Source organism: Carcharhinus amblyrhynchos, chromosome 29, assembly GCF_965287045.1.
Source record: "Carcharhinus amblyrhynchos chromosome 29, sCarAmb.v2.hapA, whole genome shotgun sequence".
NCBI lineage: Eukaryota > Metazoa > Chordata > Chondrichthyes > Carcharhiniformes > Carcharhinidae > Carcharhinus > Carcharhinus amblyrhynchos.
Window position 1 is genome coordinate 24285093 of NC_137352.1, and position 144179 is coordinate 24429271.

Here is a 144179-nt window from a genome sequence, read left to right on the forward strand (position 1 = left end):
TCCCTAAAGCCTATCCACTTTCTAATAGGCACAAGTCAGCTGAACTTATCCACTTGCCTAGATGGGTGCAGTTCCAACAACACTCAAGAAGCTCAACACCATCCAGGATAAAGCAATCCACTTGATTGGTACGCCTTCCACAAACATTCACTCCCTCCACCACTGATGAACAGTGGCAGACATCTACAAGATGCACTGCAAGAACTGAGCATATTTCTTTAGGCACTACCCTCCAAATCCAAAACTGCTACCTTCGAGAAGGACAGTGGTAGCAGCCACATGGGAACATCATCATAAGAGCGTAGAACATAAGAACTAAGAATAGGACTAGGCCATCTGGCTCCTCGAGCCTGCTCCGCCATTCAATATGATCATGGCTGATCTTTTCGTGGACTCAACTCCTTACCCGCCTGCTCGCCATAACCCTTAGTCCCTTTACTGTTCAAGAATATATTTATCCTTACCATAAAAACATTCAATGAGGTAGCCTCAACTGCTTCATTGGGCAGGGAATTCCACAGATTCACAACCCTTTGTGTGAAGAAGTTCCTCCTCAACTCAATCCTAAATCTGCTCTCCCTTATTTTTGAGACCATGCCCCCTAGTTCTAGTTTCACCTGCCAGTGGAAACAACTTCCCTGCTTCTATCTTATCTATTCCCTTCATAATCTTATATGTTTCTATAAGATCACCCCTCATTCTTCTGAATTCCAATGAGTATGGCTCCAGTCTACTCAGTCTCTCCTCATAAGCCAACCCTCTCAACTCCAGAATCAACCTAGTGAACCTCCTCTGCACTCCCTTCAGTGCCAGTATATCCCTTCTCAAGTAAGGAGACCAAAACTGTCTACAGTACTGTAGACAGCATCTTATACAGCTGTAACATAATCTCGCTGTTTTTAAACTCCATCCCTTTAGCAATAAAGGATAACATTCCATTTGCCTTCTTAATTATCTGCTGCACCTGCAAACCAACTCCTTGTGATTCTTGCACAAGGACACCCAGGTCCCTCTGCACAGCAGCATGCCGCAATTTTTTCCCATTTAAATAATAGCCCATTTTGCTGTTATTCCTACCAAAATGGAAGACCTCACATTTACCAACATTGTACTCCATCTGCCAGGCCCTCGCCCAATCACTTAGACTATCTATATCCCTTTGCAGACTTTCAGCAACCTCTGCACACTTTGCCCTGCCACTCATCTTAGTCTCATCTGCGAATTTTGACACACCACACTTCATGCCCAACTTCAAATCATCTATGTAAATCGTAAACAATTTCGGTCCTAACACTTATCCACGAGGCACACCATTAGTCACTGATCGGCAACCAGAAAAACACCCATTTACCCCCACTCACCTGATGGTTCCCCTCCAAGTCACCTACTATCCTGACTTGGAAACCATCACTGGGTCAAAATCCTGGAACTCTCCCTCACATCATAGGTACTGCATTGATTCAAGAAGGCAGCTTACCATCACCTTCTCAAATGCAATTAGGGATGGGCAATAAATGTTGGCCTAGCCAGCAACATCCACCTCCCATCCGCATCCCCCCCACACCCCCAATTATGCTTGACAGCCTTGCCTCTTATGGCCCCATGGTGCCATGTGGGTAACAATTGCTTGCATCCTGACTGCACCTGTACTGACATCTGTATGCTGATGGCTGAGCCCCCTCTGTGCTGTTCACCCTCTCATGGGCTCACCAAGTTCCCTGGGCCTGCAACCACATTGCTTCGGGTTTGGAGTCACATCCAGACTAGACTAGGTAAGGATGATAGATTTTGTCCCTAAATAACATGAGTGAACCAAACGAGTTTTGCCAACTTTGAATTCCAGGTATTTTTATGAAATTCAAATTTCACATTCTGCCACGGTGGGATTCGAACCCTGGTCCTCTGGGTCTCTAGATTACTAGTCTAGTGGCAATATGGGCAGCATGGTGGTTCACAATGCCACAGTGGTTCAAAATGCCAGGGACACTGATTCGATTCCCAGCTTGGACCATTGTCTGTGTGGAGTTAGCACATTCTCCCCGTGTCTGTGTGGGTTTCCTCCGGGTGCTCCGATTTCCTCCCACAGTCTGAAAGACCTGCTGGTTAGGTGCATTGACCCAAACAGGTGCCGGATTGTGGCGACTTAGGGGAATTTCACAGTAAATTCAGTGTTAATGTAAGCCTTACTTGTGACTAATAAATAAACTTTACACCACGAATCTCACTCATCTAAGACATTAGCCCTAGGTTTCTTACACAATACAGCTTCCACATCAAAAATTAGAACCTCTAACAAGTTATTTTGTCAGGAAACATTCTGAAAAAATAGATCAATCTTTGAGTTAAATTCCTAGCTCTCTCCAATTCCAGTAATGGATCTTGACACAGTCACTGAATATATATATAATATATCCCCTGCTCTGTGCTCTTTTATTCAATGTCTTGATCTCTTGTCGGTAATTTTTGTTCGCCCCTGAACCATAAGATTGGATTTAGTAGTCATGAATAACAAAGCTTGGTTTCCACGATAGATAATCTTCCCGTTGACATGGCTTCCCATACCTCCTTTCAGATCTCGTTAAGGCAAATTGATTTTAATTCCAATTAACATTTGCTTTGGCGAACATCTCATTATCACTCCTCAGTCTAAAGTGTGGTGATTTTTCAACCGCTTCTGTTTTCATTCGCAATTCACTGCCAGTGAAATCAGGGTGTGGGGATGTCAGCATTGGACTGGGGTGGCAACGGTAAGAAGTCTCACAACACCAGTGAAACCACAGTGCGACTTGTACCTCAGTGATGCTGCATCACACACAGACCCAACCTCAGCAAGATATCATTGAAACCATTGCCTCGGGAGTGATACTTCAGTTGTCTAAACGCCTCCGAGTTGGCCAAGTTGAGGTGTTTAGCTGGTTTTGCCCACCCCTAGTGCCAGAAGCCATTTTAGTAAAGGCATGTACTCACAATGGCTGCCTCGAGGTTTGTTAAAGCTCTGATTGACAATGAGGTTGCCTGCTTGTACTCATTAACGAGGATACATGATAATTTGGCAGCTAACACCTCATTTACCCAGCTCTCCCAACGGTGATTGGCTGAACAGAAGCAAAGATTCTGAGAATTTTGTCCACTAGTTAGATATTTTCAGCCTTACTCTCCAGATTGCTGACTTCTTGAAACACTTTCAGAGAATTTCTCAGGTATTTTGACAGGACTTCATAACACCAGATCAACAACTTTTCCTCCTAATTTTAGTCAGGTACCAACCGACTCAAAACAGCTTCGTCCCTGTTGCCATCAGTCTTTTGAATGGATCTTCCTCGCATTAAGTTGACCTTTCTCTGCACCCTAGCTATGATTGTAACACTACATTCTGCACACTCACTTTACTTCTCTATGAACAGTATGCTTTCTATATATAGAAAATTTTCATTATATACTAATGCATGTGATAATAATAAACCAAATCTAACCAAATCAAGATCAAATCAAATCAAAATTCTCTGCAACTTGGCTTTTTGGATACCTGACAAAAGTCAACAGGAAAAGCGTTGGCCGGAACTCTCCGGCCATTCACGCCAGCAGGATTCTCCCATCCTGCCGGCAGGGCACACCCCGGCCTGCGGGTTTCCTACCGGTGTTGGGTGATGTCAGTGGGGATTCCCATGGACAAAGGAGGGACCGGACAATCCTGCCACTAGCAAACAACGCGCCACTTCCCGCCAGCAGGAGACACGCGGCTGGGAGGCTGGAGAATCTCACCCCTGGTCATCAGTAACTTTCTAGGGTACACATTGATTTGGAAGGAGGTGGGGCATGGGAATAGACAGCAGCACCAGCTATTACAGGAGGGTATTGCCAGGTAGAGAGTGACCAGACGGAGTCGCGTATCAGCATCTTTATCTTTGTTATGTGTGTAACTGCTGGTTGAGGTTTTGGCTGTGGGGGGTTAAGGAGGGTGGGGAGGGGGGGGTAGGGCAGCAAGGGAGGGGCCGAATGACCACTCTCACTCTCCACAACACTGTCCTCTCCACTCAACTTCCCTATTCAGCTCTTATTGGCACGTGACTGTTCAGAATTGTCATTATTCAATCTGTGAAGGACCGTTCTTCTTATCTTTGCCGGTGCTGGGTATCTCTGAGTCCACAGCCCAACTTAGTGGATGGAAATCAGTGTGGTATTCAAAACATTCAGGGCATGTATGATCTCTTGTGTCACTGCAGCTGGTGAATCACTCAGTTTTAAAGTTTATTTATTCATGTCACAAGTTGGCTAACATTTTGGATTGCGGGAGGAAACTGGAGCACCCAGAGGAAACCCATGCAGATGGGGAGAGAACGTGCAGACTCTGCACAGACAGTGACCCAAGCCAGGAATTGAACATATGTCCTTGGTGCTGTGAGGTGGCATGCTAACCACTGTGCTGCCTACCCTGCCGCCCAGGGCTAACGGGAAGTGATTTAAAGGCCACTGCATTCAAAAAGTGAGTACCAGGCCTGTGCTGGAACAAGTATTCATAGAATGCTAACAGCAATGCCAAGTGCTAGACTCTGCCCGAGGTACTGGGCGGAATGACCTTGTCCTCTTCGAACAAGCCCAATAATAGTTTGTGGTCTGTAATAATCATGAAGCGCTGCCCATATATGTACTGGTGAAATGTTGTCATCCTGTACACCACGTCCTCACCTTCCTTTTCAATCAGGGACTAGCCTCTTTCTGCATCTACCAAGGTCCTGGAGGCAAAGGCCATTCCACCTCCCGTCTTGTGCGACGTCACTACCCCACGCCATCCTGTGACCCATCACACATTAACACAATCTCTTTTTTTTGAGTCAAAATGCAGTAACATTCTGAAAATTGCAGAGTGATTTTGACTTTTTCGATGGTTTCTCTCTGGGATTCATTGCAGTAACATTATTAATATTATTTCAGCAGCTGCGGTAGAGGTGCTAGTTGCATTATCAATCTGAGTATGAAACTCCCATAACATGTTACTATGCCCAAGAAAGATTTTAAAGTTAAATCTCATGGGATCCAGGGAGAGGTTTCTAATTGGATACAAAAATGGCTTCTTGACAGGAGCCAGGGGGTGATTGTAGAGAGTTGTTTTTCAAATGAGAGGCCAGTAAGCAAAGGTGTGCCTCAGGGATCAGTGCTGGGCCCTCATTTATATCAATGATTTGGATGAGAATATCGGGGACATGGTTAGTAAGTTCGCAGATAACATCATGATTGCTGGCATAGTGGACAGTGAAGAATGTTATGTCCAATCGCAACGGGATCTTGATCAAGTGGGCCAGTGGGCTGATGAATGGCAGTTGAAGTTTAATTTAGACAAATGCAAAATGGTGCATTTTGGTAGATTGAACCAGGACAGGACTTATTCAGTTAATGGTAGGACGTTGGGGAGAGTTACAGAACAATGAGATCTAGGGGTGCGTGTTCATAGCTCCTTGAAAGTGGAGTCACAGGTGGACAGAGTGGTGAAGAAGGCATTCGGCATGCTTGGTATCATCGGTCAGAACATTAAACGCAGAAGTTGGGACGTCTTCTTGAAGTTGTACAAGACATTGGTAAGGCCACACTTAGAATACTGTGTGCAATTCTGGTCATCCTATTACAGAAAGGATATTATTAAACTAGAAAGAGTGCGGAAAAGATTTACTAGGATGTTACTGGGACTTGATGGATTAAGTTATAAGGAGAGGCTGAATAGACTGGGACTTTTTTCTCTGGAGCGTAGGAGGCTGAGCAGTGACCTGAAATCTATAAAATAATGAGGAGCGTAGACAAGGTAGATAGTCAATAACTTTTCCCAAAAGTAGGGGAGTCTAAAACTAGAGGGCACAGGTTTAAGGTGAGAGGAGAGAGACACAAAAGTGTCCAGAGAGGCAATTTTTTCATACAGAGGGTGGTGAGTGTCTGAAACAAGTTGCCAGAGGTAGTAGTAGAGGCAGGTACAATTTTATGTTTTAGAAAGCATTTAGGCAGTTACATGGGAACGATAGTATGGGCCAAGTGCGGGCAATTGGGATTAGCATAGGGGTTAAAAAAAAGGGCAGCATGGAGAAGTTGGGCTGAAAGGCCTGTTTCCATGCTGTAAACCTTTATGACTCTATGACTTCATCTCAGACATGTTGCAAGTCATTGCCGCCTCTATGATAGACTGAACCTTCCCCATGAAAGGATGCAATCCTTGAGCATCGATCTTGAAAAGCCTGAAATTTACACTTCTCTCATTTAAACCTGAATGCTGCATCTTTAGAACTCTCCGGTATCTCCTCGAGCTCTGCTACATGTCCGTCGGAGGATGCTCTGTGACCAACATATTGTCTTGGTAATCTATTACCTTAGGTATCCCCCGCAACGAATTCTCTGGGTGGGATTTTCTGGCCACCCTTGCCCCTGGACTGCAAAATCCCACCCATGGTCAATAGACCTCTATATGGTCCTGTCCCACCTGCTACGATTCCCATGGCTGGCAGGACAGAAAAGTTCTGCTCTCCATGCTTTGCTGGAAAATGGCACAGGCTGATGATAACATAGAATCCCTACAGTGCCAGAAGAAGGCCATTGAGTCCATTGAGTCTGTACCGACAACAATTCCACCCTGGCCCTATCCCGCAACCTTACATATTTACACTGTTAATCCCCCAGACACTAAGGGGCAATTTAGCATGGCCAATCAACCTAACACAAACATTTTTGAACTGTGGGAGGAAACTGGAGCACCCAGAGGAAACCCAGGCAGACATGGGGAGAATGTGCAAACACACAGACAGTGACCTGAGGCTGGAATTGAACCCAGGTCCCTGTTGCTATGAGGCAGCATCGTTCACCACTGTGCCACCATGCCACGCCAGGGTGTACCCTTCTGAGTATTTATCATCACATACTTCCTTGAGTTCTCATCCAGCTCCAACTGCTGGTACCCGTGGCTCATGTTGATTTTCATAAATCTTTGTCCTCCTACTAATTTTGCACAGAGGTCTTCAATCTTTGGGATCAGGTAACAACCCAACTTGGCCACTTCATTTGCAGTTAGTTTGTAATGACTGCCGATGCAAATTTTTTTGTCTGGCTTCACCGCGAGAACACTAGGGGCCACCTGCTCTGAGAATTATACTGATGCAACCCTCTTAACCGCTTCCGCTCATTGTCAACTTGTTCATACGAGACATTGGACACTGGCCAAGCTCTGAAATGCTTATGAGTAGAATTTGAATTCATATAGATCTTTGCTTTGACACCACATATTTTCCCCAGTTCATGACAAAAGACCTCTTCACATTTACTTAAAACCTCCTGGGAACTATTACCAGCTTTGCTGAAGATCTCCAGCCAATTTAATTTTATCTGACTCAACCAATCTCGTCCCAATTGGTGGGGCTCTTGGATAACAGCTAGCTGAGCCAATCAATGCTGGTACCATCAAGGTATGGGTTTTGATCAGAATATATTTCAGGATTTTTCCACATTTGTAGTTAACTTCACTGAAGTGTCATTCAACTTCATTTTTTGGGTACCATCCTTTAAATATTTATATGTATATTATCCCATCACAGTGGCTGAAGCTCTGGTGTTTACTTTCATGTGGAGTAGAGTAACCATTTACCAACAACTCAGTTACAAAGGGGGTTGATTTACACATAGTTAAATTATTTAACTCTAACCCCACGGGCCTGTCTTCAGAGTCTGTGAGTTGCTCTTCATATTAAATACTTTTGTCAGAGTTGTTTTCTTTTTGTTCACCCTCCCCCTCCTCCCATTCCTTTCTCTGCAATGTAGATAAGGTCTTTCTGGTTCCATTCAAAACACACAAGTTCCTAAATCTACATATTCCTTGATGCTGCTCTGCCCCACAACGGTAAGACTCTTCCAATCTCCAAGTTGACTGACCCCAACTTCTGTTCCTTTGTCCACTCTTGTTCACTGCTTATTCTTGTGCGATCCTCCACATCCTTACTTTTGATGCCAAAATCACTCAGGGCCCCTCCCCCCAGCCTATTCACTTTATAATGCTGCACATTCTGAAGGTTCAAAGCATCCTTCTCAGCACTCTCCATAACCTGTGCGATCTCCATGGCTTTGGTTAATGTAGCATCTGTTTCAGCCAGCAGCTTCTCCTGCATGGTCAACTTGTTTACCCCGCAGACTAGTCTTTCTCTGAACATATCCTGGAAGGTGTTTCCAAAATTGCTATTGTTCAGTCAGCTGTCTCAATCTGGCCACATAATCTGTAATAGGCTCTTCTTGATTCCTTCTAGTTGAGTTGAATTTGTACTGCTTCATGGTTACAGACGATTTTGGGAAGAAGGTGCTCCTTTACTAATACCACCAGCTGCCAGAAGGTTTAATATCGGGGGCCTCCAGAGAAGTTAAGCTCTGATCAAGTTGTATTTTTACGCTCTGTACACTAACAACAGGGTAATCTGCTGTTTCTCCTCCCCCTCTATTCTGTTGGCTCTAAAGAATAATTTAAGGCACTCAATGTATTGACTTCAGTGATCCACGTAGGGATCAAACGCTCGGGGTTTCCCGAACAAAACTCATGTCTTACTGTTGTGGCCTAGATGCAGTAGAAGCCTGGTTCTGACTTGCAGCTGGCGACAGAGGTTTTCCAATTTACTCTTGTTGCCAATGTAGTGTAGCAACATAAGGCTCAAACTCCGGTCAATGAACTAACAAAGGTTTACCAACAGAACAACTATGCACATTTCAGAGCAAGGGAAAAGGCCTTAAACTCCACAGGCCCAAAATTCAGTGAGTTCCCAACTCAGCTCCTAATTGGGCCAACAGGTCACATGAACCTTTCAGGGAAATGCCACCTTAAAGGGCTACAACACCACAAGCATATCCGGGCAAATTGAAATCATGTTATTTAACGATGAGGCCCACAAATTGTGGGCTAAAGCCCAATTTTCAAGCAGGCATGCTTTATACTTGTCATCATAGCATCAATTTAGTGTCTGATTTCATCAAAATAACCCCCTTTGTTCCTGAAACCTGAAATCAAAGCCAAGAAACCTTTGCTTCTGAAACTCTCTCTTAAAAAGAAATGAGTAGAGTTATTTGATTCTCGGTGCAACTGTTTTCTTTATCACATTAGATCTTTACACTTCACTGTAGTTTTACACAGAATTCTAAAAGGAAACATTGTGATTGTGTTTCTTCTGTGAGCCAATTTTCAAATGGGAAGATCTCTTTCCCTTTTCCTGCGCCCTGGTTCCTTTCTGCATGCAATATCTAATTATGAAAATGCACCATACAAAGGCTTTTATCTTTCCTTGCCAAGCTTAGAAAAGTAAACAAATCTAAAATTATACGGTTTGAAATGTACAACATACCATTATAGAATCATTGGCATTGAGTATGTTGATGTGTTATGTCTGCAATAAAGTTAATGGCATTGAAGTGGTGGTGGAATCCATACTTTTTAGCCTTTGGAATTGTCCTATAGCCATTCCACAAGCTGCGTCTGCAGATGAACGCAGTGACTCATCCCTAATTATATCAAGTGAGTGACGGACAGGATTTGCAGGCATCAGAAATGTATATTAAAAAGTCACACTGCTTTGAAAATGCACAGCAGGAGGAAGATGCAGGAAAGGTGTTCCAATTGCAAAGATATTCGGGAGTACTCAAAAGACAATGCCCCCTCGAGAATTAAAGCTTCTGGATTACAATGGAGGGACGGTTAGAAATGATTTCATTTTAGAGTTGTATCCTATGTTGTATTTGCAATGGCAATTAACCTTTGGGAAGCGGGCAACAAATCTTTCAACTGTGGCCAAGCCACCAGATCGCACTTTACTCTCCAACAGTAAAAATTAACCCAGGCTTGTTAAAAACAAAAGAAATTGGTGACAAAAGATGAGTTTTTTTTAATATTTGTTTCTGTTGTGTCTGAGCTGTCAGGTTGACTGGTGGATTTTATGAGCGCGCAGAGGGAGGTTCATTAAGCTTATAATAGGAAGAGATTTGAAAAGTGCAAGAGAGACAAGTAGGTGCAAACGTTGTGAATCTGTCAACTACTACATAATTTTACATTTGAGTAAGATTAAACCTGGAAATCTCCCTGCGCTTGCTTATAATGAAAGCCTGTTACGACAATTTATGAGTGAATTTTATTACATTATATACAAAACATGGAGCAAATATTATATTTCAGAGATTACACCTGTCCCATCAGAGCTTTCGAACAGTCTCATCAGAGATAAAGATTCCTATCTACTTTTTTTTTACATTCCCCATAAATTATTGGCGCTGGTCAAGTATGATTCACTGCACATTTTAGCAGCACACGCAGCATTAAAGTTTCGGATAGCTAACAGGATGTAAATTAGTCAGCTAGAGATATGTCTACGTGGGCAGCACATGCCGTATTTTGACCACATAACCCTCCCACTAAACCGACAAAACAAATGATATCAGTGGCACAGCTGATGCAGCCCATACCCACGCTCATTCATGTCATTTTTATATTGATATTCCATTCCCAACGCTGCTAGGAGTGTACGTGTGCAGACATTGACGAAGGACAAAAATCAGACTCAGCAATGGCATCTCTCCGATGTTAAATCGGCTGTGGACCATCGCTGTCAGCCACATCCATGAATAATGGCCAGGCGGGTGAGGTTCTGGAAGGTGACCAATACTGTCGAGCTGTACTAGCAAATTGTAAATGCTTCCAGGAGAGGAAACATTAACCAAGAGAATGGGCAAGAAGAATGTCAAAACATTGCTGTAAACATTGTTCTTATTAGCAGAGTTCCTGACTTTGTTGGCTACGCATTTAAAGGCTTCTTAGCAGATGCTACATCAATAACCAGTACGGGGTGAAACCTGTCATTGTACTGACACTGACTTATCAAGGTGGATGAGGCCATATGAAAGAGGTAACCAATGCATGATGAAAGCTGACACCACAATGTTATTATAGCCGTTAAACAGATACACATAGCTGCCAGGAAATCTGGGCAATTGAAACCGTATTGAGAGTGGCTCTACACTTCTGCCCACTTCCAATCTTGTATCATCTTCGCTTCTGCAGAGACCCCCTTCCATGCCTCAGTTTTTAGCTTCTCTCATGCTTTTCCAGAATGTGTCCATTCCTACAGCACATCCATCCTGGCACCCTCATCATCTCATCGTCTTCCACTGACTCCTCATCTCACAATTCATGCTCTTGAAAACCTGTGCCTTCTTTTGTGTGTCCCTCTTACCTCTGCTGCCTTATTGGGCCATGTGTACTACCACTTTACTACGTTAGATCAGCACTCCCTCTCCCGCCCACACCCCCACTCCGTACCCCCAACAAATCTGCTCCACAAGAAAGGTTACCTCTTGCTCAATGTACAGTGGACAAGTGACCATATAAAACATACCATGCAGGATTGTGCAAAGTACTAGAAAGTGCCCAGGACACATACAACCTGAGTCGATGGCAGATCACACAGAAATCTATGAGAAACCACAAAGGATCCAAGATTGGCTCCTTAGTGACAAAGGGTATCTGCACGGACATGGCTGATAAAGCCCAGAGTACACTTTTGACATATTCTTGAGTAATTGTACACACTTCTGAGTCGGATGTGCAGACTCCTGTCGCCACCTACCACCGCTCCCCCCCCCCACCCCCGACCTCCCACACACTGTGCCATTACTCATAAAGAGCACATTTCAGCTGCAGTACATTCTCACTCTTATCCCGTTGATTTAATTTGACTTGATTTATTATTGTCACACGTATTAGTGTACAGTGAAAGGTATTGTTTCTTGTGCGCTATACAAAGCATACCATTCGTAGAGAAGGAAAGGAGAGGTTACAGTCATAGATAGGATGGCAATAGATCTGTAAGAGATTTAATTAGAGCATTGTTAGAGAGTTTAAAAGAGTTAAAATGAAGTTTTAAGAGGAGAGAATGAGAGTAAAAGATAGAATTAGAAGGTATGCTGGGCACAGCTTGCAAGAGGTTGCCTCAGTCTGGTGCCATCTTGTTCCCTCAGCATTGTCTCAAGCAATGATACACACTTCTAAACCATGTTGTGAGATTCTAACGCCCAGCGGAAAACATCATTTGGAATTATCAGTGACCTGGTGAGTACGAGGCTGAGAGCTCGGCACTTCCCTACTTTATCATAAGAGCCTTATCTCCGCAAGACACGCAGCTGTAGGACGAAAGATACTCAAGCTTGTACGATTGAGCACCAGCACATTAATGCGGCTGATGGGGGGGAGGGTGGTTTCATCACCCTGGGGTGACAAGGTGCCCTCACTTATTGGTGAGCTTAGAAAATGCATCCTGAAAGTCAAAAACATAGTGGGCTGGCAGCAGCACAGAGGAACTCTGAGAATGGGCTCAAAGTGAAAAACGCTGCCGGCAGACAGAGAGCGCATGGGGTCCCGTGATATATGCGCCTTCTCCATGCCTGAACACATCTCTCCTTGTTTACTACACTTTCATCGTTTAGAAATGCAGACAAGATCGAGCACCTCTGCCTCAATCTTACACAGCCAAGAATAAACATGACAGGACCCTGCGAAACAGGTGGAACTGGCAGGGCCTATGGAGCTGGTGTTGATGAGTCTGCAGTAAGAGGGAATTGAGTGGGAGCTGCTGGACAGTCCTGGAATCACCTGGATGGATGGCCCTGGGGTTTTCAGCTGCTAACATTCCTCCTGATTGATGTCTGGCTGATGCTTTGAGGAGAAAGCTGGAGTGGGGTTGAGGTCGCTAAGGGCTGCAAGCAATGGAGCAGTGCTGGCTGCAGTCCGAGGTCAATGTCTCCACAATGGCTGCCATCCTGCCAGTGTTGGCCTTGGTGAATTGGTGTTATCACATCAGACTATATGCAGATGGACACTTCCATCAGGAATGCAGCAGATATTTCCTTCCTGGTGTTTCTGTGACAGTCACTGCAGCTCCACCGATTTATTTAAGAGTAAATCCGGATGCTCATAATCTGAATCAGACCCAGCAGAATCATGGCCTCCAGAAGCCCTCCAAGTGCCACAAGCTATGATGTCGCTGCCTCCACTTGCTGTGGACCAGGTTGTGTGATGTCCTCACTAGATTGTGACTGCAAGCCTGCTCTGGAATTAGGTCCCACCAAGGTATATATCTCTGTGCTGGTGGAGTGTGTGGGTTTTTGCTGCAATGGGTCTTCTCTTGTGATTCCTCCGGTTGCTCATCTGACGTGGAGCTGAAGATCTGCCATGTGGATGTTGTAGAATCCTACAGTGTAGAGGGAGATTAGTCTGCTCTGACACTCAGACAGAGCATCTTAGCCAGGCCTTATCCCCGAAAGTCCTTGTATTTTCCCCACTAAACCCCCTAACCTAAACATTTTGGTACACTAAGGGGCAATTTAGCATGGCTGATCCACCGAACCAGCATAATACTTGGATTGTGGGAGGAAACTGGAGCACCCAAAGGAAACTCACGCAGACTCCTCAGGAGTTTCCCTGACAATCCCAAGAAAGAAAGGAGGTCACTATTTCATGGTAGCTGACTCTCAGGTAGGACAATACACTCACTGTATGGATGGCTGTGGGATGAGCTAATGAAGGATCCTCGTGGGTTTTTGTCTGCTGACCTCACTGTCACCATGTCTTCTCTAGTCAATGGGATGACTCCATTTTCAGTCTGAGAGGACCTTGATTTGCAGAGCTCCACCCTGGGGTTAGGTCCTCTCCATGTGATGATGCATGAGTTTATGTTGCATGAAGGCAGATAGAATGTGAGTAGGACACATTCCAGAACAGATGTGGATATTGAGTGGAGCCGTGGATGGGATGATGATGCAAACAACATAAGATCTGAGGTCAGATGGATTTTTTAAAAATCATTGATGGAATGTGGGCTGTCTGCTTAGGCTAACATTTATTGCCCATCCCTAATTTCCCTTCAAGAGGTGTTGGTGAGCTGCATTTTTGAACTGCTGCAGTCCTTGTGATTTAGGTACACCTACCATACTGTTAAGGAGGGAGTTTTGAACAAGCAATAATGCAGGAGCAGCAACATATTTCCAAGTCAGGATGATTAGTGGTTTACAGTGGAACTTCCATGTGGTCATGTGCCCATATGACTACCGCTCTGAGATGGTTGACTTAGCCTGGCAGAACGTAGGGGGAGCATTCATCCGCTTCTTGCACTGTGCCCCTGACCTCCTCTATAATGCACAGGTGTGGATGGCCAATGCCACTGCTTCCTAAGCCACATTTATCACATTTGTGCAACTCCTGTGGCCCGGGGGAAAGAGGGCATCTTGGTGAGCCTCCACTGCATCAAGGAGGTATGCTAATGAATTATCTCTAAATTTGGTGGCTGCCGTCTTCTTTGGTGAGGTAATCCTGGGCTGATATTGAGAAGGGTATGTTTGGCTTCAATTAAAAATGTGGTAGCCAGAGCGAGAAAGCAGTGAGCTTATGGCAAGGGGTCACATCAGAGGCCACCCAGCAGAAGCCAATGTGTTGCAGACGAATGAGGTGGGGAAAAGATGATACTTTGAGAAAACACGCCAATGTGGTCTGTGACATTGTGCTGTTTTTCACATCTGCTTCTGTGCGGAATCCAATGAGGGAAAAATCCCCTCTGACTTCCTTCTAAAGGATACTGAATCAACCTACCATTTAACTGAAGGTTTAATCAGCTTTGTTAATTCTTTTTACCTCTACTCTCCATCTGTTTTTAACTCTGTGAAATGTAGTGGAAGCTTAACCATATTAAAATGTGCCACATTCTTGTTGATGAGAGTTCCTGAACTTACTTTACTTGTGCTCATCAGTTACAAATGAAAAGAGCCCATGAGCATATCACAACTATAGACCAGAATATTATCATCTGTGAATGACATAAATGTTACCTTCGTCAATGACTGGCATGTTAACACTGCCAATTACAATGTTGTGAATTTTTGGGCAACAGCATCACCATCAAGCACTCCCAACTTGGGAAACAGTTAGAAAATGAAATCTGCAATCAACCCCAACTTTCATAAAACATTTTTAACTGCAGCAGTATGACTTATTTTCCATTCACTAAACAGGCCACCTTTTCAAAAGAGATTTTAGAAGTGACTACACAACTTCAAAAATGTTTTTCAAGCAACGAGGTGGCACAGCGCCAGGGACCTGGGTTCAATTCAGGCTATGGGTGGCTGTCTGTGTAGAGTTTACACATTCTCCCATGTCTGCATGGGTTTCCTCTCACAGTGCAAAGATGTGCGAGTTAGGTGGATTGGTTCTGCTAAATTGCCCCTAGTATCCAAGATTAGTGGGGTAAATATGTGGGGTTCCAGGGTAAGCCTGTGTAAAAGCCACAAACTCGATGGGCCAAATGGCCTCCTTTTGCAATGTAGGGATTCTATTTTCATTTTCTGGGACCTCATTCCAAAGGGTGGCACAGTAGCTAGCACTGCTACCTCGCAGCACCAGAGACCTGCATTCAAATCCCAGTTTGGGTCACTATCTGTGTGGAGTCTGCACATTCTCCCCCTGTCAGCATGGGTTTCCTCTGTGTGCTCTGGTTCCCTCCCACCATCCAAAGATGTGCAGTTTAGGTGGATCGACTATATTAAATTGTCTCTTAGTGTCCCAAAATGTATAAGTTAGATGGATTAGCAGGGTAAATACAGGCAGGCCTGTATAAGATGCTCTTTTGGAGAGTCAGTGCAGGCCCAATGGGTTCCTTCTGCGTTGTAAAGATTCCATGATCAGATTTCATCCAACATTTTGTTTGCAAGAAGATTTCTCAAATGATGAGTGGTACTCCCACTAATCACAAACTAACTGGCGAGGGCAGACTGCAAGTCACAATAGATGATTTAGGATTGGACAGCTAACACTAGGTTCCTTTGTACAGCAACATTTACTCGATCTTAAATTATCCAGAGACAATATTGTGAAATCCCAGAGCACATTAAAAATCCTTTAATGGAGAAGTGTCAATAGATAACAGTGCCAAATGCTAATGTGTGACACTAATAGGGAGCGGTAACACTTGATGCTGGCTTATTCTTTCTATCAGTAAATGACTTCAGAGTGAATAAGCTGCTTCATCTCACAGTGTTGAAAAATAAAACTGAGCCTGGAACTGAAAAATCACAAGAGCAATTTCATTGTGCACTTCATCAGATTATTTTACACTACCACTCTCACCCCAATTCCAACCTCAGACCTCCCACTTAAACCACTGGACCCTTGCGCATAGCTCTTTCCGGGTACGTACACACCAACTCATATTTCCTGCTATGCAAATTCAGCACAGGCTGAGGAAAAATAGCTTAAACTTTCCTTCACAGCACGGTGTCACAGTAGTTAGCACTGCTGCCTCACAGCACCAGGGACTGGGTTCGATTCCAGTCTTGGGTCACTCTATGCGTGGAGATTGCACATTCTCCTTTTGTCTGCGTGGGTTTTCTCCGGGTGCTCCGGTTTCCTCCCACAGTGCAAAGACGTGTGGGTTAGATTGATTGCCCCTTAGTGTCAAGGGGACTTAGCAGGGTAAATAAGTTATGGGGATTGGGCCTGGGTGAAATTGTGGTCAGTGTAGACTCGATGGGCCAAATGGCCTCCTTCTGTGCAGTAGGGATTCTATGATTCACTAAACTGGGCAAAAGTCTTCCAAAAACTACAAGGGGTCATTGTTAATCTTCTCTGACAATACTTGGGGCAGTTTTCATCCATTGTCCCTCATCTGAAAATATCCAGCGTTGTGACGGCGCTGATTATAGGTCCACGTATGTTGTTAATTGCAGCAACGATCGTTAATACATCTTGGTGTCCGGTATCATCAGCCACTTCTAGTTGTCTAGCTAGAAGTGACTACACTTAGCATACCGCACTCAAAGTCTGATTGGTTTGACTTGCACTAGAATAATTGAGATTGAGTTTTGCAGAACGATTAAAAGACAAACTAAATTTGACCTCTTGCAAACCTCGATATCAATGGTAGGTCTGAAATTCAATTCTCCATAAAGCAGAATATTGTTAGTTGTTGATGTAAATTTCTTAAGATAGCATTTCAACATTTCTTTCTGACCCACTGTAAGAAAGTTTTATGCTCTGAAGACTGAGTAGAAAATTAATGTTTTGCACAATAAGATTTAACAAACATCTTTTAGTTAGTATCAGTTATGTATTTTATAATTTACCATTGACTACAATATTGGCAATTTTATAAATGCACAGTGGTGAGCACCGTTGCCTCACAGCACCAGGTACCTGGGTTTGAGTTCCAGCTTGGGTCACTATCTGTCCGGAGTCTGCATATTCTCCCTGTGTCTGAGTGGGCACTCCGGTTTCCTCCTACAATCCGAAAGATGTACTGGTTAAGCACATTATCCATGCTAAATTCTCTCTCTGTACCCGAACGGGCACTGAAGTGTAGCCAATAACTCCCTCAGAGTGCAATCTTCGTGGGATCGCCATTATGTATTAATTTCTGCTCTCTGGGTTCCAACGCTCCCTGCCTTGCCCAACATTCCTCGCTCGGACTCGGTGAGACAGGAGCAGTAAAGCATGTCCCCAGCAGCATCAGGATGGAGAAACTGGGACACAGAGAGGTAAGTCACTCCCTCTTTCATAGCTGTGGCTGCCATGAAGGGGATGCTTAAAGGGACAATTTAAAGAGATCATGTAAGTTTCAAAGGTAAGTAGGAGGGGAGCAGGCTGTGAGGTGAGGGGATGGGGGCAGAAGGGAGGCGGAGGGTGAAGACTGGAAGGGGGTGTTCTGAGCTCGAGCGAAGGGGGGGTTGGCCAGAGTGGATAGGGGGAGGGGTCAGAGCGCAGGAGAGTATTGCAGCAGAGGGGGTGCCGGGGTAAAAGGCGGCCATCATGCGTGTCCTGTTTTTGGCTGGGTCTGGATGCTTATTTTGTTACTCTGGAATAAAGGTAATTTTTTTTCCCTTTTAACTCTTTGAGAGCAACCCTCAGGGTAAAACTAATAGAAATCATCCGGAGTTAGCAATTTAAATCGAGTGGTTCCCAGCCCAGTGCAATTGCCCGAGGAAGTCAGTATTTCTGGGCAATTGCAGGGTAAATCCTTACGTGGGAACCTCTGAAGGGGATTCCCCAGTGCATCAATGGGGTTCACCCTAAATGGGCCATTGGGAAGTTATAACCAGGAGGTTATGAGCCAACGTTTCAGGTTGATGAACATTGTTCAATTTTCTTCAAAATGAATGTTAAACTCAATTACTCTTTTGCGATTATGTAACTAAAAATGTTAGTTCACAAAATGGAATATACTAAATGAGTTTGTTTTGCAGCAACAGGAAATTGCTTTCAGACAGGAAGATAGAGCAAAGGTTTCATGTTAAAAGCTGCAGCTGGGTTGATGTCACTTGTTGTGTCTGTTGCTGCTGTTATCCCTTTGTCGGGATGTCGTGCTTTGCCCTGCTGTTTAAATCTCTCCATTTGTTTTCTCTCTAACTCTCAAAGGTAATTGCAGCTAACCCCTATATCAAATTTCAAGTAGGGGGCCTGCCACCTCCACACAAGATATTATTCATATCATGAATTATTTTTAATAATACTTGCTAATCTCTCGATTGTTCATACTGTAGTGGATGTGAGATTTTTAAAGGGGAAAAAGAACGCTTCAAAGACAATGATCCCAACTGAAAGGTTAACCCCCTCAGGACTAATGAAGCAAAATACTAACCACGTTCTCTTTCAGCTTCTGGCTAACCTGAAAAGTATTTTCAGTTTATTCTGGTTTAATTACATTGGCAACATTATTAGCATGCAACTTGCAGAAGATATTGAGTGAAATTTGAAAGTGTGCGTATAATCAGAGGAAGGTCATTAATCAGAATTAAATATATTGAACAACAATTAGGAAACCTGCAAATAATGAAAAAAACAGCACAGCAGCAAGGTCAAGAGGAACTAATTCATCAGCTAACACTTCAGTATTGATTTAGCAAACAAATTGAATAACTGTACTGTTACATCATTAATAATTACAGCTCAGACTATTATTATGCCGCTCGTGCTCAGCTCTTTATTTTTTTTAAAAGACCGAAACATATTTGTGATCACAGTCAATAAAGTCATTAAGCAGTGTTCAAAATAACAGTCCAAATGTTTATTCAACAGGATGTCTGCTGTACATTCATCATTTGAAAACACCACAAAAACGTTAAAAATTTTCCCACAAAACATGACCACGAGTGCCATAAATACAATTCTGCTTTAGTTAAATGTATAAAATAATGTACAGTCGTTCCAAAATGTTTTACACATAAAAATGACCTGATCTGACACTTGTGATTGGATTATCTTTTGTGTCTAACACACAGTCTCATTTATGTATGAGACTATCACACAACAATTCATACACATAAATGAGCATGTCTGTCCTACTTAGGGCAAATAGTCTGAGAAAAATAGTTTAATCAGGGTTAAATGATAAATCTGAACCTTCACGCTTTAAAACTCACCTAGATCGTTGCCATTTTTCACACTGGCGGGATTTTGGCCGAGTGTCAAATTTTTCGACTTCACTGCAGCGGGAGTGTGGCATGAACAGCTGATAAGACCAAGCCCTCAATTTTTTTCTCAGTTAGAACTTTGATCTTTCGACCTACTTGCAGTGACTCCAACACCCAGTATTGGAGTCAGATTTACTGTGGCATTTTAACTAATCACTGTATTCCTATCCCACTTTTGGGGTTCCCAGCAAATTGCAGTGGGCACAGAGTGAATCACAACTACCCCCCCTCACCCCCAATCCCACTGCATCTGATTGTTAAAGCCTCAATTTTAAAAGGGACACTGGTAGGAATCAGAATGGAACTATTCTGTAATTATCAGGAGGAACTGGTCTTATAACATCTCAGGTTGGCTTTCTTTTCCACCCTCCAATGGCAGGTTTTCCCACAGCAGATGCAGCAAGCCATTGGCCACCAATGAGATCTCCCAAACATGCCAAAATATTCTGGCTTTTGTATGCAGATTTGCCCATCCCACCACTGGGAACCATTCATGGGAGAGGGGGTCGGAGGAGGGGGGATCAACTTCAGCGAGACAGGAAGATCCCTCCCAGTGGGGAGGGGCTGGGGGAGCCCCACCCTAAGGGTGGAATCTTGCGAAGGTGACAGCTACCTTCGCTAGTTGTCGCAGAGCCAGTGAAAGCCCCGAGTCACCTTTTAGGATTGCCTTCCACATGATATGCCCAGCGACGGCCATTCCCCTGAGATCGAGGGCCCTGGAGACGGACATCCTGCCTACCGAAAACTGCCATACTCAGCAGTGCCACCGGGTTGGCACAATATCAGCCCGAGACCTGAAATCGAGGAATGACCCAGGCACGAGTGAGTGATGCTCTTAGGGCGGTCATGAGAAGGGGGTTAAGGGAATAGGGCCTGGGGGGGGTCTTAGCAGGCTACCAGTTCCTGATGCGGGGTTCTCAATCAAGCGCTGAGCACCTTTGAAGACTGGACTCATCCGGACAAGAAACCATGCCAGTATTTGTTGGTTTGCTTTCTGCGTGGTGAGCTCCCTAAACACCACTGGGTCAAGATCAGTACTGGCTGGATGATATGTGCACTGATGAGGCCCTTTAAGTGGGCACAATGAGGCCCACTTACAAGGCAACAATTGGTGACAGGATAGGAAGGCCACCCACAGGCTGGCACAGATCCATCAGTTTTACAGTAGTTTCATACGTGTGTTGAAATACCCACCATACCCTCATTACATGCAGAAGTTGATGTTTTTCTCACAATTCTGAAACGTGTTGACGTCGTAACCTCATACAAGATCAACACCCACCCCACTTTGCAGATCAAATGTACCCGTTGTGTGTCTAGTATTGACAAAAGTAGCTGGTATACTTCAGTGGTTAGTTCTGACAGACCTGCTTATAGAGATTATTGCCTGATATAGTGAAGACATGGCCCATTTCACCCCAGGTACGATATATTTTCCTCACTTCTGAAAATCATTTTTTCCAAAGGAATTAAATAAGAATCACATTAACTTCACTTTAAAGACTAAGGCAAATGATCAAACAAGACATAATTGTGATAATGTAATAGTCTAACAATGCACACACACCACATTTGCTCATTCTCACCTAACAAATGCCTAACAAAGTAAAAAGTTCTTTCCAGTAAGTTAACTAAGAGAAAGCCCCTTCTCTTTTTTATGCAGTTAATGCAAGTCCACTGAAAATTAATAAATTCCTTTATCTGACCTTAAGCAAAAAAAGCAGAATTATTATGCTGAATTTCATTTTCACCCATGAGAGAAGGAATATCTAAACTGTGTTCTTAAAAAATAGATTAATTCAGTGAAACATGTGCTTATTGATTTGATTATTATAATATAGTAACTTAAAATCCATTGTTGGAACATCTTGGGGACAAGTAATACAGGTTGTGAAATTTGTCTTGACTGGCAGCATGTGATGGGTGACTGCCAATGGGTGATTGCTCAATTTTGACTTCCACTGGCATATTGTCCCAATATAATGGTGGCAACGTAAAGGGATAAATGTGTAACACATCGATATGACCTGAGTTCATCCATGTTTTAATTGGGGTCTATTTCCAGTAAGTTCACCAAATCCAAATACCTGATATATGGGGTTAAATTGTACAGTCCCGCCCGCCATGGGAATCATAGCAGGAGGGACAGAAAGGCCTGTTGACCTCAGGCAGGGATTTCTATGTTCACGGCTGGAAAATCCCATCCATGAATGCAGTAAATATGAACTCATATTGGCATAAGTATTTTCTAACTAGCACAGGATATTTGGTAATTTCTCTTCTTGTGCTGGTTCCTCACCAGGCCTCACTGTGGAGCAAATGATGGAATGGCTTACACTAAGGGTGGGCAGGGTGGAGGAACAATGCAGTGGGGGCTGAAAGATCAATTTTCCACCAGAGTGAAAAGACATTGGGGGTTGTCCCCAAAATGGCAGATTGCCATTTCCGCCAGAGGCCAGCGTGAAACCATTCGATGGGATACAGATGAAGGATTGACCAAGAATCCTGCTCCCCTTCCCTGTCCACTTGTCTGCGCTGCAAGGGGGAGTTCACGCCTGGCCAGAACACATCTGAACCAACATGGTGTGGAGAAGTTGCAGATTATCTGAAGAAGGGTTAGGGCAGTCTGGTAAGCTTCCGGTGTCTGTGGACCTTGTAACCCCACTTGCAGCAGTATGTGTGTGCAGACAGAGGATCCACCAGCTGCACGTAAACTACAGCAACCTGCAGGAGGCAGATCCTTGTCTTTACTGGTGAGTCAGTTGACTTCTGGGCATCTTTTAAAGAATTAAATATTGAAAAGTAGATTGAATTGAACAAACTGCAGCATTTATTTCCTCCATCAACTTCTAAGAAGATGTATAACAGTATACCATACTCTATCGTCATACCCCTTCCACATCAAGCTGCAATTCAAGGTTCACTTTATGACTTTATTTTAATTGAATGGATCAATCTTTTTTAAATTGTTGCCAAAATAGAAAGATTGCATTGGAAAATGGCAGGAGTCCTATTAAATCTGCCATCTCACGGAGCGGAATTCTCCAATCTTGTCTGCGGCTGGTATTACCCCGTCCTGCTGTTGTGAATGGAGCTTTAGCTGAGAGCCAAATTCTCCATTCTTGCTGGCAGTGGGCCATGTGAGACCGGAGAATTCTGGCCATGGTGTCTGGAATATCAAAACACAATGGCCAGAATCCTCCAACCCTGCCTGCCACCAGGATTATCTGAAGGATGAATCTCAGAATCCCTATAGTGCATAAGGAGGCCATTCAGCACCTTGAGTCTGTACTGACCACAATCTCACCCCGGCCCTATTCCCACCCGAAAGAGCCCCCCCCATGCCCCCCAAGCCCTATTTCCTTAACCCCACACATTTACCTTGCTAATCCCCTTGACACTAGGGTCAATATACCATGGCCAATCAACCTAACCTGCATATCTTTGGAGTGTGGGAGGAAACCGGAGCATCCTGAGGAAACCGACGCCGACACAGGGAGAAAACTCCACCTAGACAGTGACTTGAGGCCGGAATCAAACCTGGATCTCTGGCACTGTGGGGCAGCAGTGCAAACCACTATCCACCATGCCCCCCGCCCTCCCCACACTCCATTTGCCACCCTGTGCTGCGAACGGAGATTTGGCACTCAGCCAAATTCTCCATTCAGGTTGATAGTGGTAGAGGGGCATGTGTGGCCGGAGAATTCCGGCCAAGATTAATCTCATCCTCCCCCACCCATCCCACCCAGTACCCTCAACCCCCATGACCCACCTCATCCCTGCACCCCCAGCATAGCTGTACAGCCTGGAAGAGGCACAGGAGCTCGGTTCCCTCAGGCACTCACAGCTAAGAGATCACAGAGACCAAGTATTATTTATACAGCCATTTACCTTCTATATTACATAATCTCTGTCCCCAGCCAAAGGTTAATGGAACAGCAAACCAGCACTTGTTCCTTCTATTCCCTGTCAGAGGCTGACTGTAATGGCAGCTGGTTACTATTTACGGGGGAGAAAAATATCCTTGCCCTTCAAGTCGTGAGTTAAATAAACCATACTGAACAATTTTCTGAGGCAAACTAGTTATCGCCATTATGCTCATTTCACTGAACACACCTTGAGCTGCCTGACATTTAAAATGATGGCCAACAGAATGTGCCAATATTATTGTTTTTTTTTTATTTCTTGGTGAGAAATCCCGTCTCTTTATTGACAGTGTTTTATATGGATGGACAATTATCTCGGTAAGGCCAATGGGCAGGAATGTTTGTAATTGTATTATTTTTAACCTGAAACTTCAATAGGTAATTGTGTTTGGGCTTTTGCTTAGCATCACTCTCAGCAACTGTGATCTTCCCCGTTCCTCAGTTCACATTTTAATGAAGTGTCGCTGTCAAGCTGAGAAGCAGCGGGGTCAGAATCATCACGGGGTTCCAGTAGATGGAGCCTGGAAAGAAAACACAATCCGAGCAAGAAGTTAGGACGAGAAGTCAAGCATTGTATATGTACTAACATTTTAATAACATTTTAATACTCAATATTTGCTAGATGGAGCCGATTAATCAATTTCCATTTTGCTGCAAATGAGGTCACTGACTTGATTAACACCTCCTGACGTCACCACAATCTGCTTCCATTCAGCTCACTGGGTTTTAATGTAAAAAGTAGACAAGGTAAGTTCACTGGTTTCACACAAGCAGCATCATGATGAAGGACAGATTAATCTCATGGTCATAAAAGAGTCTCTCTCAAGGCAATGTATGTTTGCTGTTTGGAAAGCGTGTGGTACGACATGTCAGATGTCCATCCGCCCCTAGATTTGGAGATGGCTAACGAGATTTGGAGAATAAAAGTAGTCTGTAAATGGTCTGACACTTTCAATTCAATACAACGTCGCACAGGAACTTAAAGATGCTGAAACAATGCAGGTTCGTGTCACTATATTATGTTGAACTTCCCACATCTTGGCAGGAGACAGTATAGAGATATGTAAATATTAACGAGAGGTGAGGCGACAGATCAGCCACGATTGTACTGAATGCAGGAGAGAATGGCAGGATAATGGATAGCTGCAAGATGGCACAGTGGTTAGCACAGCGCCTCACAGCGCCAGGGACCCAGGTTTAATTCCCAGCTTGTGTCACTGTCTGTGTGGAGTTTGTAAATTCAGCCCATATCACCGTGGGTTTCCTCCAGGCGCACCGGTTTCCTTCCATAGTCCAAGGTTGTGAGGGTTAGTTGGATTGGCCGCGCTAATTGCCCAAGTGTCAGGGGAATTAGAAGTGTAAATATGTGAGGGTGCAGGGATAGTGCCTGGATGGGACTGTTGTCAGTGCAGGTTCGATGGGCAGAATGGCCTCCTTCTGCACTGTAGGGATTCCATGATAAATGCTATGAAATAACATTTGGTTATACACTAAGGGCCAAATTCTCCTGTTCCGCCCGCTACGGGAATCGGACCGGGCAAGGGGTGGACAGTGGAAAGGTCCATTGTCCTTGGGTGGGATTTGCCAGTTTTGGGGCGAGCAGTGCCCAAAAATCCCACCCAATCTATGATGTAATCATTTACAGTCTTTATCATATACTGAATGGGGTATCAATCTTCAAGGACCAAAATGGGAATTGGGAATGGATGAAAATGAAACGTGGAGAGCAATTTCAAAGCATTTTGGTGGATCTTGAATATCAACCGAATCATAGAAGTATTAAACAAAAAAGGCATAAACCCAATGCTCCGACTAGTTAATCTCACTGGCTCAAAGTCTTGGTCCTACAAAAGATTTTATCCTTTCAAATATCTTTTCTCCATTATTCATCAGGTCTGCACCTATAGATTTCTTACCAGAAGTTGTGTTGAAAATAATGTCAAGTCTGCTATAATTTAGTCTGAGATTGTACATTAGTGATCTCTGTAACCAAATATTGTACATAAAACCAATGGAAAATATCAGCACATTTGTAGCTTAAAGTGCTCCTATAATGCCCATTGAGAGAGCATGCAATTAAAACAATATCCCTTTTCATTTATGGCAGTAAATTTTCAGTTTCTTTTCCATTCATTTTAATGAAGGTAGCATTACACCAACTGGAGAGTAAATCTTGAACAACTTGTCCTAAGAGAAGGCATTGTCAAAGTGTGATGATACTGTGCCTTTAAGAAATGTATTTGTGTCATGTCTCTTGCGCAGGATTATTTTTTAGTCAGTTCTATTTACTGGTGTCACTTTGTCTATAACTGGCAGCCTATATATTGATTCAGCAGGAACATAATTCATCTTAATTGCGAAGGTGCTTGTTTTAATCTGGACTAATGTAGTTCTGTTATTTTAATGTTTTCTCCTGGGGTTTTCAGAGTAGGGCTTGATTAGGTTGATTGACAGTAAAAATCATGTGACTTGGCTTGCACGGAGAAATAAGCTCAGTTTTTGCTTGGAATACGGAGATGAGTAGCTCTCTCTGTATCTCTTTTTCTCCCTGGATTTAGAGACTTGGATTTGCCAGGAAATAAGTCTCTTTCTCTGGAAGCTGCTGAATGGGAGTCAGAAGAAGGTGTCTTTCGGTATCTGTCCAGAGGGGTTTAAAGGTTGAATGTCAAACATCCATGTGAGCCAGTTTTTTTTTGTGCTGACCGATTTTGAAGATGGATTTATATCTGTGGGGATATTGCGAACACTGGAACTATAGAGATAGCTAACTGTTAAAAAATATACCTGATCATGTTTAAGAATTTTAATTGGTAAAAGCTACATTAATTATTTTTGTTAGATTTTAACCGTGTTGTTAAATGAGCTATGTTTAAGCAAAAGCTTTCTAGTGGGTAAAACCATACCTGGTGTGAATCAATTAACGCTCACCCTAATGCCAAAATCAAAAAAAGTTGGGGTCTAGGCTAACTTGATAATATACCTTGGAGTTTCTGATCTGGTCCCGAACAAATGTGTCATCTTTGACGTCTTATGCAATTTAAAGTAACTTAAAGTTCAAGGCAATCTCACTGAACTCGAGTAGGATTTCTTACAGGATTTCATAACCTCTGCATATGTACTAGACATTTCATGGAGAAGAATTCCATACAGATCCATGTTGCAACAGCTAGAAGCTGGAATAGTGAATTGACTATTGGTCAGTCACTGAGCTTCAGCTGTGTTAATTTATCACAAGCAGGAAGCTATATGGCACATGGCTGCATTGGAAAGTAATAGACCGCACTTTGCAGTTCCAATGATGGCAGAACTGTCAATATTTGACATCATTACTGTGTGAAACTGACATTAACTTTTGACCTTAAGTGCGCAGTTACATGAAGAAATACAGAAGCTGCAGTCCGTGACTCACTCACACACTCACTCACATTCAGTCACTCACTCACATTCAGTCACTCAGCCATCCAGTCACTCAGCCATCCACTCACCCACTCACTCACTCACTCAGCCATCCACTCATCCACTCACTCAGCCATGCACTCATTCAGTCATCCACCCACTTGGTCACACAACTCATCCATTCAGTCACACTCATTAAGTCACTGTCTCTCATTCGTTACTGTCAGTGATTCTATGTTCTTTCACAAGCTGCACTGTTGAAACCCATAGCAGGAAATCTTTAGAAATTACTCATATTTTGCTGCAAACTTTTATACTTCAAACCCACAGTGAAAATCCCCAAAGCATTCTACCTTGTTGAAAAGGGTACAATAAGGTTTTTAATGGAATGCAAAACAATAATTACTGCTGAACAACATTGCTAGTATTGAGAGTGTGAAATGTCCTTTTATTCTTATATTCCATAGGCTACTGACAAAATTTAAAAAAAACAAAATACTGTGGATGCTGGGAATCTGAAATAAAAACAGAAAATGCTAAATAAGCTCAGCATGCCTGGAGGGAGAAACAGAGGCTGGAATTCTCCAGCCTCGCTTGGCACATTACCACTGCCTGCAAGAACGGAGAATTTGATGCTCAGCTGAATCTCTGTTCACAGCAGCGGGACTGGATAATCCCAGCTGTGGATGAGGTTGGAGAATTCTAGCCAGAGTTAACATTGAGTCCCTATAGCTCTTTGAGTTGGACCTGCTGTGTTTATCCAGCATGTTCTGTTTTTATTTTTAATAAAAAATTTGAGGAGGCGATTCTCCTCTCAGTCATTACCAGCCTGGACTCCTGGCACTGCTCAAGGGGCAAAGTGGCAATGCCCAGAGGGCATCTTGGCACTGCCCACCAGGCATCGGGCAGTCCTAAGGGGGCACGACCAGAGCAGGCTACGGCTAATAGCTGTGATGCCATTGTTCGGGGGGTTGGGGGGGGGGCAGGGTGGTCAAGCGGTGGGTGTGGGGGGTCCCGTTGCCACTCTGCACTTGGCAGTGACAGAGGAAGGCCGGTGATCAGGGATGGACATTGGGGTGGACGGGGGAATTGGCTGGGCATTAACATTAGCAACGATGAAATCCCAGCTTGCTTTGTTTGATTTTCATTTTCCACAAGGCAACCGTTCAAGTCTTGAATCAATGGATCAAGCCAAAGTTTTGAGTATTGTACTGTTCATAACAGCCTTAGTTTGGTCGAGGAGAGGGTTATTATGACTTGTTTTCTGGTGCAAGGGCAGGTGTAGTTTAAACTACCTGCCCCTGTTCCTACTTTCTTTTGTTCCAATGAAATATCAAGGGTGGGATTTTCCAGTCACATTTGCCCCAAAAATGAAAAATCCCACCTGAGATTAACAGACCTTTCAATGGCCTGCCCCCACCGTCTGCTATGATTCCCATGGTGGGTGGGATGGGGAAATTCCACACCCCCCCACCCCCTCATCAAGTATTTTCATTCCAAACAATAGTACCTTCTTAACTTTGCCTCAGAGATTAGTTTATAAAATCACTGATTACCTGCACCACCAACGACTCGTGCGTATCCTGCATTTTCATTCAAGGCGTCAATCTTTTCCTTTGGCAATGCGTTTCTCTGTGCCTCAGTGACTGCACCATAATTCTGTGGCCCCAAATTTCTCAGTTGCTCCACAGTCATGGCCTAACGTAATGGGAAAGAGAGATCGTTGTCAGCGAATTAAGAACAGATGGCATCTGAAAAATCCATTTCGATTCTCCTCCCACAGATGATGTGATCAAAAGACATGCCCTGATGTTCGACAAAACTCTAGCAAAGGATTACAAAAGCAAAACAAATCAGCCAGCACGAAGGAAATTTTCAGTCACTGTCACTCCGGGAAAAGACACCATCACCTTGATGACAATGAAGAAACAAATTGGAGTTGGCGGAGACTTTCACCCCTGGTGTGTTAGATTGATTTAGGTGCAACACATAACGGAATATCGATTGTAAAGAACCATGTGTGTCTGTTAAGGGACCTTGACATCTGCCTCACTACAAACGTTTTCAAGTGATTTGCTTTACAGAAGAATCTTGATCCTTATAATGAGAATTTTCATTTGTGGAATATGGCTGTCACTGGCCGGCCAGCATTTATTGCCCATTCCTAGTTGCCCAAGGGCTGTTGAGAGTCAACCACATTGCTGTATCTTTGGAGTCACGTGTCAGCCAGACCAGGTAAGGACTGTAGATTTCCTTCCCTGAAGGATATGAGTGAACTAGAGGGGTTTTTTCAACAATTGACTATCGTTTCATGGTCATCAGTAGATTCTTAATTCCAGATTTGTTTTTACTGAGTTCAAATTCCATCACCTGCTGTGGAGGAATTCAAACCTGATCCCCAAACATGAGCTGAGTTTCTGGATTAATAGTCTAGCGATCATACCACTGGGCCATCACCTTCCAGAACCATAGAACTCTACAGTGCAGAAGAGGCCCTTCAGCCCATCGAGTCTGCACTGACACATGAAAGGCCCTGACCTGACCACCTCATCCCACTTGCCAACACTTAACTTATAGCCTTGAATATTGTGGCATGCCAAGTGCTAATCCAGGTAATTCTTAAAGGATGTGAGGCAACCCGCCTCCACCACCCTCCCGGGCACTGCATTACAGACCGTGACCAACCTCTGGGTAAAAAAGGTTCTCCTCAAATCCCTCCTAAACCTCCCACCCCCTCACTTTTAACTTGTGTCCCCTCGTAACTGACCCTTCACCTAAGGGGAACAGCTGCTTTCTATCCACACCCCTCATAACCTTGAACATCACAACAGGTCACCACCTCAGTCTTGTATGCTCCAGCGGAAACAACCCAAGCCTATCCAACCTCCCTTTATAACATAAACATTCCCTTCCAGGCAACATCCGGGCGAATCTCCTCTGCACACCTTCCAGTGCATTTAGCTGTCCCTTGAGAGTTGCTTCAATTTCTACACCTAGCGGTGTACATGGGAGACTTTCACCTGTCCCCATACTGAGGTTTTCCTGGAACAGCTCACTAGCCCGTCACAAACAGCTTGCTGGGCGCAACTCCAATTCAAGCATGGCTCTGCCACTCTTACCACCTATTGCCACTTGCATTCCACACCTGACTCCAAGCCAGCGAGTCGGACTTCTTACCCATTTAAAGTTTGACAATAGGTTGAGATCGTTTCAGCCCCAAGGCCTCGTTTTACCATGTAAAACTGCGTGTGGACGAGCACCAGCTATCCTGAGGGAAACTTCAGAGGGAACCAGCTACTAGATGGTTCGATTAGTCTTTCGCCCTTATACCAAGGTCGGACGACCAATTTACATGTCAAGACCGCTACAGACCTCCACCAGAGTTCCCTCTGGCTTTGCCCTGCCCAGGCATAATGCAGATGTGGAGATGTCAGCATTGGACTAGGGTAAACACAGTAAAAAGTCTCACAACCCCAGGTTAAAGTCCAACCAATTTATTTTGGTTGGACTTTAACCTGGTGTTGTGAGACTTTTTACAGGCATATTTCACCATCTTTCTGGTCCAAACACGTGCGCTCCTCCTCCACCTCCCCGCCGGAATGGGTGAGAAGGGCTGGTGGTGCCCCCACTACGCAGGGTGGCAGAATCCCATCTCGGTCGACCCGCGCCAACCTTCATTTTCATTGCACTATGGGGTTTGTTGGAAGGATTTTTCAGGTTGATATTTAACCTGTTGACTGTGTTATGAACTCAACTTCCCTGGCCATCAAGTATTAGGATTGGAATAGAATCCAAAGCTTCTGCCTTAGAGGCAGGGATGCTACCCACTGTGCCACAAGACCTTTAGAATTAAAAATTCCTTCTGTATTAAGGAGATATTGACGATACCATTGTAATACACCAAACATTGTGTGATGAGAGAGAAACATAATTGTGATTTAATGATGATACTTGAAACTCATCTATTTATAAATAAGATAAAGGGATTGAAATTTCACTTGAAAGGAACATTATGGATGGTAGTCTCCTTCCATTCAATAAGGTAAATATATCCCCACTTTATCTCAGATTTGGTTGGCACCTGCACAGTGCAGTCTCTGACCAGTTCCATAAGTGATGGCACTGGGGAGGAACGCCTAAGTTCCATGCTCTGCAATCCTGACCATTATCCCCTCAAATTAACTTGTACTCAGCCGTACCGCCTGCCCTTGAGGCATCAATCTTGTGAGCTGCACTGGGACATACATTTGGTGCCCCATCCCCCCAGCTGCCAGATGAGGGCCTGAAAATCAATCTTTTCACTGCTATAATCCACACCCACTTAATGTGTTTCATCAAAAAGTCAAAACATTCTCCAAGATGTTTCAGAATACATTAAAAATCAAGAATGTTCCTCATGGTTGGCACGGTGGCTAGCACTGCTGCCTCACAGCTCCAGAGACCTGGAGTCGACTCCCAGCTTGGGTCACTGTTGGTGTGGAGACTGCACGTTCTTCCTGTGTCTGCATGGGTTTTCTCCGGGTGCTCCGGTTTCCTCCCACAGTCCAAAAGATGTGCTGGTTAGATGCATTGACCCAGGGAATGTGGCGACTGGGGAATTTCACAGTAACTTCATTGCAATGTTAATGTAAGCCTTGCTTGTGACTAATAAATAAACTAAAACAGCCGTGTTAAAATGAGTTCTCCAGCATCTGTTTTCCTCTTCTGATAATCCAGTGTAATACATTACAGTTTTTGCTATAGTGCTTACCGAAAAGACTTTGGCGGGGAACTTGGAGATAGCTGCTGGTGTGAGGAATGAAACTGCAGAAGTCTTCAATTTCGGCACTTCTTCCGCACTGAGCCCGGCTGTAAATTACAGGTATGAATTAGATTGGTCAGGACAATAGAAAAGCATTTTCAACAAAGAACAAAGAAAATTACAGCATAGGAACAGGCCCGTTCGGCCCTCCAAGCCTGCACTGACCACGCTGCCCGACTGAACTAACATCCCCTGCCCTTCCAGGGGCCATATCCCTCTATCTCCATCCTACTCATGTATTTGTCAAGAAGCTCCTTAATAGCCACTATCATATCTGTTTCCACTACCTCCCCTGGCAGCGAGTTCTAGGCACCCACCACCCTTTGTGTAAAAAAATCTGTTTTCAAAACACTTTCAATCATTGCTACACAACCAGCAGGCTCCTCTGCCTTCTATTCTATTCATGATGACTGTGGTCTGCTTCACGCTTAGAGAGTGGGAAACAAACTATCTATCATTGATTTTCTCAGAAAATTGTTGTGAGAAAAATAGTCATTCTTCCAGTTCCCATGTAATCAATCCTAGTGTTCTGTGTTTGTTTTTTGCCTCTTTTGCCCAATTTCTATCAATCACTGTGCTCCAGAACTTTTTTTTTAATTCATTCATGGGACGTGGGAATCATGGCTGGCCAGCATTTATTGCCCATCCCTTGTTGCCCTTAAACTGAGTGGCTTGCAAGGCTGTCTCAGAGGACAGTTGAGAGTCAACCACATTGCTGTGGCTCTGAAGTCACATGTAGGCAAGACCAGGTAAGGACAACAGATTTCCTTCCCTAAAGGACATGAATGAACCAGATGGATTTTTCCGCCAATCGACAATGGTTTCATGGTCATCAGCAGATTCTTAATTCCAGAAGTTTTTTATTGAATTCAAATTCCACTATCTGTCGTGGCAGGACTCAAACCCAGGTGCCCAGAACATTAGCTGAGTTTCTGGATTAATGGTCTAGTGATAATCCCACTCGGCCATTGTCTATAGTTTTCAATAGATCTCAGATAAAGAACAAAAGATATCGATAGATTAGCAAGAATCTTGAATGTTGTTGGAGCCGCACTTATCCAAGCAAGTGGAGATTAATCACTCAAATTATTGGCCTGAGACTTGTATATGGTGAACAGGTTCTGGGGAGTCAGAAGGTAAGAACTCATCTCTGCATAATTCCCAGTCTTTGGCCTGCTCTCTTAGCCACAGCATGTGTCTCGTCCGGTTCAGTTTCTGATCAGTCAATAGAGGGGTTTCAGCAAAAGTAATGTAATTGAACGTCAAGGGGAGATGGCTGTGACATGTGTACACATCTTACCTGCTACTACTCCAAGCTCTTGTAAATCTGCGCCAGTCCAGCTTCCCACATCAGGAAATGCCTCCACTGCCTTTTCCTTCAAGGCAGTTAGAGTCTCTATATCAGGACACATCACATTCCCAATTTCCCTGGCAGCCGCACTGCGGAATATAAGACAGAGCGATCTGTGAGTTTGTTATTGTCTTGGTAATGCTTCATTCAGATAATTTGATTCAAATGTAGAATAATGAAATGAAGTAAAATCTGATTCTCACTAGCTACTAAAAACAAAAGCACTAACCCATGAAATGCATTGGTTTGTAATTGCAGGGAATGTGTCTGCGAGATCAATAAATGCCACCAGTTACAGTTCACATTGCATGAATTAGGATGAACTTTCTCTATTTGTTTCAACTCTGTGGGAGATATTTATTTAATACTGTTGCTACATTCAGACAAATAATTTTCCAGCCTTGTTCCCCACTATTTGGTCCAAGCAAGGATGAAGTTGAGTGTGTTGCAGCGAATCACATGCCTCAGTGGATGTGGCAAGGTAAGACTGAAGATCAATCCTAATTTCCACTCAAATTGCTTTTCAGTGACCTTTGCTGGAAGTGCGCGTGTGTGGACTTTCACAACATACACAGTGATTAGCACTGCTGCCTCACAGAGTCCAAGACCCAGTTTAATTCAGCCTTGGTTGATTGGCAGAGTGGAATCTGCACATTCTCCCTGTGTTTGTGTGGGCATCCTCCAGGCTTTCTGGTTTCCTCCATAGTCCAAAGATGTTCAGGTTAGGTGCATCAGCCATGCTAAATTGCTCCTTAGTATCCAAATATGTGTAGGTTAGGGGGATTAGTGGGGTAAATTAGTAGAGTTACAGGGTCTGGGTAAGATGCTCTGTTGGAGTGTCAGCGCAGACTTGATGACCTGCTTCTGTACCATAGAGATTCTACGACTTGCTCCATATTAGCTAGCAAATTCTACCTTCATAATGAACCATGGCTGTTTGAATGAAATATCTGAAGGCTAAGGCTGTTGAATTGGACACAACTAAGTGTTAACAGAAAGGAGGGAAGAAAAAATACAAATAATTCCAAACAGATTTTTCTATTACCAACTTTATTCCACCTATTTTAACAAATCACTACCACCACCTTGGCATCTCCAAGTGAAACTGATTCAGACTCCGCACAGACAGTAACACTGCAAAAACCATTGAATTTCATGCAGTGATTGAGCATCAGAGTGTTGTTTTCCCAAGAACTTTCAACCAGTCTCTTTTTGAAGTACATTGACCAGCACCACATCGGCCACACTGGTAGAAACCTGTTCCACTTATGCATTACTAAGACATGTTTTGAAATAATTTTCCACATTTCAAGCAATAATCTTGTTTCAAAGGGAAAAGACCACAACAAAATGACTCATGAATAGGTTTTACCTGTAGGCTGACACATTGATGTTCTTGATCTGTTCAGAGCTACGCACACAAAGGAAATAGCCCATAGCCACCAGATCTGTGCTGGTGAGCATATTGTCTGTTCGCTCACCCAGAAAGTTCTGCACAATAGCCTTGGCCCGTATGTCATACTTTAAAGGAAAAAGATTATCGGTAAATATCAGTCCTTGTGTGCAAGATTTTAATTATATAGCTGCAGATCCATCACTGCAAATTCATTTATTTTTAATTATCAGTGAAAAATGATATAAAATATGAAGAGAGTACTCAGCATTATGAAGGGGCCTATTTTCACCTGAGAGGCATAACAAGACTTGCCATTCAACTCCTCTTCAAACCGTAGATCACTGCATCATTACCAGTTTTAAAAATGACCACATCTGTGATCTCTGGAGTTCTTTCTTCGGAGCGAATTCCACCTGGTTACCTCTCTTTAGAAGCTACTCAAACTCTATTTGTCTGACCGTTTACAGATCCCAGTTTCTACATTCTCTCACGGAAATGGTCAGACAGGTTCTAGAACAGGTATGAAATCTGCTCCATTATATTACTGCCCGAGGTTAAAAATAATCTATCCAATCAGCAAATTGTTCTTCGCAAACAATAGTGAACATTTCATTTCCCATTAATTGTAAGTAGGCAAAAATAAGTGTTCTAAGTAGCTTCAACACTCTCACATCTTCCTAATGGCAATTCCTTGAATGTCAGAATGCAATTGGGAAATAATTCCAAATCTGATCGTTCCTAGTGCAGAACAATTGGCTTTTTCTTTATTCATTTGTGGGATATGGCTTTGCTGGCTGGCCCATCCCGAGGGCAGTTGAGAATCAACCACGTTGCTGTGGCTCTGGAGTCAGATGTAAGCCAGATCAGGTAAGGACGACAGATTTCCTTCCCTAAAGGACATTAGTGAACTAGATGAGTTTTTTCCAACAATTGACAATAGTTTAATTGTCATCAGAAGATTCTTAATTCCAAATTTTTTTTTACTGAATTCAAATTCCATCACCTGCCCTGGCGGGATTTGAACCCAGGTCCCCAGAACAGTAGTTGAGTCTCTGGATTAATAGCCTAGTGATTATATCACTGGGCCATCATCTCCCCTTGACAGAAATGATAAATCAGCATTCATCCTCACCTTAAGGCTGGCCCATTCCTTGTAGTCTGAGATTGCACCAATCGTATCAATATCAGGTTTAACAAAATACTTCTTCACTTCCTCATCACTGAAGCCAAGTGTGATCTTTTTCAGGGAGGCAAGTTCATCATTTGTGATTTCCATGCCATAAGCCTGAAGAGACAAGAATTGACATATATGTATAACTGCAACTTGCATTTATCAAGAGAGAGGCTTTAACATAACAAAATAAAAAAAAAACTTAAACATTTTCTTTGGTACACTAACCATGATGGATTGGGTGCAGAATGTAATGTTCCAGTCATAACTAAGGTGTACAGAAAGGTCAATTAATATATGGTAAATCCATTCAAAAGTTTGATGGCAACAGGGTAGAAGCTGTTCTTGAGCCAGTTGGTACATGATCAGACTTTTGTATCTTTTTCCTGGCAGAAGACGGTGGAAGAGAGCATGTCCAGGGTGCAAGGAACCCTTTATTATGCCAGCTACTTTCCTGAGGCAATAGATGGAGTCAATGAATGGAAGGCTGGTTTGTGTGATGGACTGGGCTACGTTCACAACCCTGCTAATTCTATCCTACGAATCTCCCTGGCAATAAGGGGCAATTGAGCATGGCCAATGAACCTAACCTGCTCATCTTTGGACTGTGGGAGGAAACTGGTGCACCCGGAGAAAACCCATGCAGACATGGAGGGAACATGAAAACTCCGCATAGACAGGCACCCAAAACCGGAATTGAACTCAGGTCCCTGGTGCTGTGATGCAGCAGTGATAACCACTGTGCTACTGTGGACCGAAGGTGGATAAATGGAGTTAAGGTACACATGAGGCACATTTTAATTAAATAATAGAATAGACTTGAGGGGCCAAATGGTCTATTTTGATTCTTACATTCGCAACTTGCCTGATTTTCAGTCCATTGAAATCAACTGACTTAATTTAAAATAAATGGGAAAATGATTCTCCCTAAACTACTCATTAATGTCTGTAATGAATAATGCCGCAGGAATCTGAATTAGGCACTCATTTCTTGCTTCATGTTTTAACTAAATATCTACCCTGTTGTCAGTTGCAGCAAATGCTGCATCATTCACTGTGGGTCTCTGCACTGGTATGGATAGCGACACGGTGGAAAAATTGCCGAATTTTATGTCTATTCAGGGTGAAAATATCTGTTCAGCATCCAGTGCAATGGAAAGTTCTAGCTGATGGAAGATGCTTTTCTTTCTATGGTTTCATAAAACAATTCCTTTTACCATTTGATTTTAGGCTGCTGTTTCATAGCAGTCGCCCTTTGTCACAATTTACATGCTTGAAAACCTAAAGCTCAAACTCCATCACATTCTGAATTAGTTCACTAGTTAATGCCTTTGGCTGCCAGTTAATTTTTCAATCCCTTCTCTGGCCTGCTTACCTTTAAAATGCCATTTACATCTTATTATGCATCTCTGGCCTCTCCTATCATTCCAAATTGCCTTTACCGGCTATCTAATATTTCAGTAACCTTCAACAAAGTGGTATCTCTAAAGCCCAGAACTGTTGTCAATTTTTCCTCCACTTTCAATTAAGCAAGTAATATTTGGCTGGAGTAGACTTGAGACTAATTTATAACCTTACCTTCGCTCAGTCAAAAGAGGTAGTTTTTACATTTCTTACATAAATAGGTGAGTTGATTGAGGAGATAAAAGTGTTTGTGCTGATGGTGCTTCAGAAGTCGCACAAGCACAGAGAATCCTCAATAAGCTTTCTTCCCCCTCTTCACAGTAAGAAGTCTCACAACACCAGATTAAAGTCCAGCAGGTTTACTTGGAATCACGAGCTTTCGGAGCGCTGCTCCTTCATCAGGTGAGTCAATCTTCTTCTTCATACGCCAGACTTCTCTTTTGTCCAATGGGATCAATCAAATTGACTATGTTCCAAATCAATGTTTTTCCTTAACATTGTGTCTCATGGGTGGCATGGTGACGCAGCAGCTAGCACTGCTGTTTCACAGTGCCAGGGATTGGGTTCAATACCGGCTTTGGGTCACTGTCTGTGTGGAGTTTGCATTTTCCCCTCCCGCTACTGTGTCCGTCTGGGTTTCCTTCGCGTGTTTTCTCCAAAGTTTGCAAGTTAGGTGGATTGGCCCTTAATGTCAGGGGAGGTTAGCAGGGTAATACATGGGGTTACGGGGATAAGACTTGGGTTGGATTGTTGTTGGTAAAGGGTCAATGGGCTGAATGGCCTCTTTCTGCATTGTAGGGATTCTATTGTTCAAAGGCAACCCTCAAGAAATGTTCCAAAATGCTAAATTAGAGATCAAACATTTCTCTGCGCAAATGATCTCCATGTCATGAATTCCTGAGTTCAAATCAAGCTGTTTGCTCAGATAAAACTCTGAATTTACCTAATGTAAATGTGGCTAGCAGAAGAGGGGGAGAAGGCCTACCAGCAGATACAATGGGAAAAGGTAGGAAGAGGCACAACATCTGTATGAATATTGTCGGAGGGTGATGTGGAAAAACAGCTGGCTTAACCCCCAGAAGAGAGGAATTTAACTGTTGGAGCACCAGGTAGAAGCCATTACAGGTCGCAGCATGAACTTTGCGGAAGATGGTTGTGATTAGAACCTGCAAAACTCCAAGCGCTCCCTTATAGACTCAAACATAGTGTGATGCCTTGACTAAGTCAGCAAAGTCAGGAACCTTTTCAGTTGAATTACAGTGCAGTTAAATAAATCACTAGAGACAGGAATAGATGCTCCTTCGGAAAACAGTCTATTCGGGATGTTCACATTTGCACCATGTTCCCTGTTCACTCTTAAATAACTCACTGCTCCGAAATCATGCTCGCACAATTGAATGTGACATCCTGGATCAATTTTCCCTTACAGCGACCACACATGGAACAAATCCTAATTGATTATGACTGCAGGATGTGGAGACTCCAGTGAGCATTAATACAACTCCTCCTGAAGGAAGCAACACATAATGCCAGGTCACTGGAGGAGGGAGTGTCACTAACTGGTATTTAACATCAAGTGAAGGAGGAGCAATAACAACAATGGTGTTATTGCTTGGGTAGTTAGGGATGGCAGTGAAAGAGAATTAATATTTATCTTACATACTTCATGATCCTAAGTATTCTTTAAGCTCTTTGGCAGTTACTACTTGCTTCAAAATGTAGCTGATAAGGACACAAATTACTCAGGGACATCAATCATTAGCTGTGTTGCTTTTTCCCTCCAGAGGCTGAAGGCCAGGAGAGCACTTAGATGACTGCTAAATAAAAATTGTGCAGTCCCTGCTATCTCTGGCGACATTGGCAACCAGTCATTTTCCATTTTTGTTAACCCTCCCTTTCACTTAGAAGCTGAGACACACCCTCTAAATTGGGTAGAGTTACAGTAGATGAGGATTCATCAAACAAGTGAAACATAGAGGCTGGAATTCTCTGGCTATTGTTACAAACCAGGTTGGAAAATTTGCTGCTCAGCCAAATCGCCATTTACTGCAGTGGGACCAGAGAATCTCACCAGCCTGAATGGCTGGAAAATTCACCTCCAGGGTCATAGAACCATCGAGTCCCTATAGTGCAGATGGAGGCTATTCAGCCCATCGAATCTGCGCCAACTCTCTGACAGAACATCTTATCCAGGCACACACATTTACCCCACTAACTCCCCCTAACCTGTAAATCTTGGGGCAATTTAGCATGGCCAGTCCACCTAACCTGCACATGTTTGAACTGTGTGGAAAGCCAAAGAATACAAATTGGGAAGTGCTGCCTGATGGTGTTGAATGGACGCGCAGGACACATTAATCCTTAACTGCAGAGTAAGGAGATAATGTTTGCGAGGGTTTTGCCAATGACAAGAAGGCTGCCAGCCGAGCCCGAGACACGTGCAGAGATTCTGCTTGGCTTTCCTGACAAGTGCAGCTGATGGTGATGTCAATGGTGGAGTTCGCAGTCCTGCTGTGTGCCAACATCTAACAACATTTCAATTCATTGCACAGAAGCCTGGAGAAAGTGGTTCTCCACTGGGTTTAATCAGAGCACACAGTGGGCATCATTAATTTAGCTAAAAGATTAGACACTATAATATTGCTTGAGTACTCACATCCACTATGTTTCATTAAGTGAAATGCTTTGAGAGGTGGTGACATGTTAATGGGACCCTTTCAGTGCAAGACGTTTAAGATGGCTCTGCAGCAAAATCATATACAATTTAGAGATAATTGGATTGCTAATGCTCCAACACAATGTAAAAGCTGACCATTGTCTACCTGAGAACCTTTCTCCACATATGGGGGACCATCACGGCAAAGGGTACATTTTTATTATAAATGCAATGGAGGCAATTGTTGTCTACCTGTTCATTGAATCATAGAACCCTACAGTGCAGAAAGAGGCCCTTCAGCCCATCGAGTCTGCACTGACCACAATCCCACCCAGGCCCCACCCCCATATCCCGACACATTCATCCACTAATCCCTCTAACCTAAGCATCCCGGTACACTAAGGTACAATTTAGCATAGCCAATCAACCTAACCTGCATATCTTTGGACTGTGGGAGGAAACAGGAGCACACGGAGGAAACCCACACAGACACGAGGAGAATGTGCAAACTCCACACAGACAGTGACCTGAGCCAGGAATTGAACCCAAGTCCCTGGAGCTGTGAAGCTCCACTGTGCGAAACATGCCACCCATTGTTGTTCTATTCATGTTGAAAATGGGGCAGCAAGCAGGTAGAATTTTATTTAAAAATTTGTAGGGTGGGTATTTTCCAGCCCCGCTCACCCCAAGACTGGAAAATCCTGTCTGACGTCAACAGATCTTTACATGGTCTTGTCCCGCCTGCTGCAACTTCCATGGCAGGCAGGATAGGAAAATTGCAAGCCTCATGTCTGCTAGCTACGTACGTTCATGGTTGCTGAATACTATTGACCAACCAAGTCAGGATCCAAAACAGGAAGGAACCTTGCTAGATATTGATATCAGCATCCTATGCCATTTATAAGGTTCCTCCAAAATGGCCTGAATTAAATGTTGGGCTGTTACCATGAAGGTGCCTCCCGGTCTCAGAAGCCCTTCCACCCACTGCTAATCTTTCGTTGTTCCTCCCTCACCTGTCCTTCCCACCTCAGGGTTGATCCCTCCCCTTTAAGGGAATACTTTGAGCTCAGCGTCAAGATGGAGTCATCAGAATTCCCATCCCGTCCGACTGGAAAGCTTCCTGTCAGCCATTTGAAACCGGCCTAAATGATGCAGGACAGCATCGACCGTGTAAATGTTTTGGGCCGCCTGCTGGTGCCAGCAGGCAAGCTGTGTGCAAATGCTCCTGATGTACTTTGCATGTGTAAGGTGGACTCCAATGTGCTCACGACTGTGGTTGGGAGCACGAGAGTCTTTCCTCTCCCGCTGGAATTGCTCACCTCCAAAGCCTTTGACTTTAATGCTTCCAGCTGACCAGCACTGAAGCCCGTGACCTCAGTCAGTGTGTCCAGCGAATTTATGAAGTCTTCGTTTGAAATGCAACTCAACTGTTGGGCGGTCCACATAGTGTTTGCTTGACCGAGGCTTTCGATTTTCTCTAAGGTGGGACGTACTGCGCAATCTGGAAATAAAAATAAGCAATTGATAAAAAAAATTTATCTACTCTGATATTCAGTTCTGCCAATGCAAGATATAAGTCTCAACTCCTAAAAATGGAGTACAGGGTCTATGCCAGGTAAACCCAAGATCTTTCAATCCGTTTCACTGGAAATTAAGATTGAAGCAATTGCTCTGGTCAACTGTCGAAAAGTAACGGGGTTAAGTTCATTGGCAAGAGGTGGGAATGTGTCATATCCAGCACCTGTTGTACTATTTTACAACTTAGCTCCTCGTCCCATCACCTAACCCACCTCCAAGGGACTGGGCTTAGACCTATAATCATTGATGCAGAGGTAACAGTATTGCATCAAGGTAAAAATCAAGTTAAAAGTGTTTCTGTAAAAACACAAACTCTCAGTCCTCAATGTAACGAACACCCAAACAGAAACAAATAATTTAACCTCAACGTGCGTGTCACTTATTTAGTATTTCTGGTACTTCACCCACGCATCAATCAAAAACAAATTAAAATAACTTTCTTTAATCTGGCCTTTTTTTAAATATAATTACTTGAGCATTAAGCACTGAAGGCGGCATGGTGATTAACATTGCTGCCTCACAGTGCCAGGGACATGGGCTTTTTAAGCTTAAACTTGATTTATTAATGTCACAAGTAGGCTGACGTGATGCTGAAATTTCCCAACTGCAAATCCTTGACTTCCATTAATACTGCAATGAAGTTACTATCCCCTAGTTGCCACACTCTGGCGCCTGTTCAGGAAACTGAGGGAGAATTTAGCTTGGCCAATGCACCCAACCAGCATGTCTTTCGGACTGAGAGGGGAAACCAACCTTGGGTGACTGTGCAGAGTTTGCACACTCTCCTCGCGTCTGTGTGGGTTTCCTTTAGGTGCTCTGGTTTCCTCCCATGGTCCAAAGATGTGCAAGTTAGGTGAATTGACCTTGTTATATTGCCCCGCAGTGTCCAAAGATGTGTAAATTATGTGGATTAATGGGGCAAATGCTTGGATCTTGAGGGATGGGATGGGCAAGATGTTGTTGGCAAGTCAGTGCAGACTTAATGGGCCAAATGGCCTCCTTCTGCATTGCAGGGATTCTGTGAATGTAAAGAGAGGACAGAGGGAAATCCTAATAGGCCAGATTCCATTTCAGTCATTGACTATGAATGATTTTCTCTCATTAATTTAACTTAAATGAGAATTAGGTTATTGTCAAGTTATTTTTTAAATCAGATTTCCCATTCTGTAACTCCTGGATGGCAAAGATTGGGACAAAAATGTTGATTCTCATTTACTGATCTTCTCCTTCATAATGTTTTTGGTCTGAACGTCAATAACCTCCATGACACATACCTGCTGCCCGCTTTCCCCTACTGTCCTGTGAAGCATTTCTCAGAATATCAAAGAGTTTTTGAGCAAGTGCGGAGAGGTCAGGGGCGTTGTTAAAATCAGCGGGGACAAAATCCTTCACGGGCTTGTGACTGGAGAGGATTTCCTCGAGTGCTATTCGGATATCATCCTACAGAAAAAAGCCAAAGGTCATAAGAGTGAGTCCATGTTTACTGTGCTTTATAATCAAGGATTAGTGGTGTTTGACTGCACCCAAGAAATAGGCAGTCCATGCAGATTCACTGATTCAATTCAGAAATGGAGAATTCAAGGTGGCCCAGGGATAATAGTGGACAATGTTGGGATAATACGCCACAGCAGTTAGAATAGGTTATAGACTGCTTGGTTGTGTGGGGAGAAAAGTAGAATAGATTCACTATTATCATACCATTCACCAGGCCCCATGAATGTTTTCAAGTGCAATGGTTAGATTCTGTTGAAACTACTATTCGCACTTCTGAGAAATAAGCCACACAAAATAATATTGGAAAGATCACAGAGAAGAACCATAACTAGGCCATGTACAGAGGAGGTTCACCAGGATGTTGCCTGAGATGGAGCATTGGAGCTATAAGAAGAGACTGGATAGGCTTGGATTGTTTTCTTTAGAACACAGTAGGATAAAGGGGGCAGAAGCTTGACGTGTGTGAGATTATGAGGGGTATGGACAGGATGGGTAGGGAGCAGCTCTTCCCCTTGGTTGAGGGGTCACTCACGAAGGGACATAGTTTTAGTGTGAGAGGCAGGAGGGGACTTGAGATTTTAAAAGTCACTCAGAGAGTGGTGAGAATCTGGAATGCACTCCCTGGGAATGTAGTGGAGGCCGGGAATCTTACAAGCTTTAAAAAATATTTGGATAAACACTTGAAATATTAAAACATTCAAGGATATGGGATAAGTGCAGGAAAATGGGATTAGCGTAACATTAGTGGCAGTTGCTGCCAGTGCAGACTTGATGTGCCGAAGAGCTTTTTCCGCACTGTATGACTCTCTGACTCTGAACAAATATCCCAGGAATAAAGGATAAATTGGGGGGGGGGACTTCATTATAGAATCATGGAACCCTACAGTGCAGAAAGAGGCCCTTTGGCCCATCAAGTCTGCACCGAACACAATCCCACCCAGGCCCTACCCCCATATCCCTACATATTATACCCCCTAATCCCTCTAACCTACGCATCCCTGGACACTAAGGGGCAATTTCTTAGCACAGCCAATCAACCTAACTCGCACATCTTTGGACTGTGGGAAGAAACTGGAGCATCCGGAGGAAACCCACGCAGTCACCAGGAGAATGTGCAAACTCCACACAGACAGTGACCCAAGCCAGGAATCGAACCCAGGACCCCGGAGCTGTGAAGCAGCAGTGCTAACCACTGTGCTACCGTGCTGCCCATACATCCAGCCAATGGCACCGCTGCAATACTGTCCTGGAGGAGGATATTCACTGAGCCCACATTCTCGGCAGGGAGTTACACACGGAGTATAAACTGGAGATTTTGTTGCATGGTGTTATTTCGCATTCCTGTTTACTTGCCCGTTGGTCCCTTCTGGGAGTGTGAGGCATTGGTGAATGTGGCTAATACATTCACAGACAGCTCCTCGTCCAAGCCTGATCTTTGTCACGAGAGTACAGGTACCAAATGTAAGATAATTGTGCTGAGCACAGTTATGGTGGTTTACTTACATTGTTGGGAATTGCTTTAAAATCATCAGGTTTTAGGACTGCAAGCAAGTAACGCAACTCAGTGACTTCATCTAGTGTCCAATTTGAAAGAGGCCTAGGTTTAAAGAAAAAATTGGTAAAATTACGCTAATAATAATCAAGCACATTATTCATTCAGACTCTGAAAAATTCCAGGCAGCACGGTGGCACAGTGGTTCACACTGCTGCCTCACAGCGCCAAGGACTCGGGTTTTATTCCCGGCTTGGGTCACTGTCTGCATAGAGCTTGCACGTTCTTCCCATGTCTACGTGGATTTCCTCTGGGTGGTCTGATTTCCTCCCACAGACTGAAAGACGTGCTGGTTAGGTGCATTGACCTGAACGAATGCCAAAGTGTGGCGACTAGGGGAATTTCACAGTAACTTCATTGCAGTGTTAATGCAAGTCTTACTGGTGACTAATAAATAAGCTTTAACTCTTATTCAACTAAAGCTGGAGTTAACAAGAACAGTTGTAGTTAACCCCCTGTTTTGAACTCACGGAAAAGCTGACAGGATCTTCTCTCTCAGGGCATTTTCCCTCTCTCCGTCAAACCGTCCACATTCTCGAAATTGATCAACAATTTCGACGAACACAGTGTTGTTTATGTTGGCAATTTCCTTGGGACTAAATTCACAGACCAGGGAACCCAAACTGTTGACTTCTTCCTCCGTCATTGAGGATGCATTCAAATCCTGTCAACAGAACAAAACTCAAATTAAAAATCACTTCAGCTGTTTTTTATGCATTAAATTTAAACAAGTTATTTGATTATTATAAGGACAGCAAGCTGCAAAATGAAAGAGGCTTTTCAGCTAATTAGTTCTTGTTAGCAATTACCTTTCAAGCAAGCATGTGTTTCTCATCAAATTGATCTGTCCAATTTACTCTTCCGCCTAACACTTTGCTTTCATCCACCTATTCAGTCTTAAATGTTGTAAGCTTTACCCTCCAACATTCCCTTAGAAATGTGAATTCCACAGCCTCAGAATTCCTTGGGTCCCACAGTTTCTTCTGCCTTCTTTGCTGAAATTGCCTCCATTTTACCATGTATATCTGACCCAATGGCCAGGATTCTCCCATCTCGTACAGGCCCAGGCATCGCTGCCAGTGAGAACTGGCGCCCAGTCAAATCTCCACTCTCTGCAGCGGGACTGGAGAATCCCAGCCGCGGGTACAGTTGGAGAATTTTGGCCACTGTCTTTTTTTATTTGATTTGATTTATTATTGTCACATGTATTAGCATAAAGTGAAAGGTATTGTTTCTTGTGCACTATACAGACAAAACATACCATTCATAGAGAAGGAAACAAGAGAGTGCAGAATGTAGTGTTACAGTCATAGCTACGATCTAGCGAAAGATCAACTTAATGCAAGGTAGGTCCATTCAAACGTCTGACAGCAGCAGGGAAGAAGCTGATTCCTGAATTCTTTAACCATGGATACTAACTTAATCTATCCACCCTGCTCCATTCTTTAATTTCAAACCTTTCTATCAGACCTGTGTTGTTAGAAATGATTCATGACTTGTCCATGTCTGTTGAGGTGGATGCAGGTAGTATATAAACATGACGGAGAACTTCTGGCATTTTCAGGTTTTACTTGAGTTTTCCAGCATCTGCAATATTTTGCTTTCAACCGAGACCTTATCCACATTTAATATAGGTTCATCGTTAGCCTACAGACTTTATTTTCTATGGATCTCATGATAAAACCTTGAATTTGATCATTTTTTTCCACAATCTTATAAATCTGATACATATTTTGGAAATCTTACAAAATTCCTTTGTTCTCCCACAGAATTCAAATAAAATATTATTCAGGATATAATCAGTATTTTTTTACTAACAGATATCACATTACATTTAGTAACATTAGAATTCCATCTCATTCGTTACTTTTTTTTACCCCATTCCGTTATCGTCATCTTTAGTACCAAAATTGTTCGGCACTCGCTTCCCTTGATGCTTACTCCAATCACTGATATACATGGTGCCCAGATCTCTATCATTAATCACTTCCACCCACTTTCAATGCTATCCCCAATGCTCACTATACTAACCAAGTTTTAACTTGGCTTCCAACTTCTCATCTATTAGCTTGTCAGATAATTTTCTAATGTCCATGTACACTACAACTGCTAGAAACCTAATAATAGAATCCCTTCAGTACAAAAGGAAGCCATTCGGTCCACTGAGCCTACACCAACAACAATCCACTTAGGCCCTGCCCCCACAACCCCATGTATTTTCCCCAATAATCCTCCTGACATTAAGGGGCAATTTAGCATGGCCAATCAACCTAACCGACACATCGTTGGGGTGTGGGAGGAAACCGGAGCACCAGAAGGAAACCCATGCAGATATGGGGAGAACATGCAGACTTCGCACAGACAGCCACCAAAGGTCAGAATTGAACCCAGGTCCCTGGTGCTGTGAGGCAGCGGTGCTAACCACTCTGCCACCATTCAGCCCTTCATTATCCTGCCATTCAATGCAATCATCTGTTGCCCCTCCTGCACTCCCCCTTCTGCTCCCTGTATATCCTTGTTTCCTACAGTCAATACCTTAAAAAAGTGAATGAAACTTATCAAGCAGGGTTGTTCTTTCTCAGCACTGATGCAGCAGTGTTGGAGCTGCTACGCCACTGTACATTTTGAGTTCAAATCCAGTCCAAAATGAATGAGGAAAGCATTTTATCTTTCTCTGCAGGAGAGGCTACCCATGAAATGAATTGGTTCACTCCTACACTTGTTCTTATTAAACTAGGGCTCACAAAGCAAAACCGCTCATATTTGGCAGTATGTCGATGACATCAGCCAAGCAGACCGTCAAGATGGCGGCTGTGGGAGGTGTGAAAATGCCTGGCAGCTAGAAGCTTTAATGAGTCAACCGAGAGAGAATTAGCTAAAGCAGTTGATCAGGCTATATCTGAAGATATTGAAGCCGGTACAGGAATGATTTAAGTGAAAATGCACTGACACACTGAAGAATCACCTCAAACAAAATTTCTTTATTCCAGATTTTGATCACTGGGTGGCACGTGGCACAGTGAATCGCATTGTTACCACACAGTGTCAGGGGACCCGGGTTCAATTCCCATCTTGGGTGACCGTGTGGAGTTTGTACGTTCCCCTGATATCTGCGTGGGTTTCCTCCGGGTGCTACGGTTTCCTCCCACTCTCCAAAAGAGAATGTGCAGATTAGGTGCATTGCCCATGCTAAATTCTCCCTCGATGTACCCAAACAGGCGCTGGAATGTGGTGACTAGGAAATTTTCACAGTAACCTCAATGCAGTGTTAATGCAAGCCTACTTGTGATACTAAAAACAAACCTGAAACTTTAAGTTTACATGTTTTCCCTCATCTGTGTGGGTTTCCTCTGGATACTCTGGTTTCCTCCCACACTCCAAAGATGTGGGTCAATTGGCCGTGGTAAACAGACCCTTAGTGTCCCAAGATCTGTAGGTTAGGGAGGGTTAGTTGAATAAATGTGGAGGTTAACAGTGATAGGGTCTGGGTAGGTCGGTGTGGACTCAAGGGGTTGAGCAGCCTGCTTCTGCACTACAGGGATTCTATGATTCTATGAACTAATGTTTCCTAAAGCAGCCAGCTCTATTCACTTGCTTTCAGATACTTTTCCAACAAAAGGAGGAACTGCAAAAGCATTGCCGGTTCTTCCATTCTCCTCCATGGCTTTGCTTACTAAAATTACAACAGTAGCTTGATTCCAGGACTTGCACCAGTATTTTCGTTACCGTACAAACACAGCATAAATCCATAGTCAGGATTAAACCTGCAGTGTGGCAGTATCTGGAAGTCTTGGTGTTGAGTCAGTTTGGAGCTTTGACATTAGGACAAAATTGAAACTCCCCGTTACCGAATCAAAGCTTGGAACATTATTCTTTTCCTGCACGTGCGTCCCTCTCCTTCTTCAGTTCTGATTCGCTTCTTCCTCCCTTACTCTTATCTCTGATACAAAATTCCTTCATTCTCCCACAAATAAAATCTCATCCGGATATAATTAATGCTTTCTTTTACTAAGTACGTTCAATAACATGGGAATTCCATCTCATTGGCTACTTTTTTTTCATCCATTTTGCTATCTTATCAATATATCCTTCAATATAATCAGAACACTTCAAGACGAGCTTCATTTGATGTTTACCTCAATCACTGAGAGACACAGTGCCCAGAAATGGTCCCAGGGCTCAATCATTAATCACTTCCACCCAGTTTCAATGCCTTCCTCAATATTCCTCCACCAATTTCTTTAGCATTTATCCGACTGAGCGTGGAGATCCAGAATTGATGCAGGGGCAGGGGGTGAAAGTGGTGACAACGGAAAATGGATTAGAGTCAGGAAAGGAATGTGAAACAGATTAGGGGTGAGATGTGACACCGCAGCAGTGTTTGGAGATCACGGTTTGAGAACCATTAATGTCGAAAGCCCGACCTTACCTGCACTAGCTTTAATTCCCAGTTCTAGTTTTGCCTGTGTGGCAAATAAACTTAAATCAGAAAATCAATTTTCATTTCCAACTTCCAAATCAATATTTTTCAATCCTGTAACTTCCTTTTGAACTATCCTAAAGATTTTGTCACACTGTGATTGCTTCCGAGCTTTGTGAGGGATCTGAACTTGGTGGAATTCAGTATGTTACCTGGCTCCCAACTGGGAACAATGCAAAGGTTACTTCAAATCCCTCAAGGGAGTGAGTTGAAAATAGAATTGAGCGCAAAACTTGACAGAGAAGGTTTGCGATAGGTATCAGTCAACAATGGTCTTCCAAGATCACAGGCGGGATTTTCTGGCCACATTCGCCCAAGACAGGAGATTCCCGCCCAAGGTGAATGGACCTTTGCATGGTCCGCCCCACCTGCTACAATTCCGATGGAGGTTGGGGGGGGCGGTGGGGACAGGAGAATCTGCCCCAGGCTTGGAGGGCTGAAGGGCCTGTTCCTGTGCTGTACTTTCTTTGTTCTTTATACGTGCTTTGAAAATCGGCCGTTGTGCAATGGATGGTCATAATGCTTCTGAGCAATACTGGGCGAAATACTGGGGTGACACGGTAGCACAGTGGTTAGCATTGCTGCTTCACAGCTCCAGGGACCTGGTTTCGATTCCCGGCTTGGGTCACTGTCTGTGTGGAGTTTGCACATTCTCCTTGTGTCTGCGTGGGTTTCCTCCGGGTGCTCCGGCTTCCTCCCACAGTCCAAAGATGTGCAAGTTAGGTTGATTGGCCATGCTAAATTGCCCCTTAGTGTCCCGAGGTGTGTAGGTTAGAGGGATTAGTGGTAAAATATGTAGGAACATGGGGGTAGGGCCTGGGTGGGATTATGGTCAGTACAGATTCGATGGGCCAAATGGCCTGTTTCTGTACTGTAGGAATTCTATGATTCTATGAAATACTGTGCCTTCCCTGTGGCAGGTTTGGTGGCAGGAGGAATGGTGGGGCGAAGGGGTGGTAGAATTTGGGGTCAGAGGATGGTACTCCACTGCCTTTCCACCTCCACCCTAAGTCTGTGGTGGAAAGAGGGTTGTGGAAGATCTCCTCGACCTACTGTTATAATGTAACCAATCATAACATGTTGTGAGGGTCAGCTGACACACTAGACAATGTGACCAATGGCAACATGATGTAGTGGTCAGCTGACCAATTATAAATAGAAAGCAGATAGAACATAGAACATAGAACATTACAGCGCAGAACAGGCCCTTCGGCCCACGATGTTGCGCCGACCAGTTACAAAAACAATGACCCACTAGCCTATACCAATCCCTTTTCGTCCATAAACCTATCCATAGATCTCTTAAACGCCCCCAAACTAGGCGCATTTACAACTGCAGAGATGGAGATTGCAGAGAGTATTTGTGGTCCTGGATGTGGCCCAAGTGGTGGTGTAATGAGGTTTCTTCATAAAACCTTTACTTTGATTTACTTGAAGAAGTTAATTCTTTTATTGCTTGCTACTGGAACATTCTGACTGCCGGGTGAACACTCACTGCCAAACGAGGCTGTAAAATGAACAACTAATGCCCACTTAAGGACATCATCTCGCTTCAACAGTGCATGCGCAGTAATCCCGTACTGCTAGACTCCCACCGCTGGCTCGCATAGCAACCCTGCGTCACCAGCTGTGCGACCTACCCCCCCACGCCCTGATCATTGGCCCTCCGTACATGTCTGGGCCAACTTTAGCAGCTGGGGGAAATCGCCCCTTAGTCTCTGATTGAGGAACCCAGCCAAGGGAAGGGGGGGTGGGGGGTGCGGTGTTGGTAATGGGCACACCCTGCCCATGCTGCTGACTCCACTCTTCCACAACGCTCACCGCACAATGTACCCTCCCATCATCACTCGTCTGCACCTGGGATCCAACAGTGATCCTTGGCTTTGGGTGGGTGCAGTGCTGGTAGCAGCCACTGTTACCCTGATGGCACTGCAGGTCATTTGAGCTGCTGACCTCTGATTGGCCCCATTACCGGGGCTGCGTTCACATATATATTTCATGGATGTTTCCCCGTCCTTATTGCTCCAAAGGACAATGCGTTTGAACGCACTTGCGTTTGAATGTGTGGAGAAACAAAGTACGCGCAATGCAGAAATACATTTTTCAAATCCCAGCTATTTATATCTGACACCAATCCATAGACAAATAGCTTACCAGCAAAAACCTAGAAGCACAAGATTATTAGCAGCAACAGGATATAGAATTTCACAAGGCAGAGGATAATTTATTCCCTGCAAAAACAAGTCAACTAATTATGCTAATTCAACATGGTGTGTTTGGGGCCTTTTGACGCACAACCAACTAGTCTGCTGCTGATCTTTTAATTAATAGATTAGGATTAGCCGAGCACAAACGCTGAGGTTTGAGGAAGTTACCCTTCGTATTAAAATCAAAATAATTTGAAAATCAATTTTTGGATGGAAGCTGAACCAATGGAACATTTATTTCACTTATGGGGTTGGTTGGTGTGAGGTACTTGTGATTTTATAATGAATATTGTATCACCTTTTTCTTGCACCTTAATTAACTCTGTGGGCCTTGTTGATGGTTTCAGTGCTCCGAATCTGATTTAAATTTAAAATGATGAATAATTGCAGTAAATTGTCAATGTGTGTTCTGCATAAAACACAGCAAAACCCATTAATAAACCATGCCGATTTTTGGAAAGCAAAACAGATAAACTGATAATGTCCACGGTTTAAAGAGAAAATAATGAACAAAATACTGCAAGCATGGCCTGTATTAATTACTGAACTTGCTAAATTTATTCTAAACTTGACATGGAAAGAGATATTTACTGATACCGATATGGGGATTGTCTGGTTTACTTGTCAAATGCCTGCCATCATCAGATAGCTGTCACTTACACAGAAGAAGGTTAGATGATGAAAACTGATTATACTCTATTTGCTATTTGTTCATAATGAGACTGCGGACAGAATTAATGCAGGTTTGAAGGTCTTGACATAAGCTGGAGCGCCAATAAGAACCGCATGTCACCTATTTTCGAGAAGGTAATTGCATCTTGTTCCATTCAGGCACTTCACAAGTTATACAATGGTTCGCACTGCTTCACAGTGCCGAGGACCCGGGTTCGATTCCTGGCTTGGGTCACTGCCTGTGCGGTGTCTTGATGTTCTCCCCGTTTCTGTATGAGTTTCCTCCAGTTGCTCCGATTTCTTCCCACAGTCCAAAAGACGTGCTGGTTAGGTGCAGTGCCTATGCTGAATTTTCCCTCAGTGTACCCGAACAGGCGCCAGAGCGTGGCGACTAGGGGATCTTCACAGTAATTTCATTGCAGTGTTAATGTAAGCTAGTTTGTGACTAATAAATAAACTTTAACTTTAAACTTGTAGCAGGTCTTCTGTCAAAACCATGGATCCTGAGGAAGAATTCTCACCGGAGGTATCACTAAACAGAAAACAGCAAATAAACTGGACTCTATCCTCTATTGTTTTCCACTGAGAATTCAACTAATTCTCAAGGTGAATTTCTATCTCAGAACAGATTAGTCTTCTCGGTAGCATTTCATGGCATTGTGTCCAAAAGCGCTATTGTTAACTTTATGGGAAGAGGAGAAGTGCCTTCGCTCAGGGGCTTGTGAATCTTTGGAACTGCCCATCCTAGGTGTATGCTCCATCACTGAGTTATTTAAGATGGAGAGAAATGAGAGGGAAACAGTTTTTCTGTCTCTTAGGCATCAGGGATATATGGGGAGCAGGAGGGAAAGTGGAGGTGAGGTGACAGATAAGCCACGGTTGTATTGAATGGAGGAGAAAGCCTGCAAGGTAAACTTGCACTTTTTTAACAATGTATTCTTCACCTGGATATGGGCATCGCTGTGCCTACCACCTTCTATCTTCTCAATATGTAATAACAAGACAAGACAAATTACAGTGGGCAGCATTACAATTGGGTAATGGGACAAATACTGCACAATGCAATATATTACATACATTGTTTAATGTTATGAGGTACTGTTCTCTTTAGTAGATTACACACAGCCTTCAACAGAAACAGGTAGGGTGGGTGAAGTAATTTTTAGCTTTTTTTTAATCCTTTGCGTGCATAGCATAGTGATTAGCACTGCTGCCTCACAGTGCCAGAGATTCCTGGCTTGGGTCACCGTCTGTCCAAGTTCTCCCCATATCTGTGTGAGTTTCCTCCGGATGCTCCTGTTTCCTCCCACAGGCCGAAAGTCGTGCTGGTTAGGTGATTTGTCGAGGCTAAATTCTCCCTCAGTGCAGCCGAACAGGTGCTGGAGTGTGGTGACTAGGGGATTTTCACAGTAACTTCATTGCAGTGTTAATGTAAGCTTACTTGTGACATGAAAAAAATCTTAAGTTTAAACTTTAGCAGTGATGAACATGTGGTAAATGCTCTTTTTTATTTTTGCTTGGTGTGTCTTTTTCTAGGTTTAAAGCGAAAGAGAGACAAAAGCCCTCCAGCTAAAATAAATAAACTTCATTCTAATTGAGATAAAGGAGGGTGAATTTGTTTGTTCTGATGTCAGAGTTTGGACAATGCGTGACTGAATTGTGCTAGTATTTAAAATCCAATTTGTAAGTGTTTTTATTTGTAGATTTGATTGTTCAGATACTTTGACTGGAAAAGGTAGAACAACCTCAAAGTAAAAAATCATTACTAACAATTATTTACTCCTTTTCTTTTCCCTGTTCCCCCCCCTGCCCCTTCTGTAAATGTGTTAGGTTCTCAAATTACACTCAACAAAAGACTGATAACAAAGCATATTTTATTCTCCTGCTCAGCAGCTCTTTTAACACTGATGCTCTGCCCATGCTCCTGAAACGTGACCCCCTCTTTTGTAGCTGCATCGACACGTAATCACATGGCCATGTTCACTCGTATCCAACCATCTTCTGCTGCTTCATCAATGACCTTCCTTTCAACATAAGATGAGAAGGAGAGGTGTTCGCTGATGACTGCACAATCTTCAGCAACACCTCTGACTCCTCAGGCATTCAGAAGCATTCCATGTCCAAATGAAACAACACCTAGACAATATCCAGGCCTGGACTGACAAGTGGCAAGTAGCATTCGTGCCACGCAAGTGACAGACAATGATCATCTCCAACAACAGAGGATTTAACCATTGCCTCTTAATATTCAATGACATTATCATTGCTGAATCCACCATTATCAACATCCATGTGGTTACCATTGACCAGAAACTGAACTGTGCTAGCCATATAAGTACTGCGGCTACCAGGGCAGGTCAAGTGGTGAACAACCACCTCCCTTCTCCCCAAAACCTGTCCACCATCTTTAAGGCACAAGTCAGGAGTATAACGAAATATTCTCCAATTGCTTGGATAAGTGCAGCTCTAACAACACTCAAGAAGCTTGATACCATCCAGGACAAAGCAGCCCACTTAATTGGTACCCCTTCACAAACATTCAATCCCTCTGCCAGTGATAAGCAATGGCACCTTTGTGTGCCATCTACAATTGCACTGAAGGAACGGATCAAGAGTCCTTCGACAACTCCTTCCAAACCCCCAATCACTGCTATTTAGAATGACAAGAGCGCAGACACCCTGGAACACCACCACCTGGAGGTTCCTTTCCAAGTCACTCACTATCCTGACTTGGAAATATATTTTTGGTTGGATTTCAGTTCTACTTATCCGCAACTTGGTTGACTCCATTATCCAAAGGATGATAAGACGATTGGGGTTTTCAACCACCATCCTGCATATCAACGAGCATAACACAGGCCTGAGGTCAAACATGTGACCTCAGGTTCATTTGTCTCAGTCCCACCCCAAGTCCAACTTGTCGTTTACCCACAAAGCCACCCAGGGGACTTCCTGCATTGAAGCTTCACTGTGAGAAGTCTCACAACAACAGATTAAAGTCCAACAGATTTATTTGGTAGTAAATGCCACTAGCTTTTGGAGTGCTGCTCCTTCGTCAGGTGAGTGGGGAGTTCTGATCACAAACAGAACTCCCCACTCACCTGACAAAGGAACAGTGTTCCGAAAGCTAGTGGCGTTTACTACCAAATAAACCTGTTCAACTTTAACCTGGTGCTGTGAGGCTTCTTATTGTGTTTACCCCAGAATAAGACCGGCATCTCCACATCTTGAAGTTTCACTATCAAGTTTACAATGCTTGGAGTCTGTTGCAAAACAATTTCAGACCCAAAGATTAATCATCAGAGCAAATCATCTTCAAATCAAGGTTCTGCTGATATCTGAGTTCATATCAGCTATGAACCTACTCCAGGAAGTAACAATGCACTTTGCTGATACGAAGTAACTTAGAAAGGAAACTTAAAGTATCTCCACAAGAGGAAAAGTCAGAAATAGGGTCACAAGCATCTCATTCTATTTCAATTGCTTACGCGTGCATTGTAAAACATCAACTCATAGATTTGGCCTTTTGCCAGTGTTGTTTGCTTTTGCTTGTTAAGATGCTAATAGCCAATCAGCTTGTTAAGATGCCAGTGGCAAATATAAAATTAAACCATCCTGTGCTACTTGGCCACACAGTCTAAATTTGGAGTCTAACCTTCTTTATCCGGAAGCAATTTCAGACAGCTAGAATGAAACACTCCAAAGAATGGTGCTCGAGTGAACGTGAATTTGGTAGAGATAGACACAGGGTTGGAATTCTCTGGCTGTTTGTGCAAGTGGGATTCTCTGGTCCCACCGGCATCACTCCCCTGCCGTGAGTTTCCCAGCAGCATGTAATGGCTTCAGTGGGAATTACTATTGACAGAAGCGGAGACCAGGGAATCCCGTCACCAGTGAATGGCTCACCGCCTCCAGTTAGTGAGAAAAACTCTGGGGGGCCAGAGACTCATACCCAGACAGCTCAGAATTTATATTCCTGTGTGTCAACAAAGTATCTTGCCAAGACAACGCTTGGTGAATTGATCAAATTGTACGGAGAGGCATGAGGAGCAGCAACTGGGTGATTTACATGTAAACCCAGGGCTGTGGGATATTTGGCTTCATTACCTGGGTGCCCAACATTGACAAGGTAGACCAAGGAAAAGAAAATTACACAACACACAAACATTTCCAGCTGGGTTTTCACACCCTTACATCAATCGAAGGAAACTCTGATGGGTGGCACAGTGCCAGGGACCTGGAATCCAAGAAGGAGATAGGTATATTTCTAATAAAAAAAGGGGATAAGAGGAGATGGGGAACTGATGGGGAGGTAAATTTGAGACCAGGGAGAGATCACCCATGATCTGATTGAATGGAGGAGCAGGCTCAAAGGGCTGAATGTGACTACTTCTATTCCTAGTTCCTAAGTTCAGCTCTGGTCTTGGGTTATTGTCTATGTGGAGCTTGCATGTTCTCCTCATGTCTGAGTGGGTTTCCTCCAGGTGCTCCCATTTCCTCCCACAGTCCAAAGATGTGCAGTTCAGGTTGATTGGCCATGCTAAACTGCCCCTTCACGTCAAGGCAATTAGCAGGGTAAATACGTAGGATTAAGAGGATAGGATCTGGGTGGGATTGTTGTCAGTGTGGACTCAATGGGCCAAATGGCCTCCTTCTACGTTGTGGGGATTCTATGAAAATTGGTCAGGGTCAAGCTCAAATTCTAAAATCCCAATTCCTCCCTTGGTAGATTTTCCTTTCCACAATCTGTCCAGGGAAAACTTAACACCGAGGTGACGAAGACAAATATCTCCCGCGTCAACTGTCATGAGCTCCAGTGTCCTTAATCATTCTGAACATTGATTGGCTGCCACCTTATGGTTACAAGGCAGATCATGTCAGAGTGAAGGATAATGAAATGCAAAATCTGACAGACTTTTTAATAGAATGTTTACTGTGGAGGATAATTTGTACAATCCAGAAGTCAGTGAATCTAGAATTGGGACCTGAAACGTCTCCAGATGGACACTTACTTACACAATCAGTTGGCAGATGTTATTTACCAAACTGTGCATCTGTCATTGGCATTTCAGAATTGAAGCTTTGGGCTGTACTTCACACAATGCACAGAATTAGAGTTCTAACATGCAATGACATTACTGAAATAATAAAAAACCGGCAACAGCGTTAAGGTACTTCTGTGAATGAACCTATTTTACAGCTTTCTCTTTGGTATTCACGCTGCACTACCCCGACTTCAACTTTTCAACAACTACAGATATCAAAGCTGCCTCAAGGAGATGCATGAAATGAAAGTCTACTGGGGTACTCAATCTGCGGAGGGGTGGTCACAGTCCACCAGGGCCCATGAGGAGGAGTCTACTGGACTTGAACCAAATTTACAATAATAATAATATTAGTCACGTGTTGCAACCCATTCTTCCTAATGTCCTGCAGGATGGGACATTTACTGAATGAACCATTAAAGGAACACACTGTTCCTTGTATTCCACTGCGAATCTCATAACATATTTAATTTACATTGGAGGATTAAGGTGGGAGCGAGCCATGCAAACTGCTGCTCTCACCCTAACTCGGATCTCTGCAATGACAGCAGCATCTGATGCTGAGCTGGTTGACACAGGAAGGAGGTGATTGTCACTGAGTGCACAGATCCCCTGCCTTATGTTCTACTCCATCCTCCTCCCTCCTTGTGCTACGTTTCACATTAGAGCTCACGAACCATTCTCCCCTCCCCAACGGCCCCCATAGGGCCCCCACTCCCCAAGTTTTTTCACTATCACTTTCACTGCCTCTGCCACCAGCCATGATGTGGATATGCCACACAGTAAACACAGTAAGAAGTCTCACAACACCAGGTTAAAGTCCAACAAGTTTATTTGATCGTTTACCCACCAGCTTTCGGGGTTCGCCCCTTCGTCAGGTGAGCGGAGAGTTCTGGTCTCAAACAGAGCATATATGAGACCAGAACTCTCGACTCACCTGACGAAGGGGCAAACACCGAAAGCTCGTGGGTTTACTATCAAATAAACTTGTTGGATTTTAACCTGGTGTTGTGAGACTTCTTACTGTGTCCACCACCACCACCAGCTGTGACCCATTATGGGACGAGCTTAGGATTGAAAAAAAGAGATGGCAGAGACAAGTTGGGCCAAAGGGCCTGTTTCCATTGGTGTAAACCTCGATGACTTTATTATTCAGTTCAACTCACCCACTAATTTCAGCCAATGACCCTCTATGCAGCAGTTCTATTTTAGATTTGAATTTTATTATTGTTCTGCCTTTGTTATTTGCTGGAGTCAAACAATAATCCTCTGAAGCAGCAAAGTGGAATACGTTAACATGGAACATATTCAGATTGATACTACCAGCAAAACTACAGGTTTGAAAACTCAGGCGGCACGGTGGCACAATGTTTAGTACTGGCGCCTCACAGCGCCAGGGACCCAGGTTCAATTCCAACCTTGGGTCACTGTCTGTGTGGAGCTTGCACATTCTCCCCATGTCTGCATGGATTTCCTCCAGGTGCTCTGGTTTCCTCTCACAGTCCAACGATGTGGGGGTTTGGTTGATAGGCTGTGCTAAATTGCCTCTTAGTGTCAAGGGATTAGCAGGGTAAATACATGGCATTATCGGGAGGGTCCTGGGTGGGATTGTTATTAGTTCAGGCTCAATGGGCCTGCCTTCTTCACTGCAGGGATTCCATGAGGTAGGTTCTGTGATATATTTTGCACTGTCGAATTCTCTCTCCAGTTTCATAGATTCCCACAGAATAGATGGAGACCATTCAGCCCATCGAGTTTGCACTGAACACAATCCCACGCAAGCCCTATCCTCAAAACACCATACATTTATCCTAGCTGTTCCCGCTGACACTAAGGGACAATTTAACATGGCCAATCCATCAAACCAGCACATTTTTGGACTGTGGGAGGAAATCGGAGCACCCAGGGAAAACCCATGCAGACATGTGGAGAATGTGCAAACTCCACACAGATAGCGACCCAAGCTGAGAATCAAACCTGGGTCCCCGACACTATGAGGGAACAGTGCTAATCACTGTGCCACCCTGTTGCCTTTAAGGATGGAGTCACACTAAAGTATAATTACCATCATGTTGTTAAAATGATATAAAGGCACTATTCATTCATGAGGAATTGGGCAAATGTTGTGAGTTCATTAATTTAGACTTGGCATATAAGAATAGCTTTACATTGGTAGAACTTTTGAAGATGCCAGCAGCAAAGGTGTGTGTGTGTGTGTGTGTGTGTGTGTGTGTGTGTGTGTGTGTGTGTGTGTGTGTGTGTGTGTGTGCTCTGCTCAAAAGTAAACTAAAAGCGAATTGCATGGCACACATGACATCTTGTGATGTCATGCTGCAATCCCTTAAAGACACTTTACAACAATGACAGCGATGCTGGCTGGTCTTCGGTGTACTGCATTCTGTCATCACCTGCGAGCCCTGACTTTGGATATTAACAGTTTCACTTACAACGGAGGGTATCAAAGCCCAATCTGATTGCTCATACCCAATGAGCTCAGTGTTCAACCTTCCTGGATTGCCTTGGGGGTCACCAGGAGCAAAACTTTCTAAGCCCAAAACTATTGTGAACAATAATTCCTTTATTCATTATAAGATATTAGCAAATTGGGTTGGGGGTGGGGAGTGTGGAAGCTGCTTGACTGATAATCAAGCAGAGAGCCCAGGCTGACTGATGTATCAGGACCTGAAGGTGAGGGAGTCTGCATGTGAAGGAAGGATTAAACAGACAAAAAATCAGATGATTGGGACTCATGTGAAGGAAAAGGCACATTCGGGTGGTTGGATGTGTATTTTCTTCAGTGCCTGGATAAGAGCAGAAACGTGGTGAATGGGAGTAGCGCTGATAAAATTTTAATATGGGGGAGAAAAAGTGCCTTGTGGAAATTTTCTAATCTGGGGATGGAAGCTAAGAGAGAGCTCCTGCAGTACAACATTCCAGTGCTTGTCTTAGCTACCACCTTTTGAAATCAGGTGATTTCCCAGGCTGCTGGTGCAGTCCCAAGATAAGCAATAGACCAAAGAATACCTTCAGAGCCTGGTTCTGTCCTTTGCAGACTCATCTTGTTTCTCTATCTGACAGCTGTGGCATGGTTTTACTTTGAGATCAGCTGGAGTGGAGGGATTCAAGCTGGATGACATATTTGATATCAACTACAAGGCCAGAGGGTAGTTGATGGAGTTATTGTCAAACCAAGGAGGAATACTTGAAGAAGTGATTTTTCTACAGACTCTGGCAGTAATCCCTGATGTGCTTTATTCGATTGTGTGCCACTTTCCTCATTCATAAAAAGGTAATACCATTAGAATCTACTTTTCCGAAACGGTTTACTCCATTCATTTCTTTTTCTTTTTCATAGTTTGCGTCTCTTGTATAATAAATATAATTAACTGTGAACTCCACGTTATATAAACTTTGCTATTGGCCATACCTTATCCTTAGGAATTGGAGACTCGGGTGAAAAAGTTTTATATGAGGAATTGTTGCTCGGAGAGGGTTTAAAGCTGGGAGACATTGGGTGGGATTTTACGGCCTTACTCATTCCGAAACCGTAAAACCCCACCCGAGGTCAATGGAGCTTTCCACGATCCATCCCTCATGTGCCCCAATTCCCATGGTGGGTGGAATGGTAAAAATTCCAGCCATTGAATTTAAAATCACATGAGTGGGGAAGGAATAGATGCCAGATAAGGATAAGCATTCTGGCTGAGAGACTTGAAAGTCTTTATATTCTTGAAGAAGTAACACATCATAAGAACATAAGAACATAAGAAATAGGAGCAGGAGTAGGCCATCTAGCCCTTCGAGCCTGCCCCGCCATTCAATAAGATCATGGCTGATCTGTCGTGGCTCAGTTCCACATTCCCACCCTCTCCCCACAACCCTTAATCCCCTCTCTTATCAAAAACCCATCAACCCACGTCTTAAAAATACTTAGCGAGGCAGCCTCCACCACTTCAACGGGCAGAGAATTCCAGAGATTCACCACCCTTTGAGTGAAGAAGCTCCTCCTCAACTCCGTTCTAAACCGCACCCCCCCCTTTATCTTGAGGCTGTGCCCCCTCGTCCTACTATCCTTTCTGAGCGGGAAGAGTCTCTCCACCCCATTCATCATCTTATACGTCTCAATGAGATCTCCCCTCATTCTTCTAAACTCTAACGAGTACAAGCCTAATTTATTCAGCCTCTCCTCATAGCTCAACCCCCTCAACTCCGGCATCAGCCTAGTAAACCTCCTCTGCACTCGCTCCAAGGCCAAAATATCCTTGCGTAAGTACGGCGCCCAAAACTGCACACAGTACTCCAGCTGCAGCCTCACCAATGCCCTATACAGCCGCAGCAAGACCTCCCTACTTTTATATTCAATCCCCCTCGCTATGAAGGCCAGCATCCCATTCGCCTTCCTGACCACCTGCTGCACCTGCAAGCTGGGTTTTTGCGACTCATGCACAAGGACCCCAAGGTCCCTCTGCACCGTCGCCTGCTGCAGTTTTTCGCCACGTAAGTAATAATCCTTCCTACCATTATTCCTACCAAATTGGACCACCTCGCACTTGCCAACATTAAATTCCATTTGCCATTTCCTGGCCCATTCGCCCAGCCTATCTAGATCCTTCTGTAGTCAAAGCATCAATATAAAAGTCTCTGGGCAAAGTTACACTTCACAGATTACATTTTGACCTCATTACGCTGATTTGGCCAAGTGCTTACAAAGTTGGGGATGGGTTGTGGCGTAGGGTGATGGCGTTGGGGTCAAAGATGCATTGAAGTCAGGTCAAAAAAACTGAGGTTAAAGATTATGAGGAGGATCAATCGCTGCTTTAATCCTAAACCTAACACTAATGCAGAGGCCAAAAGATACACAAAAGAGAAGGGAGTAAGTACCCCTTCTGGAAAAAAGGTGTTACTTTACCAAGAGGCTAAAACAGAAACTGAGGTTTGGATTTGTACAGGAAATGAGGATGACTTACCAAGATGGCTGCCAGGAGAGCATGACACTAGTTATAGAAACATAGCATGAGGAGGCCATTTGGCCCTTCCAGTCTGTTCCACCATTCATTACAATCATGGCTGATCATCCAACTCAATAGCCAATCCTGTTTTCTCCCCATAAGCTTTGATTCCATTTGCCCCAAGTTACGTGACATAATATTTTATCTATCTTATTAACCACAGCATACTTACAACAAGCAAATATTTGGATTTCATAATTTCTGCAAAACTTACCAGGCAATCGATGGAGTAATCAAGAAGTTCTCTGCGTCTGGGTGAACTTCGGGGCAGCATTGTGATATTAGCCTGGCTGATCAGGTCAACCATGTTAGAGCACAAATCTTGTGGAATGAGCTTCAAATCCTTAATGTCCCTGCAACATACAAGTTATATATGTGTCAATAACAGTAACTAGCATTAACATGCAAGATCAAAACGGACATGTGAGACAATAATGGAAAAAGCAAGACAAAGATATAGATATTGGATAGGATTTTCTGGCCCTTTGTACTGGCAGGATCTTCTGGTCCCACCACCGATGGACACCCTCTGTAATGGGTTCCATGGTGGAGGGGTGGGTGAGTCACACAAAAAGCCATGGATAGCAGGGGGACTGGAAGATCTCATTAACAGCCAATGACGAACTGTTTTTGCCACCAGAAAACATGCCGCAGGTTGGGGGGTGTGGGACAGTGGGAATAGGAAGGTGGAAAATCTCCCCTATTCGGTCAGATGACTAAAACGCTTGGTCAAAGCCTTGGTTCCGAAAGGAGGGGGAAGAGGTGGAGGAGGGAAAAGGTTTAGTGATGGGTTTCCAGACCTAGCAGCCAAGGTGTCTGAAGGCACGACCGCGGTGGTGGGGAAAAGGGAAGGGGGGCTTGTAAAGGAAACCAGAGCCATTGGAAATATTGCATTCTTGCAAAGGGAGAGCAGATAGAGGTGTCTTTCTGTGGGCATCTGCACAGGAGGCTAGAAAAGCATTTGTCAAATTAAAAAAAGCATTCAAATTATATCTTTTTTTGCTGCCCTCTTTCCATTTTCCACGTAACTTCATTTTTTTGGTTATGGTTGGGGGCCTCAAAAGCTGGAAGTGGCTCGGGCCTCTGAAAGGGCCTGGTTGTAGCATACTGTTCATGTCACAAAAGCCATTCCCATTCAAGATTGGAGAATTCAAAAGGAAAGATATTTTGCAGACAGTGCATAACTTTTTTAAAATTAGATTGTGATAAGACACCTGATATTTTTGATTCCCTGAGTTCTGTCTCCATGTTTTCTTAATTAAAATTACAGTTCCCTTCAGACATTTTACCAGAGGCAGAAAATAATCACAGTTTATTTATTTTAACAGGAACCAACTCAAAAGACACACTAATAAAATGTAACTTCAGGTCTCCATGTTCTCAAATTAAATTAAAATCTACCATGACTGAGGCAGTGAAGAACTACTGTGCATGTGCCAATCTCAGCACTGACAGATGGGGCGGCACAGTAGCACAGGGGTTAGTGCTGCTGCTTCACAGCTCCAGGGACCTGGGTTCGATTCCCAGCTTGGGTCACTGTCTGTGTGGAGTTTGCACATTCTCCTCGTGTCTGCATGGGTTTCCTTCGGGTGCTCGGGTGCACAGTCCAAAGATGTGCGGGTTAGGTTGATTGGCCATGCTAAAATTGCCCCTTAGTGTCCTGAGATGCGTAGGTTAGAGGGATTAGGGGGTAAATATGTAGGGATATGGGGGTAGGGCCTGGGTGGGATTGTGGTCGGTGCAGACTCGATAAGCTAGATGGCCTCTTTCTGCACTATAGGGTTTCTATGGCTCTAGGATCTAAGGCGACACATCAGCACATATCCATTCCTTCTTCTCCCATTTCACGTCCCTCTGTCTCATACAAATATCTTTTGAGTTGCAAGATTCAGGTCGCATCAGCATGCAGCCTTTTGCTTTCAGTCCCCTTCTCTCATCACAACTCAGAACTTGTGCCTTTCTCTTTTCAGAACTCAACTCGAGAAGTCAACATTGGAAGAGGAAGAGATGAAAGAGCAGAAGGAACACTGTCATTCTCACCGAACGCTTGCAAACAACAGCTCAGATGCTGGAAGTGTGTAGCTGAGAGGGAAGCTTAGAGGTAGAATTCACACTTGGTGCTACTTTTAGAAATTAGCAATATGCCGAGTATATTGTTACAAACATCTATATAAGCTGTCATTTAAGCTGTCTCACTTAATTTGGGATAAAACAGAATTACCTAGACTGGGGGATGGTGAAATCAGAATCAGATACAGGTGATTTGGTTGTGAGAGGGCAGAGTTCCAGGTTCAAACACATTGCAGTGCCTGTTTTTGCTTATTCAAGAGGTAACTGGCCCAAATGCAAATTCTCAATCAGAGAGAGACAGAGAGTGAGTGAAAATAACTACTGCTATACAGGCAGAGGGAAAGACTGCTTTTGTTTTTGCCACTTCCCGTTTGAAGAGATGGGAATTGTAGAGATTTGAAGTCCAAGCAGGTACGAGAGGATGCTTTTTTTGCTGAAAACCAATTAAGTGATACACAGGGGATTGTGTGAAGGAACTTGAAAAGGACTCCGGAAGACTGGCCCTGGTGTCGCAAGGGGAATAGTACATGTTGAGTAGGGGGACAAGTCTGTAACTTGACCTACATGCCACACATCTGCTGAGATGGGTATGATCCTCCCAGCCTGCTGCGCTCAAGCAGGGGCCATTTAGCGGGCTTCCAGCGCAGAGCTGCATAGTTTACTTAATGACTATTATGATATAATTTATATTTTATTAGTGGGTTCGCAAGAGTCTTCCCTCCCACCCCACCTGGTCAGGAGTGTTTCAATCCAGTGGGGTTTACAACAGCTCCCCACTTGCAGGAAGCTGGCAGCTCAACTCTGCGGGAGTGAGGAAGGGGCCATCGAGGGCCCTCGGGATGTCAGGGGGAAGGGGGCTGCCTCCTGGACATTGCCAGCTTCACAGTGCCTGGTCTCCGGCACTGCCCAAAGGGCAAAGTGGAAATGCCCAGGGGGCATCTTGGCACTGCCCACTGGGCATCGGGCAGTGCCAACGGGGGAGGGGGGCTTCATGGTGGGGTGGGAGTGGGAGGTTCTGCTGCCATTCCACAGAGGGATCATTGGCAGAGTGAGGGAGGCCAGGGATCAGGTCTGGCCATCAGGTTGGGGAGGGGTCAGCCTGTCAGGGGGGGGTTCGGAGCGACAGGAGGGGTGGGGATATCGGGTGATCAGGTCTACCGAGTGGGAGGGAGGTCAAGGCCAGCCGTGGCACGGTCAAGGCTGGCCCAGACATGGTCCAGGGGGGGCCAGTGATCATGCCATAGGGTCGTCAAAAGGGCAGCGATGCGGGGTCATGGGGCTGGCCAGCGACCGAGATGTCAGCAGTGCAGGACTACTGCGCATACACTAATCTTGACACTGAAAGATCGGCGCAGGCACAGTGGCCCGCTCAGCACTATACCACCGGCCTCGCCAACAAGAATAGGCTTGCATGAATCACTCTTGGGCTCTTTGTGATGTGGGAAAATCATTTTGAAAATCCCACTGAAAAAAAAATGGGATATACGCCAGATCGATGTGAATTTGACACTTAGAATTTTTTTTGGGAGAATCGCCCAGGAGGTGTGGGGTTCAGTTGCATTAATTAAATAATATGGAAGTACTTTTTTTGTAGTTTAAATCTGCCAACTAAATAATGTTTAGTCAATGTCGTTTTTAGTTTGTCACATGTGATTCTTTCTGTCAGTAATTGGGAAATTTGTATCTGGACCAAAAGACCACAGGACATAAGAACATAAATAGGCCATTCAGCCCATCGAGAATGCTCCACCATTCTCTTGAAATGATAACCCTCAACTCCACCTTCCTGCATTATCCCCATATAACCCTTGATTCATTTACTAGTTAACCTTGAACACAGCCCTCTGCCATAACCAATTCCAGATTCACAATCTGCGGAGATTCACAATCTTACCTCTCTCTTAAATGGGCAACCACTTATTCTGAGGTTACATCAAAGATCAACAGACCTTTGCATGGTCTGACACCCCCCGCCAGCCAGCTACGATTCCCGTGGGAGACAGGATGGGAAAATTTCAGTCCGTGTGTCCCAATAATGTCACTCCTTCTTCTTCAAAACTCCAATGAGTATAAGCCCAACCTCTCCTCATAAGAAAATCCCTCCGTACCTGGGATCAACTTCGTGAACCATCTCTGGACTGCCTCTCTTGATCAACACAGGGATTGTAACAAGATATTTTCCATATATAAATCAGTTTGGAATAGGTTAGTACTAGAAGTTAGATTTTACTGAAAACTGCTGAAAGTTTATTTTGTCTAGAGACAAACCTAATGGGATAATTACATTTGGGTAATTTTGTTGCAGATAGCCCGAAAGGTGTCTGTGGTCAGAGAAGACCACTAGAATATTGGGAGAGTAATTGCGTTGGTATTTCAAATAAATAACAACGTTACAAAGCCATGTTAAAAGTTTCAGTTAACTTAATCTAATTAAATGCTTGCAAAAGTTAATTCGTACGTATAAGTAGAATAGAAGTTACTTCCGCGAACCACCGTATGGCTTAGTTGTCTGATAAGGAATTAGAATGTTATACTGCAAAATAATTATGAACACATTATCAACAGGCCTTTGTAATGGTTTTAGGTCAAAAGAAAAGCTGATAATGGGTAAACACAAACAATGATGTCCCTGGAGGTAGGCTTGAAGGCCAAGAATCAGATTTCTGGAACATATTCATGGAACTGAGCATGAGGATCAGAAAAAGATAAGGAAATCAGTAATAAGGAGTACATGAATTGGGAGGGAATAGAGGGATAAAAGCAAATTACTGCGGATGCTGGAATCTGCAACCAAAAGAGAAAACACTGGAAAATTTCAGCCAGTCTGGAAGCATCTGTAAGGGGAGAAAAGAGCTGATGTTTTGAGTCCAGATGATCCTTTGTCAAAGGGAATAGGGGGATATGGACTGAAAGAGGGCAGGAGTCCTTTTTTTATATCTAATTGGGCACTATGATTAGCATGGACTTGCAGGGCTGAAGAGGCTGTTCCTGTGCTGTACTTTTCTTTGTTCTTCTGTTCTTTGTTAAAATTTCTGTACAGGGCAAAGTTAGGCTTTTGCTCCATGGTTTAAACAAGTAATTCAGCATGCCATGTATTAAGAATTATTCTTACATGCTGAATACATCTATCAATATAACACCCAGGTCCACCCATGAGAAAGGATATGAAGCATACGTTTTTGAAGAAAGCAATTGCAGTCAGTACATGGTGGAGAGAAACTCCCAAGGGTGGACCCATGCTGACTTCAGTCTAGTACAGTTGTGTTGTTAGTGCCACCTCTGCTCACTTGCCTTGTCTTGCCACAGACCAAAGTGAATGGAAACCGCAGCACTGTATGTGGTCTAAGGAGAAACCCTAACATCAGAACATTGCTACACCACTCCCTGTGGACTTTGCCAATTTCAAACAGCACAAAATAACCACCAAATTTAGCAAGTGCCTGTATAAATCACTTAGCAATTAACCTGGAACTGGTTGCTGATCCTTTTAAATGAGGTGGGCTGGGATTGTCCCTCCAGCAAGGCTTAGAGGGACTATTAGGTTAAAAATTGCATGCTGACTGATTTCACGAACCACGTACTCTACATACTTGTGGCACACAAGCCTACGTTAATGTCTTACCAAAGAAAGCATGCAATGTGGCTCATACTTTTTGTCAGAAATGTATAATGGATGTCATTTGGAATCAAAGCAACATCTGTAGCACCAAGATAAAACTGGGTTGACGCAACTCAAGTTTGTTTTCAAATGGTATGTAAATGCCAACAGGAAAATTCTTTTGGTATTCTCTTCAAATGTAAACTAGGAAGAGCTGACTGTTTCACTTTGTTTAAAGTTGCCAAAATATTTCACTCTTCTTAAGGTTTGGGGCAGAACACTCCCAGCTGTCCACAGTGGGCCTGGTGATGGACAGTCGCAGTGAAGTTGACGGCAGCCAATAAGTTTGAAATCCACTGGTGTAAATCACGTTGCAATTCTTCCAGTGGTGGGTTAATGGCGGGTCACGTTTCCCCCTGCCTGGGGTGCAAACAGCATTTGCATTAATTTGCATCTCATGAATGCTCATTACAACAGCCACCCGCCAGCATCCCATCAGGCCTTTCAATCTTCCTTCACACCAACGGGAAATTATGTCACCATCAAATTGATTGATAAACAGTGGCGCTTGTTCAGTTTGCCAGAGAATGCGAGGTCGGTGTAATAGCTTGCTGCTGCTGATGTGCTGTGCACCACTCTACCGGGGCAGACAAATTCCTGCCTTCAAATTCTACTCTGCACTAGTCTTCATGGACTGCATCGTGTTGCTGGACCCATGGACATTCCTGTGTCTCCGAGTCAGATCAACACCTGTACCTGGGGATAGAGAGTGCATGAGTTTCCTTCCTCATACCAGTGCTGATCTGAACAGGACTGTTCTGTGGGACTCATTCTGCACCAGTTTTTACTGGTGTTCCATTCTGTGGCGGCCACCATAGCAATGGTCTGAATTTCAACGCGGGGTACCGTGCATGGTAAGGCCAGGGGGATGAGGAGTGTGTAGCCTAACAATAGACAAAGGGGTGGCGGAGGGTATGGGGGCAAAGTGGATGTAATTCTGTGCAAGGAGGGAGGAGATGGGTGAGGGTGAGGGCTTACAATGGCAGAAACAGAGGCAAGGAGGTGGATTAAGATGAACGATAGAAGGCAAATGGAAAACCGAGAGGACTAAAGTGGTTGCATGGAAATCTTACAAACAAGGTCAAGCACAAAGACTCCAAATGCAGTGGGTATATGTCCAGGAGGGGCCTGGGCACCTGGAGGTGATGGACTCAGGGAATAAGGTGATTGAAGCAAGGAATAGGCTTCCTCTGGAGGCTGCTAGCCATTTCCATCTGGGTTGCTAACATCTTGTGTAGGCTGAAGACAGGTAGGCAGCAGAGAGTGATATGATTGTGCTGGGTTAATGTTTAAATATGGTGCTAGGGCCTTCACGGCTCCTGTCCAGCTGATAGCAGGTGGTCAAATCAGTTGCCAGCCTACCAGGGGATTCAGAGGGGAATGTACTTCCTAACCACAGCAGGTTCGGTGGACTGGCTGTGCTAAATTGCCCCTTATTGTCCAAAGGTGTGCAGGTTCGGTGGAGTACAGGGATAGGGTTGGGGGCAGGGGGAGCGGATGGAAGTGAGAGCCTGGCTAAGAAGCTCTTTCAGAGAATTGGTATAGTCTCGATCGACCATATGGCCTCCTTCTGCACTGGGGTTCCCATGGCAATAGGAAAAGACTGTTCAGACCAGTACTCCTTTGTCCCAGTTTTTACTGGTGTTCCATTTTAAACTGTACAAGAGCAGTTTGGAACAATACTCTTATTTCCCTGTTGTTAAGGGGTTGTGTATAATTAATGAGGTTCCAAGTGCTGAATCTGTTGTGGGATCCCACTATTCTGGTTGACGGGAATGGCACCACCGCACCCACTCACTGCTGCAAGTCTCAAAATGGGAGAATTCTGCCCCAGATCCTGAATAAATGATTAGTGGATAGTAATTAATTTGAGAAGACATATTTGATGCAGTTATTGAAGCTACCTATTAAGCCATAATTATTCAATCTTGTACATTTGCATTAATAAATGGGAAGAAAACCAATATATACCAACATGATTACCAGAGAATTCCACCCTGACTAAAGACAGGATTCGAAAATAAGCAATTCCAATTAAGTGTGTAAAATCTGAAGTAACGATAGCAGAGGTATTATCACAATGGCAGCTGACAGGGAGGATTGACAGAGAGCAGGATACTGGCACTCCAGCTGCCAGTACTGGAAGTCTATCTGAAAAGTGTTATCCATCAGTTTCAGTGTCTGATAAAAGAAAAGCGGCTGAAATTCTACCACTGGTAGATGTGATTATTATGAATTGCCACATAGTGTTTAGAGAAACAGCCTGGATACAACATCCATTTAAAAAAAATAGGAGGGGGAATGGAGCCATCAGTTACAAAAGTTAAATTCCTCCTCCACCTTTTAGTCATAATTTAAACTGAGGTGCAGAGCTCCTTAACTGTAAAATTATACATTATAATCTGGAGGGAATTGACCATTGCAGAGGGATTGTGGGGGTTAAAGAATCCAGAGGTTAGAGGTCTTAAGACCATAAAAATGTAGAAGCAGAATTAGACCATTCGACCCTTTGAGTCTGCTCTGACATTCTATCATGGCCAGTAAGTTTCTCAATCCCATTCTCCTGCCTTCTCCCCATAACTTTTGATCCCCTTACCAATCAAGAGTCTATCTATCTCTGGCTTAAATGTACTCAGTGACCTGGCGTTCACAGCCATCTGGAGGGAAAGTGTCTATTGTAGAGGGAATGAGGGTTAAACCTCGAAATTGGTGATCTTGACCACGATCTAATGTCCCTGTTAATTATAGCATGGCCAATCCACCTAACCTGTACATCTTTGGACACTAAGGGGAAATATAGCATGGCCAATTCACTTAAGAACATAAGAAATAGGAGCAGGAGTAGGCCATCTAGCCCTTCGAGCCTGCCCCGCCATTCAATAAGATCATGGATGATCTGAAGTGGCTCAGTTCCAATTTCCCGCCCTCTCCCCATAACCCTTAATACCCTCGCTTATCAAAAACCCATCAACCCGCGTCTTAAAAATATTTAGCGAGGCAGCCTCCACCACTTCAACGGGCAGAGAATTCCAGAGATTCACCACCCTTTGAGTGAAGAAGTTCCTCCTCAACTCCGTTCTAAACCGCCCCCCCTTTATCTTCAGGCTGTGCCCCCTAGTCCTACTGTCCTTTCTGAGCGGGAAGAGTCTCTCCACCTCTATCCTATCCATCCCATTCATCATCTTATACGTCTCAATGAGATCTCCCCTCATTCTTCTAAACTCTAACGAGTACAAGCCTAGTTTATTCAGCCTCTCCTCATAGCTCAACCCCCTCAACTCCGGCATCAGCCTAGTAAACCTCTTCTGCACTCCCTCCAAGGCCAAAATACCCTTGCATAAGTACGGCGCCCAAAACTGCACACAGTACTCCAGCTGCAGCCTCACCAATGCCCTATACAGCTGCAGCAAGACCTCCCTACTTTTATATTCAATCCCCCTCGCTATGAAGGCCAGCATCCCATTAGCCTTCCTGACCATCTTGGATACTGAAGGCCAAATTAACATGGCCAATCCACCTAACCTGCATATGTTTGGACTGTGGAAGGAAACTGGAGCACCAGCAGGAACCCCACGCAGATACAGGGGGAACGTGCAAATGCCTCACAGTCACCCAAGGCCGGAATTGAAATCGGATCCGTTCTGGGGCAGTGCTGCTAGACAATGTGCCATCATGCCACAAATGGAAATTTAACACTTGTCAAAACATTTAGTTTTATCCAAGGTTCTACTGAGTGTTGAATGCTCGTCTCGATATGTCAAGAGGCACTAGATTCTGCTTCCTTCTGTCTAGTGCATGGGACAGTGCAACTCAGTACCGATCACTCACACAGCTCAATCACCAGCACGCTGGTAATATTCATTTTCAGCTTATCAAATTCAAACTACACTGAATGTCACAGTGATGTAAGTGATATGTGATCAGCAACGGAGGCTATTTTGTGAGTGCTGAACAACAGTCAATACTTGAAAACGTCAAAAAAACCCACTCCTGCCAAAAAGCTGAAATGTTTTCTGTGCAAAGACAGCTGCACATTACAGAGCCGCTGTTTCTGATAGCTTTTGTGGCTCATCTTTCACAGGAAATTTGCCTTAGGACCTCTGAAATAAATCGCTGTTCGCCTTGAGAATTTGAATACATTGGCCTAATGTGATATAGCAGTGAAGCATGGTATAGCGCATTGTTCAATTACTGTCGGACGGAAGCTGCTTCATCATCCCCAAACTTTCCTCAATAGCAATATGGATGTTTCGATTTTAACCTTGAATTTGTACGTGTGCCCTTTACGTCGCACGTCTTTAAAATTTTTTTTTTCTTTCCCCCCCCCCCCCCCCCTTACCCCCAGCAATAAGCTTCAACTGACAATAACAACACAAAAAAAACTGGAATCGATTAATAAAAGAATGCACTGACATGTCATTCAATCGAGTCTGCTCATTATTCATCTGAGGCCGATATCTGTGCGGAATTTCAATGATTTGGGTGTAAACAAAAAAAGCAGGTAGCAGTCTCCACCATGGGAAAATCCAGCAGATTAAGTTTGCCCAGGACTTTCCCTATTCATCTCTGCTGCCCAGTTTCAAGTTCAAATTGGCTACCTACTGAAGGTCTGAATCGAGGCTCTGGGATCTTTGTGAGGGTGGCATGGTGGCAAGCACTGCCATCTCACAGCGCCAGGGACCCGCGTTCAATTCCCAGCTTGGGACACTGTCTGTGTGGTGTCTGCACGCTCTCCCCATGTCTGTGTAGTTTTCCTCCAGCTGCTCCAGTTTCCACCCACGCTCAAAGATGTACAGGATTGGCCATGATAAATTGACCCTCAGCGTCAGGGAAATTAGCAGGATAAATACAAGAGGTTATGGGGATAGGGCCCTGGGTGGAATTGTGCTTGGTGCAGACTCGATGGGCCAAATGGCCTCCCTCTGCCTTATAGGGATTCTATGTTTCTGTGAAAAGCTGGCCTTTTCACGCAATGGCAAATGGAGAAAATGCCTTCATTTTTTTGCTGCAGTTTTGAATTTAATTAAAATGACCTTTATTAAACCTCAAAACTAAAGAGTCAGGCTGCATACAAGGAAATGGATCAGACTGATTGATTTGTTAATTAAAAATATAAAAATGTTTGTGAGGTTGGTGAGATGAGGGGGTGGTGCCACCTTAATTACTGCAGAAGATTCAAATATGCATTGCTTGTAACCTCTGAGTGAACCCCAGCAAATGATTGGTCTTGGGCAGTGACTGAATGGTAATTTATTGGTAGGTTTGTTGCCATCACAAGAAAATATGGATGTAACAAGTGTCAAATAACATTCGTGCCACTCAGTGACTATTTCCAACAGGATACAATTGAACCATCGTCCCCCCTTGTCATCCAACGGAAATACCATTGCTGAATCTCCCACAATCAACATCCTGGGTGTTACCATTTATCCAAAAGCTGAACTGGGCTAGTCATATGAATACTATGACTACAAGAGCAGGTCAGAGGCTAAGAATTCTGAGTAATTCACCTCCTGATTCCCCAGGGCTTGTCCACAATTAAGAACATAGAACCCTACAGTGCAGAAACAGGCCATTTAGCCCATCGAGTCTGCACCTACTACGATCCCACCCAGGCCCTATCCCCACACATTTACCCGCTAATACCCCTAAACTACACTTCCCAGGATACTAAGGGACAATTTTAGCATGACCATCTTTGGACTTTAGGCACATGTCAAAAGTGTAAGGGAACACTCCCCACTTGCCTGGATGATTGCAACTCCCAGCAACACTTAGGAAGCTTGACACCAACCAGGCTTCAAACATCCACTCCCCCCACCATTGGCGCATAGTAGCAACAGTGTGTACCACCTACAAGATGCACTGCAGGAACCTATCAAAGCTCCTTAGGCAGCACCTTCCAGATCCATGACCATCTAGAACAGCAAGGGCAGTGGACACAGGGAACAGTACCATCTGGTACTTGTAATATCTTTTGTCTTGATCTGGTTTGTCTTTCTTGTGGAGACCATGATTGTACTCAATGTGAATTGATATTTTTAATTAGAAATAACGTACCAAAAGCGATAAAAAAAGTCAAAGATTCCCTTAAAGACACTGAACATCCCAAATTGGAAATATATTACCGTTCCTTCACAGTTGCTGGGTCAGAATCCTGGACCTCCCTCCCTAACATCACTGTGGGTGTACCAACACCACATGATCAACAGTGATTCAAGAATATGTTTCACCACTACCTTCTCAAGGACAATTAAGGATCGGTGATAAATACTGGCCTAGTTAGCAAAGCCCATAAGCCTTTGAATGAATAAAAAATAAATTGATTGGCTAAAATACCACACAGAGGAAGAAAGAATTAAACATTCATACATTATCATTCCACTTTACAGACTCAACACCAAAGCAAGTATGATGTTGGATGAGGGATTGAGGAACAGGAACGAAAGATAGAGAAGCATGTGGGCTATGATAAAGAATTCACCTTTGAGGAAGGATTAGTAAGCAACATAACCCCAGGAAAGTTAAGAGTTATTAGCTTTGAACAGAGAGAAGTTCATTGAAAAATACTGTAGTTTTATTGAATAAAGTTGCTAAAGGTCAGTAATCCTTAGTTCTATGTTTGATTGTGCATTGGTCTCAGCCTTAACACCTTTGTTTTAATGAGGGAAATTTTTTTTTACCAAGATTCCTAGTCTTGTCTACTAATATTAACTGCCTCTGGAAGTACGAGCATCAGATAAAAATTGTTTCACGTTTTTGTCTGATGTTTCCTTGAGCTAATTAATAATTTAAAACTCAAGCTTTATACATAAATAATAAGAACAAGGAATGGGAGTCAGCTATTTAGTTCCACAAACCAATTGCACCAGTGAATGGAATCGTGGCCGATCTGTCCTTTCTTTCTTTATTCTTTCAAGGGATGTGGGCATCGTTGACAAGATCAGAAATGTTGCCCATTTCAGACGGCAGTTGAGAGTCCATCACATTGCTGTGGGTTTGGAGTCACAGTTTAGCAAGATCAGGTGAGGATGACAGATTTCCTTCTTAGGAGGACGTTAGTGAAGCAGGTGGGTTTTTAAGACATTCATCAATAGATTCAACACGGTGGGACTTTCTGGCTGTTTCCACAAGCGAGATCTTCCGACAGTAACATTCTGCTGCGGGTCTCCCCGTGGGGGGGAACGCAAACAACAGAAAACCCCATTGACGGCGGTGGGACCAGAAGATCCAGCACTGTCCAATGGCGAGTTGTCTCAATGCACGCCATTGAGATTACTGAGTCTAGCTTTTCAATTCTAGATTATTAATCAGATTTAAATTCTGCCAGCTGCAGTGATGGGGGTTGAACCATTGACTCCAGAATGTTAGCCTGGGCCTTTGGATTATTAATCTGGCGATGGTACTACTTTGGCACCATCACATGACCCCATCATGGAACACACCGTACACCCCCCCCAACTCCATGTGTCTGTTTTTAGTCATATACCCTTTAGTGCTTTTGGTCAACACAAACTCCCAAATTCTGATACAAAATTAACAATTCTATTTTTTATTCAGACATGGAACATGGGCCTCACTGACTGACCAGCGTTTATTGCCCATCCCTAGTTGCATTGAGAGTCAACCACATTGCTGTCACTCTGGAGTCACATGTAGGCCAGAACAGGTAAGGACAGCAGATTTCATTCCCGAAAGATTATGAATGAACCAGATGGGTTTTTATAACAATTGACAATGCATTACAGTGTTAACGTAAGCCTACTTGTGACTAATAAACAAACTTTAAAACAATAGGTTCATGGTCACCATTAGACTTTTAGTTCCATATTTTTATTGAATTCAAATTTCACCATCTCCAGTGCCAGGACTTGAACCTTGGTCTCCAGAGAACAACACTGAGCTTTTGGAGTTCTAAGCTAGTGACAGTACCACTAGGCCACCATCTCTCTTTGGTCTTGGTAGAGAACTCTAAATGCTTCAAGCTTAAGCCAGAAGCTAAGATTCAGAGAGTCAGTTTGTGTCGTTAAAAAATGAAAAAGTAATGAAAAAAGTCAGACATTCCAAAGGAGGAAGATCATGTGGTTTCTTACATTTTTTGAAGTGAGGAGTGGGGTTGAGTGAAGAAAATAACATTACTTACGGTTGAAAAACCATGTAGGAGACAAGGAATTCATTTATATCTTCCTCTGTCAGACTGCTGAAGTAATTTGGATTGCTGGCCTTCTGGTCTTTAAAGAATTTGACGGAGAAACAGCGGACCTGTAAATTATAAGCAGCATCAGTATATTAATGAAGGATATATTACAAATATGGTTAATGCTCTAAAGATCGGTAATATTGCTAGTTGTGGAGCTTTGCCAATGCAACATTTTTGAAAATATAATAATTCCATTAACTGCCTATGGTGCTTCTTGAACTTTGTGTTGAGACTGTTTTCAAAATAATAATGCTTACAGCACTGTACAAAACCATTACTTATCATTACCTTATCAAAACTTTTATCAACTCAATTGAATAAAAATAATTAAACTGATATCATAGAACCCCAGAAGTGCAGAAGGAGGCCATTCAGCCCATCGGGTCCACACCAACTCTCTGACAGAACGTCTTACCCAAGCACTCTCCCCACCCTATCCTTGGCCACAGTAAGAAGTTTCACAACACCAGGTTAAAGTCCAACAGTTCTATTTGGCAGCACAAGCTTTCAGAGCACGGCTCCTTCCTCAGGTGAATATCCTATCTTTGTCACCCCACACATTTACACCACTAATCCCCCTAACCTATATATCTATGGACACTAAGGGGCAATTTAGCATGGCGAATCCACCTAACTTGCACACCTTTGGACTTTGTGAGGACATCAGAACTCCCAGAGGATACCTGCACAGACACGAGGAAAATGTGCAAACTCCCGCAGTCACCCAAGGCGGAATTGAACCCGGCTCCCTAGCACAGTGAGGCAGCAGTGCTAACCACTGACAATATCTGAATAGAAATAATCAAACTGAAATAATCATTCCTGAGAACAGTCAGAAGCTCTTTCCAGGATGGAAGAGTCAATTACTTGGGTACATAGATTTAAAGTGCGAGGGGCAATATTTAAAGATGTACGAAGCAAATTTTTTACACCGAGGTGCTGGGTGCCTAGATAGTGGAAGCAGGTACGATAGTGACTTTTAAGGGGCGTCTTTACAAATACACGAATAGAATGGGAATAGAGGGATACGGTCCCTGGATGAGAAGGGGATTTTAGTTCAGTTGGGCAGCATGGTCGATGTAGCCATGGAGGGCCGAAGGGCCTGTTCCTGACTAATTTTCTTTGTTCTTTTTAATTTAAAAGGAAACAAAGAATTTAACCGCTAACGCTGCATTAATGCAATGCAGGGAAGGTCTTGTGGTGCAATGGCTTGCATCTCTGCCTCTGAACCAGAAACTCCAGGTTCAAGTCTCACTCCAGTACTTGATGGCTGAGAAGGCGTTTCATAACACGGTCAAACATATCGAGTGTGTCAACCCGCAAATCCTTCCAAACGTGCCAATGGCTGGCAGTAAAAGACTCCTGGTCAGTCATGTTTAGTGTGGAGTGGCGACCCTCAAGCTATAAGTCTCCCGTGACAGATTGATAACCTGTTTCTGAAAACTCACAACACCAGGCTCTATCACAAGCTTTCGGAGCACACTCTTTCATCAGGTGATGAAGGAGCCACTCACCTGTTGAAGGAACAGTGCTCCAAAAACTCATGATTCCAAATAAACCTGTTGGGTTTTAACCTGGTGTTGTGAGACTTCTTACTGTGTCTACCCCAGTCCAACACCGGCACCTCCATGTCATGTTTCAGGAATAATTAACTGTGAATCAGAAGAGAGTTTTAGTGCCGCACTAGTGTAGAAGAGAATTGGAAAGTAATGCAGGGCACTCTTCTGCTAAAGCTAACCTGTTGTCCATGATTAAAGATGGTGTGAAGTGTTCTACAGAATTGAGTGTAATAAATGTTCAGGAGGTGGAAGGGACACTTTAATTGTATAAGTGCCCATGAATAGAAGGAGGAAAATCAGACCATTATCCAATGACTTGCTTTGGATGGAATGTGCCTATGATTTGGTCTAAATATTCAAGTTAGGGTCAGTTTATTCTGCTGTGATCTAATAGTTTGCTGACATACTGACCACACTCATTGTCCCAAGTCAAAGGCTACCACAGATACCTATCTGGGTACAACAATTGTTCCCCTAAATAGTTTGAACTCCTTTATTTTCTGGCAGTTGAATTCATTACCAGAAGCTAGAGAGGGACCCGGGAGTGTAATAATGAAACTCTGCGTTCAATTTTCACGTTGCCACCTGTGCAATCCTCCTGTTCACAAATTAGCCTGGAGCTAACGTCACATGGCCTATATGATATCCAATGACAACATATCAAAGGCTTAAAGAATGGCCGTCTAAAGTAGTGGGATGTGACCAGCAAGAATAGTAGAGGCTTCAAGAAAGGACTTCAAGAAAAGAGAGGGGACAACTGAAAGAGTGGATAAAATACAAGCATTAATTTGTAGACATCATAGAATCCCTACAGTAGAGAAGGAGGCCATTCAACTCATCAAGTCTGCACTGATAACACCCAGGCCCTACCCCCTTAATCCCACGTATTTACCCTGCTAATCCCCCTGACTCTATGGAACAATTGATCATGGCCAGTCAACCTAACCCACACATTTTTGGAGTGTGGGAGGAAGCGGGAGCACCCCAGAGGAAACCCACGCAGACATGGGGAAAATGTGCAAACTCCACACAGACAGTCACCCGAGGCCAAAGTTGAACCCCAGGTCCCTGATGCTCTAAGGCAACCCTCAAATGACAAAGGTGCAGATTAGCAACTGCGAACAGACATTGAGTGGGGGTGATTGGTACCCCAAAAACGTGCTACTGGGATATTCAACCATCAACTGTGCAGGCGCGTAACAGGTAGTTTATGTGGAAAAGTGGAGTCTGATGTAGTTGAAGTTGGAGGCTTATGTGGAACATGAATACCATTGCCTATTGGTAGATGTCAATAGTTCGTTTCTGTGTTTTAAACGGTCTATAACCTGATCATGCGACCTGGGCTAGAACGTTAAGGAGAATTTATTGGTGTAAACTTACCTGATTGCTCGAAACAAGTGGATTATTTGCAAGTGCCTTCACCACATCAGGTTTCAGTGATTTTATGAGGTCACATGGAATTCCTTTGACAGCAGCCTTCAGTTTACTTCAACCAGAAACAGAAAAATAAATTCAATTGGAACAGAAATGAGCACTGACAGTTCATGTTTCTAACTTACTAAAAAAAAATTGTTATTCTTATGCAGTAGGCATTGCACAGTTTAAGGTTTCATAACATTTGTCACAAAATTATTTTGAAATACTAATTTAAAACTCTTGGAATTGTAATATTTTTGAAAAAGAGAAACACACTTTAAATGCATCCCATGAATGGTGATACAAGAGAGATGTTGCTGAAGGTTTTCATCTTGCACTCATCAGGACAAGCACAAGAATGGCAATTTGAAACAATTTATGCCATGAGAGAAAAGGGTGCTCATTGGTTAATAGAAATATAAAAACTAGCAGCAGGGTAGGCCATTCAGCTCTTTGCCTGGTCTGCCATTCATTTTGATCATGGCTGATCATCAAATTCAATTTCCTGATCCCCCTTCCCCTATATCCCTTGATCCCTTTAGCCCTTAGAGCTACATCTAATTTCTTCTTGAAATCAGACATCAGGTATTGTATCATTTTGGCCTCAACTACGTTTTATGGTAGTGAATTCCCATATTCACTATCCTCTGGGTGAACAAATTTCTCCTCACCTCAGTTCTAAAAGGTTTATCCCTTATCTTCAAACTATGACCCCCTAGCCTGGACACTCCTGCCATTGGGAACATTCTTTCTGAAATTACACTGTCAAACTCTGTGAGAATTTTATAAGTTTCAATGACATCATCTCTCATTCTCCTAAACTCCAGTGAATATAATCCAACTGATTTAGCCTCTCCTCATGTGGCAGACCTGTCATCACAAGAATCAGCCTGGTGCTCTTTTGCATGCCAAACAAGTTAGAAACTCAAATTAACTTAGGGAAACCTTTGCTGTACTCCCTCTATAGCAAGGACATCCTTCCTCAAATAAGGACACCAAAACTGCACACCTCAGGTGTGGCCTCACCAGTGCCATATTCAATTGCAGCAAAATATTCCTATCCTTATACTCAAATCCTCTCATTTAAAAGGCCAATATACCATTGCCTTTTTTACTGTCTGCTGTACCTGCGTGCTTACTTTCAGCAACTGATGCATGAGGACTCCAAGATCTCATTGAGTATCCACCTGTTCAAGAAATAATCTGTTTTCCTATTATCGCTTCTAAAGTAGATAACCTCACATTTATTCACACTATACAGCATCTCCCACACACTCAGCTTGCCCAAATCACACTGAAGCATCTCTGCATCCTCCTCACAGTTCACCCTCCCATCCAACTTTGCATCATCTGCAAATTTGAAGCTAATAAATTTAGTTCCCTCTTCCAAACCATTAATATACAATGTGAACAGTTGGAGTTCTGGCACAGATCCCTGCGAAACCCTACTAGTCACTGACTGCCAATCAGAAAAATATCCAGTTATGCCAACTCTTTGCTTCCCATCTGCTAACCAGCTTTCTATCCATCTCAAGATATTACCCGCAATCCCATGTGCAAAATGATTCTATGTTCTTTCAGGTGGATAGTTTTTGTTTTATTTAAGTTGTCAAGAGGAAAGAAATAGGGCAGAACTTGCTAAACAAACCAAAGTACCCTCGTAGCTGCACCAACAACCATTAAAGCTCAGAATGAGGCTTATTTATGCTTGCTGAAAGAGGCACATTCATACATTCATACACAGGGAATCTTTTGCTGCAAACAAAAGGAACATGTTCAAGCCTTGCATTTTTGTTTGAGTTTTAAGTTGAAGTTTTTTATTAGTGTCACAAGTAGGCTTACATTAATGAAGCTACTGTGAAAATCCCCCAGTTGCCATACTCTGGCGGTACACTGAGGGAAAATTTAGCATGGCCTATGCACCTTACTCCCTCATGCTTTGGCAACCTGGAGTTCCCTGTTGCTTTCTGCATGACAACACCTCAATGAGGTGTCTACACAACCAATCAGCGCCCTTTTCTGCTATAATATAAATTGTTATGCTTATTTGAAATTTGTCATTCTTGCATTTGTCCTGATGAGTGCAGGATGAAAAGCTTCAGCAACCTATCTCTCTTCTCAGAAATATTCAAGAATTAGTATCATGACGTGTTCTGATCTGTAAGTTTGATTCTGTTGGCAGCTCCCTCTTCTCTGGCAATGAAGGTTGTGGGCAATTACCTGATGTTTGAAGTCAAAATGTAAATTGATTTTCTACTGTAATACTGAGTACTGAGGAAGTGGCACACGATTGTTTTTCAGCTAAGACATGAAAATTGTAAGTTAAGCATTTGGCATAGAAAAGGGTTAACATGGACTGTCCACACTGATGTATAGGACCTCATGACCCAAATTTAAAGGTCAGTTCAGTACTGGACAAAACTGTGTGTAGTAACAAGCATGGAAACAGCTCTTAACTTAGACCTGATATTGCATATATGTATACAGAATCTCCATAGTGCAGAAGAAGGAGAACATGCAAACTCCACACGGACAGTCATCCAGGACCAGAAGTAAACCTGGGTCCTTGGTGCTGTGAGATAGCAGTGCTAATCACAGTGCCACCTTTCCACCCCATAATTATGAACTCCGGATTACTGCGAATAGATTAATTACTTGAACAAACTTCAACTTGTAAGCTAATCACAGAATCCCTACAGTATAGAAGGAGGTCGTTCATCCCATCGAGTCTGCGCCAACTATAATCCCACCCAGGCCTTATCCCTGCAATCTCACATGTTTACACGACTAAACCCCCTGACATTAAGGGGCAATTTAGCATGGCTAATCAACTTAACCTGCACAACTTTGGGCTGTGGGAAGAAACTGGACCACCTGAAGGAAACTCACACAGACACAGGGAGAATGTGCAAACTGCGCACAGTCACCCAATGCTGGAATCCAGGTCTCTGGCGCTGTGAGACAGCAGTGCTAACCACCGTGCCTCCCTAATTATCATTACTCATAGTTCAGAAATATTTACTGTTAAACTACCCAAGAGCTTTTCATGAGATCCACCAAATAACACACACCTTAGATCAAAAATATTGCCTCGTCCTGCTGCTGATTTGTTTGTAATTAACACTAAAAATTCCTTTTACCCTATTTGAAAGCAAGGAGTTAGTTGAGTTTCCACAGCAATCTCATGACAGTTTAACTCATCAATTGTATTGTTGGTGTCTTTAGTACTTTGCTGTGAACAATTGACTGCCAACATAGTAATCGTTAGTACACTGTAAAGTAATTTACCGTATATCAAATGTTTCACTGTGTTGCTGACAGAACACTGCATTTAGGTATTTCAAGTTATTATTATTCTTTAAGCATCAATGGCTTTTACCTTATTCGATGCGTAAACACAATCAACTGTGAAATAAAAATAACATTACCAATTCCCTAAGCCCTAAAAATGAGCAATTTCTTTAACAAATCCTTCAAAATAATAAGCCTCGTTGTCAAGTGACAAAAGTCTTTGGCTCACCTCATATTTTTAACATCGTCGAGTTGGTTTTCAATACGATTAATGACAGCGACAGACTAGAAAATTAAAGAAAGAAAATTTGCTTCAGGAAGGGGGCGAATCATGGGAAAATAATTTCAGTTCAGAACAATGCTCGATGACATCTTTTCTCTTTAAAATAACTGTACACAACAGAGCAGAGAGTATTTTTTTGCCTACCAGCTAGGTCCATAGCTATGCAACAATTTCTAATGGAAGGTTTGCAAACAGGAATAAAACAAAAATTATACAAACTCATTGCTAAGGCCAAGAGCAATTGCCAGTTTTAAACAGGTAAATGGGATTTTATAAAAGTTTTGTTAAGTTTATTTATTAGTGTCAGCAGTAGGCTTACTGCAATTAAGCTACTGTGAAAACCTTCTAGTTGCCTCACTCCGGTGCTTGATTGGGTGGACTGAAGGATAATTTAGCATGGACGATGCACCTCACCAGCACGTCTTTCACACTGTGGGAGGAAACTGGCGAACTGGGAGAAACCCATGCAGACACGGGGAGAACATACAGACTCCACACAGACGGTGACCCAAGCTGGGAATCGGACCTGTCACTGTGAGGCAGCAGTGCTAGCCACTGACCCACCCGACTGGATATCCCAACTAAAGAAGAATGGATACTTTTGCAACTGATTACTCTGTCACCTAAAGTTTAATGGTTAGACCTTGCTTTCTCAGTTAACCAGAGTAGAGCTCGACAAGCTATAAAAATGGGTTTGGAGCATTTTAGCAGGTACATGAAGTCAGGATTGACATGCTGGTTGACACAAAGCTCAGACTGTTGTCCCTTTCTTGTTCCACTCCCCAACATTCTATGTGCTTATCCTCATCATCTTACCTGGCCCTTGTTCCAAGGTTTGTCCTTGCTGACAAAGTCTAAATTAATGATGTCGCCAGCCTTTTTCAGCTTTTTGACGGGAACTTGTGACACCAGTAAATCTGGAAGCTTTTCCAGGGCTGAATCAATATTCACTGCCTGTAAGATCTGTACAGGTTAAACAAATTCGATTAGTTCATGCTTCTGCGAGTGAGGGACATGTTTAAATTGACGAACTGTTCAACCACATGGTTATATACATAATCACCTACAATAAAGAGTTTCACAAGGACCCTGTGGTGGCCTGTCCAAACTGCTGTCCACCAACTGAAGCCCTTAAATGGGAAATTAAAAACGACTTAAGGACGCTGTCCCACTATTGCTAGTGTATACCCAACATGATGTGGGGATGACGGCAGCGGGGGTTAGCGTTGCGGGGGTGGGGGGGGGTGGTGCCATATGGGCAGCATGAAAAGCAATCCCTGTCAGGGTTGCTCGAAGAATCTTGGGAGGGGATCCTTTGTTGAAAAGAACTCCATTCTGATTGAGGGACTCAGCATCAAGAGGGAGCTCCTGCTGGGAGCCAATCCCTGCCCTTGCTGCCGCTAACTCTCATTCTCCCCCAGCACCAGCGCCCCCCCCCCCCCCCACCCCCTGCTGCCCATAATGGGCCACAGAGAGGCGATGGCCTAGTAGTATTATCTCTGGACAATTAATCCAGAAACTCAGCTCACGTTCTGAGGACCTGTGTTCGAGTCCCACCAGGGCAGATGGTGGAATTTGAATTCAATAATAAAATACTAATCTGGAATTAAGAGTCTACTGAAGACCACAAAACCATTGTCGATTGTCGGAAAAACCCATCTGATTCACTAATGTCCTTCAGGGAAGGAAATCTGTCGTCTTTACCCGGTCAGACCCCCTCCACCAGGAGTGTTTTACTCCACCAGGGTTTACAACAGCTCCCCACTTACTGAAGGAGGGGCTATTGAGGTCCCCCCAGAGGGTTTGAGGGATAAAGGGGGAAGTCCACTGGGCATTTAAAGCTTGGCCAGCCCCATGGCACTGCCAAGGGGAAAAGTAGGGGGCATCTTGGCACTGCTCACCAGGCATTGGACAGTGCCAAGGCAGAGGGCCTGATGGGCCCTAAAGGCGACAATTGGTGGGAGTGGGGAGATTTGCTTATTGGAACTCATTTTCTGCACGTTAGAAGTTTGGAAGATCCATCTTAACAAATATGATTTCCTAAGTCATGGATCAAGCTGGAAATGTTGCTTCTCAATCAGAACACAAAGACTTGCCGTTTTCATGATAGACTTTTTCTGTACTGGCAACATAGACCTCACGGATTCTGCGACATCTGCTTCAGCAAAGACATTTAGGAATTCCGAACCATTTAATTTTTCAAAGGTTTTTGCACCAATGCCAGAGACCAGCACACCCAGATTCTTCAATTTGTCAGCTGTGACCTGCAAAAGATAAGCAGTAAATATCATTTTGAATACGCAGCTCAGACCCAGTGCTTTTTAAAATATTGGAAGAGAGGACATTTGGTTGAATCATTCAGCTGGGAGTCCAGGTTGAAAATATTTCCATCATTGTAAAGTTTTCTTCCTGTGGAATTATATTAAGGGCGTGCATCATCTCATGAATAATTTGGTACAGTATCTTGATCTGTTCAAATGTCAGAGAGCACGTTTTGAGTTCTGTCTACCTGCTCAGATGAAATGCCTTGGAATACCCTGAGGAAATCAAAGGCATCACATAAATGCCAGTTTCTTCATCTCCTGTGACTCAATACCAATCCTGCGAGCTCCATTTTGCTGTTTGAAAGACTTGAAAGGGAAGCCAAGTCACTTTGAAACAAACAGCCTGTGAGATTTGTTCAGTTACATGTATGATGGTTGATTACTTTCCAGTGTTTTAGATAGTGGAGAGAAGGAAGACTTGCAATTATATTGTGCCTTTTGTTGAAGTTCCCCATTTTGTTGATCTGGGCAAGACCCCACAGTTTGTCACCCTCTGGCTAGAAAACTCCCAAATCATTACTAACCCGGGTGAGAAGGGATGACTGTCCTCTTTTCTTTATTTAACACCACTCGCTGCAGGTAGAAACACAACTTACTCTCACACGGTTCTCTTTCCCTTGGGCATCTTTCCCAGATCCAATACTTAGATTAAAAAGGAAGCAATTTAATCAGACATTCTAGAGTGAGTTTATTACCTCTTAAAAAGTAAGGAGAAACTACTAAAAAGTAAGGAGAAAACATACACATATTCATTCATACCGCTTAGAATTGAGCTCAATTATAAGGAAATATAAATAAAAAGGTATATGGAAAAGACGTTGACTTGTGATTGGTAAATTATGAAGTGTGTTGCCATTGCAATCTAATTCCAGTAGAGTTAACCTCAGCGGGTGAATAGCTGGTTCTTAGATCCCAGTGTTCTGTGGCTTGGCAGAGAAAATCCCAAGTTCCCTTTTTCAACTACAATCTTTTTGTTGGCTGGGCTGACTTCCACAGTCAGAGAGAGGGTGATTCAGGCTGTATCAGCAAAAATTGTTATTTTGCACAGATGCTGCTAGCTGCTTCTGTTACTGAGTTACACACCTTGAGCTTGAACACTGTCCAGCAGCTTTTCCTCACAGAGCATACACTGAGACACAATTGTATTTGCTGGCTTTGAATCCACTCTTTGGGTATTCCAAACGGGTAGTGAATTCACAAGTCTGTCTCAGCATTACTCACAGGATCTTTTGTGATGAGATAGCCATTATGTCCTTTTGCCTTTACTGGATGTACTAATTACTTTCTGAATGCTTTTAGGAGTACCTAGTCTGTAAACAGGGAGGGGTTTGATTGTTCTTTAGAGAACTGCTCTGTAACCATTCTGTTTGTAGCTGACTGTATATTCTCAGCTATTGTTGTATTTATGTCCAGTTTGCAAAATAAAGTTTATGGCTGATTAAAGTCCAATTTTTCAGTATGTAATTCTTCCTCCACCATCATGACACTTTAATGATCTTATGAAATCTCAAAACACTTTGCACTTAATGAAGGGTTTTGCGATGTAGTTACTGTTGTAATGTGGGAGATGTGGAAGCCAACTTGCACATAGTAACGTGATGATGACCAGACAATCTGTTTTAATGATGTTGCTTGACAGATGAATATTGACCATGACACCAGGAGTTTTCCTTCTTTGATAAGTGACCTGTGATCTTTCATAGCCACCTGAGGGTAGAAGATTGGAATTTTGGTACCTCCGGCTTTACACTGGCCTTCAGTACAGCATTGCTCATTAGGCCAATATTTATTGCCCATCCCTTATTTCCTTAAGGTGGTGTCAAGCCACCCTCTACTGAATGGCTTGCTGACCACTTCAGAGCCAGCCACGTTGCTGTGCAGTCTGAAATCACACGCAGGCCATATTGGGAAAGGTCAGCTGATTTCCTTATCTCACGGGCATTCATGAATCATGGGGTTTTACAATAATCCAACCATTTCACAGGCACCAGTTAGTGACATTGGCCTCCGATTCCAAATTTTATGTAATAAATTAAATTTAAATTCCCGAGATGCTGTGTGGGTTTTGACCTCTTATAGAATTATTGAGCCCCAGAGTGCAGAAAGAGGCCATTCGCCCCATCTGGTCTGCACCGACTCTCCAACAAAGCATCTCACCCAGGCCCACCAACATTTCCCCGTAGACCTGAGCATTTCCCTCATTAATCGCCTTAACCTATACATCTTGGAACTCTAAGGGACAATTTAGCATGGCCAATCCACCTAACCTGCATATCTCTGGAGTGTGGGAGTTTGAGTCTCAATCAAGATTTTTCATCCTGGCCCCGGATGTAGAATCCAGTAACATAACCACAATGCTATCAAAATGCATCATATTTTCAGAATTTTCTCTTTGTTTACATAACCCTGGCACAGAAATTTGGTCACACCCTCGATTAAGTAAATAATAACGTACCCACAATGAACTTGCATTTTGACTACTTACATTTTCAGCATCCTGATACTTTTTAACAATGACTTTGATTTGACCTTTGGACCATCCTTTGATCTTCTTCAATTCTCTGACAGCACCAACAACAGTCTCATCCGAGAGATTGGACAACTGACTGATTTTAAGCCCAATTGCAGCAGCTCCCAGCTTTTTCAGATTTTCAGCACTCGAAATGTTGGCACCAAGAACCTCCACCAGTGCCTCGTAGATCTGCAGGGACATGTCCATGTTAAATAACTTGAGCAGAACACACACCATTAGTTATCTAGGTAGGGATTTTAAATGTCATTGGCTTTCAAATGAGTCTCAACATATAACACAAGTCAGAGCAAACGATTGAACTAAGGCACCACTGGTCACCAGCAGCTTGAAGTATCTCACTCATTATACTCACCTTCTTTACATTCCTTGTGCAGTTCAGTAACTTGCCCTGCAAAGCATATTTCGCCGGCATACCGAGTGATTTCAGTTCTTTAACAGGATAGAAACATGCCAACTGACCAAGGCTGCAGATAAAGGAGGGAGAGAAAAAAGATCAGAATTAGATTCTGAGTTATTTGGATTTTATGACAGATGAAATGAACCTCGCTATCAGTAATTAATGAGCGACATTAATTTCAAGATCAAACCAGCAACATTATATGAAATGGATAACTTTTATGAGCAATATTCTTTATGATCCAAAGCCTTATTCCTTTTCATATTAATTATGATTGTAAAATAGCATTGAAGACTGGCATCAGTGTTAAAGTTGACAAATTTGCAACTTTGAGTTGTTGGACCTGATGCACTGGACATAGTCTCTAAATTTTAATACCACAGAAGTGCAATGCTTGGAAAAAATCATAATCCGAAGGCGTGAATCATTATTTTTATTTATTTGGTCATGGGATATGGTGCCGCTGGCTTGGCCAGTATTTATTACCCATCACCAGTAGCTCTTGAACTGAATGGCTTGTTAGACCATTTCAGAGGGCAGTTAAGAGTCAACCACATTGCTTGGGTCTGGAGTCACATGTAGGCCAGACCCAGGTAAGGACAGCAGATTTCCTTAAACAAAAGACATTAGCAAACTAGATGGGCTTTTCCAATAATCAACAATGATTTCATGGTCACCAGTAGATTCTCAATTCCAATTTTTTTTTATTGAATTTAAATTCCACCATCTGCCATGGCGGATTCGAACCTGGGTCCGCAGAACATTAATTGAGTTTCTAGATTAATAATCTAGTGATAATACCACTAGGCCAATTGATAGAAGTCAATTATGTCCCAGCACAACTTTACTGAATCTGAGTGAACGCTGTCATAAAGGGCAAATCATAAGAAAATGATATAATTCTCATTGTATGCATGGCAGCCTTTTAATATAAAAACTCAAATTTTAGGTTTGACAGCGGTGTGTCTGGCTTTGATATCTTGTCATTTTGCAGCAGCCTGTACTGAAATGTTCACATTGCTGCTTCACTGTCTCTTCATGGAACAGTAGAGGCAATTTTGTTTCTGAGAAGGAGGAAGATCTAGAAGAACCTGGCCATCATGATGAAATTGTATGCAGGTGGGGTGCTGATGTACTTGAGAGAGAATGAGCTTATCAATGTGTACTAGCAAATAAAAGTAGAGGAAACATTACGTCAAATACTTTTACCCGAAGTCAGTGCTGGTATGAATGGTGTGGTGGCATAGTGGTTAGCACTGTTACCTCACAGTGCCAGGGATCTGGGTTCAATTCCCAGCTTGGGTCACTGTCTGTGTGGAGTTGGCGCATTCTCCCCGTGTCTGCACGGGTTCCCTTCGGGTGCTCTGGTTTCCTCCCATGGTCCGAAGATGTGAGGGCTAGGTGAATTGGCCATGGTAAACTGCCCTTGGTATCAGGGGGATTAGCGGGTTAACTACATGGGGTTGCAGGGATAGAGCCTGGGTGAAATTGTTGTTGGTGCAGCCTCGATGCGCTGAATGGCCTCTTTCTGCACTGTAGGGATTCTATGATCTGCTGCATTAAGTTATTGTTAAAACCATAAACTGAAAAAAAAATCAATATCCTTACTTGGCAATTACTTTTTCACTGCTGAAGTTAACATTGACACATTGCTCAAGTCCTCTGAGGAATATACGAGCTTGCACAGGTGTGAGGTCAAACAACTTGTCCAAAAGATTAGAGGAAGTGTTGAAAAACTGACAAATCTGTAAATCGTCACATTTGACAAATATTAGGCAAAATATCGATACTGTAAATGGTTTAAACAGTATGCAACATTTTATTCTGCAGCTGTGCTTTCACATAACAATCAACTTTTACAATACAGCGAAGTGGCCAAGCATTCGATTACTCATTTCCCAGATAAAAATCCCAAATCCACATTGGAAAAACTGACTCATGGAACCCGGTTAACCATCTCTCTCTGTGCCCCATTGATCGGACTCCAAGAACAAAAGCAAGAGGCCACACTTAGAATGCAAAATAAACCAAGTGTTAACTTCATTATTATAGAGATACAGTCAGATCATTTATGCCATATAGACAACACATGAAATAAAACCTGGAAAAGAATCATTAGGATGGGATTTACAATAGTTTAATGGTACACATATGACAAACATTGATTGTTAATATATCACGTTAATATGAAAAACACTAAGTTAGACAATTATAATTGTGCCACAATGCATTCTTCGTATTAACCATTTTAAGTTTTGTGCTATTATACATAGCAAATGAAAGCCAACATGAAATGGAAGGCGATGTTATTGGACTATAGAGATCCTGGGTGTAATTTTCCCATCCCGTCCGCCATGGGAATCATAGTGGGTGGGACATGGATCATGCAAAGGCCTGTTGACCTCAGATGGGATCTCAAGGTCTTGGGGCGAGAGTGGCTGGAGATCCTTTCCCCTGGCTCAGAAGAGACCTACTTGGAAGAACCTCCTGACTGAAGGGACACAATGACTTGATGACAGCTGACAGCAAGAGGAGGCCTGGAAAAGGAGTCTGAGACAGGATTTCCAGTGATGTAAAGTCCAAGGAGTAAAGCCTCCTCCTGGACACACCTGCCAAGTGTACAGTCGCAGACTGTGGCTTTAGAATCATGTTTGTCACCCACAGAACCCATGACCAGTAAGAACATAAGAACTAGGTGCAGGAGTAGGTCATCTGGCCCCACAAGCCTGCTCCACCATTCAATAAGATCGTGGCTGATTTTTTTCTGAACTCAGTTCCACTTACCCGCCTGCCCACCATAACCCTTAATTCCTTTACTATTCAAAAAATGTATCTACCCTTGCCTTCAAAAAGACATTCAATGAGGTAGCCTCAATTGCTTCACTGGGCACGGAATTCCAAAGATTCATAACCCTTTATGTGAAGAAGTTCCTCCTCAACTCTGTCTTAAATCTGCTCCCCCTTATTTTGAGGCCATGCCCCTTAGTTCTAGTTTCACCTGCCAGTGGAAACAACCTCCCAGCTTTCATCTTATCTATTCCCTTTATAATTTTATATTTTTCTATAAGATCTCCCCTCATTCTTCGGAATTCCGATGAGTATAGATCCAGTCTACTCAATCTCTCCTCATAATCCAACCCTCTTAACTCCAGAATCCTGATGAATTTCCTCTGCACCTCCAGTACCAATATATCACTTCTCAAGGAGACCAGAAAGGCACACTGAGTAACACGGAGTTTCTTAGGTGGACAGCAGAAACCATAGAAACCCTACAGTGCAGAAAGAGGCCATGTGGCCCATCGACTCTGCACCGACCACTATCCCACCCAGGCCCTATCCCATATCCCTACATATTTACCCGCTATTCCCTCTAACCTACACATCTCAGGACACTAAGGGGTAATTTTTGCATGGTCAATCAACCTAACTCGCACATCTTTGGACTGAGAGAGGAAACCGGAGCACCTGGAGGAAACTCACACAGACACGAGGAGAATGTGTAAATTCCACACAGACAGTGACCCAAGCCGAGAATCGAACCCAGGTCCGTGGAGCTGTGAAGCGGCAGTGCTAACCACAGTGCTACCGTGCCGCCCCAATCATATTTCTTAGCAAGTGATTAGCGAAGCAGAAGAACGATTATCGGTATGCAATTCAGTGCACCTTCAAATGTATTACGTCCTTATTTTTATACTTTATTCTCAACTCCTATGTGTACCATTAATCATGGAAACCACCAATTTATCACATTAATATTATATCAATCTTCCAGGACTGCAACTGCACTTGAGGAGGATTGTAATCCAACATACCTGAAGTATGTTGCAGTCAGCAAGCTTTCCCAGCTTTCCCCAGGTAATTTCCTTTAAAAATCCTGTTACAGAAATTCATAATGGAGAAAGCGGAGAAGAAGTGCATGCAGATCGAAGATTTCTTAATACATCACTCATCATCTGTAACTTTGCATATTTCGTGTCAAGATTGAACAAAATCTTCACTGCTTCCCACAACTGCTAATATTGGTGTTCAGCATTTAAATATTAGTTAGTATTTCAAGCAAACTCCCACTTTGCAAACTTTCCTCAGTTCAGGTAACTTAATCTCTCTGCAATAAGCAGTACTGTGGTCTCCTTACTGCACTCCTTCCAAGACTGTGATGTAAACTGAGGAGAACTCCAACTACTTTCCCCCACCCAACTATTGATGGGGCAGCTCTTGGGCGAATATTAATTCCCCTACTGCCTTGAACCTTGTAGAGAATTTGTTGATGCTCCACAGAGCATCAAAATGGACAGTGCCAAATTGTCCCCCTATCGCCTATCTAAAAATTCCTCCATCCTCTCCTTCCTTGTCCTTATGCTCTTCAAGCCCTCCACTTTTCCCTGACCAGCTCTCTCACTTCCTCTATCATCTCCCTATCTTTTCCTTCCTCTCCTCTCAAAGTCCCATTTCCTAATCTCCCTACTGTCATTCTTCTTTGCTTTTCCCACTCCTTTTCCCTAATATGGGAAATGGTCTTTGGATATATATAACATTCTATTTGACGCGAGGAAACAGTTTTTCATACAATGAGTGGTTTGGGTCTGGAACGCACTGCCTGGAAGTGCGGTTGAGGCAGGTTCAATTGAGGCATTCAAGAGGGCATTAGAATTCGTACAGTGCACCAGGAGGTTACTCAGTCCATCAAGTCTGCAGCAACTCACTAACAGAGCATCCCATGCAGGCCCGATTCCTGTAACCCCATCTACTTACCCCACAAATCCCCTAACCTACACGTCTTGGGACACTAATGGGCAATTTAGCATGTCCAATCCATTTAACCTGCACATCTTTGGACTTTGGGAGGAAACTGTAGCTCCCGGAGGAAACCCACACAGATTCAGGGCAGAAGGTGCAAACTCCACACAGCCACCCAAGGCTGGAATTGTATCCAGGTTCCCAGCCCTGTGAGGCAGCAGTGCTAACCACTATACCAACGTACATAAGAACATAAGAAATAGGAGCAAGAGTAGGCCATCTAGCCCTTCGAGCCTGCCCCGCCATTCAATAAGATCATGGCTGATCTGTCGTGGCTCAGTTCCACATTCCCACCCTCTCCCCATAACCCTTAATCCCCTCTCTTATCAAAAACCCATCAACCCGCGTCTTAAAAATGTTTAGCGAGGTAGCCTCCACCACGTCAACGGGCAGAGAATTCCAGAGATTCACCACCCTTTGAGTGAAGAAGTTCTTCCTCAACTCCGTTCTAAACCCCCCCCCTTTATCTTGAGGCTGTGCCCCCTAGTCCTACTGTCCTTTCTGAGCGGGAAGAGTCTTTCCACCTCTATCCTATCCATCCCATTCATCATCTTATACGTCTTGTACCACTTGATTACTTGAATAGGAACAATGTGCAGGAGCATGGGGAAAAGGCAGGTGAATGGCATTAAGCCATGATGTTCATATGGCGAGCCGCTGCAGACACGATGGACCAAATGGACTTCTGCACCGTAACAATACCATGATTCTGATTCTCTGATTTGCATTTGTTGTGAGCCAAAGCTTTTTCATATAAATCAGTCCAAATCTTGAACATATACATGGTTCACAAATCATAACAATTTTAGATCAATCTCTTAGAGTTTTGCGAAACCTGAAAAGCAGAAATCTTTAAACTGACGAGCTGCTGTTATTACTAAAATTCATTAAGTGTGTGTGTGTGTGCGTGCACGCGCATGCATGGGGTTTGGGAGGGGTCTGGGGAATGAGACGGAATGGTCACCAAGCACCAAGTAATGCAAAGCAATGTAATCATTCTTATAAATGATGGAGGCAAAATCGCAGCTCTGAATGTACAGGAATATTTTGGAATCATAGAATCCCAACAGACCAGAAGAAGGCCATTCTGTCCATTGAGCCTGCACCGTCAACAATCCCACCCAGACCCTATCCCCGTGACCCCTCGTATTTACCCTGCTAATCCCTTGACATGAAGGGACTGTTCAGCACAGCCAATCCACCTAACCTGCACATCTTTGGAGTGTAGGAGGAAACTGGAGCACCCGGAGGAAATGCCTGCTGACACTGGGAGAACACGCAGACTCTGCACACTCACCCAAGGCTGGAATTGAACCCTGGCCCCTGGTGCCGTGAGGCACTGTGACATCGTGCCGCCCCTGGAACTTGAATCTAATTTTTAAAAGTAATCAGATCTGTGAATTCTTACCGTACTATTTTTACCTCCTGTAATACTCTGGAGAGTGGAGGCAGGTGCTTGGACAATGAAACGGCCAAGTATGTTCAGAACATCCAGGGTGATCCAACTGTTTTTGCCTTTTCCTTTGCAGGAAGAGAAGAACATGTAGACACTGTTAATGATTCTGATTGCTGCAATCAGCTGAGATAGAATAGAACCTGACTTATCAAAACATAATTAACACTTTTTATTTCAGGCAAGTAGCAGAAGGAACGTAAAGAGCTCGAGACTAAGTTATTAACTGATGTTATGGGAAGGAATTCTTAAGATAGAATATCATCTTAATCAATGCCCCTTCCACAAATATTCACTCCCTCCAACAAACAATGCATCTACAAAATGTACTGCAGGATCTCATCAAGGTTCTTTCCAAACCCGCAACCATTATCAGCTAGAAGGACAAAGGCACCAGGCACATGGCAATACCATGACCCGGAACCTTCTTTCCACATCACTCACCATCCTGACTTGGAAGTATATCACTGTTCGTTCAGAGATGCTGATCAAAAACCTGGACCTCCATCCCTAACTGCAATGTGGGTGTACCTATACCAGAGGCACTGCAGCAGTAGAAGACAGCTCATCACCACATTCTCATGGGCAATCAGCCAGCAATGCACTCACCCCTTAAGTATTTTTTTAATCAAGAAAGGGCTTTAAATGGTTTCATTGGCCAACAGGCCTCATTTTGATTTGGATTTCATTGTGTTCCAAACAAAACACTTAAAATTATTTGGTGTGAAACTTGATATTGTAACCTAAGAGGAGGAGTTACTATATAACGCCTTTTCCAGCTGTAATTGGTCATTTTAAAGCTGTTGTACCAAATGTTAAGAATATAAGAGAAATCTAGAATATCTACAAAATAAACAAGGAAACTGAGATAAGTTAGTGCGCAGGGTTCACTTTGAAGAAGTTACTACTGTTCTGGGCAAGTAGCATTCCTTTATCCTCATCTTTGTTTGAGATGATAATATAACCTCTGGACTTTATCCATTTCTAAAACCTTCAGCCACCATCTTCAATGCAAAAGTAATGCACTACTTGCTGGCAAGAGTCTGAGCTTCATCCTTTCTCCAACTATAATCTCTCAGAGATGGAGAAGGTTTCAGTCGAAAACAAAGAGCTTAGACGTAAAAGAAGAAGGAGAAAGAACCAGAAAAAAGAAACAATTGCAATGAGGTGCCAAAGTCTACGAAGTGCGACCAATGAAGCCAAGCTGACAGGTTGAAGGATTCAATAGACTGCATGCACAACATGTCGAGGTAATTGGTAGGTGAAATTTCAAATCCTCCAGTCCCTTGAAAAAGTGAGCAAGTAATTCATGAAGGACTCGCTATGGAACGAACCAAATAAAATATGTACTGATAACATCTGCAAGTCTACGAGAATTATTATTCATATGATTACATTTGTGCAAATATAATTACTGCTTTTATTCCAATTATGATGATAAAGAGGAGATCCGAATTTCATCAGACAATGATGTAAATTAGATTATCTTAGCTCCAATTGCGCACTGTGGCCTGGAATATTTCAGTGATCTTTAATTGCTAAAATTAAATTGGCCTGTCCGTGTAAGGCCAATATTTAAGTGGAGAAGTGGTTTGAATTAACATATCTTGCAGTCAACTGGAAACTAATTGCTGACAACTATTTCATTGGATACACTTTTAAGACTATCCAAAACCATCAACTTGAATAAAGGTAGCAGAAAATGATTCTGCCCCCTCCCCTCAGTTCTTTTCCACTTGCTCAGCTGAAGGACGATATTTTAGATATCCAGAAATATGATGCTTGGAAACGATACTGAAGAATAACATATGTTGTGTACAAGATGATTGTTTACGGATATTTTCTCCATCTTTGATCCAGTCCATAACAACAACAGCTTATATTTATAACATAGCTCAAAAGTAGCAAAATATCCCAAGGCATTTCACTGGAGTATTATAAAACAAAGTACCTCAGTCATACACAACTTGAGTGTTGCTGAAAGAAGAGACATACTGTTGAAGTTTTTCATCTTGCACTTATCAAGACATATGCAAGAATGCCAAATTTCAAAGGGAGCAACAATTTATACTGCATGGGGAAATGGTATTGATTGGTTGGCAAGTATACGTTGATTGGTTGAGAATTGTCATGGAGAATGCACCAGGAAACTACTGCCCCCAAAACTTTTGTTCATTTTGAAAAAGGTGAAGCATTTGGACATATTATTTTTGCCGACAGAGCATAGGCCATTGCATATATACTTGATTTGATTTATTATTGTCACATGTATTAGTATACAGTGACAAGTATTGTTTCTTCCGTGCTGTACAGATAAAGCATAATATACATATATAAGGAAAGGAGGGGGTGTAGAATGTAGTATAACAGTCATGGCTAGGGTACAGAGAAAAATCAACTTAATATAAGGTAGGTCCTTTCAAAAGTCTGATGGCAGCAGGGAAGAAGCTGTTCTTGACTCAATTGCTATGGGACCTCAGACTTCTATATCATTTTCATGACGGAAGAAGGTGGAAGAGAGTATGCCCGAGGTGGGTGGGGTCCTTGATTATGTTGGCTGCTTTTGTAGCTCCTAGCAAATAAAAGTAAGTTACACTACAAGCCCAATCTTAAATTGACACACTCAGGACTGGTCAGCTGCCCAATTGTGCACTTACATCTGACATGAGCCATTATGTTCTGAGCTCTGTAAGCTCAGTTGGCTGCCTGCAATCAGCCCTCTGCCTATTACTAACAGCTAAAGAGACGTGCTTGTATGACACTATCAGCCAATGGTTTAGGAGGTGTGGCCAATGTAACGGGCATCATCACGCCTCAGCCAGATTTTCTTTAAGTCCAGATGATAGAAAGAGCTTGATTCACAAGATTTGAGAGAGGGAGATGCAGAGAAGAATGATAAGAGCTGACCCACAGGCTGAGGCAACAGGGGCAGCAATGGGAAAGAGTGAGTTGGGTAGAAAGAAGATTGGCAGCATTCAATCCCAGCAGGCACATCATTCCAGTGATAATACCTTTTCCATGCTTGTCATCATCGGATGGCTTTCCTGGTCCATTCTTAGCAGGTTTGTGATTTGAGATTTCCATTCCAAACCCTGACATCTTTGTGTAAATATCTTCAACCCACTTATAAATCTGCTTCCTGGTGCCTGGATTAAGATCATCATATTTCATGTTTAAGAGTTCCATCCTGTAACAACGTGTGAAATAGTTAGGGAGAAAAAATATTGAAATACTTATATAGTAAAATAATTGCCAGAATTTTCTGCTATTCATGCCCTGCCGTGAGCAAGGACGGAGAATTTGGTGCTCAGCCAAATCTCTATTCATTGCAGCGGCACAGGAGGATCCCAATGGCATGAATGACCGGAAAATTCCAGCCAAAAATTTTAAAGTTGATTATCTGTGTATTTGGCGACAATAAAGTCACCCAAGTCTCAGATGACCACAGGCCTCTTATCCTTTTGAGGGGGAAAGCTGATTCGTGGCGATTTTAACTTGAGGATCACCACACCTCAGGTAAGGGATAAGGTTATGAAGGCTGGGCCTTAATCATAAAATCATACACTACAGATCCCACCAACTACAGGGTCTGCACCGAGCAAAATCCCACCCGATCCCCTTAATTCCATGTATTTATCCTATCCAGTTCCCCCTGACACTAAAGGACAATTTAACACTGCCAATGAGCCTGAATCGCACATCTTTAGACTGTGGGAGGAAACTGAAGCACCTGGAGGAAACCCACACAGACACTGTCTCCACAAAGACAGTGAGCCAAGCCAGGAATCGAACCCAGACCCTTCGCACCGTGAGGCAGTTGCAACTATATTTCTAATCAACAATTTCATTTAGAGACTCCTCCATCACTAATACGGAAAATGATTTCTCCAAGGTACAAGTCAGGAGTGTGATGGAATACTCCCTGCTTGCTTGGATGGGTGCAGTTCCAACAACACTCAAGAAGCTTGACACCATCCAAGACAGAGCAGCCAGTGATTGGCATCACATCCACGAACACCCACTCCCTCCACCACCGATGCTCAGAAGCAGCAGTGTGTACTCTCTACAAGATACCCTGCAGAAATGCACCAAAAATTCTTAGACAGTACCTTCCAAACCCATGGCCAATTCCATTTCGAATGACAAGGGCAGCAGATAGATGGCAATACAACCTCCTCCACGTTCCTCTCCAAGCCAATCAACATCCTTCGCAGTTACCGGCTCAAAATCCAGGAGTTCCCTCCCTAACAGCATTGTGGGACATGTGGACTGTGGCAATTTAAGAAGGCAGCTCACCACCACCTTCTCGAGGGCAATTAGGGAGGGGCAATTATCACAGGCCAGCCAGCGATGACCGTGTCCCATAAATGACTAAAAAATAAGTTGGCTGTGTGCAAATTTACAACTTATTTGAATTTTGAGGTTGAGAACATTACCTTACATCAATAAATTGCAAGGTGATGCTCGTTATATCCTTCTTGGCTAAGTGATGAAATCATAAATGTAAGATGTAATCATGCATACAACGTTCATGCTGTACAAGATAAACCATGGGACACACTGACATGCTTTACAATGATCTGGTTCATTCGCTGCTGCCAGCGATTCCCTTTAGATGTGACATAGAGCACAGGATAGGAGTTTGCTGAAGCACATAGTTTTCAAATTGCAGTTTGTCTTTCAAAATCTACATATGAACATTGTTTTATTTCAATATAGCGAGGCCTACAATACTTACAGTTTCACCAAATTGTAATGAGTGACATTACGACTGAACGACTTAACACATCCTGGACTCAGATCACTGATAGTCTCATTAAGGCCTTTAAGGTAATGCATGATATTCCCTGGAGCGCTGATGTTGTTCTTTAGATCATTTTCCCATCCTCGACATCTTCCAGCCCCCTGCAAGTCAAAATGTGCAAACCATTCAAGAGCCCTGCATTATAATCTGGCAGATGTTAATTGACACGCAAACCAAATCTCAAAGGGAAACTTGGCCCATGTGTCACAACCTTTTTTGTCTGATAACGAAGGTCTAGTGAATTCAGAATCTACAAATTCCGGAACAACTTTTGGGATTTGAAACAATAAGTTAAAACATTTATTAATTCAGGAAAAGAAAATGTAAACACACAAAATTACAGTTATACACAGTCAAAATTTGCCTGACAAAACATTCCCCCCCACCTTAAAAGATCCCCGTTTGTTCAGATTCAAGTAAACACCAACCTGGCAAAAATCCCTTACGGATGTTTAATGATAAAAATTCAGTAATATTCAACCCAAGACAAAGCTACAATCACTTTAGAATTCCTATAGTGTAGGAGGCCATTTAGCCCATTCAGTCTGCATTGACTGTCTGAGAGACCATCTTAATCATAACCACCCAACACCCTATCCCTGTACATAACACATTACCCCACTAATCCCCCGAATCGACACATCCTGGGACACTAAGGGGCAATTTAGCATGGCCAATCCACTAACCTGCAAATCTTTGGCCTTTAGTGAGGCATACCACACAATCTCTCACTCCCTACTACCACTCTGCTGAGGAAATTCAAAAAAAACTTCCAAGCAAAGCCTTACTTTCTGAAAAGCAGGCTGATTACCAGGCTGAATCCAGGGATGACAGGACTGATGTATGAGGAGAGATCGGCTAAGTTAAGATTGTTTTTGCCGGAGATCACATGAATGAGGGGGGATCTCAGAGACTTAAAAAATTCGGACAGGACGAGACAGGATAGATGCAGGGAGGATATTCTCGATGGTGGGAAAGTTCAGAACCAGTGGTCACAATCTGAGGATTCGGGGTAGACCATTTAGGATGGAGGTGAGGAGACATTTCTTCACCCAAATAGTGGTGAGCCTGTGGAATTCATGACCACAGGAAATAGTTGATGCCAAAACATTGAATGTATTCAAGGGGTGGCTGATTATAACACTTGGGATCAAAGGTTACGGGGAAAAAGCAGGATTAGGCTATTGAGCTGGATGATCAGCAATGATCGTAATGAATGGTGGAGCAGGTTCGAAGGGCCAAATGGCCTCTTCTATGTTTCTGAGGCTATTTCAATTTGCCTCTCCACAGCTCTTTTCCCAGGACAGAGAGACATCCTAGACACCTCATATTTAGCCCTACCTAAAAGCTCACAAACAAGGGGGTCAAGATTTATCTCATAATTTATTGGAAGGAAATGCACAAATTCTCTAGGTGAGGGCAGGTAGGGGTCCAAGTAGTGCATGGGTATCAGGTAGACGATAGGCTCAGGGAAAGGGTGTTGCATGAAGGAACAGACTGCATTTTGAATCTGCTTGCTTTTTCCTTCTGCATTGATAACATCCTGCACAGTCTGGTGACGGCAAGTGGGCTGATATCAATGTGCCAGATTGATGTTTAAATGTGATCCTTTTAAACTGACCAGCTGATGGCAAGCTGGCGAATCAGCTGCCAAGGGGTTTGGAGGGGAACATGCCTATGCATAATTAAGGGGGTTCCAATCACAAAATCTGGCATGGGATTGCTCCAGTCTGGCCACTGGAGCAGCCTGTCACTGTACGTAGTCTCAAAAATGGAGAATTTCATTCTGACTGTCCACAGGATACTTGACCATTATGATGAAGTCTTCTGCTCTCCTGTTCTCCCTGGAATTCCTTCAAATAACCACAATGGGAGCAAAAACAGAAAAATGCTGGAAAATCTCAGCAGGTCTGACACCATCTATGCAGAGAGAATAGAGCCAACGTTTTAAGTCAGGATGACCCTTCATCAAAGCTGCATTTTCCAGCATTTCAGATTCCACCATCAGCAGTATTTGGTTTTAGCCATGATGGAAACTCTGGCTGGTTATCCAATCCCCAGCCTTGGGGATCTTGTGCAGACCAGGAACTGGACTGGAGATCTTCCCAAGGGGAGGGCTTCATCATAGCAATAGTTGTAGCGAAAAACAGAAACTTATTTATAATGAAGGTGTTTACGATTTATTTGTGGTTACTGGGAGAGGTCTTCTTTCCCCTGGCCTGTACATGGGAGAGGTGGTGTAATTACCAACACAGTCATCAGGGGAACTGGCTTTTGAACATTTAATTACATCCTTCCAAGTAAACCATGACAAACATTCACCTCCCGAGAAAAGCAAATCACTGAAGTGCAACACTTGATAAGATCTCGCCTGAAGACTATCATTTCCATGATCATTTCTGAATTTCTTTTTCAGAAAATACTTGACTCATAGAACTAGATATTGTTTATACACAAAGCTTCAACGCATCTTCACAAATCTATCGATGACTTGAACTGTAAGCTATTATTATGCTATTAAGCTGGCACTTTTCCCGATTTCATGCACACAACAATTACAAAGTGAACATTCACTGTGACAACACTGTAATCATTATATTATGATGAATGCAATCAGACCAATAAAAGGCAAGACCAATAAGTAGAACATAGCTCTGGATGATGTCAATAATTAACTCAGGTTAACAACCAATTAAAGGAATTAATTATTAAGAAGAACATTTTCAGTCTGAAGTGTGTCCCTGAAAGGCAACCCAACATTGGGAATGTCGATTGCACTGGGGTGGGCCGCTAGCCCCTGGCAGGAATCACGTTAGCCCAGGGAAAAAAGGTGTTCCCTCCAGGCATCAAAACCATTGAGAGTCACTCTGCTCGTTGCACCAGCCCTGATCAGTTTCCCAGACTGGGCAGACAGCAAATGATTCATCACAATTACTCATTTCAATGTCTCCAGTTTTCACTGAGAAAAAGAACGTGAGAATCGTGCACTTTGTGAGCAATTTTACCACTTCGCCCCACCCACCAATGGGTGGAGGAAGCCGGTAAAATCACGAGGACTAAGACTGATTTCTCACCTCTCGCAATCTTACCTGCACCGGATATCCGATGCATTCAGCCTTCCGCCTGTTTCCAGCGAGAGGCTGAATAAATTATTTACATGTATGGCAATGCTCATTTTAATGTTACTGATGAGCCCAGGAAGCAATCGCCTGGGCGCACTTGTCTTTCTCGCAAACAGGGACCTGTTATGATAGCCTTGCTGATACAATCAGAGGCTACTGAGGTCCTCCTGGGAGGTCAAGGGAAAAGGGTGTGCCTCTTGGCCAATGTTTGCCTGGCATTCTGGCACTGCCCACTGGGCACCTTTGGTGGGGGTGACTTGAGGGAATGGGGCCCGAAGGGACAGGCCTTTCATGGGATGGGCCGATGGGGCAGGAAGGGGGGGCCTGCTGCCACACTGCATGTGATCAGTGGGGGAGGAGATGCACGAATATGGTCTGGGCAGTGGAGGGGATGCCAGGAGTAATATTTCTGGATGGAATAGGTTGAGTCAGCTGCAGCAACAGAGTGCTGACAAATCTCTCTCTGTGACCTGTCAGCTTTCTGCGGGTTGCGCAATATACAGCCACATAGATTTGCACATACGCAACGGCTCTCTCTGCTGCTGTAGCAGTTTTCTTCGCCCCCCCCCCTCTCTTTTTAATGGCTAGAAACAGTCTAGTTCATTTTTTGCTACTAAGAATGCATAAGATGTGCAATTTGGATTCATCCAAAAAAACAGACTTGAAACTCCTGTTTTCACACTAGCTCGGCACTTAGAATGTTTCTTTTATAATCGCCCTCACTACCTTTGGTCCTGACTACAAACTCTGTCACGTTACCCATTCCTTTGCCGTGATTTGCGGACCGCTTGCTATCGATTCCATATTTCTCTCCTGCCCTCATCACCTCAGCTATTATGTCAATTTTGTTCATGATCTCTGCATTCTGTCCATCTCTATGAGCTCCTGGCTCCATGTCCACTCCATCACAAGGGCTGTCTACTTCCACATCAGTCAACATCACCCGCCTCCACTTCGTCCAGAATCTATTGCTGCTGAAACCTCATTTCTGCTGTTGTTACTACCAAACCCAACAGTTTCAGTGATCTTCTGGCCCACTCTCCATCTTTCACTGACCAGAAACATTAGCTCAACCAAATTTTGATGCCTATTCACTCAACTATGAGCTCCACTGCTGCTTTTTTACATTGAGTCACAATCCTCCAAAATCCGCAGTTAAAATTCTTATCTTCTATTTAGCTCCTTTCATTGTCTCTCTTCTCCTCTCTATGTATCTGAACTCCTTCTGACCACTTCCCAAATTTTTCAGGCCTCTTCGTTACTATGATCCAAGCCTGTTGCTGAAGCTGAAAGCAAGACACGGATCTTTCCTTTATTGAGCAGGTTCTTCATCTTGTTCAATCTCACAGTTCTCCTCCCCCTCCACCAGTGTTCCCCTATTAACAGGCGAGGTTCTCTGGCCTCCCCTCAACGTGTTTCTTGACTGTGGGAAGCAGCACACCATTTGCTGGCAGTAGGATCCTCTGGTCTCGCCGCTGAATTCAACTGAAGTCATCCCACACTGCCGGGAAGCCCACAGCAGGGGGTGCACCACTGTCAGAACTGAAGAATCCTGCCTGCATTAATGACCGGAGAATTCAGACCTATATGTGCTTAAAGACAATTAGCACCAATTGCCTGTATCTCTTAGTCTGAACAATGGAATTGACAATATATTAACACCATTGCACACACTCTTAACTTTTACCTTATTATTGCCTTCACCCATCTCATGCGCACACTGAGTAATTCATTAAATCCTGTCATTCCACCTTTGGCATCACCATCTATATTTGACACTCCTTAAACTTTATTTCTTTGACCTAAACATTTGGTCACCTCTTCTAACATCTTGGGTCAGATGTCGATTTTCTAAATCATGCCCCTGTGAAATGCTGTCGAACGTTTCTCTATGTTGAAATGGCCAAATGTCATTAAAAAAACGTAATGGATTTGAAATGCCACCGTGGATTAACTGATGAGACATGAGACGATTCAGTGTGCTGCTCAGTCATAATGTGAGAGTTGGGCTGTAGGATTAATCCCTTCTCTATGTTGACCTTAGCCAAGGCAGCAGTGAGAATGCTGCAGCTGTTTATTGCGACCCCTGGCAATCAGGGCAAGTAAATATCAGTCAGGGCGTCGACTCCTGTGTTGATACTCCTGTAAGTTGTTTGCTTGCGAATGTCTGGTAAGGATAGTATGGAGCCGCGCCTCAAGAATGAGTGGTTTATCAATGCTATGCAAGTTTACACATGAAGAACACCAAGGTTCTGAGAGCTTGTGCAAACAGATGTGGGTAAATTTTGCAGTTCCGCCCACCCACCGTGGGAATCACCGTGGGCAGGATGGAAAATTTGATAGACCAACACAAACAGAAAATCCTGCCTATGCAGTCAGTACCTTCAGAAGGAGCAGAGAAAAGAAAGTTAATTGGGGCAGGGAGATGGAGAGCACAAAGGAAATATCTCCTGGGAACAAGAGACCTCCACATTTTTATTCTTTTATTCTTATTTTATGGGTGTCGCTGACTGACCAGCATTTATTGCCCATCCCTAGTTACCCTTGGAGGCAGTTGAACATCAATCATATTGCTGTGACCCTGGAGTCACATATAGGCCAGACAAGGTAAGGACGGCTGATTTCCTTCCCTAAATAAAATCAGATGGGTTTTTCCAACAATTGACAATGGTTTCATGGTCATTAATAGATTTTTAATTCCAGATATTTTATTGAATTCAAATTCTACCAACTGCCACGGGGTTGGATTCGAACCTGGGTCCCCAGTATGTTAGCTGAGTTTCTAGATTAATAGCCTAGCAATAACATCACTGGGCCATCGCCTCCCTTTGCAAAGACCTCCTCACATGGTGTTTTTAATTAGGATGTGGAGATGCTGGCATTGGACTGGGGTAAGCACAATAAGAAATCTCACAACACAAACTAACTGTCCTGGCTGGAGACAATACACATCACTTTAACCTGTGTTTGGCCCTCTCTCCGCTCACATTGTCTATACCTTTAAGACTTGATTAGCTATAAAGACTCACATTCCAATCATTATCCTGTAAATTGAGTTATTGTCTGTATATGACCTGTTTGTGAACACAAGTCCTCACTCACCTGATGAAGGGGCCTGAGACTCCAAAAGCTAGCGCCAAATAAACCTGTTGGACTTTAACCTGATGGTGTGAGACTTCTTTCTGTTTTTAATTAGTTCATCTTTGGTCACTCAGCTGGAGTCTGAAATCCTTCTGAGTTTTGTTTGCTTGTCAAATGTTACTGAGGAGTTCATTATTGATAACAATCAAGTGGATTGTTTTTTGCACAGAGACCTCAACTGGCACAAGGAAGAGAGAAAAACTTCTTCAAAGGTCTGTACTGTCTCCCTTCAAATTCCCTACTCACTGTATAAATTTATAGCATAGTGTCTTACCTTTTCTGAGGGTCTATCAGGTTTCTGAGGCATCCCTTTGAATGTCAAACAAAAAGCAAATGTTAATAAATCTGTGAATAAAGTTAATGCAATTCATGTTATCCATTGATGTATTAGTAATGCATAAACAGATGAAAAATCACCCACTGAGTTTCATGTTGAAAAGATTTTGAGATACTTTAATCTCCTTATCTACAGGTTAAATAATAGAGTATTCTTTAAATCCTGTGGCAGTTTGATGGATGATAACATACAATTTGAGAAGTGGGCTGAATATTTGTGTCTTATTCGAGCTAGCTGCATTTTAGCTTCAAAAATCAGATTCTGATGATAACATCGACCATAATCAAAATGGATCATCCTTTGAACACAGTTCAAAAAAACGAATAGAAGCCAGCCCAGAGCTCTGGTTTCTGTAAAATATATTTCCACACCCATCAGAGGCAGAGTCGTTTCAACTTCCTTCGCTGGCATAGTGGGTAGCACTGCAGGAGGCGGCCATCTGGCCCATTGTGTCTGCACTAGCTCTCCAAACAAGTATCATGGCTTAGCACCTTTTCCCCTTTTTCTAAAAATAATGCAAAACGCTTTACTGGTTTCAATTCTATAGACCAGTTAATTTCTTAGTAACTCCAATATTTTTAATATTTAAAAGCTGTTAAAGTGTATCAAAAATGTATTTTTCTTTATTATTTCACAGAATGTGGGCATCATTCTATTGTCTATTCATAACTCTCCATGACAATGTGGTGGTGAGCTGCCTTCTTGAATAAATCTGAATGACATCCAAACCTAGGTCATTTGAGAGAGCAGTTCAGAGTCAACCACATTCAATCATAGAATCCCTGCAGTGCAGAAAGAGGCCATTCAGCCCATCAAGTCTGCACCAACTCTCCAAAAGAACATCTCATCCAGACCCAACCTGCCCTATCCATGTACCCCTATGCATTTATCATGGCTAATTATCCCAACCTACACATCTTTAGATAAAAAGGGGCAATTTAACATTGCCAATCCACCTAACCTGCACATCTTTGAACAAAAAGGGACAATTTAGCATGGCCAATCCACCTAACCTGCACATCTTTGGACGTTGTTGTGGGTCTGGAGTCAAATATCAATCAGACTCAGTAATGATGGCTGTTTTCCTTTCCTGGAGAACATTAATGACCAGATGGGTTTTTACAACATACAGGGGTTTTTTTTTTGGCCACCATTAAAAATGCTGACTTTTAATTCCAGACTTTAATTAATTGATTAAATTTAAATTCCCCAGCTGTCACGGTGGAATTTGCTCAAACAGAGATTTGAGGATACATGTGACGAGACATATCAGGAAAAGTTAGCTGCACCAATCATCAACACAATTACAATTTTACCAGCAATTAAATGCTGAAATAATCCTCGAGTCCCCTTGAGTAGATTATTTGCCTGCTATGAGCTTACCTGCTGTCTGGCCAATCAGGCACAAGCAGGAAATGAAAATGACAACTTGGAACCTGCGCCTCATCTTTACTGGCTGTTTGAAAATTCGTCAGCAGTGAGACCTTTAAGAAAAGAAAGAACGTTATTGGTTAATTTGTCATATACATTTTGATTACTATGTGAAGAATGCCAAAAAATTCTCGCAAAGAACGGACAAACGTAATTACGTCACAAAAAGATCACAGAGCTTTGAAGCAGGATTTCAATTATTGTATTGAAATATTGAAGCTTGGTGATAAGAGGATTATTTATATAGTGGGTGGGGTTTTATGGCCTCGCTCATCCCGCAACCGTAAAATCCCAACCAAGGTCAACGGACCTTCTCATTATCCGCCCCTTGCCCGCTCCGATTCCCATGGCACTAAAATTCCGGCCAGTATTTCTAAAATTTAAGAGCGTGGATTTCTGTCTTCAAGGCAGGAGTCAGGAATTTTCTTTGCGATCCTCCCTCTGCCTCGGTAGTGCCTGCCTGCCAGCTGTATTTTCATTCTGAGGAGACAGAAGGGTCTGCCATCTCTCAAAAAAATCCAAGGCCGCAATGGATGTCAATAAATGTCAAGATGGCCAAATTAGATGGCCCATTTCCATTCACTAGGATATTGAATTTTATTTATTATTGTCACATGAATTAGTATACAGTGAATAGTATTGTTTCTTGTGCAATATACAGGCAAAACATACTCTTCATATAGTGCATGGGGAGAAGGAAAGGAGAGGGTGCAGAATATAGTGTTAAAGTCATAGCTAGGGGGTAGAGAAAGATCATCTTCATATATTAACCCAGTTATCAATGCAGTTAGTCCCCAATCCCCATCCACCCTCATCCTTCCCATGCCTCTTAGTGTCGGGGGATAAGCAGAGTAAATACATGAGGTTACAGGCGTAGGCCCTGGATGGGATTGTCGTCAGTGCTGCCTTAATGGGTTGAATGGCCTCCCTCTGTACTATAGGATTCTATGACTTCTGGCATCTAACACTAGAGAAGAGGTATTGTTTTATTATTTCTAAGCGTACAGGAATGAGAAACAGAGACAGAGAGACAGCGAGAAACTGAAAAAAATGTTTGCCTGCTTGCAATTCAAGAATTGTTATTCTTTGTTACTGAAGTAGTTAATTTAAATGTTACAGCTCTTCCCTGCCCCACCTAATGAATCCCTGCATCTCATTTATTTCTTTTCTTCCTGGGTGCCACGGTGGTGTCTTTTGCATTTAAAATTCCCAAGGTCAAAGAAAAGCAGTGTGAGAAAAAAAGATAACTGTCCCATGAAATATTCTCCTGCTAGTTGCAAGAATCCACCACAAAATTTTTTTTCTAAATAAGTCCTGTTTTCCAGTTGTCAAGGAGCTGTCAAAACATTTACCCAGCTATGGGTCTGACTCAACTTACAAATTTATCGATATGAATAATACATTACTGCATGTTCATAGTTTAGCATACATAAATTAGGAAATTGGAGATTAATATGTACTGTTAAGGAAACTCCAGATGACATTTTGTTTGGTGATTGAAATTCAGAAAGTATCATTAGCTTTGAATAATGCTGCCCAGAATCAAATCAATCTCACTGTCTCCCAAACTAACGTGATTCGTCAGTAAATATGTTGAAACTGGTTTCTCAAACCCTTCAAACACACCATCAAGCTCATCATCCTTCCTAAATCTCACACATGTCTTGACTTGAGTAAGTTTCACTGTTCCTTTATCTGGGTCTCAGCCATTCTGTTGTCAGGGCAACTAGGTGTGGGCAATAAATCCTCACAACACCCACATCCCATGAATGAAATTTAAATTTTTTTATTTGGGAATCCCGCGTTTAACCATATGGATGGGTACCCAATACCAAATGGAAAATTAGATTTGAAGAACAATATACTTTTATATCAAAATTCTGCCAGCAATTTTTTGACAAACTCAATTAAATTCAGCCGCTCTTCTCCCACCAAAGACCGATCATAGAGTCAAATAATTTTACTTCACTTAAAAAAGAAACAGGAATTTCCATTATGCACAAAGCAGGTAGTTATAAAGCTGTTAGAATAAAGGTTATCTGGCCTACTGCGCACTTTATGTGACCTGTGTATTATCAGACTTTTGAATGGACCTACCTCACACTAAGCTGATCTTTCTCCACAGCCTAGCTATGACTGTAACACTACATTCTGCATTCTCTCTTTTCTTTCTCCCCGATGTACTCTATGAATGGTATGCTTTGTCTGTATTGCACACAAGAAACAATACTTTTCATACTAAAACTGCATACTAATACATGTGACAATAATAAATCAAATCAAATTCGATGGTTTGAGCACATACTATGCAATAATTAAACATGATGCATTTGACAAAGGTGTTAAGGATATGAAGTAGGTGAGCACAGCAATTTAAATTTCATTTGCAACTTAAAGAATCATACAATCCCTACAGTGTAGAAGGAGGCATTCAGCCTGTGCTGACAACAATCCCACCCTATTCCCGTAACTCCACACATTTGCCCTGCTACTTCCCCTGAAACTAAGGGGCAATTTAGCATGTCCAATTAACCTCTTTGGTGTGGGGGAGGAAACCAGAGCACCTGGAGGAAACCCATGGGGCGAAGATGCAAACTCCACACAGACAGTGACCCAAGACCAAAATTGAACCCAGGTCACTAGTACTGTGAGGCAGCAGTGCTAACCACTGTGCTACAATCTGTTTGCGAACTATTCACAAGTATCCTCAAAAATATTTTCAAGGACAGTTTACCAAGATACATGAGAGCTCATTGAAAAGCCACACTGATGTATCATCCCACCGTGAGAAAAATAAAAAGTAATTTGCCCAATCGCAAGATCTTCACACAGAGATGTGCACTAGGTTTACGAAAAAGCTCACACAATTAAAGGTAATTTGAACCTTTTCTTATTTGTGCACACAAATTTGTGCAATGGAAGAGAGAGGGAAAGAGAGACCAATAAAGACTGTTAATGCTGGATGTGATGGGCTGCAGTATGATATCGGGAACATAGGAAATAGGGATATAGGACTTCACAGTGGTTGAGGCCATTCGGTCCCTCAGGCCTGCTCTGTCATTCGATAAGGTCATGGCTGATCTGGTTGTGATCTCAACTCCACTTTGCTTGACTCCCCTGTCTATCAAAAATCTCTCTCACCATACCTTGAATAAATTCGATGACCCAGTTTCCACTACTTTTTGGGGAAGAGAATCCCTCAGACTGAGAGAAAAAAATTCTCATTTGCACCTTCTCTGTGTGCCCCCTGGTTCAAGTTTCCCCCACAAGGAAACACCATTCTGTTATCCACCCTGTCAGGCCCCTCAGGATGTTTCAATAAGATCGCCTCTCACTCTTCTAAACTCCATGGATACAGTTCCAGCCTGTTCACTCTTTCTTCATAAAATAATCGCTTCATCCCTGTTCCCTCAGCTGCTTGCTTTTTTTAATTCATTTGTGGCACATGAGTGTCGCTGGCTGGCCAGCATTTATTGCCCATCCCTAGTTGCCCTTGGAGATCAGTGGAGAGTCAACCACTTTGCTGTGGCTCTGGAGCCACATGTAGGCCAGGCCAGGTAAGGATGGCAGATTTCCTTCCTTAAAAGGACATTAGTGAACCAGATAGGCTTTTCTGACAATTGACAATGAACAAAGAACAAAGAAAGTTACAGCACAGGAACACGCCCTTTGGCCCTCCAAGCCTGCACTGACCATGCTGTCTGACTTAACTAAAAAGAACAAAGAAAATTACAGCACGGGAACAGGCCCTTTCATTGTCATAAGTAGATCTTAATTCCAGATATATTTTATTGAATTCAAATTCCAAAATCTGCCATGGTGGGATTCAAACCCAGGTCCACAGAGCATTAGCTGAATTTCTGGATTAAATCGTCTAGCGATAATTCCACTATCGCCTTCACTCGTAGAGCAATTATATATTTTTTTCAAATAAGGACACCAAAAACGCCTACAATCTGTCGCCTCACCAAGCTGCAGTAAACCTTCTCTATCTCTCTCAGTCGGCAAGCAGGAAATTGCAGCCCACCTGACATTATGATATCATCAATTAACAAGAATTTGAGATAACTGTTATTACCTGCTGGATTTTTCAAACCTTGGACAGGAAAATGTTTCGGGATGAATTGTGGTAGCGATGATAAGATGGTTCAAGAAAGGCTTGCTACTGGGATCATGATTGCATGTGTCTGCTAGTGACTGCATGCGGTAGTCCCTGTATGTTTTTTTTTGGACTTTGTTTCTTAATTTTTGAGCCTTCCACATAAAAGGAGAGATTGGGAGAGCAGGGAGCCTTCAAATCTTTCACTGTGACCGACTCTCTGTGCAATCTCTCATCACACCACTCTTATAACCCCTCTGCTCCACGACATCCAGTCTGGACTCCCAATTAGACAGACAATCCCTCTTTGCACCACGAATTGAGCAGCTTCCTACCAAATTGCCATTAATTGGCTGTCCGATGTTTAATTAGCAGAGGTAAAAAAGCCGGGGTGGAGGGGATGGGAACAAGCAGGCCATTCACTTTCTGTTTCATCTGCCTCAACCCACGGAAAATCCAGCCCTAAGTCTCATTTCTGAACTTTGCAAGACATTGACAGCAGTTTGAAGGAGTCAATGGTCGACTGAAAGCCAGTAAGTTTGATGTCCAAATTCAAAAACAGTGACAGTACACAACAGTATAGCTCTATTATCCTAATTTCAGACACACATAAAATGATGAATATTAAGAAATATCTGTGCAAGATTTAGAGAATCACAGGCTTTCATGTGTCTAATCTGTAGACAACAATCTTGCAGATGAGCAAAATTCAGCAGATAAACATCCTGTTTGTCCAATCTGCTTGGTTTATTTTCAGAAATGAAAATTGGACTGAGTCTTACTGTGTTGCCCATAGTGACTTTCAAAACATGATTAATTTAGCCCAAAATAGAAGAAATTTGGAGCACAAGTGATGTTGATAATTAGTGGAAAGATTGGTGCAGACTCGATGGGCCGAATGGCCTCCTTCTGTATTACAGTATTTCTATGATTGTTCATAATAGGCATGGGAAGGTACGAGATAGGGAGATAACATTATCCTCCTGAATTGCATCATCCAGGAAGAAGTGTGGCATCATTCATAACTTCCTTTTTTTTCCAAGTATATTGCTAATTTGGGTACAAGATCTCTGTGCAAAATAATCCAATTTGCAAATGCAGACTGGGAGAAAGAATGAAGTCACAAACATTACCAAGCATGTTAACTAGCAAATGAAAGTCAGTTAAACATTGGTGGATGTAGTTAAGGCAGGTAAGTGTGAAGTATTGCACATACATACAAGGATGAAATTGAAAGGGATCTAATAGTTTTAGGGGACTTAGGACAGGATTTTCTGGCTGCGCTCACCCCAAGATCATAAAATCCTTCCCGAGATCAATGGTCCATCCCTCACACACTACAATTCATAAGAACATAAGAACAAAAGAAATAGGAGCAGAAGTAGGCCATCTAGCCCTTCGAGCCTGCCCCGCCATTCAATAAGATCATGGCTGATCTGTCGTGGCTCAGTTCCACTTTCCCGCCCTCTCCCCATAACCCTTAATCCCCTCTCTTATCAAGAACCCATCAACCCGCTTCTTAAAAATATTTAGCGAGGCAGCCTCCACCACTTCAATGGGCAGAGAATTCCAGAGATTCACCACCCTTTGAGTGAAGAAGTTCCTCCTCAACTCCGCTCTAAACCACCCCCCTTTATCTTGATGCTGTGCCCCTAGTCCTACTGTCTTTTTTGAGCGGGAAGATTCTCTCCACCTCTATCCTATCCATCCCATTCATCATCTTATACGTCTCAATGAGATCTCCCCTCATTCTTCTAAACTCTAACGAGTACAAGCCTAGTTTATTCAGCCTCTCCTCATAGCTCAACCCCCTCAACTCCGGTATCAGCCTAGTAAACCTCCTCTGCGCTCCCTCCAAGGCCAAAATATCCTTGCGCAGGTGCGGCGCCCAAAACTGCACACAGTACTCCAGCTGCGGCCTCACCAATGCCCTATACAGCTGCAGCAAGACCTCCCTACTTTTATATTCAATCCCCCTCGATATGAAGGCCAGCATCCCATTCGCCTTCCTGACCACCTGCTGCACCTGCAAGCTGGGTTTTTGCGACTCATGCACAAGGACCCCGAGGTCCCTCTGCACCGTCGCCTGCTGCAGTTTTTCGCCCTGTAAGTAATAGTCCTTCCTACCATTCTTCCTACCAAAGTGGACCACCTCACACTTGCCAACATTAAATTCCATTTGCCATTTCCTGGCCCATTTGCCCAGCCTATCTAGATCCTTCTGCAGACTCTCCACACCCTCCGCACAATTTGCCTTTCCCCCAATCTTGGTGTCATCAGCAAATTTCGACACCCTACACTCGGTTCCCTCCTCCAGATCATCTATATAAATGGTAAATAGCTGAGGCCCCAGCACCGACCCCTGGGGCACTCCACTAGTCACCATCCGCCAATCCGAATAGCACCCATTGACCCCCACTCTCTGCCTCCTATTTGACAACCAATCCTCTATCCACGCTAACACCCTACCCCCAACTCCATGTCCCCTGACCTTCTGCAATAACCTCTTGTGAGGTACCTTGTCAAACGCCTTCTGAAAATCCAGAAAGACCACATCCACCGGCTCTCCTCTATCCACTGCCCTAGACACATCCTCATAGAACTCCAGTAAATTTGTCAGACACGACTTCCCTTTAATGAAACCGTGTTGCGTCTGCCCTATCAAGCAATTCCCTTCAAGATGCCTCGCAATTTCCTCCTTAATGACGGACTCTAACATTTTACCTACCACAGACGTTAAACTAACCAGCCTATAATTCCCCGCCTTTTGCCTGGCACCCTTCTTAAACAACGGCGTAACATTAGCCGTTTTCCAATCTTCCGGCACTTCCCCGGAATCCAGCGACGTCTGGAAAATAACCACCAAGGCATCCACTATAACCTCTGCCATTTCTTTCAGAACCCTTTCAGAATTCCCGTGGCGGGCGGAATGAGAAAATTCCACCTTCGAGGTTTGGCTCAGATCAAGCCAAAGGTAAGGTGCAATTCCCTTACTTGTCAGCTTCAATCTTGTGTCTGTCCCTTGAGGGGACCATGAATTAGATTAATTTTGAATTCAGTTTTTGGAGCAAGCAAGGACATCAATGGACAAATATGAATTTGCTTTGTAACTAAAAGAATGGAGTATTTTTTTTAATAGAGGCAACTTAGAGCAGTGACCAACACTATTACAGGACATAGATGTTATAGTTGGGTAGTGCAGCATGGTGGCACTGTGATACACATTGCTGCCTCACAGCGCCAGGAATCTGGATTCGATTCCAGCCTTGGGTAATGTGTGAAGTTGTACATTCTCCCCGTGTCTGTGTGGGTTTCCTCCAGGTGCTCCAGTTTCCTCCCACAGTAAAAGATGCACAGGTTAGGATGATTGGCCATGCTTAATTGTCTCTTAGCATCAGGGGGAATAGCAGGGTAAATGCATGAGATTACGCGGATAGAGCCTGGGTGGGATTGTTATCAAGTGCAGGCTTGATGGGCAGAATGTCGTCCTGCTGCACTGTCAGGATTCTGTGAATACAAATCAGAAGAAATGATGATCTAAGCAGATTGGGTGAACACTTTCCCTGTTCTAGTCGCTGAAAAGCAATAGAGACAGTGCAGAGAAGAACTGAACATGTGTGTCTCAGCTCAAAGTAAAGACCGGAGATCTCCAGTAATTGTTTGTAGGTCTCGAGATTTGGACTTTTAAACCCAGAGAAAAGGTACCTCAAAGCTAATCATAAAATTAGACATTGGTACATTTTGTGGAAAAGATTAAGATAATATTTTAGATTTAACCAGTCGAATTAGGAAAATGTGGCACAGCTTTAAATTAGCAAACAGTAACTACCATGGATTGCAGTGTATAAGTTACCTGGCATTTAACTGACCCTGTTTTTCAGCACCAAAATACATGTTAAGACCTAAACTCAACATATAAATCAACCCCTATCTTTCAGCTCATTAATGCACATTTAGGTCAATATTGGTTTTCAGAGGCACTTTTTCAGCTCACAAATACTTGCTTAGGGTGATCGTAGAAACCCTATAGTACAGAAGGAGGTAATTTGGCCCATCAAGTCTGCACTGACCACATTCCCACCTAGGCCCTACCCCCATGTCCCTACCTATTTACCCGCTAATCCCCCTAACCTACGCATCTCAGGACACTAAGGGGCAATTGTAGCACGGCCAATCAACCTAACACGCACATCTTTGGACTGTGGGAGGAAACCAGAGCACCCGGAGGAAACCCATGCAGACACAAGGAGAATGTGCAAACTCCACACAGACAGTGACCCAAGCTGGGAATCGAACCCAGGTCCCTGAAGCTGTGAAGCAGCAGTGCTAGCCACTGTGCTACCGTGCCGCCCCTAAGGCAATGTTCACCTTAGAACCTGAAGCATGGGAACAAATAGCAGAATACGAGAATATTGTCAAGAAAATGCACGGGAGTTTAAGATGCACCCACGCAGTTCAAAATATTGGCCAGCTGGTTCACATCTTATTCTCAGAGTTTAAGTCAAGCCCTGTTTTTGAATGGATTGTCCAAAGCTTCAGAGTGTGACTTAATATTTATTTATTAGTGCCACAAGTAGCCTTACATTATCACTGCAATGAAGTTACTGTGAAAATAAGTCCCCTAGTTGCCACAGTCCGGTGAGTTTAACACAGTCAATGCACCTAACCAGCGCCTCTTTCTGACAGTGGGAAGGGTACTGGGGCACCCAGAGGAAAACCCATGCCGACACGGAGAGAATGTGCAGACTCTGCACAGACCTAAGCCGGGAATCAAATCCGGTTCTCTGGCGCTGTGAGGCAGCAGTGCTAACCACTGTGCCACCGTGCCAACCTTCACAATTTGATTGATATCAATATCAAAACACTTTTTTTCAGACAAAGAGTAATCAACATTCAAAATAGACAAGAGGACAGAGGCCAAGTTGCAACAGTGCAGGATTATCCAGACAGATGTTTTGTGATGGGCTCAATAGCCTTCCTCATCCATAAGTATTACATTTCCTACTCTTCAAAATCCTTCAGATCTTAGAGGTTGGAACATGTACTGCTTGAAGGGAAGGACATCGCAGTTCAGAAATGGAAAACAGTCCACTTTCTACAGCTCGTTAAAAAAAATCACATCGTTCCATGTCAGAGTACAGCAGAGCAAAGCTTCCTTTATAATGGGCTAACAAGGAAGTGCTCTGGCTTAGCTACAAAGCATCACCATGAATGCAGATGTAGCAACGTCCTTTGCCTGATATTTCTAGTGATACCATAAACGTGTTCTTTCAAAAGGTTTAGCGAAGATATGTAACAGCAAAACTTAAACACTGTGTTGTAACTACATACAGGGACCAGAGGAATTCTTACTCCCCAGTGTGTGAACCACAACCTGAGAGTACAGCAATGCCCCACCCCCTTGCAAAGCAAACATTCCAGTTACCATGAACCATCTTTAAAGTAGCCCATGTGTGCTAAATTGGATGTCTTGTGTGCAATAGGTTCACATCCTCACATGATTAGTTTGCTTAACTAGGCTGGGAGGTCAATAAGAACTCAATATATCAGTCTCAGGATCCCAGAGCACTCATGACGTAGGTTGCACTCCCAAGCTCTGAGTTTGTAAAGCAACATTTATTCAGAATTATATTTGATATTACGTACTTCCTTCTAGTTCCTCCAACAGATATTGCACTCAGGTGGGCATGACTCATTTTGAGAGTGAGTATCAACAACTTGGTCAACTGTAGAAAATGTTACAGCCAAGCCATATCTTTGGCTCATCTGCAGTGACACAGGGACAGCATGAGTCATTGAATAGAAATTAGGAGTAAGATCCCAAGACCAAGTTGCTGGAGGTGATCCAGTTGCTTAGGAAAGTCAGCCACCACACCACATACAAAGAACTCAGTTAAGGAAGTTCCGTGAGACAGCGATAGGACTAAGAAACAAAATGGGCATCGTTTTTTTCCCCATAAAATCATAGAATCCCTACTGTACAGGAGGCCGCCATTTGGCCCATCAAGTCTTCACAAACCACAATCCCACCTCACAACACCCCGTATTTAGTCCTCTGAAACTAAGGGGCAATTTAGCATGGCCAGTCCACCAATCTTTGGATTGTGAGAGGAAATCAGAGGAAACCCACGCAGACACAGGGAGAATGTGCAAACTCTATACAGTCACCCGAGGCCTGAATTGCCACCATGAGGCCACTGTGTTGCCCTGTTCTTTTCGTTCTATTCCCTGAAGTAACTTTGCATTCATCTTGCAGGTTCTCTCACTGGGGAAAAGGAGTAGAGGAGCTTACTGAGTTAAAAGTTGCAGTCACTATTTGACTCCGTACCATCATAAGGTAGCACGTTGATGCCAAAGTCAGCAATAGCCTCGGGCTACTTTCGTTAACTTATTGAAATCTAAAGTTTTATTCAGCCAACATTGAAAGAAGAACACAAGTTTGCTCATGGGAAGAAACAGGATTTGCAACACTTAAAAGGAAAGTGGAAATAATTTTCTTGGAACCATTTTAACAGAGAAAAGGTTGGGATATTCAATAATGAATACACACTCGCAAACATAGAAAATATCAAGCCTGGGCTTGTTTGAAAGTTAGATTAGTTCAAGTTTCACAGGTTGGAAAAAAAAACAACAGTCTACACATGCAGCACTGTCAGGTACAGTCCCGATGTTAAGTCAGTCCGAGTTAAGTCTGTCCGAGGCCAGAACTCTCCATTCACCTGACGAAGAGGGAGTTCCCTCGAAAGCTTTTGGGTTTACTATCAAATAAATCGGTTGGACTAAAACCTGGTGTTGTCAGACTTTTTACTGAGGTACAGTCCCTGCAGCTAAAAAGGGCAGTGCTCCGTTAATGGGCTAAACACCACACTCTTGCACCTTACTGAATGCTGCAGGGCCCTTGCGCATATCATCGGCTGTCTGATAAAGAACATAGGCATAGTTTGTTTTGGGAAAGATGTAGTCCAGGTTTAAGTGGCTGGCAAGAGAAAACAAATCTGTTGATCCTTTTTAATCTATGATTAATGAGTCGCTAACACTTTCCCAACATCTGTACTAACAAGAATAAAGCCAACACTTCTGAAAAAACTAAATGCATCATGAAGATTTGATGCTTCATATTAACATGTGCTTGACCCATCTTTATTGCTCCCCTGTAATACTACGCTCATATCACAACCAGCTACTATTATGTGGAGAGGAAAGAGACATTATCATTTCTACAGACAAAACAAAACATAAAACTGAAAAGCTTATATAATACAGCTTTTCTCTTATTATATAAAAAAGCAAATAAAATTCTAATATCATAAAATCATAGAAATACACAGCACAGAAATCCATTGTTAATATTCTATCGCTTTAGGCAATTTCTCTGTACTTTTTCTGTATCTTCGGAACTGATACATTTTTAAATGATTACCCCAAAATCATTTTGGAAGTTAGTTAATCTCCATCCAACACAGTACATTCCACATCAAATCAATATGCCACTTAAAAAAAAGTTCTGGTGTTACCTCTGCTGACTGAAATCTCTATTCTATAGTTATTGACCCATACGTAGAATACCTACAGTGCAGAAGAGTTCCTTGGTAATGTAAATTATAAATTTTAGGCTTTTCACAGTTTTTTCAATGTATTAGGAATATATTCTTTCATATAATGTTTGCTTATTGTAGGTAAGTTGGGTATAGGAACAGAATGATTGACAGTGTTAGCTTATGATAGGGGAGTTGAACGTAGGAACAGGAGGATCTGTTGGTATGCACAGAAATCTTTAAATGTAATTGGGCAAATTGAGAAGATTGTTTAGGTATAAAAGATGCGGGACCTTCAAAAATATACAGATGGGGGTGAGATTTTATGTCCCCCTGTAGCGTGTTTTTGAGTGGGGGAGGGGGGGAACCCTCCATAGGCCGGCGGTGCAATCTTTTGTTCCTGTTGATACCTCCAGGGTTTTGCATACCTGAATCCTCTGCCATACAGGAACATATCGCGAGGGATGTCCGGTGGGGGGAGGGAGTATGTTGTCATCAGTAGACAGGACCGGATAATCCCACTGGTGGGAAGGGTCAGAAAACTTTGGCCTTCGAGTACAAAAGCAGGGAAACTGCCAGGGGAGGTAGTGGAAGTGGATACGATAGTGAGTTTTAAGGGGCATCTGGACAAATACATGAATAGGATGGGAATAGAGGGATATGGCCTCCGGAAGAGTAGGGGGTTTTAGTTCAGTCGGGCAGCATGGTTGGTGCAGGCTTGGAGCGCCAAAAGGGCCTGTTGCTATGCTGTAGTTCTCTTTGTTCCACAATGCAGAAGAGGCTATTTGGCCCATCAAGTTTGCACTGACTCTCTGCGACAGATTACCTTACCCAAGCCTGCCTAATCCCTTTAACCCCATACATTTAACATGGCTAATTCATTTAATCTACACATTTTGGGACACTAAGAGGAAATTTAGCGTGGCCAATCCATCTAACCTGCACATCTTTGGTGCGTGGGAGAAAACTGGAGCACCAGAAGGAAACCCATGCAGACAGAGGGCCAATTATTGGACCATTTTAGTTCATTAACCCTTGTGAGCAACTTTTAGTTGAAGCAACATGAGACTTTTGCTAAGTTCAGTGCAGCTTCAGGAATCACATGAAACTGCGACAAGAACAAAGACATATTCATAATCTAAGAAAATGCACTGTAGATTACATAGTTGTCAGTGAAACTTATTCTGATTGAAGTTTTCCCTTGAACTCATTTTTTTTTGTTTCCAGGCACATTTTAGAATGTGGATTGGAAGAGGAAGAAGATTTTGCTTTTCCCTTACAAGCAGGACAAAAATGCAGTGCCCGTCTTACCTTTTGTTCTGCCCTCAGGTGGAGTGCTTGTTCAGAGCTTGTTCAATGCTCACTCTCGGTGCAAACTGATGATAGATCAGTGCTTACCTGCACCTATATGTCTGGATTTGGGTGGGGCGCTGAGAGGAGTGTCTTATATTCTCTTGCTGTATTTACGCAAACTTGGGACACACACTCATTTTTTTTAAAGTATCAGTCTGTTGTCAGAGCCTCACCTTGACTGAGTGCCATTGTGCAATTTTAAACCATGAAGATGACCTTTAGTACAAAATGTTGAACAATACCGTCAAAAGAAATTGGAGTTTCAGTAACTTGTCTTTCACTGAGGTGTGGCCAAGAAGAACCTGTTGAGCTGTGGAACAGATTTCTCAGTGCACTCATTGGAATTTCTAAACTTAAAAAAAAAGCCCAAGAGCTCAACCTTTCCTCCTCCACTTTGCTCCATAAGCAGGGTGGGGACTTCTGTGCACCTTCTGGATATCCCTTAGAAACTGACAGCATTTCTGCCTCAGAAAACATCAATCAACGGGAGACTGTTGCCCTGGCCTCTGGGAGAGAACTGTACCAGCATGAAGGTGAAGAATTACGATAACAGGCCTTAGGGGCATATCACAGCAGGAGTAAGAGATGTGTGAGGTGCTAAAAATAAAATCATTGTGGAAAAGACACTGATATACAAAATATCAATTCATTAATCAACATCCGCATTTTCCCTGATTTATTTTTGGGTGCTTTAAAGAATCTGTTTTGTGGCATCAGCTAGCAAGTTCTTTAGCAAAGATAGTAAGGCCTCAATTTTCTCACTGGCATCCAGATCACCAACAACCTGACCTGGTCCCTCCATGCCAACATTATAATTAAGAAAGCCCACTGCCTCTGCTTTCTCAGGACGCTAAGGAAATTTGGCATGTCCGCTACCACTCTCACCAACTTTTACAGATGCACAGTAGAAAGCATTCTTTCTGGTTGTCTCGCAGCTTGGTATGGCTTCTTCTTTGTCCAAGACTGCAGGAAAATACAAAGAGTCGTGAACGAAGCCTGGTCCGTCATTCAAGATGTGGAGATGCTGGCGTTGGACTGGGGTAAACACAGTAAGAAGTCTCACAACACCAGGTTATAGTCCAACCAGTTTATTTGATAGTAAACCCACGAGCTTTCAGAAACGCTGTTCCTTTGTCAGGTGTGTGGAAAGTTCTGATCAGAGAAGGGTGTATAACGGCAATCACAGTTCACAGAATACTGATTAGAATGTGAGTCTTTACTGCTAATCTGCTATTGAAGTCTTAATCTCCACTCACATTGTCTGCACCTTTAAGACTTCAATAGCAGGTTAGCTGTAAAGACTCACATCCTAATCAGTATTCAGTAAACTGAGTGCCGTTATACACCCTTCTCTGATCAGAACTTTCCACATACCTGACGAAGGAACAGCGTTTCCGAAAGCGTGTGGGTCTGCTATCAAATAAACTGGTTGGACTTTAACCTGGTGTTGTGAGACTTCTTATCATCATTCAAACCAGCCTCCCACCCATTCAGACTGTCTATACAGCACACTGCCTCGGAAAAGTAGCCAACATAATTAATGACTCCACGCAGTCCGGAGATTCTCTCATCCACCTTCTTCCATCGGGAAAAAGATAAGAGAATCTGAGGACACATACCAACCAACTCAAGAACAGCTTCTTCCCTGCTGCCAGACTTCTGAATGGACCTACCTCACACTAAGGTGACCTTTCTCTACACCCCAGCGATGACTGTAACACTACATTCTGTACTGTCTTTTTTCCTTTTCTATGTACAGCATGTTTTGTCTGTACAGCGCACACAAGAAACAATACTTTTAACTGTATACTGATACATAAAATCAAATCAATAGGGAATGCAGATGTTGAGAGAGAGTAAACTATTCATTCCTGATTCAAAATCGTAGATTGCGAATTAGAATCTGGGGTCGACCACATGTCTCCACAAGTCAACATCACCATTCAATATACAATCCCTACAATGCAGAAGGAGGCCATTCAGCCCATTGAACCTGCACCAACAACAATCTCACCCAGTCCCTATCCCCACGTCGCCACATATTTACACTACTAATCCCCCTGACACTAACAGGTAATTTAGCATGGCCAATCCACTTAACCCATGCATCTTTGGACTGTGGGAAGAAGCTGGAGAAACCTGCACAGATGTGGCCAGGATGTGGAAACTCCACACAGTCACCCGAGGCCGGAATTGAACCTGGGTCTCTGGCGTTGTGAGGCAGCTGTGCTAATCACTGTGCCACCCCATATGATCATGGCTAATCTAGTTTTAATTTCTACTGCACATTCCTACCTAACCTCCCCCCCCACCCCCGCAATAACCTTTCACCTCCTTGTTTATCAAGAATCTGTCTACCTTAAAGATATTCAAACAAATCTGCCTCAACCATCATTTTAGGAAGGGAATTCCACTGTCTAACAACTCTCTGGCAGAACATTTTTTCTTCATCTGTCTTAAATGGACAACCCCTTACTTTTAAACAGATTGAGATTCTTCCATTGGTTCCCCTGTTGATATATGTTAGGAATGAACAATGCAGGGAGAACTAACAGAAAATGGTGGAAAATCTCAGCAGGTCTGTCAGTAGCTATAGAGAGAGATTGGAGCTATTTTTTGAGTCTGGACGATCCTTATTCAGAGCTGTCATAAGTGTGGAGAGCACTATCTATACACAGCAACTATTTAATACAAAAAAAACACCTCCTGCATTACAGTCAATGAGCATAAACAACTGTTACACATAACTGCTTAAGCATCAGATTCAATTTAATACCCAGCAGATTTTGGGACAATGTCATCTTTCTTGGGTCTACTTTTCTGTACTTTTCCACATTTCTATTTGCTCTGTACCCAGCTAAAGAGTGCTTGATGCCAACACAAGAGGTTAGATTATCTTTTTGGGTTTGAGAGAAAGTGGGTGGCACAGTGGTTAGCACTGCTGCCTCACCGCTCCAGGGTCCTGGATTTGATTCCCCGCTTGGGTCACTGTCTGTGTGGAGCTTGTATGTTAATCAAAGAATCTTACACTGCAGAAGAAGGCCATTCTGCCCATCGTGTCTGCACTGATCATAATCCCACCCAGACCCTATCCTCATGCATTCACCCTAGCTAATGCCCCTAACACTAAGGGACAATTTAACATGACCAGTCCACCTAACCCGCACATCTTTGGAGTGTGGGAGGAAACCAGAGCACCCGGAGGAAACCCACGCAAACAGGGGGAAGAACATGCAAACTCCACACAAACAGTCACCCAAGCCAGGATTCGAACAGCGTAAGGCAGCAGTGCTAACCACTATGCCATCCTCCCTGCGTTTGCATGGATTTCCTCCGGGTGCTCTGGTTTCCTCCCACAGTCTGAAGATATGTGTGTAAGTGCATTGGCCATACGAAATTGTCCCTTAATTGGTAGGTTAAAGGGATTAATTGCATTGGTTAGAGGGATTAGTGGGGTAAATATGTGGGGTTACAGGGATAGGGCCGAGGTGGGATCGTTGTCAGTACAGACTTGACAGGTCGAATGGCCTCCTTCTGCACTGGAGGGTTTCTATGAATATCTCTATGAATAGACAGAACTGTTTCTGTTTCCTGAACACACCCCCAAGAGTGGGTTCTCATTATACACCAGCTGCCCAAGGCAATTAGGGGTGGGCAATAAATGCTGGCCTAGCCTGAAACAGTAATGGGTTAAGATCCTCAGCATCGATACGCAGCAGCCAGAATTGAGAGCGGATATTGTGAAGTGTGAGCTCTTTACAACTTGCAGTGTTGAAAACACAGTTGTGTACTTGAGCTGAGAAGAGACATGTCTAAACATGATATCTGGTCACAGCTCCTCCCTCACACTTCAGGAGAGGGAGTGCTCTGGTAAAACCCACCTGTATTGAAGAACAGAGTAACAGAAGCAAACACTGTAGCTTTTAAGCAAGTTACCTTCTCTGACCCCAAGCAAGGTAAATGAAATAGCACTTTTCATCGGCTCAACACATCTTGCCTCTGAGACAATGCCAGTCTGATTTTATTAGCAAAACCATTCCATCAAACAACTGAATCATTCTCATTTTTAAAGCAAAATAGGATCTCTCAAAAATTGTACCACTTATTGTAACCAAACTTCAAATCAAACTGTAACAATTGCATAGATTGACGTATGTAAGGTGCTCTCTATTTGGTATGGGAAGTCAAACGTGAAAGAATTTGCTGCTGGCAGGAAAATATTACACAAAAAACAACCAGAACAAGAGAGAGTTTCTTCCTTTTATATATCCACCCCTACAGATAAAAGGGAAACAAAGGTTTGGATCTTGAGACTATGACAAATGATGTTTTCCACCATTATCACATCTCACCTGATCTGAAGAACACTGACGTAGTATTCAAATTAAGAGCTGTTGCCACGAGGAAAAACATAAACAGTAATGTACCCATGTCCGAATCATTTGAGTTTTTATTTGGTAATGTTAATTGAGGGATAAATATTGGCCAAGTCAACAGGCAGAAACACCCTGTTCATCTCCAAAATGGCACGGTGGCATAGGGATACAGGTTCGATTCATGCCGCGGGTCACTGTCTATGCAGAGTCTGCACGCTCTCCCCGCGTCTGTGTGGGTTTCCTCCGGGTGCTCAGGTTTCCTCTCACAATCTGAAAGACGTGCTGGTTAGATGCACAGGCTCAGCTAAATTCTCACTCAGTGTATCCAAATAGGCATCAAAGTGTGGCAACCAAGGATTTTCAGAGTAACTTCACTGCAGTGTTAATGTAAGCCTACTTGGCGAACTAAGAAACTTTAAATCTCTGAGGGCATTTAAGAGTCAATCACATTGCTGTGGGCCTGGAGTCACATGTAGGCCAGACCAGGTAGGGGCGGCAGATTTCCTTCGCTGAAGGACATTAGTGAACCAGATGGATTTTTACGACAATCGACAATGGTTTCGTAGTCATCAGTCGATTCTTAATTCCAGATTAATATTGAATTCAAATTTCATCATCTGTCATGGTGGGATTTGAACACAGGTCCCCAGAACATTACCCTGAATCTCTGAATTACTATCCCAGTGACAATATCACTAATCCACCACCTCCCCCTGAAACCATTATAAATGTATTGAAACAACAGTGCAGTGTTAACACATCAGTGTAAATTTTCAATGTCATTATACAGATGGTAAACATCCTGACGCCAGTTCTAAACTGGTCTTTCCAGGACGATTTTTCAAGATTGGTTTCTGCAGTCTGTTCACACTCTTCTCTGCTAATGCTGGTGATAGTGTTATGAACTGATCTAATCGAATCATAGTAAACAAGATGCGATCCAACCAAAGCAGACCACAGTTTGAGGATAACCTAATTGATGATTTACTTGAATTAGCTCTCTGTATTTTCCCACTGTATCACCCTGGAGTATTACCTCACTGAGTATAATTATGAACGGCATGGTGGCACAGTGGTTAGCACTACTGCCTCTCAGTGCCAGGGATCCTGGTTCAATTCCCAGCTTGGGTCACCATCCATATAGAGTTTGCACATTTTCCCCAAGTCTGCATGTGTTTCCTTCAGGTGCTCTGGTTTCCTCCCACAGCCCAAAGATGTGCAGGTTAGGTGGATTGGCCATGCTAAATTCTCCCTCAGTAGACCCAAACAGGCACTGGAGTGTGACAACTAGGGGATTTTTACAGTAACTTCATTGCAGTGTGAATGCAAGCCTATTTGTGACGAATAAATATACTTTCTTTTAATTGCATGTGAAGTATTTCTTGGGAGATGGGAAATGAATATTTGAACAGCCGATCAAATAAAGCTCAGTTATACCAGATTTTATTGCCCATCCCTAATTGTCTTTTGAGGGAAGGTAAGTCAGCAACATTGCCTTGGATCTGGAGTCACATATAGGCCAGGTAAGGATGTCAAATTTCTTCCCTAAGGGAAATTAGTGAACTACAATGTTTAAAGCAATTGGTGATGGTTCCTGGTTATTACTGGACTAGTTTTTCATTCTGGACTTTTTTTGATTAATCAGTTGAATTTAAATTCCACCAGCTACCTTGCTGGTATCTGAACCTGTATCGCTCAAGTGTTAAAATTAAAATACTATGAAGGCTGGAGGTCTGAAATGAAAAGAGAAAGTGCTGCAGGTCTGACAGCATCTGTGGAGAGAAAAACATAACTCACGTCTAAAGGCCAATATGGCCTTTCTTTGCAGTTTTCCATGTTGCACTTGAGGACAGGCGCAAGAACACCAAGGCTGGAATATCCCATCCCACTGCAGTGGAGAGATTCGGTTGTGTGCCAAATTCTCCGACGGGCGGCGTGGTGGCACAGTGATTAGCACTACAACCTAACATTGCCAGGGACATGGGTTCGCTTCCCGACTTGGCTTATTGACTGTGCAGAGTTTGCACGTTCTCCTCGTGTCTGCATGGGTTTCCTCCGGGTGCTCTCGTTTCCTCCCAGAGTCCGAAAGACATGCTGGTTCGGTGCATTGGCCATGCTAAAATTCTCCCTCAGTGTACCCCAACAGGCACCGGAGTGTGGCAACTAGAGGATTTTCACAGTAACTTAATTGCAGTGCTAATGTAAGCTTATTTGTGACACTAATAAATAAACATAAACTTAAAAAAAAGTGGGAACATGACGTGAATGGTTGATAAGATCACACCCCAAATCTTTCTTGATGAGTCCAAGGCAAAAAGCTTCACCAGTATGTCTCTTTTACAGTGTGACAAATGGATGTATCTTTTAAATATTTTTGTGATTATGGCACTATTCTGTCAAGAAAGCTGTGTGTGTGTATGTGTATACATGATTAAATAAATGGGGGAGGTTAATAGAGACAGCTTGTGTGTGAGAACTGAGAGATAAAGGGGAAAGATGTTTTGTTCATGCATTTAAAATAAGGGATTATGGTGTGTTTGATTCACGAGTAAATAGGTTAGGTCTAAATTTTGCATTATGTGGAGAATTGGTTGCTTAGCTGTTGAATTTCAATGGTGTGTTCAGAGATGAAATGGAAATGTTACATCTTACAAAGGTTTCATAGATAAAGAAGCGAGTAGAGTCAATAGAAAAACATAACAGATTTTTATGTTTGAAGAAGTTGAGTTCAAAGAGGTGTTTCAGGACAATGGAATAGGAGATAAAAGAAGAAAAAGATACTCAAGGAAAGATGTTTAGCTGAGTTGTCTGTGGCCATATGTGAAAATATCTTGAGACCTGATCTGCTTGCTGAGGTGGTTTGACAATTACTCAGTTTCAAGCTAGCAGAAGCCTTTGTATTGCAGGAAACAGTTGGTTCCAAACTTTCTTTTGGATTTCCACCATAGAGGGGAAGTGTTTGAGGAGTTGGGTGGTGTACCTTCATCAAACTGATAACAATACTTTGCTTTGGTATTATGATTGGATTTTTATGGTTAAAATTTTGAAAGAAAGTAATTGCCAAGATGGGTTTGAAAATCTCAGCCTACGTTTTATTCTTTTGAATAAATCGTTCATTTTTTTTTACAACCTGAAGGTATTACTGGAGTTCAAATCTCTTTGCTTTTAGGGTTAGTAACTCTACACCCTCGTTTCCAAAGTACAAAAAAAAGGCTTTGGATCAAGGACAGGTTTCCCATTGAGATGTGGTTTGCTCAGCAATAACATGGACAGCACTGTGGCAAGCATTGTGGCCTCACAGTGCCAGGGACCCAGCTTGGGTCACTGTCTGTGCAGAGTCTTCATGTTCTCCTGGATTTCCTCTGGGAGCTCCAGTTTCCTCCCACAGTCTGAAAGATGTGTCCGTTAGGTGCTAAATTCTTCCTCAGTGAACTGAACAGGTGCCAGTGCATGGTGATTCAGGGATTTTCGCAATAACTTCATTACAATATTAATGTAAGCCGACTTATAAATAAACTTAAAAACTTAAATTGCTGTGGTCCTAACAACAGTAATACTCAGGTTCGGTGTGACAATGTGTGCACCTTATATTCCTCTTTCTTTCTGCTTGGAGTTGGGATTGAAGTTAAAACATATGATCTGTAACTGGCTGAATCAAATCTTACAATCTATAGACGAAAATAGTCCTATTATAAGCCAAACAAAATCAGATATTAATGTAATTTTCTTGCCATACGAGGGAACCTTGATTTCAATCGCTATCCTGCGTTCCTCTGACTTTGGCACCTGACTCATACTCTTATTCCCTTTGGCCCTCCATTATTGGCTGTGGTGTAGGTGTATCCACACGAGAGATAAGGAAGGAGTTCAAGGATTTTGACCCAGCGACAGTGAAGGAACAGTGATCTAGTTCCAAGTTTTACTTCTAAAGTTAATTTATTAATATCACAAGTAGGACGATGTTAACACTACAATGAAGTAACTGTGAAAATCCCTTAATTGCCTGTTCGAGTACACTGAGGGAGAATTAGGTATGGCTAAGCCAAGATAGTGATTAGCTTGGGGGTGGCTGGGGAAGAATTTGCAGGTGGTGCATGTTTCCATGCATCTACTACCCTTGTCCTCCTTGGTGGTAGGGACACAGATTTGGTAGGTGCTGTCAAAGGAGCCTTGGTGAGTTGCTGGCCAACTACGACATGGCCTTATAACATTCCTTGATAAAAGCAAATTACTGCGGATACTGGAATCTGAAACCAAAAGAGAAAATGCTGGAAAGTTTCAGAATGTCCGGCAGCATCTGTAAAGAGAGGAAAGAGCTGATGTTTCGAGTCCAGATGACCCTTTATCAAAGTTTTGACAAAGGGTCATCTGGACTTAGAAAATAGAACATAAGAAAACTACAGCACAAACGGGCCCTTTGGCCCACATGTTGCGCTGATGATACCTACTAGGCTTACCTATAACCCTCAATTCTATTAAGTTCCATCTACTCATCCAGAAGTCTCTTGAAAGACCCTATCGAATTTGTCTCCAAATTGAAATTGAAAATTGAAAATGACTTGAAACGTCAGCTCCTTTCTCTCCTCACAGATTCTGACAGACCTACTGGAGATTTTCCAGCATTTTCTCTTTTAGGATTCCTGGATTTACTGTGTTGGATTTGGTGGGTTAATACATTGTGCTGTTTGACCTGTCAAAGTATTTGAATTAAAAAATTCTGACTAATAATTAAGGAATTTTTCAGTTACACTTGTTTTTTTTTGGTTAGGTCTTCATTTATGCACGCATGCACCCCCCCCCACCCCCACCAATACCAAACAAAATTCCATCATTAAGAGACCCAGGATCTACAACTCTTTAAGCTGGCTCTCCGAGTTTCCAATTGAATGCACAGAGTTTTGGTAACTGTCTTGTCTCACTGAGGAGATACTGAGACAAATTGTTGAGCCTCCTTATTTTTGTTCCAGCTGAGATCAGAGACTAATCATGTGAGGGGTTCCTCTCCAATTTAATTGTACTGAGAAAATTGTTCAATATTAAAATAACTAAACTCCTCAGAAAAGGCTCCGTGCAATTCAACTGTCGTGTGTCATGCTGAAACCTATTACTCATGCTGGGAGCTGAAGACAATTATTAGTCTGAAACTTAAGACCTCTAATCAGCCTAGAACAGCCACAGTGAAGCCTCTGGCAAGTTAGACAAGAGATAGAGGCAGTCTAAATGTTGCCTTATTACGGTCAAAAATTCCTTACGAGCTTCCAAATTTCGTTATCTCATTAGTGTTACAGCAGTGACGTTTACCCTGCACTGTCATTGAAACCAAAGGGCAGATTTAGTTCTTGAGGTCTATGATCAGATCATTCCTTGCATGTGCATCAAGACGTGAAGCCAATTACAGATTAAGGTAATACCCTTTAAATTTTTTTTGCTACTGAAGGTCTCATCTCCTGACTAACACGACTGCACGGAGTTGGAATAAGGAAAAACGTGTTGTAGTTTAACTGTTTAAGTTTGAAGCAAATTTGAAAGTATGAAGTTATTGAAACAGTACAATAACTATAATTCATCACAACTAAGCCACAAGATGACGTAAGCAACTAAATTTATTGACAGAAGTGCGTCATATCCTGTCAGTTTGCAATTAAAATTATTGTCAGGTAATTAGACATTCATACTTTAATACAAATATCAGTCAGGACAAATAGATACCTAATTATAAAGGCAAAATATTGTGGATACTGGAATCTGAAACAAAAACAGAAAATGCTGGAAAATTTCAGCAGGCCTGGCAGCATCTGTAAAGAGAGGAAAGAGCTGATGCTTCGAGTCCAGATGACCCTTTCTCAAAGTTTTGGTTTCGGATTCCAGCGTCCACAGTAATCTGCCTTTATCCAAAGTAATTGGGAATCTGGATAAAATGCTGGAAAATCTCAGCAGGCCTGGCAGTGTCTGCAGAGAGAGAATAGAGCAAACATTTTGAGTCTGGATAACCCAGACTCGAAACGTTCGCTCTATTCTTTCTTCACAGATGCTGTCAGACCTGCTGAGATTTTCCAGCATTTTATCCAGATTCCCAATTACTTTGGATAAAGGCAAATTACTGTGGATTTTGGAATCTGAAACCAAAAGAGAAAATGCTGGAAAATCTCAGCAGGTCTGACAGCATCTGTTGGGAGAGAAAAGAGCTAATGTTTCGAGTGCAGATAACCCTTTCAAAGGGTCATCTGGACTTGAAACGACAGCTCCCTTCTCGCTCCTTACAGATGCTGCCAGACCTGCTGAGATTTTCCAGTGTTTGGTTCCCAATTGCTTTGTTCAACAGTATGCACAAGTTCAAGTATTAGAGAAATTGGGGACATTCATCAGTGCAGCATGTGTTGAATTTTTGTTCTCAAGAAAGGTGGCAGGATTCAGGAAAATTCCTGTTTTGGCCTTCCCGGGGAGGGAGGGAGCTCTGGGTGTCAGGTATGCACTGCAGGTGGGCCAGTTGACCCTGGGGAAGGTTTGGAAGCAGCCATAGGGACTGCCAAGTGTGAAGACGAGAGATTTCAGAGGCCCACCTCAGTGCTGTATAATGTCTACTCAGTTATAATGAAAGCAGGAAGACCCTCACACCACCTCACTCCCCACACACTCCCCCATGCCCCATCCATGCCACATCATGCTGCCCCACCCCAATGACTCCAAATGTTAAGTTATGCTCCAAGCAACCCTTATGGCCTTTCATGACCCACCCACACCAAGCTACATCACTTCCATGCCCATTCACCCACAATACACTGCATAGTACCAATGAACCCTAAGTGACAATTGGATGTAGAAAAAAAGCTGCATATAAAAAATCCCACCATTCATTGATAACATTCTACTGCGTTCTAAGTCTTTTTATTGTGTCAATCATCCAGACCCACTGACATATCAATTCTAGAAACTGGAAACATTGAAACCACTTTTTCTCATGTACATAAATATTGTGGAATTAAAAATTGGATCAGAGAACCAGAGCTGTCAGTCAAACAATGTTTTCCCTTCAGCTCATTGCGCATTCTCAGCTAATAATTCAGACATGCATTCATGTATTGAAACACAGGCAGGCTATGGTTCATAACACCTCTGAGGTCTTGTGAACAATGGCTCATTGAAAATTGCACATGGCCTCGACATGCCTACCCTTGTAATAGAGCTGGCCAGGTTAGACATACAGAATGTAGGCTTGTGACACATATCCATCCACCACTTAAGAACCCCTGGCAATCCCATGAATGGTGCTGAGAATCCCAGAGTTCATAGAAATCATAGCAGCCCTCCAGTCCAGAAAGAGGCCGTTTGGCCCACCGTCTGCACCGACCACAATCTCACCCAGGCCCTACTCCCATATCCCTACATATTTTACCTACTAATCCCTCTAACCTACACATCTCCAGACACTAAGAGGCAATTTTAGCATGGCCAATCAACCTAACCCGCACATCTTTGGACTGTGGGAGGAAACCAGAGCACCCGGAGAAAACCCACGCAGACACGAGGAGAACGTGCAAAGTCCACACAGTGACTCAAGCTGGGAATTGAACCCAGGTCCCTGGAGCTGCGAAGCAGCAGTGCTAACCACTGTGCTACCATGCTGCCATTAGGTTTGAGCAGTTTTTAAATTCTCCCCAACTCCGCAAAAATCCTGCCCTTTGTGCCGAGGCTGAAAAATAGTATTTTTCTGTCACTTGGTTTCTGCTTTTGCGTGACTCAAATTCTTTTCTGCTGTGGTTGGCTTGAGTTTGCAGGAAGTCACAGCGCACCGATCAGTGGAATTCAATTCTCACTGTGGCAGAGTAAGCGATTATCTATAACTGAAGCAGCAACAGCTGGAAACTCTTGTTAAAGTCGATGCAAGGCCAACACAGACAGGGGATGAATAGATTAAGAATCACTCAAATAATTTAGAGCACCCTTTTCCCTTTGTTAACACTGAAAAAAATGATTGCGAGACAATCACAGACTCTGAAGCAAATCTTACCCCGTTGCTCACTAGATAATAGTTACTTTCGAGCCGTACAAATAATGGAAGGGATCTTACGGCCTCACTCGGGCGAGACCAGCAATCCCCGCCTGAGCTCAATACATGAGATTTCCATTATCGGACTCTCACCTGCGCCGATTCCGGGCAGGAGAGGTGGTAGAGTTCCAGCCAATATATTATAAGGTAATAAAGCCTATTATAAATACAGGATCAAACACTGCTCCAAATGTTCTCATAACAGGGGGTGGAAATCCTGGCATGGCGTCTTGCCTCAGGAGTTTCAGCGATCCACCCAAAAGACTTTCGGTGGGTCTGGCAGAGGGCAGGTCTGGAAAACCCTGCCCAGGGTATCTCCTAGTGGGAAAGCCAGAGGGAAAAGTGACAGTCACCCCTCAACTTCTCCTGAAACAGTGAATATTCCCTTAAAACAATAAATACCTGTTTCCAGATTTTCATAGATGGGAGATGATGAATTTTTTTTTTTACACACATTCAGGAGTTGTGTGTCATTGGCTCGGCCAACATTTATCACCCATCCTGGTGTTGTCAGACTTTTTACTGTGTTTACCCCAGTCCAACGCCGGCATATCCACATCATTTGTGTTTGAGCCAGTGTCGTTTGGATCACATTCTGAAGAAACCAGGAGGTCGGCTGTGCACCACCACATTTTTATGTTGGAAACAAGGACAAATAGAACCAGAATACAGGCATTTATGTGGTTCCTGCCACAGCCTCACCAGCCAGTATTTCCCAGCCAGGAGTTACAGTTTGCGTGTTTGGGTTATGTCCAAGACTTAACATGACCAAAAAACAACGCAAATGACTGGATGCAACAACATTTTGTACATTATTAGTCAAAGCAGACAACTATAATTGAGTTCATCTGGCAATATTCACAAAGAATAAATAATACATCACTTTATTGAATCTATGTATATAGTTTAAATTTATTCAGAATATTTGAAGATAAGTTTTTAACCTTTGATCTCAGTTGTTAGCTGTTACGCCGCAGAGTGATTATTGTATCTGGAATACAGAAGAGCTTAAATATCTTTAAAAGTACATCAACATTCACCATTATTTAAGATCACAATGGATACTTACTGTGGAAATATGATATCCATAAGCCCTCTGTCTGCACTCAGATTAAAATTCAAGTTAAAAATCATCAACACTAAGGAGGGAAAATGTAAATGTCACACAGGGGGTAAAAGTAGCACCGTTTCACTAACCTAAATGTAGCTGGTGCTGTACACAACGCTGGTACACAACCTGCTCTGACACATGATGCCCTCTCTTCGGTCAAAGTCAAGCGGTGAAACTAAAGAGAGATCATCCATTGTTAGAGAGAGCTCTACACTATTGTTCACAAGATCTAATGTAATTTGGGACCTATTAGGTTGCTTTTTTATCTGCAATTATGCCTCCTTGGACTCTGCTCTTGGTTGCCATTATCTAATTTCATTGCTGTTGATAACTATGCAGTCAGTGTCAAGCATGGTGGTTAGCATTGCTGCCCCACAGTGCCGGGGAGCCATGTTCAATTCCCAGCTTGGGAACCGTGTGTGCGGAATCTGCACATTTTCCCTGTCTGTGGGTTTCCTCCGGTTTCCTCCCGCAGTGCAAAAGACGTTCTAGCTAATGTGCATCGGCCACGATAATTTCTCCCTCAGTGTACCCGAATAGATGCCAGAGCGTGGCGACTAGGGGATTTTCACAGTAACTTCATTTCAGTGTTAATGTAAGCCTACTTGTGAAACTAATCAATCAACTCTAAACCTCACACAGTTGCCTCTTTATAGCTCATCTCTTTAGCCCATGTCATCATTGATATTGACCAATCCTGTCACTTCAGGAGTATGTGCAGCTGACAACACCCTTCTATTAGGTTAAGGAGTCGCTTCCCCTCTTGAGCCATCTATCCATTTCCATTCCCATATCAACAGGTTCCTCAAAGACTTGAACAGCAAAATGGTTACATCACCTCAAATTATTTGCTTGTTGTTTGCGTTACACCTCACACTTTCCAGTTATGTTCTGTCCTTGTCATCACACACATCATTTGAATTCCGTGGCTACATCATTGGGGAGGTGGTTGTTCATTGGTAACGTCACAGGCTGAGCAATCCAGAATCCCAGGCTGATGCTATGGGGAGAAGGCATCAAATCCCACCATAGCAGCCAGTGGAATTTAAATTCCGGAATTGTAAGCTGGTAACAAAGTGATGGTTCTTATTTAAAAACCCATCTGGTTCAGTAATGCCCCTTTGAGGAAGGGTCATCTGTACCCTTACCTCCAAACCCAAGGTAAAGTGGTTAAATCTTAACTACTCCTGAAACAGCCTCAGTTTAAGAGCAATTAGGATGAGCAATAAATGCTGGCTCTGTCAGTGACACTCAAATCCCATGAAGGAATAAAATCAAAGACCAGTACAGATTCCCTTGCGTTAGCCTTCAGAATCTTCACAAAGTACTTAAAATCATAGAATAACAGAGTCCCTACAGAGGAGAAGGAGACCATACAGCCCATTGAGCCTGTACCAACCACAATCCCACCCAGGCCCTATTCCCATAACCCCACATATTTACCCTGCTAATCCCCCGGCACTAGTATAGAAGAGTGTTCATATCTTCGCTTGCAGTGTGTTGACTCATCAGAATGCTTCGAATCTGGCTTGACAGTCTCAAGCAACCCAGCTTCATCATCTGCCACAAGATGGCCCACCGACATCCCAGGGGCGGCACGGTAGCACAGTGGTTAGCACTGCTGCTTCACAGCTTCAGAGACCCAGGTTCGATTCCCAGCTTGGTTTACTGTCTGTGTGGAGTCTGCACGTTCTTCTCATGTTCGCATGGGTTTCCTTCGGGTGCTCTGGTTTCTCCCACAGTCTGAAAGACATGTTGATTAGTTGCATTGGCCTTGCTAAATTCTCCCTCAGTGTATCCGAACAGGCGCCAGAGTGTGGCGAATAGGGGGTTTTCACAGTAACTTCATTGCACTGTTAATGTAAGCCTACTTATGACACTAATAAAACAAACTTTACACTTTATGATTATGCAGGGAGTGGGGAAAAAGCTTGTGTGTGAAGGAACATTTAGATTTGAAGAACAAGACAGGACAATTCAACAAAGCAATGGTAATATTATACAAAGTAAAAGTTGATAAAGTTACTCGGAGAGGGAGATACTTTTATCTGCTTCTAAGCGAGAGAGATGGAGTACCTTTGTGTTCTTGCATTTCCACTCATCACTGCGCTCAGTGTTACAATTTTATATTAATTAGAATTTATTTAGGAAGAAGAATAGACACTTTTCTATCAATTATATATCTGTGCCTTTCAAAGTGGAGACCAGTAGAGCCTCGTTAATATGGAAATGAGTTCCATTGAAGAGATATTGAAGAGATAATTGTTTTTCATCCATCATATAATTAGGGCAAAATAAATAGTACCAAGAATAATAACTCATTATTTCAAGCAATTAAATCATCATGAAAGGTGTTGCGTAGTTCAACAATATGCAAATAAGTTTCCCTCACGGAGTTGGAAGCGCCTATTGAAGTGATGGACACTGTTTCGGTTTTGTGTAGAAGGTATCAGCCCTCTTGTTTGACCGTCACAATAAATGCCTTTTGTCTGCTCAACACCCCCACCACCCTTTCCCACCCATTCCAAAGAAAATCCGAGAGGAAGGAAGGTGTTGTATTAAACAGCAAAGCGAGTTGTCAGTCGTTGACAAATGGAATCATGTGTGAATCAACAATATCTAATGGGTCTCACCTGCTATTGCTGTAATTACCATAGATTTCAATGCATAAATCATGCTGCGCACAGGTTCTCATGGCTTGTGAACCCAGAAATGCAAACTGTGTCCCTGTAAGGGACAATGAATTGTTTAACCACCTGCATAAAAAGTCTCAGGTGCAACTTTGTTCGTGGTACATTTTGAATGTTAACATTGAGACTGCGATCTATTTTGGATTCCCATTGAAAATACTCCACATTGTCTTTCATACTTCCCTTTTCAAAATAACAGTCATCTGTGATAATCATGATGATTGGTCAGCACAAGGTTAACAACAGCAATTTATTGATGAAACAAACTCTGCACAGAGAGCTTCAATCTTCTCCATTCAGCTATAGAATTGATTCTTTGTTTTATTCATTACTGGGACATGACTCAGTCAACTTTTATTGCCCATCCCTGGTTGCCCTTGTTCAGAGAGCAGTTGAGAGTCTTGCTGTGGCTCTGGAGTCACATGTAGGCCATACCAGATAAGGATTTTAGATTTAAAATCTATTTATCTATTTGTATCTCAAGTAGGCCTTACATTAACACTGCAACAAAGTTACTGTAAAATCCCCTAGTCGCCACACTCCGGTGCCTGTTCGGGTACACTGAGGGAGAATTTAGCACAGCCAATGCACTTAACCAGCATGACTTTTAAACTGAGAGAGGAAACCCATGTAGACACAGAAAGAACGTGCAGACTTCACACAGACAATGACCCAAGCTGGGAATCGAACCAGGGGTCCCTGGTGCTGTGAGGCAGCAGTGCTAACCATTGTTCACCGTGCCGCCCATAGAAAGGAAGATTTCCTTCCATAAATGACATTTGTGAACCAGATAGATTTTTCTGACAATCAACCATGGTTTCATGGTCATCAGGATGCTCTTAATTTCAGATATTTTTGATTGAATACAAATTCCACCAGCTGCCATGGCAGGATTTGAACCCAAGTCCCCAGAACATTAGTTGAGTTTCTGGATTAATAATTTAGCGATAATACCCCTAGGTCATCTGATGGCAAAAGCCCATGTTCAACCCCCAGGATTCACACGCTCCTGTCCAATTGGGCAGGTCACAGAACTCTCTGGGCACTTGCTCATAAAGGGGGGCTCTCTGCTACAACGTTCTTCTTTCAAACGTTTCTGTGCTTTTCCTTTTCATCTTTTTTCATTGTTGTCATGGATTGTCTCTCCCCTTCCCATCGCTGTCACTCTTTCCAGCGCAGTGCCCTGTGGACCTCCCATCTGCACCTTCAATCAATTAAATCAGAACACATCTCACAATCACAATCATCCTCCTCCTTATTTGGGTACAATGGCCCAACAATCGAACTTCCATTGCTTTGGTACATGATTGTTCCTGGTTGACCAGGAATTATTTGTAGGCTGATATCTACCTGCTGGGCATCAAGTTCTGGACTTTCCTTGAATTTATATATAAGATGTATGTGTCATCCTTTAACTGAATTCAGAGTCCATTTGAAGAGTCAACTACATTGTTTTAGGTGGGTCAGATCAGACAAAGATGGCAGGTTTCCTTCCCTAAAGGACAGTCATAGATATATAGAAACATAAAAACCCTGAAGTGCAGAAGGATAGTGCAAGACATAATAGACTACAGGATGAAGGCACATAAAATCGCCAGCTCTAAAGCACTTCTCCCTGATGAGCTCAATGCATTCTACACCCCTTTTAAGCAAGAGGTCAGCGAGAGCATGCCCTCCACCCTGGATGAACCTTATCTGGGGTCACCATTGCAGATGGCAGAGCAGCTTTCTTGAAGATCAACCCACAGAAAGTGACTGGCCCGGATGAGGTACCTGGACATGTACTCAGATCCTCCGTGGATCGGCTGGCGGGGGTATTCACAGACATCTTCAACCTCTCCTTACAACAACCTGAAGTCTCTATCTGCTTCAAGAAAATGACCATCATCCCACTATCTAAAAAAAGCCAAGCAGTGTGCCTTAATGACTATCGGCCGGTGGCTCTGGCATCCATCATTATGAAGTGCTTTGAAAGGTTAGTCACAGCACAAATCTAGCCTCCCAGACTACCTGGATCCATTACTGTTTGCTTACCGCTGCAACAGGTAAACAGCGGACGCCATTTCCCTGGCCGTGCACTCAACCCTGGAACACATAACAAAGACACCAATGTCAGACTCCTACTTACTGACGACAGTTCAGCCTCTAACACCATTATCCCCACAAAACTCATCTCCAAACTGCATGGCCTGGGCCTCGATTCCTCCCTCTGTGACTGGATCCTGAGCTTCCAAACTCACAGACCACAATCAGTAAGGATAGGCAACAACACCACCTCCCCGATCATCATCAACACCGGCACCCCACAAGGCTATGCTCTCAGCCCCCAACTATAGATCTTATACAGCTATGACTGTGTGGCCCAATTCCTCTCGAATTCAATTTTCAAGTTTGCCGACGACATGACGGTAGTGGTCAGATTTCAAACAATGATGAGACAGAGCACAGGAATGAGATAGAACATAAGAACATAAGAACATAAGAAATAGGAGCAGGAGTAGGCCATCTGGCCCTTCGAGCCTGCCCCGCCATTCAATAAGATCATGGCTGATCTGTCGTGGCTCAGTTCCACTTTCCCGCCCTCTCCCCATAACCCTTAATCCCCTCTCTTATCAAAAACCCATCAACCCGCTTCTTAAAAATATTTAGCGAGGCAGCCTCCACCACTTCAACGGGCAGAGAATTCCAGAGATTCACCACCCTTTGAGTGAAGAAGTTCCTCCTCAACTCCGTTCTGAACCGCCCCCCCTTTATCTTGAGGCTGTGCCCCCTAGTCCTACTGTCTTTTTTGAGCGGGAAGAGTCTTTCCACCTCTATCCTATCCATCCCATTCATCATCTTATACGTCTCAATGAGATCTCCCCTCATTCTTCTAAACTCTAACGAGTACAAGCCTAGTTTATTCAGCCTCTCCTCATAGCTCAACCCCCTCAACTCCGGTATCAGCCTAGTAAACCTCCTCTGCACTCCCTCCAGGGCCAAAATATCCTTGCGCAGGTGCGGCGCCCAAAACTGCACACAGTACTCCAGCTGCGGCCTCACCAATGCCCTATACAGCTGCAGCAAGACCTCCCTACTTTTATATTCAATCCCCCTCGCTATGAAGGCCGGAATCTGGTGAACTGGTTCTGCAAAAATAATCCCTCCATCAATGTCAACAAAATGAAAGAGATTATTATCAACTTTAGGAAGCATAAAGGAGAACACGTCCCTGTCTATATCAATGGGAATGAAGTAGAAAGGATCGAGAGTTTCAAGTTTTTAGGTATCCAGATCACCGACAACCTGTCCTGGTCACCCCCTTGCCAACACAATAGTTAAGAAAGCCCACCAATGCCTCTACTTTCTCAGAAGACTAAGGAAATTTGGCATGTTAGCTACAACGTTCAGCAACTTTTAGAGTGCACCATAGAACGCATTCTTTCTGCTTGTAACACAGCTTGATGTGGCTCCTGTTCTGCCCAAGGCTGCAAAGAACTACAAAAAGATTGTGAACGTAGCCCAATCCATCACACAAACCAGCTTTCCATCTATTGACTCTGTCTACACTTCCTGCTGCCTCTACTAAGCAGCCAGCATAATTAAGGACCCCACTGACCCCAGTCATACTCCCTTCCACCTTTTTCCTTCGGGAAAAAGATACAGAAGTCTGGGATCACGGACCAACTGCTGTTGTCAGACTTACCTTGCATTAAGTTGATCTTTCTCTACATCCTAGCTATGACTGTAACACTGCATTCTGCACTCTCTCGTTTCCTTCTCAACAAATGGTATGTTTTTTTCCATATAGCGTGCAAAAACCAATACTTTTCACTGTATGTTAATACATGTGACAATAATACATCAAATCAAATCAAAAATCAACCTTATTGAACAGATATTATGAGTTTTTTTTTCGACAAGCAGTTCAAATATAATTTTAGAGTGTGGGTAGGGTCTACAGAATCCTTGAAAGCATGTGTTAGAGTTAGATAGTTAGTGTAGATTTGAAACTGTTTACTGAGAGATTTAAGACTGTTTTCTGAAGAGTCCTGTGAAGAGATTGAATGTTGTTTTTCATTGATAAAGTGTTCAATTAAGTTGTGTTGTCCCCTTTGTCTATCTCACTGCCTGAGTTAAAAAGAGTTACTCCAAGCTATTCAAAGTTAATCGAGGTACATTTACCCACATTTCACTTTACAACGGTGCATAAAGATGTGCGACTAGAGCCTGAAAGAGAAATAGATAAATGCTTGCAGGAGAAAAGAAATGGCAGGGATCTGCAGTTAGTGGAACTAACATGCTTTATCTTTGATGGGATTAACAACCTTGGCTGTATTATTCCGTGATTCTAATTAGGTTTCTCCAACTCTATAGCTCTTGCCATTTTGATGGTCGAATTTAATCTTCCCTATAATCCCTCAAATAGGTTTTGTGGCACCAAGCATAGTGTCACAGTTGCAGCTCAAAGCCCGAGGTTCAAGTCCATCTCAAGACTTGATGGCCGGTGGGAAGTGGTGGAAAATCCTACCATCGACACTGACAACTGGGAGACAGCCATTGTGAAGCTGTATTGGAAGAGACAAGTAGAAATGAAAAGCTCAGCTAGCCAAGAAGAGGACCCAGAGAAAACAGGAGAAAGTGTACCTTCTCTGCTCACTATCTTCCTTTGTAGCACATGCAACAGACACTGCCATGGCAAAGTGGGGCTCTTGAACTATATCAGGTGATGTTTAAGGCAGAATTGACCAACAGCGCAAGCCATCATCTCCTGAGATGGCAGGTTGCAAGAAGGAAACAAGAATGTCAGATGAAAATAGGCAGGGCATGAAAATTTAATTTTTCCAAGATACGAATTTGGACTTGTATTGCTTTTGTATATGTATAGAACTGAGTGAGAAGGGAACAAGACATCAGAGCAGAATGGCACCTTCCTAAGCTTGGGAGTGTCCTTCTGCTTCAGTTTCTCAATCCTCCTTTTTCCCCTCTTACCAGCAATGACATCTATTCCATAATCCCCCTAGAGAGTCAAAGACTTGTGAAATAGACTTTAGGTTTCACTTGGAGCAAGAAGACATGCCCAATTGGAAACCCATTCTAGGTATTGAGAATTTTGTTGTGGGAATATATTGCATGAAGGCCATTGAAGATATACATATTCCAACACTTTGAGTTGTAAGTCAGAGCTTGACAATATAACCTGTATACCTGATGCAATGAAAAGCTCTAAGTTTCTGCTGGGATTCAGCAAAGGTGAACAGTTGATTTGTTATGTGTTAACAGGCAATATTTTGTGGAATATAATTGCCACTTTTTTTTAATTCATTCATGGGACATGAATGATGCCAGCCGGACAGCATTTATTGCCCATTCCCAGTCATCCTTGAACTGGGTGGCTTGCTAGGCCACTTCAGAGTGCAGTTAAGATTCAACTACATTGCTGTGGCTCTGGAGTCACATGTCGACCAGAGTGGGTAAGGACAGCAAATTTCTTTCCCTAAAGGACAATAATGAACCAGATGGGTTTTTCTGACAATTAATGAACCAGACGGGTTTTTCCAACAATCGACAATGGTCTCATGGTCAGCAATAGATTCTTAATCCAGGTATTTTTTATTCAGTTGAAATTCCACCATTGACGGAATTTGAACCTGGGTCCCCAGAACATTAGCTGAGTTTCTGGATTAATAGCCAAGTGATAATACCACAAGCTACTGCCTACCCTGGTACTTAAAGTGTGCTATCTTCTCCCACATATCATCAGAGCCAACAGGGTCCTGGACAATATTAACTCTGGTTGCTTTGTCAAGGATGGGGAGAGGTTTAACTCCAATTCTCGTCCAGCACCTAAAGGCGTATTAAATCAGACCTTCATCTGTTTTCATCGCTAGTAATTCCTGGAACAAATTGCTAGTCTGTCACCAGGCACTTATAACTTGAGCAATGCCTATCCACCCATTCTCCCCGTTTCTGCCTGGATTTCCTCGGGGTGCTTCGGTTTCCTCCCACAGTCCAAAGATGTGCGAATTAGATGAATTGGCCATGCTAAACTGCTCCTTAGCGTCAGGGGGACTAGCTGGAGTAAATGCATGGAGCTTGGATGGGATTGTGTTCGAGGCAAACTTGATGGGCCAAATGGTCTCCTTCTGCAGTTTAGGATTCTATGAACCTTGACTATGAGTACAGAAACTTATCTGGTGGGGCTCGGAATACCCCTTCATTGCTTATTTGTGATGACTTATTGGGCCTATACCTGACTCGCACAGCTTCTCTGTCACTTGGGGGCAATGGCAGACATTCCAGAAAAATTAATAGGAATGGAGTCCCAACATTTCCCCATTTTGTTCTTTCCTTAACGTCAGGGGTTTGTTTGTTTCTTGGGCACATATGTCAATGTAATGGATTCTTGTAAAACCTGTTTTTCAATGGCCATTCAAAACAATTGTACAATGGAATTTAGACTAAATGTAAAATTTATAAAGTGAAAAATGATATAGGGAGAAACTTCACAGCATAAAGCTAATCAAAATATGCCTAAAACTGAAGAGGAATAGAACAAGACAAGAGGAACAAAAGTGAGATAAATACAATTAGATAATGAAGGTACTGAATTGAGGAAACAATTTCTTGGAGATTGGGGAGGAGGGTTAGGAGGAGCTGTGAGTTTGGAAGAAAATAGAGAACAATATATTATATACAGTATTTACCCCACAGTATGAAGAGTCACATTATTTCCATGACTGCAACAAGTCAAAAGAAAAAGTCTGCCCCTTGGCAGGCACTGAAACTAATGAGGAAATAACCCTTCTGTGTAGTTGTGAGTTCAACCTAGTTGTAGAGGAAATAAGAATCCTGCGGGTTATCCTCTGACAGAAAAATTATACACAGTACATTTACTTTTTATTTTGCCGTGCCTGCCCCCGTGCACTCTTTAACGCCCTAAGTCCTTGGGTTGAACAATGGGAAAAGTGTTGCTGTCAAATGAGGATTAGGTTATTGAAAGCAAAGCAACATTAGTGGCCATAAAAGGTCAGATCCTCAGATTCAGCTGATCCTCAGATTCAACTGGAAGAAATCTGAAGGTATTGGATCGCGCGTGGACCTGTGCTACCTAATAACGATTATAATGAATGTGTATTCGTCTGCAACCAGGATCCTAGCTGCATTGAAGTATGAACTGTAACTCTGTCCTTGATTTCAGGCCTCAGGCATAATGACACTGTCAGCTATCCACTTGTAATGTGATCATTCGACTGTTACTTCCATAACCCTGACTAATCTGTCAATGTCAATACCATGCCGTTTCAAGTACATTCATTTACACTTCAGGTTCTATTGAGAAATCTAGTATGTAATCTCATTTGTGGGTTGTGGTATGGCTCACAGTGAACGATGTAATGCATGGTTTCGGCATTCCTTTTTTTTAGAACTCTGCTACATGTCATATTAACACTCAGGTTTTTCTTTGGCTTGAAGTGATTGAGATGAATTGAAATCCTCTTCTTCAATTGCCTGATCAAAAGGAGCTTATTAAAGTATTCCTCAAAATGAATGACAACAGAGAGACATTTAGTTTATGAATGGCCTAAATCAGGGAGATAAGGGGGGGCCATTCAGCCTTCAGTGAAACCTGCAGTTTCCCCATCACAGCATACCTCGCCTCCAGAGTTATGCCAGATTTTTACCTATAGGGCCATTCCAGGCAACATTGCTTTCTTTGTGTGAGGAAGCGTTTTATGAATTTAACTTCTACCTGTTTGCATCTGTATTCTTCTGTCATGCAAATATAGTGTAAGTTTTATGATTATAATTGGTTTCTTATATTCATCCATTCGATCCCCTCTGTTAAATGTCCCAGTACCGAGTGGTTCCCCTCAAAAACTTCTCCACAGCCAAGAATCAGGGAACGCCAATCTCTGTTCAGACTACTCGGTCCACACGCCAAACGTTGGCTGCTCTTCCTGGCCAGCTCAAGCCACTCCCGGAGGCACATGACCCATTCCCCTTAAAGGGGCCATGTCCCAACATACATAACACCCTCACATTCACCTTCTTTCAAGGCTAAATAATTTACATTATTCAAATGTCTCCTTGTAATTCAGACATCAGGCATCAGCCTAGTGCTTACACATGGGATTATTTCAAAGGTCAGATGCTTCTTTTATTACCTGGGTGGCCAGATGTAAATGTAGATCATTGAAGATCATAGAATTCCTACTGTTAAAAGCAGGTCATTTGGCCCATTGATCCTGCACTAACTTGTTGGGTCCAACAGGCCAGATCTTCAGCACATGACCTCAGAATGACAGGAGTTGATTTTTTTTTTCTGTACTTTGCATTCAGGGTGTGGTTCCTTACTGGTAGAAAACTGAGAATAGGAGGTGGCCTGTGATTCAAGTTGACCATCTCCTTTGTGTTTCATACTCATTTCAGAGTACTTAACTGGGGCTGAGAACCTGTTTATGCAGCCAGTCCAAAGGTATAAAATATGAGGTGGGAACAATGTCAACATGTCTCATGTCCTATCCTCCCAGC

At 43.1% G+C, this 144179-nt stretch overlaps 1 protein-coding gene across 1 annotated transcript; it reads right to left on the reverse strand.

The window, feature by feature from the left end:
• Nucleotides 1-23254: 23254 nt before the first annotated feature.
• Nucleotides 23255-119486, reverse strand: LOC145359830 (otoancorin-like). The gene is made up of 25 exons (XM_080214615.1): nucleotides 119400-119486; nucleotides 106407-106507; nucleotides 104961-104995; nucleotides 98358-98524; nucleotides 96631-96806; nucleotides 93575-93687; nucleotides 88978-89114; nucleotides 87325-87436; nucleotides 86925-87140; nucleotides 84212-84379; nucleotides 82932-83078; nucleotides 82062-82117; nucleotides 78506-78611; nucleotides 75510-75628; nucleotides 61853-61991; nucleotides 44696-44889; nucleotides 44177-44270; nucleotides 42454-42619; nucleotides 40921-41102; nucleotides 35503-35655; nucleotides 34347-34495; nucleotides 32924-33063; nucleotides 31573-31670; nucleotides 28379-28520; nucleotides 23255-23947 (listed from the first exon to the last, which is right to left on the reverse strand). Exons 2-25 carry the CDS (start codon nucleotides 106468-106470, stop codon nucleotides 23877-23879), a joined length of 3144 nt encoding a protein of 1047 aa, XP_080070741.1. The 5' UTR covers nucleotides 106471-106507; nucleotides 119400-119486; the 3' UTR covers nucleotides 23255-23876.
• Between the last annotated feature and the right edge of the window lie 24693 nt (nucleotides 119487-144179).

Coding starts and splice junctions, on each gene's coding strand:
- LOC145359830 (XM_080214615.1), bottom strand. CDS start 106,470: ATGAGGCGCAGGTTCCAAGTTGTCATTTTCATTTCCTGCTTGTGCCTG. Junction 75,629..78,505: donor CACTTGTTTCGAGCAATCAG/GTAAGTTTACAC, acceptor TATAATTTACAG/GTCCGCTGTTTCTCCGTCAA. Junction 35,656..40,920: donor TAAAGTCAAAGGCTTTGGAG/GTGAGCAATTCC, acceptor TTGTCTCTTCAG/GCTTATGGCATGGAAATCAC.